The sequence below is a fragment of the Siphateles boraxobius genome, unplaced genomic scaffold (genome assembly GCF_051911475.1).
Source record: "Siphateles boraxobius isolate OS27281-9 unplaced genomic scaffold, OSU_SipBor_1 65, whole genome shotgun sequence".
Taxonomy (NCBI): Eukaryota; Metazoa; Chordata; class Actinopteri; order Cypriniformes; family Leuciscidae; genus Siphateles; species Siphateles boraxobius.
In genome coordinates, this window is record NW_027509192.1 from 6126708 (window position 1) to 6270886 (window position 144179).

General features: G+C 37.9%; 10 protein-coding genes and 1 pseudogene across 17 annotated transcripts; 1 reads left to right on the forward strand and 10 right to left on the reverse strand.

Moving 5' to 3' along the window:
- Nucleotides 1-2192: 2192 nt before the first annotated feature.
- On the reverse strand, nt 2193-22677 carry slc7a5 (solute carrier family 7 member 5). Its single transcript, XM_077210446.1, has 10 exons — nt 21870-22677; nt 17517-17642; nt 10124-10229; nt 9512-9556; nt 9127-9250; nt 8579-8682; nt 8226-8322; nt 7222-7371; nt 5926-6103; nt 2193-5066 (listed from the first exon to the last, which is right to left on the reverse strand). The coding sequence occupies exons 1-10, from the start codon at nt 22447-22449 to the stop codon at nt 5011-5013; spliced, it is 1566 nt and encodes a 521-aa protein (XP_077066561.1). The 5' UTR covers nt 22450-22677; the 3' UTR covers nt 2193-5010.
- Nucleotides 22678-25127: 2450 nt separating this feature from the next.
- Nucleotides 25128-35464, reverse strand: ca5a (carbonic anhydrase Va). 3 transcript variants are annotated; one of them, XR_013196623.1, is made up of 8 exons: nt 34981-35464; nt 32368-32565; nt 31952-32070; nt 31172-31267; nt 31015-31077; nt 30674-30832; nt 28314-28734; nt 25128-27874 (listed from the first exon to the last, which is right to left on the reverse strand). XR_013196623.1 is itself a non-coding variant. In XM_077210449.1 (7 exons), exons 1-7 carry the CDS (start codon nt 35120-35122, stop codon nt 28582-28584), a joined length of 930 nt encoding a protein of 309 aa, XP_077066564.1. In that variant the 5' UTR covers nt 35123-35464; the 3' UTR covers nt 25128-28581. The 3 variants fall into 3 exon arrangements, 2 of the variants coding, with proteins under 2 accessions (XP_077066564.1, XP_077066565.1); XM_077210449.1 differs by having other exon boundaries at nt 25128-28734; XM_077210450.1 differs by lacking the exon at nt 34981-35464 and adding an exon at nt 32836-33001 and having other exon boundaries at nt 25128-28734.
- A 1459-nt stretch (nt 35465-36923) lies between these two features.
- uba2 (ubiquitin-like modifier activating enzyme 2) lies at nt 36924-45508 on the reverse strand. Of its 2 annotated transcripts, none has more exons than XM_077210448.1 (17): nt 45298-45508; nt 44306-44389; nt 44158-44228; nt 43950-44014; nt 43772-43872; nt 43560-43681; nt 42975-43042; nt 42600-42721; nt 40531-40630; nt 40264-40415; nt 39909-40002; nt 39007-39119; nt 38614-38769; nt 38397-38493; nt 38196-38301; nt 37978-38117; nt 36924-37639 (listed from the first exon to the last, which is right to left on the reverse strand). In XM_077210448.1, exons 1-17 carry the CDS (start codon nt 45436-45438, stop codon nt 37446-37448), a joined length of 1926 nt encoding a protein of 641 aa, XP_077066563.1. In that variant the 5' UTR covers nt 45439-45508; the 3' UTR covers nt 36924-37445. The 2 variants fall into 2 exon arrangements, with proteins under 2 accessions (XP_077066563.1, XP_077066562.1); XM_077210447.1 differs by having other exon boundaries at nt 36924-37642; nt 45298-45507.
- A 4897-nt stretch (nt 45509-50405) lies between these two features.
- Nucleotides 50406-51547, forward strand: ccl33.3 (chemokine (C-C motif) ligand 33, duplicate 3). Its single transcript, XM_077209893.1, has 3 exons — nt 50406-50609; nt 51019-51136; nt 51293-51547. The coding sequence occupies exons 1-3, from the start codon at nt 50540-50542 to the stop codon at nt 51357-51359; spliced, it is 255 nt and encodes an 84-aa protein (XP_077066008.1). The 5' UTR covers nt 50406-50539; the 3' UTR covers nt 51360-51547.
- Nucleotides 51548-58518: 6971 nt separating this feature from the next.
- Nucleotides 58519-89866, reverse strand: septin15 (septin 15). 4 transcript variants are annotated; one of them, XM_077210454.1, is made up of 13 exons: nt 89566-89866; nt 82910-83009; nt 72902-73008; nt 69343-69443; nt 69003-69137; nt 67235-67352; nt 67054-67146; nt 66132-66228; nt 62791-62842; nt 62472-62597; nt 61303-61438; nt 61070-61215; nt 58519-60037 (listed from the first exon to the last, which is right to left on the reverse strand). In XM_077210454.1, the coding sequence occupies exons 1-13, from the start codon at nt 89602-89604 to the stop codon at nt 59998-60000; spliced, it is 1290 nt and encodes a 429-aa protein (XP_077066569.1). In that variant the 5' UTR covers nt 89605-89866; the 3' UTR covers nt 58519-59997. The 4 variants fall into 4 exon arrangements, with proteins under 4 accessions (XP_077066569.1, XP_077066570.1, XP_077066566.1 ...); XM_077210455.1 differs by having other exon boundaries at nt 82910-83006; nt 89566-89863; XM_077210451.1 differs by lacking the exon at nt 89566-89866 and adding an exon at nt 83378-83581.
- A 1532-nt stretch (nt 89867-91398) lies between these two features.
- Nucleotides 91399-107159, reverse strand: LOC143721277 (uncharacterized). Its single transcript, XM_077211564.1, has 7 exons — nt 106993-107159; nt 106643-106667; nt 106285-106344; nt 106015-106168; nt 100101-100342; nt 91945-92031; nt 91399-91851 (listed from the first exon to the last, which is right to left on the reverse strand). Exons 1-7 carry the CDS (start codon nt 107060-107062, stop codon nt 91749-91751), a joined length of 741 nt encoding a protein of 246 aa, XP_077067679.1. The 5' UTR covers nt 107063-107159; the 3' UTR covers nt 91399-91748.
- On the reverse strand, nt 103190-105980 carry LOC143720717 (C-C motif chemokine 3-like). The gene is made up of 3 exons (XM_077210456.1): nt 104066-105980; nt 103602-103713; nt 103190-103453 (listed from the first exon to the last, which is right to left on the reverse strand). The coding sequence occupies exons 1-3, from the start codon at nt 104100-104102 to the stop codon at nt 103387-103389; spliced, it is 216 nt and encodes a 71-aa protein (XP_077066571.1). The 5' UTR covers nt 104103-105980; the 3' UTR covers nt 103190-103386.
- Nucleotides 107160-112767: 5608 nt separating the features above from the next.
- Nucleotides 112768-113582, reverse strand: LOC143720420 (monocyte chemotactic protein 1B-like). Its single transcript, XM_077209895.1, has 3 exons — nt 113334-113582; nt 113005-113125; nt 112768-112910 (listed from the first exon to the last, which is right to left on the reverse strand). Exons 1-3 carry the CDS (start codon nt 113386-113388, stop codon nt 112781-112783), a joined length of 306 nt encoding a protein of 101 aa, XP_077066010.1. The 5' UTR covers nt 113389-113582; the 3' UTR covers nt 112768-112780.
- A 10624-nt stretch (nt 113583-124206) lies between these two features.
- LOC143720421 (monocyte chemotactic protein 1B-like) lies at nt 124207-125371 on the reverse strand. The gene is made up of 3 exons (XM_077209896.1): nt 124985-125371; nt 124659-124782; nt 124207-124547 (listed from the first exon to the last, which is right to left on the reverse strand). The coding sequence occupies exons 1-3, from the start codon at nt 125046-125048 to the stop codon at nt 124337-124339; spliced, it is 399 nt and encodes a 132-aa protein (XP_077066011.1). The 5' UTR covers nt 125049-125371; the 3' UTR covers nt 124207-124336.
- A 10184-nt stretch (nt 125372-135555) lies between these two features.
- LOC143720422 (C-C motif chemokine 4-like) lies at nt 135556-136456 on the reverse strand (annotated as a pseudogene). Its single transcript, XR_013196555.1, has 3 exons — nt 136297-136456; nt 135962-136084; nt 135556-135850 (listed from the first exon to the last, which is right to left on the reverse strand). The product of XR_013196555.1 is annotated as a C-C motif chemokine 4-like (transcript).
- Nucleotides 136457-140556: 4100 nt separating this feature from the next.
- On the reverse strand, nt 140557-141746 carry LOC143720423 (C-C motif chemokine 13-like). Its single transcript, XM_077209897.1, has 3 exons — nt 141535-141746; nt 140997-141120; nt 140557-140885 (listed from the first exon to the last, which is right to left on the reverse strand). Exons 1-3 carry the CDS (start codon nt 141596-141598, stop codon nt 140669-140671), a joined length of 405 nt encoding a protein of 134 aa, XP_077066012.1. The 5' UTR covers nt 141599-141746; the 3' UTR covers nt 140557-140668.
- Between the last annotated feature and the right edge of the window lie 2433 nt (nt 141747-144179).

Here is a 144179-nt window from a genome sequence, read left to right on the forward strand (position 1 = left end):
TACGATATATCCGATAATATAATCCGATATTCCGATTTCATTATGAGCGACCTTCATTGGTCACAACTAGTAATTTGCATAAAATGCGCCTAAACCATGTCCATATAAGGACTGACCATAATCAGAGAGCACACGCAGCAAAATACTCTCACCTCAGGGATTATTAGGAACACCTGTTCAATTTCTCATTAATGCAATTATCTAATCAACTAATCACATGGCAGTTGCTTCAATGCATGGTCCTGGTCAAGACAATCTCCTGAACTCCAAACTGAATGTCAGAATGGGAAAGAAAGGTGATTTAAGCAATTTTGAGCGTGCCATGGTTGTTGGTGCCAGATGGGCCGGTCTGAGTATTTCACAATCTGCTCAGTTACTGGGATTTTCACGCACAACCATTTCTAGGGTTTACAAAGAATGGTGTGAAAAAGGAAAAACATCCAGTATGCGACAGTTCTGTGGGCGAAAATGCCTTGTTGATGCAAGAGTTCAGAGGAGAATGGGCTGACTGATTCAAGCTGATAGAAGAGCAACTTTGACTGAAATAACCACTCGTTACAACCGAGGTATGCAGCAAAGCATTTGTGAAGCCACAACACGCACAACCTAGAGGCGGATGGGCTACAACAGCAGAAGACCCCACCGGGTACCATTCATCTCCACTACAAATAGGAAGAAGAGGCTACAATTTGCAAGAGCTCACCAAAATTGTCTCGATTTCTGTTGAGCCATTCAGATGGTAGAGTCAGAATTTGGCGTAAACAGAATGAGAACATGGATCCATCATGCCTTGTTACCACTGTGCAGGCTGGTGGTGGTGGTTTAATGGTGTGGGATGTTTTCTTGGCACACTTTAGGCCCCTTAGTGCCAATTGGGCACCGTTTAATTGCCACGGCCTACCTGAGTATTGTTTCTGACCATGTCGATCCCTTTATGGCCACCATGTACCCATCCTCTGATGGCTACTTCCAGCAGGATAATGCACCATGTCACAAAGCTCGAATCATACCAAATTGGTTTCTTGACAATGAGTTCACTGTACTAAAATGGCCCCCACAGTCACCAGATCTCAACCCAATAGAGCATCTTTGGGATGTGGTGGAGCGGGAGCTTCGTGCCCTGGATGTGCATCCCACAAATCTCCATCAACAGCAAGATCCTATCCTATGAGTATGGGCCAACATTTCTAAAGAATGCTTTGAGCACCTTTATTAAGGCAGTTCTGAAGGCAAAAGGGGGTCAAACAAAGTATTAGTATGGTGTTCCTAATAATCCTTTAGGTGAGTGTATATGCGTAAACCAATGGCATGTGTAAACACAACAAAATGATTATTTATATGTTATATACCAAAGACTGTCATCCAAAGATTTTCGTACGAGGGGTTTTAGTTTGTTTTTCAATATTCTTTCAATGCCACTTGGGGCCAGTAGCTAATGGTGCAGAAATAATTTACTGTAGGCTACTTTAAATGGCTGAATTAGTGCCCTTCACTCTTTATCACTAAAGATCGATTCATTTGTTAAATAAACAAACAAACAAAAAAAGAAGTTTGAATCCTGGATAAAACAACAAATAAAAGAGGAAGTGAAATGACATTGGCTAATCTTTTCCATGTAACTCACATGACGAGAAAGATTTTTAGGCCACAGCAGCTGATGCACCCTTAGGAGTAAAATCACTTGTGGGACAGATTCTCGGAGTCCAACTTGCATGAGCCCATTTTTTTTGGAGTCACGAGCTACAAGAATTCATGAAAGAGAAAGTTTTCTTGAGAGAATTCATTCTTGTAGGCACTAGGCAGCCAGTCACAAGTGGTTTAATAGTATATCATGCATATGTGCACTGTCCCGAATAAATAAATAAATAAATATAGCAACACCAAAAACTTCCATTCAGACTGCGTGCCCTGCATAATAAAAAGTTTTTATTTATTTAAAATATATTTGTATAATATATTTTGCATATATATGTTAATCATGTTTAAAGTATTTAACTATAATTTTACTACATAATAAATTATATTTCAATTTTATTTCTAAATATTGTATTTTAATTATAATTTCATAGAGGTTGTTTTTATGAATAGGCCTATATTATTAACTTTAGTAATTTATTAACTGAAGTATATTCATATTTGTGCTGCTATATCAATGAACATCTGTTAATCTGCAAAAACACATAGTACTCAAGTTTTGAATGCATTCATGTTTTATTTCTCTGAATACTCAACAATGTTCTGTGGCAAAGTAAAAATCACTTCAGAGAATGAACTGTTTAATGTCTAAACACATATGTGTACAGTAGATGTATAACCATGGCATCAAAAGAAAATGAATTATGAACTGCTCGATAGGATCTCTTCGTAGTTGTATTTCACATCACAGAGAAGACAGGACAGAATACTTACAACCATTAACAGAGCAATTGACTGAACAGAAATCAGCTGAACATGGAATTTACAGATCACACAAGAAAACAAGAATGTCTTCTCTCAAACGAGCCTCAAAGTGAAGTGACGAAAGACTGAGTCTGCCCTCGGGTAAAAGGGTTTGTCTGTCTGTGTGACACAAAGATGGCCGTTCATGATTGTGGTCTAAAGGTTAATTATACATGCCAGTTTGTAAATGCAAAAATATTGAGGTTGTAAAGAAACTACAGTTTAAAGAAACTGTTTAGTGAACCATTTTTATTCTGAAACAAACATGCAAATAAGAATCAGTCATATCTTTGAGATTTTTTCCTTTATTAAAAAAAAAAAGAACTACCAACTCTTGTGAACAAATGTAATTAAATGTAGTGACAATCATCTATCGCTGTTGATGCCATTGCAATGTTCATGGATAGGTGAAAATGACTAAAAATGCTTTGTAAAGAAAAACTACTCGCCTACAGACTGAACATCGTTTTCACAAACTCGCGTTTTTGTAGTTTACAGAGACGATAACACTATCGTTTTCAAAAACTTGCACTTCCAAAAGTTTGCATTTTCAGCCCCCTAAAACGCCTTGTTGAGTAAATGAACGGCCAAAATGCATAAAAAGTTTTCTGTTTTTAGTTGAAAACAATGTTGTGTAAACACCCCCTCAGTTATTTTTATATTAATGGGCACCAATGGTAACTTACCAAGCCAGCAGTTACAAAAACATTTACAGTTTCACAAAAAAAAAAACAGACCAAAAAACACAAGTATATATTTAAAACAAAATATCAAAGAAGGAAAAAGTATCAGTAACCATTTTTAGCATTTTTTTTTTAGAAAAATGCCCTGTAAAAATTATTAGAGCACTAACTGAATGACCCTACAAATAAATAAATACAAATAAGTAAACTTCTACATAACTATTTAAATTAGATAAATTGGTCATATTGGCTGGAGTGTTAGTCATACTGCTGTAATTCTCTAAATAATGCAAAGCTTCATTATCACCCACTAAAATCATAACAGCATTAAAGAAACGCATCTCAGTTCTTAAAAGTCCTTCAAAGCAGAAGCCAAGGAAATGCTTCTGTAATCATAATAATCAAAGGACAACTTCCATTTGTCCTAAAATATCATCCCCTGCATCACCAGAAAACACCCCAAGTTTTCACACATACACCAAATTTGGTCCAGTATAGGAACAAATAACCATTTAACCAAAACTAGGATAATCCAAAAGCACTGCATCCGAATGCAGCCTAAAACTGAAACACAATGATGCATGTCGCATTTTACAGCAAAATCAGTTCGATTTTGTCAGTCCACAAACTGATGAGGCACTAAAATCTCTACGGTAAGGGGATTTTTAACAATACCTTGACGGTACAATAAAGAGTCGCAATAGCCAACAGGCCATACGTATTACAAAAGCAAAAAACTGTTTTAAATAATTATAAAAATGGGCAATTTTCTTTAAAAAATTCGCAACTACCAAGCTAATATGCTTGGTTTAAATAATTGCCAAAATACAAGGAGAATGAAATAAAGTAGATGGTCCAGTGTTAAGTACTTCACGTATTTATGTGGTTATCTGTGTGACAGACGCAGAAAAAAGGTGCTATTAAAAATTTACTTGAAAGAAATAAGACAAACAGCGCCTCACATTTTGTGCTTCGTAAAATCATAATTAGGCATAAAAATACATGGTTTTTGAGTGTAATGTACTGTATATTCACTGAGGTAAGCAGCAAGCTTAGGTATTCTGATTTTATGAATACTGTATGTCTATGCCTTCCATAATAATAATAATAAAGAATTGGATACATCCAATTAAAGGACCATGACCCAAAAAAAATGGAGATTCCTTGAAATTTTTAGTAACAGTTGATGCATAAATGAAATGCATTAAGCTATCAAAAATAAATCTGTCGAAGTATAAAGTCATTTCAAGTTGATCTCAAAAAATAATAAATTTCTACACCGGCAGAAAAGGCACAGCAAACAGGGCAAATTTGCTGTAGAAAAGGAAATTAATGTAGATATAATAAAACATTGCAATCCAAGAAGCAAATTTGTCAGTCAGGTGGGAATCATGTTTCTGGTTGCTGAGAGAGACAATGGCGCCTCCCCACAAGCATTTTCCGTACGCACTTTTCGCGTGAGGTACATTCTGAAACAAAAGCTGGCGATATGCGATACAGAAAGCTTATAATCATACTACTGCACGCATACAAGGCCCTAAAATAAAGGGATGACCAAAGCAAACCACTCACAGTGGTTATATGACACACATCACCAATGGTTGAAAAAATATATATCAAATCCTGATTGAAAACTTGTAACTTGAAGATAAAGACTGAAACGTGTACAGTAATACATTTGATTGAGAAAGGACTGACAAAATCTACATCTCAATTGAAATGCTCCTGTGACATTCTGGTTTTGTACGTGGTGATTAATATAGATGTTGCCTGTGGCAGCAGGATAAGGCGTTTTTTCTGGCTCACACACGAGGAGAGGTGAGGCAGTCGACGAATACAGTAAGGGAGTCTGAGGTGGATATGAGGCATCTGTCGCTCCGTTTGCTCTTCAGGACTCCTGAGGAACCACTTCCATCAGTTTCTGGAATGTCGCAGTGGTAGAGACTGGACAGGAAAAAAGAAACATATATGTATTCATCAAAAAAGATAGTAAAGACATTTATAATGTTACACAAAGTTTCTATTTTCAAATACATTCCGTTCTTTTGATTAATCAAGAATATTGAAAAAAGTAGCACGATTTCCACAATATATTAAGCAGAACAACTGTTACATTGATGATAAAAAGAAATGTTTCTTGTGCAACAAATCAGCATATTAGAATGATTTCTGAAGGATCATGTGACTGAAGACTGGAGTAATGATGCTGCTGAAAATTCAGCTTTGCATCACAGGAATAAATTACATTTTTAAATATATTACAGTAGAAAACAGCTACTTTAAATTGTAATAATATTTCACAATATATCAGTTTTCCCTGGATGCTTAATCAAATAAATGCAGATTTAGTGAGACTAAGAGACTAATTTGAAAAACATTTTAAAAAACATATATTGAGTACCATTGATTTATGCAATTAATTCTATCATTTATTAACTTTAATTTATTTTACATTTTATTTTGAGTATGATTCATTAGTGCATGCTATTGTAAATTGTTTTTTTTAAATACACGTGAGGCCTAAAAAAATTGCAATATAACAAGGCACATCAAACCCTAAACCATTCATTACTAAATATTATTTTAACACTTTAAATCTGTCAAATTATGGAGGTTAAATGCATTGTAAATATCTAATTTTGTCTTGAAAAGCAGTTTAGTCACAAGTTTAATTTAAACATTAACTTTGTCAGATGTAAGAATGGCACTCAAAGTCAGTTAGTGTTTCAGATTGCAAGTTTTTCAATGCAGTTTTAACTGTCTAGAACCATCTTTTATCTCATTCTCATTAAGAGACACTCACAGATGATCTGCAAAAGCCATTTTGGCTTGGTCTGCCACCAAACGCCGAAGAAGTAGACGGGAACTCCTGTGGCGATGATTCCGAATCCTATAGCACATTCCACAGGGGTTTTCCAAATGGACACCACGATGAGGAACAGGCAGGCCAGTACGAAGGAAATGGGCAGCAGGATATTGACCTAGTGGACAGAGAGAGGTGGGAAAGCTTTGAAAATGTGATCAAAAGCCTATTTAAAGTGCAGTCGCAAAGTATAACGTATGTTTATTAAGGAACATTTATTTCACATATGAAAGACACGCACTGTAGAAGTGTACAGCTTAATGTAGCCCTTTTCTCTGACAATCACCATTCTTCTCTGGCTGCTCAGTGTGGTAGGACATCCTGATCTTTGATGTTTGGGTTGTGTTGTGTTTTCTCCATTTATATACAATGAACTTCACAGTGCTCCAAGGTTCAAAGCAATACTTTTTATAGCCTTCTCCTGTCTTTTTTCTCTTTACAACTACATCACAAAGTTCCCCAGAGTAGATTCTTGCTCTTTGTGATTAGCCGATTTCTATACCTGGTATTAAGATGCGTTTTGGTTAATCGGATCACAAGTGGACGATGCTAAATACAGGTGTAAACGGGGGTCTAAAAAGTTTAAAGCTTGTCCACTTTCGACCACTTCCAGAGGTATTTGAAAACACATTCAACAGTATTGCTTTCGTTCTGTAACGCTCAAGTAGTCGAATGTATTTGAACAGCCACAAAAGACAATTTTTGCCATTTAAAAAGTATTAATATCTCACCCAATCGTTTGAATAGTAGTAATTTTCTTTGAAAGTAATATAATACTCCTTATTCTTAGTGTATTATAAGGATTCTTAACGTCTGGAAGTTTGACACTTCAATAGTTAAAACCATCAGTGAAATCAGTAAAGTGTCTAAAGACAACATCAGAAGCAGTAATAAATAACAACAGACAATGGATTGTCCCTAATGAGATTGAAAATGAGAACAAGATTATGAGCAATAAGCAAATGGCCTCTTTCACTCCAGTGCCTCCAAACCTCCTTTGATGAACATCCCTCAGTGTCCAGCAGAATGTGGATGAATGAGAGAGGCACACAAAAGGGCCTGTGTGTTACCATTCTCTTGCTGGGTGTGTTCGAATTTAGACAGAGAACACATATTAAGGCAGGTCAATTCTCATGGATTTGAAAGTATGACCTCCTTCCACCTCACAAAGTCCATCTGTGTTCACTTACAGATGTTCAGCCAATCAAAAGTTGTTTTCTCCGCCCCCTGGCTCACCTTAATTGGTCGTTCCAACTCGGGTTTCTTGTAGCGTAACCACATCATGCCAAGGATCGCCATGGCAATGCAAAGCCAATTAAAGAAGCTGAAGAAGTTGATGACAGAGAATATGTCATTGGAGAAGGCGTAGAGGAGAGTCATGATACACTGTGAAGGGAAAAGTAAAGAAAATTATTTGGCATCCAGGAATCTTTTATTTTAAGTTGGTTAATTCTTTTTTTTATGTGGGTCAATCATTTCTTTGTGTGTTAATTGACCTTTATAGTAAAATGCAGTCTAATTCATTCTGATTTGTGAATCAGTACAAACAATTCACTAAAAAGAACTCGCTCAAATGATCGATTCACTCGTGAGATGATCACTCAAATGAGTCACTTAAAAATTAAACAGATTCTCAGAATAACTAGGTGTTTAACTTGAAGCAGTCACAGACTATGCACAGACGTATCGGTGTATGACAAAGTGCCGCAAGAGCGATTCGAAAGCATACAGAGCCGTCTGCTCTTTAATCGCTCTCGTGGTACTTTGATGTCAAACACCGATAAATGATTTGCTTAAAAATTGGTTAAAATGATTCATCAAAAAGAACTGATTCAAAAGATATATTTGCTCAAAAATGGGAACCGAATAATCAATTCAAAAGATTAATTTGTCCAAAAATTGGTACCACTTAAACCAATTCATTGAAAAAAAAAAGAAGAAAAGAAATGACTCAAAAGACCGTTTTGCTCAAAATAGAACTGGTTAAAACGATTTATTGAAAAGAACCAATTCAGCAGAATGATTCACTCAAAAATTAGAACTGGTTAAAATGATTAATTGAAAAGAATAAGAATAATAATTCACTCACAAATTAAAAAAGTTAAAACGCGTTAAAAAAAGAAAAAAATAATCAACAAAGAAACTGGACATAATTTGAAAGTCGTATTGAAATCACATTTGAAAGTCATAAATTGAAAGTCATATTGGATGAAGGGATGTGGTTGGTTGTGGACACCTACAGTAAATATAAGCGAAGGCAGAGGGGTCATTAGATCAGGGTGGATCATCGACAGCAAACTGGGAAGATGACCTTCTCTGGAGCCCACAAAGAACAGCCTGAAGGGAAAGAGAAAGATACATAAGAGCGTTTTGGCCATTAGGTCTGATACTAACCAGCATTACAAACAGATCTGTTGGATGCTAACCTGAGCAGCATTTGCAGTGGAAAAGCCTGCAGGGTGACTTTAGTACAACACTAAGTTGTTTATTTAATTAATCTGTATGGTTAAAGTAAAGTAATCTGATTAATGTGACCTCTTTCAACAAAGGATATATTTATAACCTGTGTGTTTATAAAGTGTGTGTGCATTACCTAGATGAAGTAAACAAAGAGCCATTCACAGAGCCAAAGCAGGACAGACCCACAAACACAGGGATTATCCAAGCCATTGGCCCCAGGTGGTAGTTTCCAAAGTCCTGAAAAAACAACAACAGCTTATATAATTATTGTGTAATTTTAATAAACATTAATCGTTCGTTCGTTCGTTTCGTTCGTTTATTCATTTATATAGCACCTTACAGACTACCACTGTAGTTCCAAAGTGCTGTACATCACAATAAAAAGAAACCAGCAAACATGTAGACATACAAAACATACAGAAAACATCCAAATACACTGTACTAAAAAGCCAAAGAATACAGATGTGATTTTAGGCGGCCCTTAAAAACATTTAAATTTATGGAGGATCTAACATCCAACGGTAACTTATTCCACAATCTAGGACCTTTTTTACTTGTTCTTTTTTAATAAACTTGTTTCTTTTTTAATAAAAAAGAAACAAGTAACTGAGTTAATAAATAATCACATTGAGTTGATAAAGGTGAATATGGAATAGGATATGTCTATGTGGCGACACTCACCACAGCAACAGCCTCAGAGGAGAGCATTTGCTCCGGACTGAGCGTGGTGAAGTAGGCCAGGTTGGTCAGCACATAGACAACGGTCACAATGGGAAGCGAGATGATGATAGCCAGAGGCAGATTTCTGTAAAACGCCAGCACATACACCATAACATAACACACTACTCGCAAAAACTTCACTATGCTTTTTAACTTAAATTTTTTTTAATTAAAGACCTAATTTGCACACAGTTGTTTTTGGTGCATCTAATTTTGTAAAGAACAATTTGACATGATTAATTTACGATAAGTACCTATATATAAGCTGTCTAAATCATAAGATCTTTCCATCGGACTGAAACGTTTGCTCCCTAAAAAAAGGGGAAAAAATATTTTTTTGACTTACCTGTATGGATCGATCATCTCCTCTGTGACAAAATTCAAATAATTCCTGGTAGAAAAGGTAAATGCAAACATTAAAAAATGCTATCCTACAATTTCAACTGCTGAAGGCCAAAAATTAAGACGAAGAAACTATAAAATAAAATAAAAAACTATAATAATTTGAAAGAGGATGCAGAGAAATTATAGAATGACCGACAAATAGTTTTGAATTCTAATTAAGGGGAAGTGTAAAATTTTGTGGATATTGTAATACTTCTTCCTGCGCCAGCTGAATATGCAGAGTGAAGTATAAGTTCAGCTGATTTCCATGCAAAGTACAAACACAGGAATCATCAAAACAACTATGTGGGATTTTGGACCAATGGGATTTTACAGTGGATGGGTCTACTCAGCATGACCAAAAGAAATCAAGTGTTCTTCAAAATACCTTATTCTATGTTGTTGTAGTCAAGACTCTTTAGGATAAAAAATGTGATTTACATGGAAGGATATTTTGGATCGCATGGTGTAGCATTACATTTTACTAGTGATTTCCCTTGTTAAAAGTCAAAGTCTAACTCTTCCTGCTTTCACCCTAGTTTCGCCCAAATATAGAGAAGTTCTGTGGTCTTACCATCCTCCATAAGCAAACAGCCCACTGTAAAGAGCCAGTCCGATGTTGCCAAAGTTTGTTTTGCTTCCTTTGAATGAATTTTCAGGCAGAAGATCAGTAGTATCACCTGGGACAGAAACAATCAGCATGAAACATGAGATTACAGTGCTGTTGCAAACTATCAGGAACATTATGTAACAAACAACCCAAACAAGTCATAATATCTGGGGAGTACTCTACAATTCCCACAATATTTCCCCATGAGAGGAACAAACAAGCTTGCATGGAAAAAGTTAAAAAGTGGCTTCCTGCTATCATAATACGACGAATTTTCAAAATCAACATGCTGACATTCTCAAAGCTGGTTGTGGGCAGAAGGTCGGCACATGAGGGTCGATGTCGCAGATGACACGACTGAAACGGAACAGTGATGGGAAAACAAGAACCGGAGAGAAAACGGAGGGTTTGCACATTCTTGAACACCCAAAGCCTGTGAAGTTCGCACTGGATCAACAGATGAAGAGTGTTTTTTCAGGCTGAGGCCCGCTCTCTATCTGTTCCATGAGAAAGCCGGGAGAGACCAAGCCTCTACGTGCATCCATCTCTCCAAAGCCTGTGGGTCGTACGACGAGGCCTTCCCTAAAAGTAGATGCCGTATTGGTTCAATTTATGCTAACGAAACAGGGGTCCGAAAATAACTAGTTTCACAGGTTTGAAGAAATGTATATGCAGAACAGAAGAATCTGAGACTAAATCATAAAAAAGTGACTTGCAACTTGAGTACTCCAGAAATCATTTCTGTGAATATCGCTACACAAGGAGACTCTCTTGTACTTTCTTTCTTTTCTTTGAGAATGTGTGGTTATTTATTCTTTATTTATTCAACTGATTGAATGTCCTAATTTGCATATTTTCAAGGTTTAAAGACCTTAAGGCCCAGAAAGTAAAGCACATGACCACAACCTTCTTAAATCTAAAAATGGACCATCAATTGAATATTTCTCTTTGTTCCCCCATAGTAAATTAATAGTTAACTATGGCAACTGGGATTTATATTGTATATATTATATATACAAACTACCGTTCAAAAGTCTGGGGTCAGTAAGATTCATTCATTTATTCAGCAAAATCACATAAAAATGGATCAAAAGTGACTAATATATATATATATATATATATATATATGTATATATAATTCAAATAAGTGTTTCAGAAAATGCAGGGGAAAAAATTTATCACAATTTCCATAAAAATATTACTATTACTAAAATATTAAATAAAAACATTGCAAAAAATAAGCATATTAGAATGATTTCTAACGGATCATGTGACAGAAAAAAAAGGAGGCTTTGCAATCACAGGAATAAATTCCATTTTAAAATAGAAAACAGTCATTTTACATTGTTTTTTTTTTACTGTATCTTTGATCAGTGAACATAAGACACTTCTATACAAATATATTTGTATATGTAGAAATTAACATCACCCAGATTAATTAAGTACTTGTTGTAAAGTGTTGCTTATGGCAATGTATTGTGAGAATAATTTTGTGAACATGTTTGCAGTGTAAGAACGATTGCTGCCCAAGGCGAGCTCATGTGAATCAGTGTGATGATCGATGGAGGCCAACGCCACCAGGTCACATGACACAACAGGCGAGGTAGGTGTGTGTGTGTGTGTGTGTGTGTGTGACTGTAGGCCCGAGGCAATGAGGCGCAGAACGAGACTGAAAGCCTGTATAAACTCTTTGTATAAACTTGAGTATTACAGGCTCAGACCTGAGCTTTAGAGAACTATGCTAGCACAGAACAGCCCAAACTCTGTCTAAGAGAAATGCTTCGACAGCAGATCTCAGCTTACATAGCCTTGATTCAATCTGAAGAATTCCTAAAAACAACACGTAACATCTAACACACATTTTTTTTAACAGGCAACAGCTCAGTGTGTGAAAGTGAGCCGGTTTAGTGAGTTGAGCGTCCTACATTCTAAAAAACGCTGGGTTGAGCATGTTGGGTCATTTTGTTGGGTTATTTGAAACAATACAGCCCTCCGACACAACAACCCAGCGGTGGCTTTACTACAACAACCCATCTGATGGGTTACACAGAGCGTGGGCTTCTCCATCCTCGTCGGGAGAGAGCAGATTTTAACGCTGCAGAATTGGTGCATTACTTCAGTAAATTAAAGGTTTGTATACATTTTATTTAATCTATAAAGTATTTACATTGCTATAAATCTCATATATTTATATGAGATGTCAGTCAGCTGAATGTGTCCGTCGGCATCGGTCTGTCTCGCATGATGGAAACGCCTTTTTCCTTGAATAAACTGATTTTGATTCGTTATAATACTGAATATTATTAATTTGGACGGTAAAATATGTTCTCAGAACTCTGTATTGTTTGTTTATGTGTGCAGGTTATAAGGAGCTTGTCAAGATATATAAGCGAAATATTGTCAAATTTGTTTTCAAACATAAGTTATTAAATATTTTACTTTTAAAAAGCAATTTCGTTGAACTGTATAAGCTGTATAATTGTTGACATTCTTTTCTGCACTTTTTTACTCATACTCAACTCTTGACTATATGTTTGTGCATCCCTGGGTGTTCTTGCTTATTAATAAATGTACAGCTTTTGATTATTAGGGTTAGTAATTCTGTGTGATTTTAATTTTGGGTTCATATTAAGCCATATTAATATCGTTCTTTTTAATCAATAGTTGATTTTAATGAAACAACCAGCATGTTGACTCAACATTTAACCCAACCAGCTGGATAAAAAACAACCCAACATTGAGTTTGTCCAATTTTGACCCAGCGCTGGGTTGCCAAATAACCCAGATTGGGTTGTTTTAACCCAGCATGTTTTATAGTGTACGGTCACAGAGAAGTGCAAAACAAATAACAAAAATGAAAACAAATGAACAAATCTATAATGAAAACAAATGAACAAATCCAAAAACAAAACAACAAATTATAAACACAATGGCGAGTCTATTTTTAGTGTGAGCCACGATGCTCAGATTGAGTCCAGCTAGCATCATTTCCTGTTCCCTCATTTTTACCCATCATTACTCAGCTCTCAACTAAAATGATCAATACAGTGGCAAAAAGACCAAAGCTGAAAACTTCCCACTAATGATTATGTTAATTAGCGAGTGGAGTCTGGGGAATGGGTGGAGTCCCACTGTCTCCGTGTGGGCGGAGCTCCAGTCCCTGTAGAGTTCAGCATGGTTGATAAACCACAAAGTGTCCTGTTGCATGCTCCGTTTTAGCAACGGCTGGGTGGTTTGGTGTGATAACGTAGCAGTATTGAGCACTAGTGCTTTTCTCAAAACAAAGACAAACACTAAGATAGACACTGAGATTATTTTTTGGTCTTCTAAGTGAGATAGGTCTATCAAGAAGTCAAACAGAGGCCACTTTGTGCAAAGAAACTGACACAGAGAAAGGAAATGTCACAGAGGAAGACACTGTGAATTCAACAGCTCTTTCAAAAGCAAGACTTTTTAGCAAGACTTAATTTAATAGGACACTTGTCTTGTCATTTTAGCCATACAGATATCTTAGGACATTTCTACCTACATAGGTTATAAAATATTACTCTCTCAGAACAGGAAGGGTGTGTCTATCTATGGATCAAATTCACAGGCATCATTCTCTGGCCTCGCTGTTCTCACAATCCTTTTGCATTTGCTTATCTAGCTAGCACATAAATACGCCCAATAGCTAGCCAGCTGCCTCACTGTCTTCAGTCAACATGAACAATCATCTAATGCATTCTAACTAAAACTGAAAGCTATACATGACATACATGGGTGGAATCAACTCCATCTCACAACTGATTTAAATAAGTTCTGTCCCAAATGGCATACTATACTATACACTGTGCAAAATAGTGCACAAGTACAAGAATTGGGACACATTTATAAAGTTTAATCTTATGTTGCTACGCTAAATATGCAATTCACATTAGACCCTAACTGAATATCACATTCTAAACATCAAAATGCATGCACATATCTGCTAAATATTTCCATTTTAATTTAACATCTCATCTCATTCCCCAACTTTTTTCATTGAGCGTGTCGCAATGCTTTAAAGGACTATGTGTAGTTTTTTAGGTATTATATTATCTAAAATCAATATTTTTATTCATAAATATGTCCTCAATGGTGTACAAGTACCTCTGCCAATTATCCGACTTATCCTCGTAAACGAAGAATTTATCATCTTTATATACATGTGACGGGTAGGTCCACGGAGGCTTCCATGTCGTTCCGCCATCTTGAAAAACTATAATAGCAGAGAGGGTCAAAAAGTACTAGGTCAACGCGTTTCTACAATGTGTTTTCGTTCAGAGCCAGCGTCACATAACTGAAAGCAGCAGAAACGGAGGAGCAGAGCAGTGAGAGGCGTTTGTCACTGCCCCTTTAATAAAAATAATTCATTCAATACTGAAATAATATCAATAAAATCTCATTAAAGGGACATTGTGTAGGAATTTCTCCCATCTAGCGGTGAAATTGTATTTTGCATTCAAACGAATTGTGCTCTCCGGTGCCTCGCTTTTTCAAATGCGTGTTGCATCTACGGTAGCTGTTATGTACCAAAAAGCTATGACAGGATGTGTTCTAATAGCACTTCTTCGAGTTTTCCTTCGGGTGAACAGGTTTGTTATTTCAAACAAACTGCAACTTGACACAACGAACAATTGAATGTTATAGTATGAATAATAACAGTGCAATGCAGCCTTTTAAACTTGCCGGGGCAGTGACAAGCGCCTCTCACTGCTCTGCTCCTCCGTTTCTGCTGCGTTCAGTCACGTGACGCTGGCTCTGAACGAGAACACGTCGTGGAAACGCATTGACCTAGTACTTTTTGACCCTCTCTGCTATTATAGTTTTTCAAGATGGCGGAACGACATGGAAGCCTCCGTGGACCTACCCGTCACATGTATATAAAGATGATAAATTCTTCGTTTACGAGGATAAGTCATATAATTGGCAGAGGTATTTGTACACCAATGAGGACATATTTATGAATAAAAATATTGATTTTAGATAATACAATACCTAAAAAAACTACACAGTCCCTTTAAGATTGTCACCGTGCATTCTTGAATTGCATCGCTGTGAAACTTTCTTTATTTAAAAAAAGAAAAAATAGAAATGAATACTTTATTAAGCAAGGATGCATTAAATAGGTCTAATGTGACAGTAAAGATTTTTCAAATAAATGCTTTTTTTATTCATCAATGAGCAAATATATTAAGCATCACAACTGTTTTCAACATTGATAATAATAATAAATGTTTCATGGGCACCAAATCAGCATATTAAAAATATATATATTATTTTAATATAAGAAAAAAAAATTCTGATTGGTTATTGCGGTATTTTGCCACAATAACCAATCAGAAAAAAAGAAACTGCGTGATTGGTTAGCATTAGACAGCATGCTCTCCAGACTGGCCCCGCCCCTGAGCACTTGAGTACTCATTTTTGAGACCACTCAGTACTCGAAATTTATTTATCTGTATCATGCAAGTGGTAACTTCAGGACACACCCAAAGGCTTAACCAATCAAAGAAACCCACACCCAAAGGCAAGGCCAAACTCTGGCAGTCTTGCCGAAATTTGGGTGTGGCAGGCCAATTAAAATAGTTCTGGCTCCCATATTGCAGGATTCAGTGATTAACAAGTAGCACAGCATCTCCGTCCCATTTATCTTTCTTTCAATAACCATCTTGCTGTCTGTCACTACATGTCCACTGCTGTGGGCAGTGAGAGTAGGTGGAGGGGAGATAAAAGATCTAATAATCCATTCGAATTAACCTGTCCTGTCTCGCTGACTCACAACTGATTGAGAGATACCAGCTTCAGGCCTTTGTTTGTGCAGCAGACACGGACATGTAGCAAGTGAATGGACCTTTATTAATCTCCATCTCAGACTGTGAAATCCTCTTGTTCCTTTCTGAATTTGTGAGCTTATACCAGTAAGCTAATGAGAAACCGAACCAAAAAGTTAGATAAAGTGCACAGTGGACCCAAAAATGCATCAATGTATAAATGTAAACTTGATTCTCTGTGAAACCACTGATGTTAATTCAATTTGGTTACTGTGGCCATTTAAACATTAGCTACTGTAGTTCATGTCAAGGCTGGGGGTAAGGTCTGCCATCTAGTAGTACAAATCTTTATACTGCTCTTTCTTTTTGTTTGCTTATTATTTCTCTAGACTATTACTGTCAGTGCTTTAGTGTCTCAATGGCAAACAATCAGAGTTGCTGTTCTGGCTGGACATTCAGCAGGTCTACAATTCAGTCCAATTCTCTGAATCTGAGTCCAGGCAACAGAAATCCCAAAAAGTGATGGAGTGCTGACATATGAGGCATGCCTGAGGCATGCGTCACGATTGCTGAACCAAGACTGCTGATAAACCTTATTTTTATATACGATCATATACATTATTTTCAAAAAATAACCAGTAAATAGAATATAAAAATGAAAAATGTATATGTATATAAAAATATATAATAAAATTAAATTAAATTAAAACGTAAACAAAATTATAAATACAATATAATGATTAGATAAAAGAAAATTAAATAAAATTGATTGTTTGGGATCAAATGTTTGTTTTTAGAGACATATTTATATTTAATATAAATTATAGTACAATAATGGTTTCATCATATATTTTGTAAAAGGGTTAAATGGCTGAAGCAATAGAGCACTAAATCTGTGTCAAATTTGAGATTATTTACTTATTTTGTATGTTTTTAATTGTTGGATATTGTCAAGAAGTCCAGAACCTCTAAGGTAGGATATTTGATTTGTTTAAAAATACAAGCTATGTTCATTTTATGTTAACTAATAGTTTATCTATTAATTGATTTAAAAAAGTAATGGGACACCGATTTGTACCCTTTTCATGGAAAATCTCTTTTGATGTTGAACTGAACTTGGTGTCAAACTTTGTGTAGCTTGCAAATACTTTTAAACCAGCTAAGCAAAGCGCAAAAGCAACATTGTAATGGAAATTGTTGAAACACATTGTATCAATGTAATTGTACGTGGTATCCATAGCAAATCTAAACAAATACCATGCAAACCTTGATTCATATTAGACATTAAACAATACATTCCCTCTGTCGGTATTTACAAACATGTGCTATTCATATGGGTTCTTGTGGTTACCGTGTGACATGGTCCAATTTATATATATATATATATATATATATATATATATATATATATATATATATGTATTTTCTTTCATTTATATTATGGAAACACCATTGTAAAATAACAGCTATTTGGCTGTTTTCCATTACATTCTTCAGCACCTTGTATAGTTACCTGACTGATTGCTGGTTGACATTTAGGTGTGTTTGTGTGTGTTACCCACCTTTGCCGATCTCCACAAAGCCAATAATGATGATGAGGGCCAGGGCGAGTAGCTTAGCAGCGGCAAAGGCATCTTGGACCCTTGTGGCGGCCTTCACACTGTAGCAGTTGATAGCAGTCAACAACACTATGGGGAGAGAAGGAGGCAGAAAAAGAACAACAGGCACTTATTTTTAGTCTTTCACAACACAAGTTCAGAGAAAGTTAACCTAAATACTTGGTAAACTAATTAGGGTAGAATTTGTCAGCCATGCTTGAACTCAGGAGGCGTCGCTCACAAAGCGCTGTTTACGTTTAGTAACACGTGCCAGCATGCTCTCTAGTGTGCTACTTTTTCTAATGAAATAGCATGTCTGCCAAATTTGTACTTATATCAGACATAAAGTGTGGTCAAATATCTGTCCGATCTTGAAAATGTCAGCGCCAAATGTAAGGTTTAACTGAATATAAATATCATATTCTGCAGGACACATTAATCTGCCTAATAGGTTCTAATTGTATTAAAGGGTGGATCTGCGAACGATTACCTGAATCATACTCAAATGTCTCGGCCCTACTTATTCCATCCACTTACTTTAATTTTTGTTGGGTTAATTCTGTTTCAATCTGATTAAAGGGTTAGTTCACCCAAAAAATAAAAAGTATCCCATAATTGACTCACCCTCAAGCCATCCTTGGCGTATATCACTTTCTTCTTTCAGCCAAACACAATCAGAGTTATATTAAAAAATATCCTGGCTCTTCCAAGTTTTATAATGGGAGTGAATAGAGCCTGAGATTTTTAAGCCCAAAAAAGAGCATCCATCCATCCATCATAAAACTCATCCATATGGCACCAGGGGGATAATAAAGGCCTTCTGGAGCGAAGCGTTGCGTTTTTGTATGAAAAATATCTATATTTTTAATTGTATAAACTATAATCACTGGCTTCTGGTAATAGCTGTACACGAGTCTAGTTCTGGCGAAAGAATGAACTCTGACGCATGACGTATTGATGAACGCGGATGCGCAGAGGATAGAGCAATACAAAACACTGCTCACGAATTAGAAGTCTAAAACGAGAATTGAATTTTTGATAAGTGATGGAGGAGCTTTAGCCTAGAAATCTAGACGCACCCTAGCGGCAGCAAAAAATATTTTGCAGCAAAGTGTGGTCTAGCAACTCTCCGTTGGCATTCGAGCTGGAAAAACCAAACTCTGGTCAGGCCAATCACATCATGTATAGAGTTGGTGGGCGGGCTTAACATAATGACGCTAGAGTTGTGACGATTCCGCGTGATTTCCATAGGTGATCTGCTACTTGCGAACAGCGGACTTGGAGTAAAGAGAACGTCACTTAAGTCATTCTTAAAAAAAGGAAGATGTGTTCGGAGTTTTGACGACCGGATACGGCAAAAGTTTAATATATCAACTAGCTCCGCTGGTGTAAACGCATGGGACTCACTCAGCCACAGCCGTCCCTTGCTCTGGTTGGTTGTAGCGCTGTCCTATTGCGTGCAGAGGGAATTTGAAAGACAACTGTTTATCCCGCCCCTCAGATTGAGGTATGCCAATTGTGAGTTCCCAGACCTAACATCTTGATAGGTCTGGCTTGCCAGGCTAGAGAAGCTTGACTTTGTGCAATATATTGATTAGGCCTATAGTTTATAAAGTTATAAAAATTTATATTTTCTTACATAAATGCATCGGTTCACTTCAGAAGGCCTTATTCACCCCCTAGAGCTGTAAGGATTACTTTAATCATGAATGGAAACCCTTTAACAGAAAGCCTATTGACTGGACGACTATGTGACAATTTTGAATACGACTGATTGAATTTGTCTGGGCTGATAGTCGTGTGGGTAACGATTTAGGAAAACGCATTTAATTGCAATTTTTCAGATTTTTTCCCACAGGTTTGCTATGCTTGTGCTGTATGAATTAACAAAAAAATCATTTTGAAATTATTTTTCCATATTGTTTTGTTCAATAAATAAATATACGACAGTCATAATACTTAACAAAAAATACATAAAATTATATTTATGACTGTATGATTATAACTGTATTAGTATGAGTAGGCCTATATTCTGGATGAACCATGAGGCCTTTCTGTGTGGGTGCTACCCTGCCTACGGCCCGGAAGAGTTACACAAGGTAAGTGGTTTGAAAAATAAATGGATGTGCCACAGTCTGCTTGAAACATAAAAGTTCACCAACCAAATACTGGTAAACAGATTTTGGAGGAATAATAAAAATCATGAGCCCCAATCACATCAGCCTCCAGCCCCTGCCTCCAAGCTCCCTATTAAATGTGATCAACTAACGAATACTTCAAAGCAGCATTAGCTGTAAATCGGTCTAGGCACCGAACAGAGAGGCGAAACCCAAAAGTCTTTGTGTGCCTCTAAAGTACAAAAGGGGGTCTGTATTGGGTAGGACAGTAGAGCCTGGGTCCCTCAAGCAAGAACACATGCAAACACTGTTGGATTAATGTCGGGCATTGCAGTTCTCGTTCTTAATAGACTAGGATCATGAGACCGGTTCCTTACTGAAATCCTCTATGGCAAGAGCATGGTCTAGCTCAAGGGGCATCTCCCATGGATACACACTTACGCAGCATAGTTTAATGCCACCAACCAATCCCGGAGGCCATAACCTCAAAACACATGAGAAATTGGGTCAGGGGAACAATGGGCAGCTGCCACGTCAACAGACACAAATACTGTCTATGAGGAACCAGACAAAAAACTGGGCACTTGATCTTAACATTCAGTGTTTGTATCAAATGTGTAAATCCCATAACTTGTCGTTGCTCAGTTTGAGCATATGGTCATAGTCCTCTTTACCTCCCTTTCTGTCTTGTCATGTGGGTTCTTATGGAAGGATTAGATTAGCAGGGCGAGATTACAGCGGATACTGGGTGCAGTGTTCATTAACTCCCTCACAATCACAAAGAATACACATTCCTGCACCCCAATCAAGCATTCATCTGGCCTAAATGAGAAAGGAGGAGGAGAGCGAGAAAGAAAAAATACAGGGAAAGAAAGAGAGAAATATGGGTTTTAATTTTTTTGGCCAATTAGTAATTAGGGTTTAAGCTAATTCTGCTAATCCTGACTGGTTTAAACCTGAGGGAGGGCTTCATTGCTCGCATAGCTGGCATGGTGCATTAAACCCTCAACATATTGCCATGAGCATGAATGTCAAAGATCTGTGAATGTGTGATTGTGAATGTAGCACTGCAGGGCTACATTCATTAACTCTTATTAGTCTTTACTCTCACGGCAGGAAACACCCACAATTTACGGCACGCTATACCTAATAGTACACATACTTCTCTGGGATGTCTATTTGATGTGCGTGTTTTCATCAGGAAGACATATTTTTTTACAGTGTTTGCTCATCTGCAAAGCATCTATGAGAAGTTTCCAGTCAGATGTTAAATAGACATTTAGAAAACGTCTTTAAGATGTTTATGATAAAGAATGTATGTAAAAATGACTTTTTAAAGGTGTTTATCAGATGTTTGTACACAGCAGATGCTTTCCAGATGAACCACTCTTTAACAGACATCTTGGAGACGTACATGTTCTATCTATAAGGGAATACAATAGCCAGATCATTTACAATGAATAATCTTAGTTTAGACAGGTTATGTTATTGCATACAGGCCAACGGGTATATTTAAGTGGAGTTTCTGCAACATAAAAAGCAGAGTAATTATTAAGTTATTAATGTAAGATGTTTTACATTATCAGCATTGGTTAATAACTTAAAACATCAAATAAACTACACTACTCTGCATTTTTTAAGTTCCAAGATAAAAGAAATCTGAAGTGCACTTTCTCAAAATATAATATACATTCGAAATCAAAATATAATTAATATCAGAGCGTCACTAAATTAGTATAATTAATACTATCAATTGAATGCAATCAATTTGCATAAAGCCCGCCAAGGTGATGTAGTAGCACGTGCCACTTCCTCTCACTAGATGATGAAATTTTTCTGCACCTTTTCAACATACTCATTTCCTCATTTAAGCTACAGACGCCGTATCAGTGTCAAACATGGTGTTTCTGTCTCTTATTACATATTTTCTTTTGGACACGTAGTAAAAAATTTTTATTTATAACTTGGTCGAACTGAGATAAATATTTTGACGGCGAGTAAATGAGACTTAAACGCTGAGAAGATGGAAGCGCGTTAATGACACGTGGAATGACAGCTGGGTAAATACTACCGTCAGAAAGGTTAAACTGTGGAGATCCATGATAAAGGCTGACTTAAGCCCTCTGTGGTTTTGTTTATATATGAAATAAAGGGGTAAAACATTTTATTCGACCACCTAACGAGGTAACAGGTTACTTACGGATACATAGGCAGGCGACCAGCTTTGCCCCTGGCTCAGGGACAGGGCAGAAGGGAAAGATGGGCTTCAGAAGGTATGTGGCGAAAACATAGGCGACAATATACTGCGAGGACGGCCTTATGATGAGAAGCTCGATCCAGAGTTTCAGAAAAGCAGGTAGGGAGCCGTAAACTTCAAGGATGTAGGCGTAGTCACCCCCTGATTTGGTGATGGTGGTCCCCAGTTCGGCATAGCACAGCGCGCCTATAGTGGAGAAGACGCCGCATACAGACCACACGACCAGTGACAACCCGACTGAACCGGCTTCTTTCACCACTCCGGTTGGAGTCACGAAGATACCAGAACCAATAATGGTGCCTACAATAATGGCCACGCCGTTCACGAGAGTTATAGTTCTTTTAAGCTCGACTGTCTCTTCTCCCTCCGCAGCGCTGATATCTGCGGTCGGGCTTTCAGGCGTGCCGTCTCCTTGTCGGCTCATGTTGCCATTCCCTCCTCTGCTGGAGAGCATCTTCTCCGTCACCTGCTCTTCATCCCGGTCCGCGGATGTATTTGAACTCCGTTTCTTCAACGCTGACATTGCTTCGTTTTGTCAAACAAAGCCAGACGCTTTGTTTTGCTTTTATTAGGTGTGAAAAAAGACCCTTTCAGCTCCTTCAGACTAGGCTCGCTGATGCACGGCGGTACCGTGGAGTCAGGTCTGACTCAGAGAAACGTGGTTTCTGAATCGTTTCAAGTCAACGTTGTAGAGACACACAAAGCATCTCCTGATTCGGCCTGCCTCTTTCCTCCTAATAACCGCGTCATTGAGCGCAGTATTAATGGAATATTTATCGCCCTCTAGTGTCTCAATTCCTCTGCATTGAGCGGTCCATCAGGTTGAGCAAGTCAAACCAGGGTTTTTTTGCAGTTGAACCCCCTAAGTACCCCTTGAGATGTTAAGTCACGTCATGACATTTAAATACATATAATAATTGAATTAGGGTTGCATGTTTATGACAATCAATATGGCCAATTATTTCTCTTTCCATAAACAGTATGAAAAAAGTATAAGGGTGAATTCAAGTTTATTGGGACACTTTTTGCCAATCAACCTGAATTCACCATACTTTTTGAACGCTATAGAGAGCAAGTAATGCTACTAGAATTTTCTAAAAGACTTGGCTGTTTTTATTATTAATTGTGCTGTATTTTGACTAATGTTTTTCCTATAGGCCTAGTCTTTACTTTATTTACACAGTTGGAATATTTTGATTGATGTTTTTAATTTTACACATTTTGAATACACTTTTTTTATTAGCCTATTATTTAATTTGCCTTACTAGCACAATCTTACAACCCCCCCAGTTTCACTATGAACTAAGCATTTGTGAACAACGTGTTTGAAAACCAGTTTTCCCTGTAGCATATTTAGTCTTGTTTTTCTCTTTTTTTCAGTCAAGTATTTTCTGTTTTATATATTTAGATAATCATTGGCTAGACGTGAATTGCCATTACTTGCCGTTTCAGGTTCCGCCCTTAAATTCTTCCGACTCAAACTTGACCATAATGTCTGAAGAAGCATATGAAAAAATAACAAAAGTTGTCCCTGCTAATTTCCTGTTTTCAGGTAAAGGCCCTTGAAACATCATGTCACATTCCATGTGGGCTTTAAAGATATTAGTTCTCAAATTAAACAAAACAACTTAAAATTTCATCCACAAGCTTGTGTGTTTCAAAGAGAATGACTTGTATGTCACATGCCTTCAAGGTATCAATCTCGGAGGACCTGAAGAGTAGCATCTGCAGGGGGGAAGTGTGTTAATACTTCATGACCTGGGTTTGGTAATTCATCAAGCATGATTTAAGAAATGTTGCAGCCACCTGCCTTCTCTTTGCACATGTGCTCTCACATTTTTTAAGTTAGCCTCCCCATCATGAGAATGACATTTTATTTATGTTTTCTCAGCTTAAAGATAAATGAAGACAGCAGGTGTCTTTTTTATTTGATAAGTTGCGTGGTTTCCGCTGTGTTGTGGCCTGATATTTAAGAGTTCAGTTTTCTTTCTCTACAGGAGAGAGGGGCGTGGGCGTCTCAGTTCCCTGGCATCACAAGACCTGGATGTCATTAGAAGTAGAAAACAATCAGCTCTGAAACTTTCGAGAGCCTATCAGGTTCTTGCCAAGATTTAATGTACATTTTAGACAAATTTGTAACTTGGGGATATTCACTGACAGGGGCATCAGTACTGACATTCGCTCTGTGAATATCTGAAATGAACACTCAATTTTGATTGGTTTAAAATGTAAACTTTTTTCAGTTCAGCCAACAGTTAGTCAAAACACTCTGTTTGATCTAAAGAGGAAAACAGCTGGATTGGAGTTCTGAGAAACATTTTTAAGCCATAGGTTCCTGTTTATAGAAAGTTGAATTGAGTTTTCTTTTTGTCTACAAATAACCTGCAAAAACACAGGAACAAAACCATAGTAAGAAGCCTCATTTTAGAAGCTTTCATCTATGACTTCTATTCAATTATGGATGCCTGAAATCTCAGGAGACACCAGCATCCAGCATACCTCGAGCTATTCCACAGTTGCAGAACATCTTTCTTCATCAAAACTGTGACCATCGCAGGGTTTTCCAAAGCCGTCGTCTTGATCTCCTGCTCTTCAATCAGTTCACCTCTATAGTTTGTTTTTCCTGTTGAGCTCAAAGAGCATGTTCCTAAATTCTCTCACACAATGATGGGAAACCATGGTGTGTTTGGGATACGCAAAAACCCAGTGTCTCGTCCCATTTTTATAACTCATGCAGCCAAGAACAACAAACATGGAACGGAATCTTTTTGAACCGTTTGAGACAAAACTCAATCCAGGTTCCCCAGCCTCTACAAACACCCACACCCTGACCTTATTCTCTGACTCTTGTCAGCCCCAAACTCATCTGAAACTTGCTCTCCACTGGTTCAGATTTATTGCCTGAAATCTTCTTAATTCTTAGAGAAGGTCAGTAGACAGCGGGCCATGGTTATAAAATTAGTTCAAAGGTATTTACCTTTGAGAACAGTCCTGAAAAAGGTTTATATTGGTTGACGGAGATCTTGGCAGAGGGAACTTTTAATAACGTAGAATTATCCTACAACAAGCTTTCTTTATTCTTTTTTTGTAAATTGAGCTTTAAAATTTCTAAAAATACACTAAAGAAAATGGCAATCCATAACGGCCATTAAAATGTAAACGTAAAAGGAATCATGTGTAACACAGTCCACCCCTGACGACTTAGCTCAATATTGTTTTATTTAATTTGAAAATACATGTTAATACACAACATGTCAGACAGAATGAATGGATTTGTTAATGTTCATTTTTGGGTCTGTAGGCTCCCCCAATGCTAAATCTGCCAAAACACGTACTTTTTAGCACAGCTGATCCGGACCTAACCAGCACCTGTTGTAACAACGCTTGCTGGGATGGGGCCGGTGTAACAACGCTTGCTGGGATGGGGCCGGTGTGACAACGCTTGCTGGGATGGGGCCGGTGTAACAACGCTTGCTGGGATGGGGGCCCCGTAAACCTCCGGCACCACCCTCTTCTTGCTCAAATCCCCAGGGCACATGCTTGCATACACCCAAAAGTAAGACAAATTGAAAATAAAGACATTTCCATTTCTTACAAAATCTCATACAACTTTCAACGAATAATACAGTGTTTGCACACAATACAAGAATGAAATCATAAAGTTTTGTATAATAGGCAGCAAAAGTGACAGTTGTGTAAATGATTTCAGGTGATAAGTCTATAAAACAAAACTGGATTTAGTGTTAAATCATGGTTATTCATTTCCCTTAGAAGTAGCAAGCCTCAAGTTACTTAAAAAGATAAAACAGAGGTAAATCCTATCAATGCGTGTGGAGGAAAAAACAAAAAGTCATGTTTCATGGCCAACATGGCCCTCAATGCCAACAGCAAAAAGTGTCCAAGAACCTCAAACTACAATTCATTCACTGCATAATTCAAATGCAACAACAAAAGGTGTCTTTACACACTATTCATTGCTGCTTCAATGAGAAAACATTGTTCCAGGACCTCCTAATGTGAAAGAATGTTCACAACTCTGAGAGTGTACTAAAGACTTGGGCAAGTGGATCCCAGTCTCCCTGTAATCTAAAGTTTGTACAGTGCAAATCCAGCTTTCCAGTCTAGTTAAAATTTCTTTGAATTTCAATCATGAACCCAATAGGGAAAATACCAGGTGGCCCGTTCAAATGAGAGGCCACTTTAGGGACAGTTTACACAAGAGCATTGTTATTCAGCCGTAACAAAGAGACCATCAGCGTCTCTTCAGTTATATCTGCATGTTGAACTTCTGCCGATTCTGCAGCTCGTGTTACTTTTCAACCATCCTCTAAATATTATCATCATCAATCTAAAAACATTGATGTAAAATTCATTTGCACATCAATACAACTATTAACATAAGAGGTCCTGGATGTTTCTAACAATTTTAGTATCTCATTTTTAACTGTTTCTTTCTTATTGCATTTACAGCATATTTCAGACAAGGAAAACGGAATGCACCAATATTGAAAGTATAACAATCAGTTGGTCTTACTGTAGAGCTCATTTCTACATTGTGCCTTGTTTCATGTCCACCTCTAGTGGAGGAATTTAATAGAGCATACATGCTCACAAATGGAGGATCCTCTCTGAAAGGTATTTCATGAAATAGTGGAAAGACACATCTAGGTGCTCCCAAATACATTTTACAAGACGTTCTCACATAAAGACTAGTATCTCTGTTATTGTTTTTTTTAAATCACCAACACTAAATACACTTTCAAGATCCACAGATGAACAATTAGGACTGTGATATCATGAGAACAACAAAAACTATAAGAGATTTGGAGGCACATTTTACCAAAAGGTAAATATGGCCAACCACTTGTGCAGTTGATCAGATTACTGATTACATGAGAGCAATGGAGAACTAATCAGAGATTATATCCAATGCAAAAGGCACTAGAGATGATAACGTACATAGCAACTACAGTAATGCATCGTCACTAAACAATTGTGCGCATTAATCTACTCCTTTTCATTTTACATTTCTAAATGTATTGTGCACCTTTTACAAAGACTACATTTCTAGTCTTATTTATATGTAGAGCCTTCAAATATTTCAGATTTTCTCTCTAGATGCTTTTTAGATCTAATGAAAATACTTTAGATTATTTATTAGCATCTAAAAACAAATCAAAAGTGAAAGGCATTGTGCAGTATCATGCATAAAATAAATTTCCTCGCAGCAAACAAGGTGAGTGTACCACTAAACTAAAACTACTGTATACATAAATTAAAAACTTGACAAGGTCTAATGCCTCAAAACAAGGCATTTGCATTCTGTCAGTGATCCACAAGAGGGGACTGTTTGTCAAACGTGGACACCCCTTGCCACTATAGTTAGAGGAAATGTGCGTGTTTCTTACTGATATTAGAATTTCTTGAATTCTAGCATTTTTATCAATACTTGTACAAATACAGCAAAATGACGAAGAATTGGATGAACCTTTTGACAGAGGAATAAACAAACTGTCAATAACTATATATCTTTGCTAATCCCTTTCAATGAAATCAATACCTTATATCCCTGGTTGGAAAAGGTGAAAATATTTACAAAATCCAGTTAAGACCATAGAGATATCAGCATCCCATAATAAAAAGTGACTGATGAGTCTACAGATGCTGGTCATATAATTAGAATATCATCAACAAGTTGATTTTATTTCAGTAATTCCATTAAAAAAGTTAAACTTGTATAGTATATAGACTCATTACATGCAAAGTGAGCTATCTCAAGCCTTTATTTGTTATAATTTTGATGATTATGGCTTACAGCTTGTGAAAACCACAAAATCAAAATCTCAGAAAATTAGAATATTACATGAAATCACACAGTAATTACACAGTAATCCCATGGTCATTGAACCAGGTTTTGGTTCTTTTGGCAGTGTGGGCAGGTGCAAATCCTGCTGGAAAATGAAGGAAGCATGAAGTACTCTGAAAATGTCCTGGTAGACGGCTGCGTTGACTCTGGATTTAATAAAGCACAGTGGATCAAAGTCCTCTTTTCTGATGAAAGCTAATTTTGCATCTCATTTGGAAACCAAGGTCCCAGAGTCTGGAGGAAGAATGGAGAGGCACACAATCCAAGATACTTGAAGTCCAGTGTGAAGTTTCCACAGTCTGTGTTGGTTTGGGGAGCCATGTCATCGGCTGGAGTTGGTCCACTGTGCTGTCCACTCAACACAGCCGTTTACCACGACATTTTCAGAGCACTTCATGCTTCCTTCAGTAGACAAGCTTTATGGAGATGCTGACTTCATTTTCCAGCAGGATTTGCACCTGCCTACACTGCCAAAATAACCAAAACCTGGTTCTATGACCATGGTATTCCTGTGTAATTACTGTGATTTTCATGTACTATTCTAATTTTCTGAGATTTAGATTTTGTGGTTTTCACAAGCTGTAAGGCATAACCATCAAAATTATAACAAATGAAGGCTTGAAATATCTCACTTTGCATGTAATGAGTCTATATAATATACAAGTTTCACTTTTTGAACGGAATAACTGAAATAAATCAACCTTTTGATGATATTCTAATTATATAACCAGCACCTGTATATGTGATTTTAGGAGGTTTGGATGTGAATAAGGTCACTGAGATGTGTTGCTACTCCATTGGGGGAGCATCTTGGAGGAAGGGGGAAAATGAAGAACGTACAGTCCGTCCCTTCAAAGCCTGCTGAACACGGAAGTTGTTGACCATACTTCTTTGCACCTGCTCTTCTGCCGATGTGAACAGCAAGCTTCGAAACACTGCCAACTGAGAGAAAGAGAAACAAAAAGAATAGGAGAGAATATAAAAAAAAAGAAAACATCCAAATATTGGAATTTAGAATGAGAGAAAAAAAGGGAGATTATGTAAAAGGCAAGCAGGGTGAACAGAGAAAACAGATGTCAGCAGTCAGCAAAATGAGCTTTTCCGTTCCATTTCCCCAGGTTACCATGGAGCAGTGGAACATGAAGTCGGAATAATAAACAAGACTCCCAGTGGAGTCAAAACCTCCAGTGTGAGGTGACTCAAAGCTTAAATTCGTAGCTTTCATAAGCTGTTGGCTATTTGATGTACTGTGCAGACTTTCAGAACACAAAAATCTTACATTTATTGAAACTAAGCTGTAAAAATCCAAATTGCCCTGATCTTTATTTTGCAAATTCAGATGTTTTTAGATCCTTTTACAATCTAATAGAGGCTTTGCAAAGAGGCTGTTATTGAAGTATGTAGCATTAAAAAAAACAATACTGGACAGACATAACAGCAAAGCTAAAGCAAAGATGGAGAACATACTCACTTAATGCTAATTTGGATGCAACACTAGACCTCAGGTGAATTCTTTTTGACATTTTACTGCACAATCAAACTTAAATTTAGCTGCAGTAATTTACATTGACAATTACATAAGACCGTGTTTTGTTTTGTTTTTGCTATAAAAAGTTATTCATTAAAATTGGCATTACACAAAAAATTTACTTTATTTTCTAAATGCATCTTAATGCCCTTGTGACCAATTCATCCATGCGTTTGACTGACTGACAGAGGCTGGACTTCTCCAATCATTTAGTCTGCTTAAACCCCACCCCTATTTTACAATCAACTGCAAACTCGCATTCAATTTGCCTCCATCCAATCATAAACCAATTAATTGAACAGTCCACGTGATACATTGTTTTCTTTCGATAATTTGTTTCTCTCCAATGTATGTCATCACAATACAGAAGAACTGTTCTGTCGCTAATTACTTAAAGGGATAGTTCACCCAAAAATGAAAATTCTGTCAGTATTTACTCACCCTCATGTTGTTCCAACCCCGTAAGACATTCGTTCATCTTCGGAACACGAATTAAGATATTTTTGATGAAATCTGAGAGCTGGATCACTCCTCCATAGGCTTCTAAAGGGATTGACACTTGCCGGCCTCAAAAAAGTTATTAAAGACATCGTTAAAATAGTCCAAGTGACTACAGTGGCTCAATCTTAAGTTTATCAAGCGACGAGAATACTTTTTGTGCGCAAAAACAAACAAAAATAAGGACTTTATTTCAACTATTCATTTCCTTCTCTGTGGCCCTCTAGTCAGTTAACGTAGTGTGATAGCGTATAGTGCTACGTCAAACGTAGGCTCACTATTGGTCGACGCTGGTCATGTGGGTGATGCGTGTGACGTACAACAACAGAAGCACTACGCTATTACACTAGTGAACTGACTCGAGGCCCACAGAGAAGGACATGAATAGTTGAAATAAAGTCGTTATTTTGGGTTTTTTTCCGCACAAAAAGTATTCTCGTCGTTTGATAAATTTAAGATTGAGCCACTTTAGTCACTTGGACTATTTTAACGATGTCTTTAATAACTTTTCAAGGCCGGCAAGTTTCAATCCCTCAAGAAGCCTATGGACTAGTATGGAGGAGTGATCCAGCTCTCAGATTTCATCAATTAAGATTTCAATGTTCCAATTTCTTACGGGGTTGGAACAAGATGAGGGTGAGTAAATACTGACAGAATTTTCATTTTTTGGTGAACTATCCCTTTAACAGCAAGACTTTAAGATCAAATGACTACCTTGTCCGTGTGTGTAATGTCCACGAATATAAAATAGAATAATGTGATAATAATAAAAGAAAATTTTTCATTTCTTATTTCTTTAACTATGCTATCGAGGACAATATTCCTTCAATTTCCTGTCTCATATCAGCCTCCTACCTGATCGTGACTGACTTCAATATGCTGTTTCATCACAAGCCATGTCACGGCCTCAGTAAGAGGAGGAGTGGTCAGAGAACCTGCGTATGTCCAATAGTCATCGATGTTCTCCGGAAGGAGACATGCAGGGTCGAACTTGGTAAACTCTACCAAGCTATCCTGGGGGACAAAGGATGAGAATATTACATACTGCAAGATTGTACAAAAAAAAAAAATGTATGCAACAAGATTAACCTCCCTCATCCCTCGGTTTCCAAAATATCATGCTCTGAGTTTCTTAATCTCAGTTTATGACTCACAACAATGCCAATGTGTACAAAACACAATAACTGGTGCCTTGCCTTGTGTCTGACTGCTGGCAAGGCATCCACCAGTTTCTGTAGACCCTCGTGCCTCTTTCCAATCTGTGAAAATACCAAATAAAATTTATTTTTTAATTACAAGCCCTACTAAGCTTAAAGATCCAAGAAGTTTGATAATAATTACACACATCAGTACCTTAAGAAAGACTCCAATAACAGCTAGTCCATTATCCTCCATAACAGCCTCTTCAAACAAACTGTACTTGTCAGAGTTCCAGTGAACAATATGGAGCTGTGAAAAAAAAAACAGATACACACTTATGCTAATATGAACTATAATTAAGGGCTCTTTTCCATTATGCTTTTTACTTGGTTCAGTTCACGATTACACAATCCTGCAGTTGAACATAGCTAGGTTTTGTGTTTTTGAAGTGCCACGATAGCTTAAACCAACATCTGTACAATCTGACAGTCCTCCATTCATTCTGGCAAGATTAGATTCAACCGAGGAGGAGGAAATAAAAGCACTTTACGCAATAGAGGATCCATTCACAGGGCTGAAATCTGAACTTTCTTTGTTACACGCACTCACACAGACAAATCAGTAAAGCTAAAGGAGTGTTGAGAGGCGTAACCAGGTCACATTCTCACCGGCGCAAACTTGGCTTTTTCACTCACACATGCCTCCTTATGTAACTGGCTACGATGAGTGAAAAAGTACAGAACTTATCCAGGGTTAGTGCCACATATTCATGGAGGTGACAATCCTTCAGATTTTACAATAGAAATAGTGGGTTGGTCCTAACGGTAAAGTCTCCGCCTCTATTATAGAGAAGCACTGTCTATTTCGCAAGAGAGAAATACTTCCTCTTTGTAAAAAATGACATCCAGATGACAAAGTCAGAAACAAAGTCATTTTTCATTCTTCGTTGTTATATAATTCCTTAAAATATACTGAAATCTTACGTAAGGGTACCTCAGCAGGGTAAAGGCGGCGGTCTATGGAGTGTTCAGAGCCCCAGGCGTTGTTCTCTCCCCAGTGGAAATGAAACTGACACAGTCTGAACTGATCCTCCAGTGGTCCTCCCTTCAGAGCTGAAAGAGATTCATTTCAGTTCACAAACATTTCAAACAAAATGTTTCGTTTTGTTCTTGGTACCACAATTTTAACCAAGCTCACATAGGAAATTCCTACTTGAAATAAGGGAAGCAAAGTCTCCACCAAAGTAATATATATAAAGTTACTATTGTAAAAAACATAATTAATATAACTAAAGTCATTTTAATTTATTTTATAGACGACAGTACTTCCTAATGCAGTTTTATTTTAGTAACTGTAGTAACGAACATACGATGGATGCCACAGCAAATTTTAAAATTAAGACGACTTACTGGATTTGTCAGTGGTGTCGTCATACTCGACCAGAAAAGAGTAGCCATTGTTCCAGATCTGTTGGCAGGTCCTTGGGTCATACTGCACCTTCAGCCGTCTGAGCTGCGGATCAAAGACGCTTCTACGCTCCACGATGTCAATAGGTGACTGGCGATCTCCACCGGGAATGGCAAGCGGCCCCTGCCACATCGGATGTACTGGGGAGAGAATGACAGGTCAGGATAAGGAAACTTAAAGATCTGGCCAGCATTTTGGCTATAAAAAAATGTGCAAAAACAAGCATAATGCTCCAAAATGCTGTCTAGACAGGCAGCACACTAGGCTTTTAGACAGTCGAACAACAGCACAAGACATTTCAGAAAATGCATGCAGCTTTTTACAACAAATATGACAAAAACAGCTTAAAAAATACTTTATAAAACATACAGTACACAAGATAGATAGATAGATAGATCACATAAACCTACATTTTATGGCACACAGTGCAGCCTCACATGTTGCGTTACACATTTTTTCTGATTCTAAAATTAAATGTTTAAAGTCCCAACAGTAAAAAAGCAGCAAAAAGAAATCCAACACAAAGCGGCACCAAGAGCCGGCGAACCGTCCTTCTGGAATGTTTTAGAGAAGTAAAAGTCGAAAAGAAAATATGCTTCCTCCTGTGACTCGATAACTCAAAAGAAGCAGAAAAAAAACCCTGATGTTTGGAATGTCCAGGAAAAACTGACTGTAACGCTTAACAGGAAGACAGTCAGCAGAGTTTTATGCCACCTTTATGAATGGACATTGCGTTGGGATTGTTATAGCCATTCCTTGAGCAAACACAAACAAAGGTTCCTACATACAGCAAGGTTTCCCATCGGAGCCCTTCACAATAACTGCTTAGATTGTGGTCACATGCTCTAGATTCAACAAAAGGAATTAAATCAGCCAGAGAATGTGACCAATGGGCCTTTCATGAGATTAAAATGGCCTTTACTTTCATTCCTGTCCACCATTTAAGTGGTCTAGTAAAAGGGGATTATAACTGTCCTGACCCATTTTGTGGTAAGCAAACACAGACTGGGTTCGAACTAAAACTCTCTTATAAAATCTCAAAAGACATGCTTATTTAAGCTTAGTCTCTGATTAAATATAGATTAAAATTAACTTTTGTAATAAACTTTATTTGGGATGTTTACTCTGTAATTTTTGTTACCAAAACCATGTAGATGTCAAACCACAATAACTAAAAACTTTTTTTTTCTTGGTAACACTTTAAAATAAGATTTCATTTAATCAATATTAGTTGATGCATTAACTAACAACCAAACAATGAGCAATACATTTGTTACAGTATTTATTCATCTTTGTAGTTAATAAAAATAGTTGTTCATATTAGTTTACGGTACATTAACTAATGTTAAGAAATATTTTTGATTTTGATAAATGTATTAGTAAATGAAATGAAATTAACATTAACTAAGATTATTAATGAATGCTGTAGAGGTAGCCTATTGTTCATTATTTGTTTCATGTAGTGGTTAACTAATGTTAACTAATGAAATTAATTATATTTCTTTGTTAATTTTCACTTGTATTAACAACTAGGCTAATTGTATTAACCTTTATTTATTTAACTGTTCTTTTCTTTTATTATTAAAATCGGAAAAGACCCGCTTTATGCTTTGATAAGCTAATCAGGTTTAGATAAGATAAGGTCTACACAATAGAAATGAAAGCTAGAAGCAGCTACTAACTGCTGGTTAAGATATGAGTACAAACATATACAACAGTTAAAATAATATTCAAGAATTTGACATTGTTATACTTGCGTGCAAACCAAATACAAAAATTTTGATATCTAAGTTTATAAATAACAACTCCCACTGAGTGACAGCTTTCGCTGAAAATTACAACATTGTGTCCCACTCATTCTTGCAAAAAAAACAAAACAAAAAAACACTTAAGGTTTTAAAAGTTTCAGGCACCCGTTTAATGTTCTTTATCTGCCTAGTTACTACAACCTGATAAAACTATATTTTTTAAAAGCTCTTACAAACAAAAAAACTTGCGACTTGTATTACATCTTCAGGGCTGTTTTCAAAGAAATGTTCAGCAGACATCATAAACATGGTCCATATACCTTGTGGGCGTGGCCTGTGGAAAAACAGTGACATGTAAAACAGGCAAAGCACGATGTAAAAGGATGGGGTTATTTCATAATTCATACATCCAAAATGATACCACTCAAGGTGTATTTGCCCCACAAAAACGATGCAGAACGCACTACTGCCGCTGTCCCAAATGATGCAGTCATCATTTAAGTTACGATCGTGTTTCATGTAAACATTCTGTGTAATTCAAAACCCGGAAGTCATTCAGGAGGGCGCTGTCGCTGATAATAAACACATTGTGATAAACACATCGTGATTCCATAATCATCATCCCAGTCATAAATTACATTATAACATCTGTAATAAAACCCAGTGGTGAGAGAATGGAAAATAGTGCACAAGTGGTCCATCAAAAAGACCAAATATTTGGGGGCCCGGGAGGGGCGGATTATTTACATAACGTAAAAACTTAAGCAAAAATAAATAAATAAATACTTATAGGAAAAATGCACTAACCTTGACTCAGGGCTAGTTTGCTGGAGCATGCACTCAAGTTGCATGCCCGAGCAGGTATCCAGCGCTGACTTCTGACATGATTCACCAGATGTCTGTGTATCTGCCGTCCGAGAGGCGCTACGATCGCTGTCAGTGTCACCATGTTGTCTTCAGCTCACTTTACCAATCTAAAAATGAATTATGTAGGTCCAAACTGACTGAAGACTCGGATTAAAACTTAAAGTTTGATTAATAGAAGGTGGAATAGTCCTCCTTTGCCCGCACAGAGCTCGTGCCAACAACAACACTCAACTAACTTACTCTCGCGCCCTCCCGATTGGCGGATGAAGGTAAAGAAAAAAGAAAAAGGGCTGGTTAACACCCACCACCAAACTACGTCTAGATGTTTCCAATGGTCTCGGTCTTACGAAACTCAAAAGGCTTTTGTTTGTATCGAGACAGCAGGGCGAAATGTGGACAAACAGGTTTAAATATCCCAGTAGATGGTGGATAAAATGGAGGACTGGGTCCAGTTGGGGGTCGGCTGTCCTGTCTCAATCCAATCAGCTTCATCCTCTGAGGGGCGTTGGGTCTTAATTATATGCGGGGGATGGACCAACATTCATGGTTTTTAGGGTATTTATTTAATGAAATATGCACATTAAAAACTGAGTTATTGTGGTGACCATAACATTATGAATATGTAGAACAAATTGCTGTTTGTTACTTTTTGCACGTAAGTTTTATCATGCGTTTTATGGCCTAATAAAACTAATTTATTTAGAGCCAACATAATTTACATTTACAATAATACATAGATGAAAGCAAATACGTATCAAAATCCAACTTGTTATGAGTTTAAATTGTCCAAAATTTATATGGTTATGCTAACGGGATCGATGGGGAGAAAATCGCTCTCTTGGCACCAAGGAACTTTTCCTCTGCGGTCGCCCTACAGGTTGGAACAGCGAAATTGTCCTTTACCGCTGTCGTAAATAATTTAGCCTACCGCAGCCTACTGTCGCACGCTCGCTGTTTATCCAGCACCGCCTTTGTAATCAACAATGGCCACAGACAAGGTAGAGTATGATGCATGATTTTATGAAAGACATCACAAACGAAGAAAAACTATGTATGCCGTAAAGCAGTCGAATTTTTTAGTTCTTTTTGTGCTCTGGTTACTACCCGAAACCCGTAGTTATAGAGCCAGTAAAAGCGATACGACCACGTCAGGCTATGGCAGACGTGTCATTTAACCTATTGTAAGTCGATGTACCATTACACGTGTCTTCGAAATATATTATGAAGGTTGAAAAACTACATAGTGTTACTTTAACAAGAGCATTAGTCGAAATCGAGTGCACTCATTCAATCCCAGAATGCACCTTATACGGCCAGGCCGATGTGAGCGTCCAGCAGAATAAATTCCCTCGTCTCTTTTTTCCCCCTTTACGAAACTAACATTTCTAAATTATTGCTCCAAAAGTATTCAATATGGTATTACATATTTGTTGGTAAAATATATATATTTTCTGCTAAGACTATTGTCTTATCTCACGCAGACGGAGGAAATACTTATCAAGAAAAAAACAAAACAAAACATGGACTATCGAAAACAAAATGTGCCACTGAAAACGTAAACCTTGCATTTTACTTGGGTTGCCAACTAGGGGAAGGGTAAACAGGTCATGTAGCATCTTATGGACCCCACTGACGAAATCTACCACGTGAACTGTGGACTCTGATATCTACGTGAGTAATAAGTGAAAACACAATGTTCTTACGTCAAACATTCTTAATGTAAACAACGTGCAATTAGGACATTGTACCCTTTCAAGAAGCTTTTATGGGGAATAAAGGTTAAATGAGGTCCTTTATTCAGCTCCTCAGTTTGGTCAGTAAATGAGGCATGTACTCATTTATACTACTAAAGACTACTACTATAATAATGAAACACAATGGTATAAATAGTTGTCTTGAGTGTATTTTCTTTTTCTTAAAAAAAGTCAATATTTTTCATTGTGGTGCTAAGGCAATGCAACAGAAGATAGACAAGCCATCATACAGTAATAGTGTTACTATACAATGATTTGGTTATTTTGAAATATTACAGAGGTTGGCAACAAAAAAAAACCTGTAATAAATATGGAATATGGTTTTCAAGATGAAAAATGCATTCAAATACCGAGTCAGCTTTTCTAAAACACTGCAAAATACCAGGACACATTTTGTAAAAAATACAAAGTTGAAAAGCATTTTATCCATCTGAGGAAAACCTAACCGAGTGCAGTTCATAACTCCGTAAGTAAAGCTCATAAAGCCGTTTTCTGTTCCCAAAAAACAAAGGACAGAAGGAAAAGACGACATCCATTGAGCTTGAACCATATTGTACAGATATATTTACATGTTTGGTAAGAGAAACAGTACAAAAAATCAACTTGAGGAAAGTCCTCTATTGTTGGGCAGGTGAAATCTTGTCAAAGACGCTAGTCTAGAGCGATGATGTCTTCATCATCATCAGCCGGCGGCTGGTCGAGGCGTTTGCGCTTGGACGCAGCATCGTCTGTTTCAGCATCATGATGCTTCCTCTTGCGGTTACTAGACTCCGGGGAAGCTTCCATGGTGCTCGAGGACGGTTCTTCGTCTGAGTCTACGATGAGGATGTCATCATCCTCTGCAGCTGCTGCAAACACAAATAGTGCATTACCCATAAACAGCAATGATGAAATTAAAATTCTGTCATTGCAATAATGGATAATTTTCTTTCACCCCTGAAACACAGTAGATGTTCAGCAGAAAAAAAAACTGGATTTTTAGAATGCAAAACTCCAAAATGACAAAAACCAAGTATGAGTAATGTGTGCTATATTACTAGTTTTTTGGAGAAATTTGATCGTTTTGCACGCGGAACCATTGGAAATGCAGGTTTGGAATGATATTTTGAATTTTCAGGTGAACTATTCCTTTAAAAAGCTGATATTTTGCCAAAGGTTTACAGGCTATCAATGTTGTTCTTACCTTTAGATGAGGTAGAAGGCTGGGCAGAATCTTTGTTACCGTTGGCAATGTTTTTCTCTTCTTCCGGGGCACTGGGAGTTGGCGCCTTATCCGGGGCATCACCCACTACTTCAAACTCAACATCCTTTTCCAATTCCTCACTACAATTAATGTAAGAATCATTTTAATGTTCAAGAAAGAGCAAAGTAGTATCCTCTTAGCTAAATGAACACACCTACCTGTGAATGACATTGACTAGAAGAGTGTAATCCTGCAGGAAGTCATCTGCTTGAAGACGACTCCCGTTCCGAATCCCAAAGTCAGACAAAAACTTGTTATTGTTTGCTATAGAGAAACAGAGACACCAAAACATTAAAGCAAAGCTCAGTGTTTTGTTATAGTAGAGAAAGATGCCCTCCAGAAGCCGACTTAATTCACACCTTCAGTCTCTCCTTCCTCCGAGGAGATGAGGATTGTTCCCTTTCCATCCTCAATTTGAACATCTGGTGCCACCATGCCAAACTTCTCCTTCAGAATCTGAAAAAGCGCCACCGTGAATATAAATAAGAAATATCCAATCCAAACTTTAACCTCATGGAGGTCACACAAAGTTCAGCATCTAAAACAAAGCTTGTGCATTGAAACACTTGTCAGTACCTTGTCCTGAAGAGCTTGCACAATGGTTTTGTGCACATTAAGTTTGACAGTGACCTCAGGTTTGCTAGTACACACGTAACAGTTGGGATTGGGAGGATCCAGCGCACACGGTACGAGAAGCTTTTTCCTGGGGTTCGGCTGCTTGTTCAGAAAGATCTAAAGAGAAACATTAATAACCAGTTATTAAAACCATAACTCCCAACTATACCACTTGACAAAACTTTCAAAACAGGAAACGGTTAAAGTGTTCTTCACAACTGCAGAGATGAAATCAACTTAAACCAAGTGAGAAAAATAAACAAAGATGTGTTAGATAACACAGGATATAATGCATGCAATTCAGCTGTCAAAATTTCTGATCATAATCTTGCCAATGAACCACCACAAGCTCACCGTGCGACATTGTTCGAAGTCTGAGTTGAGAATTTTGAGTCCTTCCAGAACAATGAGACCGGCAATTACGGCATTAGTGGTGGCTATTGCTGGAATGATGTTTCCTGCCATGGCTAAAAGAGAAGACGACATGGTTTAAAGTCACATTGAATCCAGAACCAACTTTTTATCAAAGCATTTCATTCTGAAGCATGTTGTTTATCGTTTCATTGCCAAAGAGTCTGAGTCTCTTGAGATATAAGGCCATAATGTATTTAATGAAAGTTGAGTTCTTGGTAAAAAAATCGTTACAACAACTTTATTAAGCCAAAAACGGACAACAATAAAAATAAAAATGAAAACTTAGTTTTGTCTCACTCTAAAAGCAACAAATGGTGTGTTACGACTCGGCACGCTTTTCCACTGCAGTTTAGTACCGCTTCAAAGTTGGTGGGACTGATCGTTATAGTTGCGTTGCCACCTCGTCTACTGACCACGATACAGCCATTTCGTTTTTTCAAAGTTGCGTGCGACGGTCGTTTAATGCAAGTCCTTTAAAAAAGTAGTGCGAACAAATGATACTGCGGTGGCTGTTGCTGACTATTTAAATCTAGTTTTTTTGTATCTCGATTCTCGACACAAATCTAATGACGTTGGTAGTGACGATTCTCTCTGAAAATTCAGTGATCTGCAGTGTTTACACGTCACATTTTAGTATCGGTAGTACGGCTCACTTGGAACCTCAAAAGAGGTGGTAATAAAAAAAAAGTACTAGGTACTGTACACAGGGGAACCCCCCAAAAGTGAGCCGTACCATGCAGTGGAAAAGCACCAAAATTCTATTTAAACACCAACTAAAAGGAATTTCAAATAATTTAATTCAAGACCAAACACAGTGGCCATACAGGCTTGAAATCACTTACACTTGACATCAAAGCGGCTTTTCATGTTCATGCTGAAGACGTTCATTCTCAAGTTTGCAGCTGATGTTACGAAGTCCATGGCTGGAGGATCATCCTGAAAATAGCAACACAAATGTAAATTCATGCAGAACATTGTGCAAGCTTTTAATTATTTATTCTTTAATAATTAAAATTGCATTTCTTTTATTTTGATGAAATATATAGAAATATTGACAGATAGCCAATCATATTTTGATTTCATTCTGCTGGACGCTCACATCTGCCTGACCATTGAGTGTATTGGTTGTACACTATTTTGAACCCATTCACATAACCAAAGCTTTTAGACAATTTAAGCCATTTTGTGGAAATTCACCTTGTCCCAGACTAGCTCCGCACCCTCACCCTTCTCTCTCAGCTGAGACCGGAGAGTTTCTACACTGCGCTGGAAGAGCTGAGCGTAACCCTGAACACCCAACACCTGCTGGTCCTTCAGACCTGTGCCACAGGCCTCCTCCTGAGAACATGCTTTTACACACACCATACAGCCTCATTAAACACAATTTCAATCATTTTTAAATACAATTACATATATTTGTTTAAATAAGTCAACATGTAAAGTTACATGAGTCAACAGACTCACCATGCTGCTGGATTTCCACCCAGTCTAGAGGTAATGGGGCTTTTCTCTTTTTCCACAATTTATCCATGGTCAACAGATACATGATGTCATCTTTAAAAAGCTGAAAGGAAGCACAAGATCACTTTTAGACCGCTTGTAAAAGAACGGACTGGGTAATGATGTAACGTCAACAGCAAGGTAATGACAGCAAATGACGCCTCTCGCGGTTCAAATAAACAGGGCTGGGAAACTGCGTTCGTCATTACGTTGTGAGTCAAGTTCAAGGGTTACTCTTTTGGCGTAAATCGATGCGTACGGCCGTCTGCCGGAAGCTAGTTATTTTAGTCGATCAAGTTTTAAATATGGATATTTTTCTTACACGAGCACATCGCTTCACTTCAGAAGACCTTTATTAACCCCCACAGATCCGTGTCGAGCACTTTAATCATGAATAGATGCGCTTTAATGGACTTCCAAAGTCATACAGCCATTCACTCCCATTATCAAGCTTGGAAGAGCCAGGACATTTTTTTATATATAAATCCGATTATATTCGTCTGAAAGAAGAATGTTGTCATATACACCTAGGATGGTTTCAGGGTGAGTAAATCATGGGCTAATTTTCATTTTTGGGTGAACTATCCCTTTAAATGTTGAATATGATGTATAATAATACAACAGGGGAATATTTGTGGGTCCTGATAATGGCGAATGTCTGATTTTTAGGGCTGAAAAAAAAAAAATCAATTCACCTAGGTATTGGGATTTTTTTTTTTTTTTACGATTTTAAAAATGATTTTTTTATTACAGAATCATTAATTGAAATTAAATTGCTTTATTTTTGTCCTTGGTTATAGACGAGATTGACAGAAGTTAGCCACTTTCGTTCCAACAGAGGATGAAATGTGTCGCTCTCTTTCAGTGACGTAATCCCTTTCAAGTGGACGCGTGAAAGCGACGTGAGACTAAATGAATTGAAAAGCCCTCGCGCTACTCATATGCTGAGAGAGAGATAAGACAGTAGAGCTGCACGATTCATCTTTAAAAGACTGATCTCGATTCAAACACCCACGCGATCATCTTCCATTTCGTCTGTCTATTAAAACTTTGACAAAATCATATTGCAGAATTCAAATCTCTGTTGGCGCTGCAGCTGACCCACAGAGAGTAGTCATGAAACAGTTTCACAAATAGTCTTTTCAACCTCATAGTATCATTATTTCTGTGATACAATAGTTCAAACTATCATAGAAGTACTGGGATAAAAGTTTAAAGTTCAAATATAAACACTGATGTCTATTACGATAGCGATCAAAATAAATCAGCTTTTGATAGAAACTCGATGCTTAAAATAACACACATTTATCAATTACATTGTTTCGACACTAGTTGGCAACAAGTTACTGTTAAAAAAATGTATTTGTTATTTATTAAAGAGAATGTAGTACTGTATGATGCTTCTGAAATAAGTCAGAAAGATGTGCTGAATTGTTTTTGTAAATATGACATCTTATACATCATGTACAGTCTGTATAAGTGTATGATTTAACTTTTCCCCATGGTCTAGTGTAAAAAAAAAAAGATATATACTGTATATTACAACATCAAATCGCAATACTTGTAGAATCTCACTTCTTAAAAAATCCTATCGGTACCCAAGTATCGTGGTAGAATCGAATCAGGAGGTAGGTGTATCCTCCTAGCCCTACTGATTTTAACAGTAAAAAAGGGCATACATTATATGTGGTCGGTGACAGAGTCCAAGTATTTGTGTCTAACATAATTCTGTCTTTTCAGGTTCAGAATCATGAATATTTTTATTCTGGTGTCACCATTGCCCTGTGCATGCAGGACAAAGTCCAAGCCTATTCAAGTCCACCCCCAAAGTCTATAACAAATTTAGCAATTTAATCAACAGTAAATTTTTGTGTAAACTTCTTACCATATGTCTTGGAAGTAATAAAACTCTTCTTTATTTTGGCTTAAAGTATCGCAATAATATTGTATTGTATCGTGAGTTCAGTATCGTGAATCGTGTCATAAGTGCATTGTTACACCCCTAAACGTCAGGTTTGTAAAAGAGTTTGCACCTTGTTGAAGAGTTTGACGGGATCGTAGCCTGTTGAGCGAGCCCACTCTTTAGTGGACACCCGCTTGATGTCTCCGTCCTGATCTGAGGCTGTAGCTCGGGCTGCTGCATCTGCAAGGTTCCCTGTGGTTGATAAACAATGCACAAACATATTTTCATCAAACGGTCCCATTAAAAACGACAGCTAGTTGTACAATTAGTTAACTTGCAGTACATACTCGACAGAACAAGTTTCCATTAATAAATATGAAAGGTAGTTTCTGTCTTTGATGCACCAAATGTACATATATTTTTCGTTCTGTATAAAAGCACCCTACCACAGAAATGTTCATCTTTGTAGTAGTACATAAGTTGTTGTAAATTTCCTGTTACTCACAAGCAGCCTCGGGGTCAGCCGTGTCGGGCGATACCTCCTGATCCGCATCCTCTTCGCCAAAAAGCTGACTATGGAGGCAATTCAATATGACATGTAAGCTTAGGGCAATTAAAGTAGATCTCAAAACCAAGATAATCCACCCAGAACAGGCCTGTTTTCATACAGCATTTCATTTGACACATAAGTTGTTCAAATTTCATTTGATAATTTAAAATATTAATGTGGTAAAAGTATTACACATTCATTTGATATCTATCAGTTTTGATAATACATTTGTATTAAATTATAAAACAAAGAATATAGAAAAAGAAAAACATTTCACACTTAATTTTTATAAAAATGTTAAGAAATTATAAAATTGTTTTAAAAGTGAAAAACAATTATGAAGTCAGTTGATTAGAAATCATTTTTAATTATTAAAACTTTAAAAACAGAATGCAGAAAATTTTAAACTGAAAACATGGAATCTGGGAGAAAATAAAAACATAATTTGGAGAAAAAATAAAATCCATTTCATAGGGCCCTACATGACATCAGTTTAGTCACTGAGATGAGACGGGACAGATGTTATCGAAGAGAACTTACTTGAAGAGATATTTGGCCCACACAATGCAGTGAATGGGTTCAGAGGGAGTGTTGCGAATGGTGCAACCTGGGAAGGTTTTCTGTGTAGGTTTAGGCTGGCACTCGTAGCATTCCGTCTGACCCTGCAGTTTGAAAATTTACAAAACATGAATGCCAAGAGCATAAAATTAAAATTAATATACAAAAAAGTTGATTTAATAGAAGAGCCTTGCCTTCTTGATAACCGTGACTTGTCCCAGATAGCCAGCCGTGCCGCTCTCGATGAGGGGAATGTCAGCAGCCAAACACATTCTGTTGACGTGATTCCTGGCCGCTGCAAGGACGACCGAAAAGACACATTTAAGATGGAATTATGGTAGCATTCCTTCAGATTTGCTGAATAAATCATACCTCTGTTGTCCAAAGCGTTCATGACAAGTTGGAAATTCCTGAAGAATTCCACATTGTAGTCTGGGCTGCAAGGAGCAAAGACAACAACAATGGAGATCAAACTTTCTGGACAAAGAATTAAGAGTTTGATATAGTAACCACTAACCAGAGACACTTGAAATGTTCATACAATAAGTCTTTATCTTGGCAATAACGTAACTGGACTCACTTCATGATGCTGTCATGGTAGGCAGTGATGTTCGCAGATGGGCAAAACCGAAGCACGCTCTCCTTGGCAACCTGAAACACACCAAGTCGTCAATGTCTGGTGGATATTTCTAAAACACACACGAGTTGAAGTCAGTTTTCCCATTTACCTGAGCTTTGGACTTCCCAACATGTTTCTTCTGAAACAGGAACTGTCTGTTGAGGTTGCTGACATCAATGGTGTCCAGGTCAATCTGCAAATGCAATTATTATATAAAATAAAAATTGTTAGTAAAAACCCTGATATCACCATGAAACCACCAAGCATTTTAAAGACACCCTAACAGTTATCAGGTTGTGTTCCATTGTAACACTGCCTAAATAAACGTATGTACAAATACATAAATAAATAAAACACTGATATCATCAATCATCCTTTCAAGACATACACTCAAGTTCAAATATGTCTCTGCTTTTTATCATCTTGTGCTTGTTCCATTTGGCAGTATGAAACTTCCTTTAACATTCAACCATTACCATAATTTTGTACAGTAAACAACTGATTATTGAGAACTGAAAATGTAAAAAATTGCATCTAATAAACACCTTGCGATTTCATAACCTACAATATGAATAATGGCTGAATAAACTGCAAAACAATCAATCCTGCTACTATCAACCCAGTTACTTAATAGAGACATAGAGGTTGTATATCATAACATACATTAGCTTTAGAGATGGCAAGAAGCTGTTTATTAACATTAAAACATTATTTGACGGATATCATGTTTGAATATGTTATAACGTTATCAGATTTCATGTTTAAAGAAAATTGCATTTAAGAATATATTTTTAATTGAAATTTTACCTTTTGCGTGATGACCAGGGGAAACTAGTAATTTAGCGTAAAATATGGCCACAATGGTCAATGTTTTCAAGGGATATTTTACGTCAGAGCATGGCGCCAAAAAAAAAATCTGTTCTCTATGTTTACGATGAGACGAAGAGCATTACTCTATTAAACCGCTTAATGCAACGTGTAATACATTGTTATATACAGTCCATGACTCTCATTTTCATTGTAGATTATTATAAATGAGGGTCGGCGATAATGGGGCCTGATTCATGTAGCACAAAGAGAGTTCGCCTTCCTCCAACTTACCACCTCAATATTCTTAAAGCCGGTGAGCACCAAATTTTTCAGCAACTCGCAACCGATACCTCCCGCCCCGACCACCAACACCCGGCATGAGGAGAGGGAGTCGGCGAGCTCTTTACGGAGAGGTCCCACCAGTTGTGCCATTGTCGGCTCGGCGTTTCGGTGGCGCGGACAAGCAGCAGTTTGATCCTGCGGGGAGGGAAGAGACGCGCGGTGACTGCGCATGCGCAGATGTTCCAGCGAGCTGCAAAAAAGCGCAGGAGGTTTTACTGGCGACCTCTGCTGGTGCGGCTGAGCTACATTGATACATGCATGTTACAGTAGCCTACACTCATAAGAGTTGTGCAACTACAAAATCAAGGTCAGTGAGATATTCATTCTGCCTCAGCAACATGTCTTCGTGTTGAGTCCGGCCTGAGGACACTGTCCACATTACATGCATGGAAAACCCTCTAGTGTGCCAGATCCAGCCTTGACTGTCCACACCTTGCTCTTTCTCGTCCTCATCCTCTTCCTCCTCGTCAACCACCTCTTACACATACTCTTCCTCATCTCCCTGTCTGATAGTTTCCATCTATGTTCATATCAACATTCAATGCACCTGTGTGCTCAGAACAGGCCTATTTGGTACAGTTGGTTTGATCACATCATCAGAAATATGTGTGAACAATTTTGAGTCATTGTGTGTGAATTATTTATGACAACGGTGTTTTAGTTGTTTAAATTTTGCCTGCCTGTGTTTAGCGTTTAGCAACACAAGTGCATCATGTGTTTTAGAGGGTGAGAATGTTTTTGGATGCATGAGGTTTGCAAATGTTGTCTAACTGCCTGAACTTGTTTAAGGTTCTACAGAAAGAGTGATTTATTCGACAAATTGGTTTAGGCTATTGAGAATTTGTTTCAGAGAATGGGGTTTTAGCAATTCAGAAAAACTGTAGGCCTAAAAGTTGTAATGTTTTGAAGGGAACGGTCTATCAGAAAGATAGATAGAAAGATAAGGTTTTTAGCATGTTGTTAACATGTTTTGACACATTGCTAGCATGCTTTAGCACATTGCTACTAGCATTTATTTATTTAAGTTTATTTCGATAGGGACAGAAACAAAAAAACATATATAAACTTAAAAAGTCATCTGATGTATGTATCATAGTGTTTTTAGCTATAGCAAATTCACAACACTTGTCCTAGTAGGCTAGGGCTTTTAGTTAAAAATAAAAATACAAACTAACATTATTATAAATGAGATAGAGATCAAATGAAATTAAATGCAATGAAAAGAGCAAAAAAAAACAGTATACAGAGAGAGCACAATGCAAAAACTAAATATGAGAGCAATATTGTTCCTGAATTAACCAAATTTGGTACTTTTTTCGAAGGTGGGTAATCTTGGAATACATTTCAAGTGGTCTTTTAAGTGGGCTCTGCCCACTTTGGGCTTCAGAAATGCTCTTAAGAAACCTACGGGTGACGTCACGGAATCTACAACCATATTTTTTTACGGTCTATGGTTTTAACACATATTTAACATAAATAAGCATGTTGCTAGCATGTTTTAGGACATTGCTAATATGAATTAACATGTTGCTAGCATGTATTAGCATGTTGTTAGCATGTTTCAGGACATTGCTAACATGAATTAGCCTGTTGCTAGCATGTTTAACACATTTCTATCATGAATTACCATGTTGCAAGCATGCTTTAAGACGTTGCTAGCATAAATTAGCATGTTGCTAGCATGTTTCCATAGATATAAACACTAGATGTCGCCTTGGCTACGGCAGTTCATTGGAATAAATGCGTCAATAGAGCCGCCATCTTGAAACAGGGGAACCGCTCGTCAGCGTCAATGTAGGAAAAGGTCTAACGGAAATAAAATCACCATAAATCGTCATGAATGCGATTTTCTAGTTGTTTTGGTTCGTTCCAACGGTCAGACATGTATTTATATAGAGTCCAGAGAAATTTCACAAATTTTATAAAATTTCACAATCTTGTGTAATGTAATCCCTTGCAGTCTGGTTTTTAGATTTCGTTCGTGTAAACATCCATACGAAGCACAAAAGTCCGGCATCATCCATGAATTCAGCGTTACCTAGCTACTTCCTTATGACAAGACCCCTGTTCCATGATGGCGACGGTTTTGACGCATGCTTAGAACCCCAAGGCGACATCTAGTGTTTATATCTATGCCATGTTTCAACACATTGCTAGCATAAATTAGCATGTTGCTAGCATGTCCCAAGGCTTTACTAGTGATAGAAATTTGGTGGATGAAGCTTAAAAACTCTATGACCCGGTTTCACAGCATTAGCTTTAATAAACGTGACTTAGAAAAAAAAAAACATTTACTGGTGTGCATCTTGAGACAAAGCAATGACACTGATATATTTTAAGATATGTCAGTGCAAGTTGCTTTCAGTTAAAACAGCTTAAGCATTTTGGACTAGGTTTAAGAGTTGTCTGTAAAACTGGTCTTATTGTCTTATTAAAAGTCTTGACCCCCCTGAATGAAAGTCTATGGGACTTTTCATCCAATTAACAAAATCGTAAGTCAGATCAGTTAGAAAAGATCTAGCATATACCGAGGCAGAACAGTCTGAAGGTCTCACCCGAGTTTTGTGGTTCTATAGCTCAAGCTGAGAGATAGAATTGGACATCTTAGTCTCAGAAGAATATTAAGTTTAAAACGCATTTCAGTATTTTGGCATTATCAAGCCAACCTTTCCTTCAACATATAATATATAACAACAGGGCCTATGTCATTTATTTATGGTTACACTTTATGTTAAGGTGTCCCTGTAACAACACGTTACTGAGATAACGATCGGGTTTGGATTCAGGTTTGTTTAATGGTTAGTTGCATGTAATTGCACTGTAAAATATTGTTGTTTTTTTACCTTATATGTGTATTTATTTATTTATTTATTTATTTATTTATTTATTTATTTATTTCCATGCAAGTTTGTTCCTCTATAGTGAATGAAGAATGAATGCAAACTTTAACAGCAACATTGCTGTGCAATAAATAGCCACCGCAGAATGTTTGTGAAATGTAGGTGAGAGTTTCAGAAGGATATGTTTCTCAGAATAATGACGGTATATATATGTTCCAATGAACAAAAAGTTCCGTTCTGCTCTTCTGGTGAAAACGAATTAAACTAATTCTTATATGAGGGGAGTATGTCAAATATTTACAAGATTAATTCAGATTAAGTGGATTGGCCTTTATACTGTGATTGTATTAACTTTAAGAGAGCATTGCATTAAAACTGAAAAACCTGGAAGAGAGAATTAAGTCTCTAAACCATGCATGTGACTAATAAGAGTTAAATCAAATTGTGCACTGTACATGAATTACTAAGCTGTTAAAATACAAAATGAGTCATGCTTTATAGCAAATCAATGTTTCTCATGTCACTTACTTAGGAAATTAAATATGTCACACACTGTTGGTAGTTCTGCTGAATCAGTCATGATAAATTAGTATTTAGCAGGTCTTTGTGATATTCTAATTAATTATCAAACATTTCCATTTGTGAATACTGCTGAAAACAAATAGACATGCACAGTTTGTGAGCTATGGGTGATTATGTGACTGATAGGATATACATATTCATACATCTACACATCCTAGTACAATATTTGCATATATGCCATTTGTCGCACATGAAAACGAGGGTACATACAAACCACAGGCCGAAAGTGCTGAGCTAGATCATTATCAGGCTGCGCAGATGCTTGCTGAGATGCATCACATTTATCTTACAACTTAACATGACTTTGCAAGGTTTGCAAGAGAATGACCATATCTGTAAAGAGTATCACTACTATAAACAGATCAAGATTTTCTTAAAAGAAAGTTGAAAATTCAATCATTTCAGAGTGAAATGCTAAACACTCAAGACATTTAAGTGGAAAAAAAACTCACATCAATGTCAGAACGTAGATGTCACAGTTAGATAATAAGAGCAGAAAGGGTTTTTCTCTTTTTGGTTTAGATTTTTTCCACAAATAACGGCACTAAATAAACCACTAAAAAAAAAACCCCACGAGATACAAATTGTGTGGGATCTTGATAAAAAGAAATAGATACAATTTTTTAATAAAATATAGTAAATCTGATAATTATCTAAATTAATTAAATATTATATATAGAAAATAAATATTAAAATTTTATTTTAACTTATTGTTAGTACAGTAGTAGTAGCATAAGAATAATAATCATAATGTTTCAATAAAGTTTACAATTAAAGCATAATTTATTCTTTAATTAGTTATTACAACATGTCAATGATTAAATAATACATATCATATTTATATAAAAAATATAGTTATACATGACTTTGTATGAATTCATATTTGCCCTGAACCTCCATAATGCCATGACACATTGATATCTGCACTGTAAAAAAGAATCCACCTATTTTAACTTAAAAACTTAAGTTCAGTTCTAACTTAATTTTTTAAAGTTGAATCAGTTTGTTTGTAAATCATTTCATCTTAAAATATATTAAACACACTTGAGTTTAATCTCGTATTATTTAATCAAAAAAGTTGAAATTGCTTTAATGATTTTGTTGAGTTAAAGTAATGTGACGACATAGTTGCCGTGACTTACTGATCATATCACATGTGAATTAACTATTGATCTGTTCTTTTTGTTAATTAATTATACATGAAAGTTATCACAAAGAATTATAATTATTTACTTGAACACGTTTCCATATAGTTTAATATTTGTTTATTGAAAATAAATGAAGTGGGAGAACTGAAAATGCTGACAGGTGGAAAAAGTCGCATCATGAATTTACCTGGAATAGCCCTAGGAATTATAGTCTATGCGATTTTTACATAAAGGAAGGTACAAAGTAATGCAGAAATTATTTTTCACTATGTTAAACAAGTAAAACATAAATAAATAAATAATGACTCTTTCTTTTATTGGGCATCAGCAAAAAAAAAAATGTACAGTCTGAACATGTATATCATTGCTGTAAACTTGTGACACCAGCATTTTATCACCTCACAATCTCTTCTTGCAAAAAAGCAGAAAGCCAAATGTGATTATCCGTGTAGGCTTTGAAGAAGAGGTGGGGGGCTGCAATACATGTCCTTATCTAACCACACATCTGAGTTTCTATCTTGCATCACATTCGAAAGCATTTAAAAATGCGAAGCAGACACGGATTGTCTCAGACATTTACAACGATTATCAAGCTACCAGATCAACTTCAGATCAGAAACCATGAGGGCATCTTCTTTGTGTTTGGTGTTTGGGCTGGTCCTGCTGATGGCTTGGACTTCTGAGGCTCAGCGTAAGTTCTCTTGAAGTATACTTTTGCCCTTGTCTAAATTGTATGGACATATAGGCCATAATAATTAAATTGCACATAAATGTAAAGTGATATTTCACTCTTGAAATTGATCAAATTAGAAGTTACAAATTTGCAAGTTCCTCAATTAACTTTGTATTCACAAGTTTTGAAAGAAAAAAAAGTATGACATATGGTGCGTGAAAGAAACCCAGAAACCAATATGCTGACCTGAAGATTTTCCAAATTAACATAAAGAACTACAAAGGACCTTTATTTTGAAGGACGTATTTCAGCACATTAATATTTAATGTATTTTGAACAGGTTTAAATATGGCCAAGTTCTGTCATAAAACTTTTTTAAGTATATATATATATATACTTAAGGATATACATTTTATCTCATCAACAGCTCATGGTGCTGCAGTACCTGAGAGGTGTTGCTTCGATTTTATCGACTTCCAAATACCAGGCAAAAAAATTGTGAGTGCTATGAGGACAAATTCACATTGTCCTGTCGCAGGCGTTGTGTAAGTAAACCTATTTTAAACTTTAACATATAGGCTATAATTTAGAAAAATTGTCATATGCTCATTTTTAATTGTAGACAAATGATGAAAAAAATATTTTGCGTAAGCTAGCAATGACAAACAAAAAAAAGTGAATATGAACTTTTTTCCCCTTAGGGTTACGACACCTAGAACCGAATTCTGTGTGAATCCAGACGAGGCTTGGATAAAGAAGTATCTGTAATGGGGCATCAGCTTCGGAAATGGAAACGCAACATCTCTACACAAAATAATACTGTTATTGCTTTATACAACTGGCCTTTCTTATTAATTTTTGCATCTCCTGATCAATACTGCAAGATACTGAATTGTAAACCTGTTGTCATTTCACGCTCTATCTATGCAAATGAATATTAAAATTCACAGAGATTACCTTGTGTCAGACTAACTTTGTGTTCGTATCCATATACAAAATATAGCAAAAATAGTGAAAAAACAGTATGATTCTCATCAGCATAACAGCTCATGTTTAATAATGTAGTTAGGCAGAAATAATAACAGACAAAGATAAGATGAAAAAATAACAACAGCCAGAAATTAACATAGGCCTATGCCTACAAATAAAGAAACATGTTTGCATAAATACAACACTGCAAAAATAGTGTGTGATCATATAAGGTATAGCCTATAGGTATCTTTGTTGCCCTTTGTATAAAATAAGATATTTTGAAATATAATGAACTCATCTAGGACCAGCCCCAACTGCTGAAATTCCAAGTATCAACAATTGAAATGAAACAAACTTTCAGTTTAGCTTAGAAATAGATTTAAACATCTTTGTAATGCTTTTCGTATTATAACAACATACCACATTCATCCAGAATATTCGAGTGAGGTTGTAGGTCCAGGAAACTCAGTAGAGGTAGGGGTTGAAAACATATCGGTGTTTATCAAACCTCAGATCAGTTTTTATGTAACATCACACCAGACAGTATTTAAAACATGAAGCAAATGTGACTCACTCAGACATCTCCAAAAACTCATTATCAAAGATTGCAGATCAACTTCAGACAGTGGTGCAGTCTAGTTTTTTGTATAGCCTAAGTAGCCTGTGATACACCACCCACCCACATACTATGCACTTTCTTTCTCTCTACAAACTTTCATTTTTGGTTTATCGGTTATTTGGTTTATTAACAGGGGTGTGTGACAGAACTGGCAACTCTTCCCTCAAATAGTGTCCACAATTCATCCTGGCAACCCAAGGACCGAGGCCTTTGCAAATGTCCATGCCAGCAAACGACGCCAACCCCGACTCCGACGCAAAAAACAGTGGAGATGGAGAAAATTAACTACAATTTTTGTAAGTTCTCTTCTCCAAATAGGCTACAGTAGGTCAGAAATGGTTCTTTATGGAATGTGAAGTGCTACAAAGAACCATTTAAAGAACCTTTAAACACTGTTCTGCTGTTTTCTGAAGAGCAGCGTTGTTGTTTTTTGGTTTAATTGCTGTGAATAAAACTAAACCTCAATAAAATATACAGTACATTTAAAAACTTTAAAGACCAGGGGCCTCATTTATAAAACTGAGGGTAGAATCCACGTGCGCCTTTCAGAGAAAGTTTTTCTCAATCTTTTCCACTGGCCAAATAGTATTTTTAATTGATTTATATTTTTAATGGAAAAAGATAGTTTTGTGCAAATAATGCACAACAAGGTCTATTTTCTCAGACAATCTGCTATTATCATGATAAGCAATTAATCTCTGTAGTTAAAACATTACAACACAGCATGCTAGAGGAAAAGTGTTCAAAAGATTGCGTCCACAACAAATGTTTATATTTATTGAATATAAAAATGTTGTAACTTCTCAGTAATGATTTCATGTAGTTTAAGGGCCCCATCTTGCACCCGGCGCAAAAGACTTTGTACACTGACGCATGTATCATTCCTATTTTGCACCCGCGCAAAGCGGACTTTTCCCTCCACAGACACACGTCGGTTAACTGAAATACACTTGCGCTCCCCGGGACGGTTCAGCGCAAAGAGGAGGCGTGTTCCGGCGCAAACTTTCCCTCGTGCTATTTTGCTGTTCTATAAAACAATTACGCCACTGACCAGAAAAAAACTAGTCTAAAGTCAGTGGCGCGTTGCGCGTTGCGCGTACATTCAGATGCTATTTTAAGCGCGCATGCTTGGCCATAATACAGTGTGAACAACGCGCATACACTGTAGATGATTCTCTCATCTACACAGATGCAGTTAACTTTTTGCAAATGATACATTATTATAAGGAAAAATATTAAAACACGAGGGAAATCATTGTTGTGTTCATGACGATGGGGAAAATTGGCATAAAGCTTACACATTTACCCAAATTATTATATGCATGTTTAACCGAAGCTAATTTGGGTGGGTTTGTCCCATCCACAATGTCACTTCTCTTTCTTTTACGGCCCTGACGAGAACATCCATCTCCTCGGCTGTGAACCGATTCTGAAGCGCGCCTGGTAAATGCGCCGGCCGTTATAATAGTATTGCGCCATGGGACAAGCGCACCTCGTTCATCATGCTCTTAAAGGGAATGTGATATAAAGCTCTTATTGGTTTGTTTCCCGTTACGCCCAAACCACACCTACGAATAATGAAGCTATACTTCAGACCAACCCCTTTTTAGATTTGCGCCAGGCGCAAGAGGCATTTATCCCGCCGGGAAAATAGCTACAGCGCCGGGATCCGCCCACAAAGTTACTTGCGCTTTGCGCTTTGACACTTGCGTTTCAGATCATTAAAATAGGGCGGGGTGTTTAACACCATCAATGAGAGTGGCATATTTAATCTAAATGTTTATATCAGAGGTAAAACATAGTTTAAATCATTATTTTATTTATTTAAACTGTATTGTGAACATGCACTGTAGGCCTATGTATGATTAGGACGTGAATGTACGGTTTTAGAAAGGCTGCATCAGTTTAACTAAACGGCCCAACGCGCTCGCTGGCGCGGACATTTAAGAAGGGATGGATGTTTGCTTCATGTGATAGGCTTGGTGAGTGAAATTATGTTTATATTATCTTTCTGTATATGTATAATTTTCTTTAGATTTTCTGTCTAAAAGTGACCAAAAAGATATTTAACTCCAGCTCACCATCGGTGTCGCCAAACTGCTCCATCTCCAAAACGTTCGTACGCATGGGTCAGAGTTGGTGTGCAGGTGCGCAAATTTTCCCGTCAAGTTTGTTTTTATAAATCACAACTTATGCGTCGGAAGTAGCGTACGCATTTTTCAGGGCCTGTTTTGTGCGTATGCAACGTTTATACATCAGGCCCCAGATTCTGACAGACTTTTTCTTATTTTCATTGACTTTCAAATTCCACCCAACAAAATAAGTACTGTTCAAACTAATTCATTGTGTCTGCATTCAATTCTAAAAAGATTTAAAATAATTAATGTGTTCATCTTAAAGTCCCCCTGTGTCGAAAATCAAGCTTTTAATATTGATTATATGTCTATGTGGTGTTTTTAATATGCTTTAAGACAAACCATGTACAAATACATAAGTCAACAATACAAACAACCTTGTAAGCAATCAACGAGTGGATCTCTGGGGCCTCATTTATAACCATTGCGTACGCACAAAACAGGCCCTGAAAGAGGCGTATGCCACTTACGACGCATAAGTTGTGATTTATAAAAACAAACTTGACGGGAAAATTTGCGCACCTGCACGTAAACTCTGACCCATGCGTACGAACATTTTGGAGATGGAGCAGTTTGGCGACACCGATGGTGAGCTGGATTTAAATGTCTTTTTGGTCACTTTTAGACAGAAAATCTAAAGAAAATTATACATATACAGAAAGATAATACAAATATAATTTCACAAACCAAGCCTATCACATGAAGCAAACATCCATCCCTTCTTAAATGTCCGCGCCAGCGAGCGCGTTTGGCTGTTTAGTGAAACTAACGCATAGCATAAAACATCTAAAACCGTAAATCTTCATTATAAGTCCTAATCATAAATACAGTTTATGTTCACAATAACAGTTTAAATAAAACAATGATTTAAACTTTGTTTTACTTCTGTTGTAAAGATTTAGATTAAATATGCCATTCTGATTAATGTAGTTAAACACTTAAATTACATGAAATCATTACTGAGAAGTTACAACATTTTTTATATTCAATAAATAGAAATATTTGTTTTGGATGCAATGCTTTCGAAAACTTTCCCTTTTGCATGCTGTGTTTTAATGTTTTAACTAAAGAGATAACTGCTTATCATGATAATAGCAGATTGTCTGAGAAAATGGTTTCGTGCCAATAATGCACAACAAGGTCTATCTGTTTCCATAACATGAATCAATTAAAAATACTCTTTGGCCAGTGGAAAACATTAAGAAAAACTTTCTCCGAAATGTATTCTATACTATTTGATTTATTTATTCAAAAACAAGGCAAGGATAGGCTAGTTTTTATTAATGTAACTAATGTGACAGCACAGCCGCATTTCATATTTTCCTAATGTCTTGTGCCGTTAAACATGCGCGTTATCAAGTGGATGAATAATCATATGCAAATGGTATACAGATGAGGATATGCATAGTAAAACTAGGCGTTGTAAGCTCCATATATGGTTGTTTCGGGGAGGAGACGGATGTGCGCACAATCTTCCGCTAACTGGGATTTATAAAGTGAATTCTGCGCAGGTTCTGGCTTACGCACGATTTTATAAGTCTGAATATTTTTTTGAATACGCCATTTTTAGCTTTCTGGCGCACGTACACTTTTAGTAAGGATCCTGTGCACAGTTTTATAAATGAGGCCCCTGAGCTGGTGAGAGTGAGTGGAGGCCGGGTAATTTGCATATTCATATAATAAAACTTATTTTAAGGCATAAATTACTTTTTTTTTTTTAATGTCATTTTGCTGACCAAAGATGAGTTATAAGGGATACAATTATTGACTACATGGGGGCTTTAAATGATGGAAAAATGTACACAAAATAAAATAAAAATCCCCTCAGGGGTTATGATATTAAAAAACATCTTTTTATACCAGACGTAATTTGTGTTTTATTGGGCTTATATTTGACTTCCTCTTCATATTACAAGATATTTGGCACATATATATTATATATACATATGTGCCAACTTGCATCCTACAGAATTAGTCAATTACAGGCCGATCTCTAATCTACCTTTTCTGTCAAAGATACTAGAAAAGGCAGTATCCTCACAACTGTGTTCCTTTCTTAAAAGAAATGGTATCTGCGAGGATTTCAAGTCAGGATTTAGACAAATGATTTGCTCTTATCATCCGATCGTGGTTGTATCTCTCTATTAGTGTTACTTGATCTTAGTGCTGCATTTGACACCATTGACCACAACATTCTCTTAAATAGACTAGAAAACTATGTTGGCATTAGTGGAATTGCATTAGCATGGTTTAAATCATATTTATCTGACCGCTATCAGTTTGTAGCAGTAAATGAAGAGATGTCTTATCGATCACAAGTTCAGTATGGCGTACCACAAGGCTCAGTACTAGGACCGCTGCTGTTCACTCTGTACATGCTACCTTTAGGAGATATCATTAGGAAACATGGACTGAGCTTTCACTGTTATGCTAATGATACTCAGCTCTATATTTCTTCCAAACCTAACGAAACTCACCAATTCTAAAAATTATCGGAATGCATAGTTGATAAAAAAAATTGGATGACTAGTAATTTCCTACTACTAAATTCTGAAAAAACAGAGATTCTAATTATTGTACAAAAAACTTCCACACGTAATAACCTAGAATACCGTCTAACACTTGATGTCTGCTCTGTTAAGTCTTCGTCGTCAGTTAGGAACCTGGGTGTGCTCTTTGATACCAATCTTTCATTTGAAAGTCACGTGTCTAGTGTCTGTAAAACCGCATTTTTCCATCTTAAAAATATATCTAAATTACGCCATATGCTCTCATTGACAAATGCGGAACAACTAGTTCATGCGTTCATGACTTCAAGGCTAGATTATTGTAATGCTCTACTGGGTGGTTGCCCTGCACGCTTAATAAACAAACTACAGCTAGTTCAAAACGCAGAAGAACTCTGGTAGAGTTCTTACCAGAACCAGGAAGTACGACCATATTAGCCCGGTTCTGTCAACACTGCATTGGCTCCCTATTAAACATCGTATAAATTAAAAAATATTGCTGATTACTTACAAAGCACTAAATGGTTTAGCTCCCCAGTACTTGAGCGAGCTCTTAACGCATTATAGTCCTTCACGTCTATTGCGATCTCAAAACTCCGGCCAGTTGATAATACCTAGAATATCTAAATTGACAGCTGGCGGTAGATCCTTTTCCTATTTAGCACCAAAACTTTGGAATAATCTTCCTAACATTGTCCGGGAAGCAGACACAGTCTGTCAGTTCAAATCTAGACTAAAAACACATCTCTTTGACCTATAGCATTCACTTAACACTCTATAGACTTCTATAATTCAATATTAGGCTGCTTAGATTAGGTCAGCCGGAACTGGGAACACTTCCCTTAAATAATGATGTACTCGTTACATCATAAGAAGAATGGCATTTACGCTAATTTTAGTGTCTTTGTTTATCCCGAGGTTTTACCCGCAGCCTGCCGGATCCAGGCCGTTTCCAGATCTGACGAAGGACTTTCGCCTGGACCTGATGAATGCAGTGCTGAAGTGCCAACTAGCCTCTCCCTATGGATGATCCCTATACCCCTCTACAGATAAAGCGTTGTGGAATTTTTCGGTTCGCGTACCTACCCAAAGTGATTAGATAAAATAAAAATTCTGCATCAAAATTTATAGACAAGTAGTTTGTTTAGGCATGGTTTGTAAGGAATTACAAACCTGCGCACTTATATTCAAACGCACATAACTATAGAATCAATTCTTAATGCACATGTGAACGCCATCAGCGTCTATCACAGGTTCACGTTTACTATCTGCTTAGAGAGAACGGTGTCGTCTTAGCGGCCCCTAATTTAATAACAAATGATCATTTAGACGGAAGTGAATCAATCAAAACTAACTTCAGCTGGAAAAAACATTTTTCAAGAGCCACTATAAAACCAAACCAATCTCTGTTACCTTAAATTATATGTTTATCTCTGTAAAGCTGCTTTGAAACAATCTACATTGTTAAAAGCGCTATATAAATGAGGATGACTTGACATATATATAAAAAAGACTAAAACGGAACGGTAAAATCAGAATACTAAAACTTTTCTCATTTCACAGAAATCGTATTGAATCCATGCTCAACAGTTGAAAATGTAAATGAATATACAAAACACATAGAGATTACTTGGTGTCTGGACATTGTGTCATAACAAATACTGATAAGATAAGAAAAGACAAGACAACCATCATCAGCATAACATCTCAAGTTTAATAATGTACAGTTAGGCAGAAAGAATAACAGACGAAGATAACAATTGGAGATTGAAAATCGTATACATGTACAAAAAATAATAAGAAAACAAACATGTCTAGAGCCATGTTCAGGTCTACTATTAAAAAAAGTATAGAGTGGTAAAAGAAAAGAGTTTTTCCTTTTTTCCAAAATACTGTTCTACTATAACCAAACATGTACTTCAGAGGGTCTGTGTGGCTTAGCGATCCACGACAGGAAGAACTGAGTGTTCGAACTTGCATAATGACAAACCTGCAAAATATATAATAGTGTGTGAACACATGAGGCATACAGGGACTCTTTGCAATAGGTAGGTTGAGAGTTTTGTGCACGTTGTGGTCTAAACGCTGTTTGGCATGTGATAGAGCCTGCGTGCCGTCAATCTAAACTATCCAACAGAAACAAAGAGCGCTTAGATTCTCATCAACATTTGGAATGTAGAGTGAGTTTATTATCAAGGGGTGTAAGTATGGCTAAAATAAGATCTGTTTAGATATACTGAACTCACTTAGGTTAAAACTGACCCCAAAGCCCTGATTCCAGGACCAGCCCCAACAACTAAAAAGCCAAGTCCCAACTATTAAAATTAAACAAACTGGTCTCAGATCAGTCTCAGGTCTGACATGATCACAATAAAAACAAAACATGAGCAGACAAATGCCGAAACAGTCTGCAATTTAAGGCAGAACATTCGAGCAGCGTCCTAAAATATTATTGTAATTATTTTATATTCATCCATATTAAAAACTGACTATTGTTTGTTATTAATGTTGACAACCATGCCATTTTGTATAACACCAACTATGGTAGGGACACAATTATCAACGTACACAGCCAGCAAAAGGTTTAAAAACATGGAAAACGGTTATTGTCATCATTTAGCTGTGCAATAATGTTTAAACAGGTTTGTCTATGACCCCAGAGAAACACACAACATCATGTGACGCACACCAGCAGGTCTCAAACGCCATAAACCATCTATTCATAGCTTTGCTTTTCAACACATACATGCTTAATTCTGTTTTAACTTTGCACATGCTTCCATCCGTCTGTCTCATTCTCCATCACATCTTTACAAACATACTGAGACCTTCTTAAGACTAAGGTGTGCGAATGATGTCAGCAGAGTTGAAAATGTCTGAAAACAGCCTGTTCTGTTAGGAAATATTACAGACACAAAGTCTTGTTTGTAATAACCATCATTTAACGTTTCAAGGGAATGTTGGTCAACTAAGACATGCACGTGACATACTGGGCATGTGGTGTAATGTGACAGCCTACCAGAAGATGGTGATAAACTCATTTCATTGGGTGTGCAGTAAACGTGTACAGTAGCACTTGTGCATGTGTTTCTTATGGGGTCATAGAACATCAGAGCATCAAAAGAGATGCAAGGAGTTTCTGGTTTTAAGAGGAATGGAGCTTCATGATTTCTTTAAAAGATTTTCCCTTTTTTCTTGTTCTTTTCCATTGTCCTGAAAACAAAGAAAGACAGAAGAAATTAACCAATAGGAACCATTTCAAATATAAATTTATCAAGACAGAATTAAATATTAGTAATAGCTATTGTAACTTTACTGTACTTTCTAATATTTTCCTATTTTAGTTGTTATAATTAATACTATTTTTCCCCTTTTCCTATTATCCCACTGCTTTTGTTTTGTGTATTGATGCTCTGGTGATAATATACACTACCCTTCAAACTCTGGAGGTAGTAAGGTTGTTTTTAAGAAATTGGAATCATTAAATTGATTAAAAAGTGACAGTACAGACATTTATAATGTTATAAAAAATTCTAATCATCAAATATCCTGAATAAAAATGTATTTGTTTCCAACATTGATGTTTCTTGAGCATCAGATCAGCATATTAGAATGATTTCTGAAGGATCATGTGACACTGAAGACTGGGGTAATGATGCTTTGCATCACAGGAAAAAAATTACATTTTAAAATATATTAAAATAGAAAAAAGTTATTTTAAATTAAAATAATATTTCAAAATATATTACTGTTTTTATTTTATTTTTAATTAAATAAATGCAGCCTTGATATAAGCATTAAAAAATCTTACCGACCCCAAATCTTAGTAGTGAATGTATAACAGTAATAAAGTATTTTGTATAAAGTATAAAGTGAGTTTAGAAAAGATATAAAACACAATATGCAGAATATCTTGGATTTGTCTTATAAACTTTAAATAATACCTTTTATTTAATTGATAAAATATAAATTTACTATAAAAATTGTTTTAATTAAAAAAATGAAATTGTAAAAACACTAAATTCAATTTTTATTTTCTTTAAAAACAAAAATGTTTGATTATAAGAGGAAAATGCGACAGTCAGCCTGCTGGAATCTACTTCTATTCATGAGTGCAGTTCCTCATTAAAAAAATAACTGCATTATTTAGTGACTGAATAATGCAGAGAGTTACAGAAAGACTTTTTTAAGAGAGAGAAAGCAGGGCACTGAGGAATAGAGATGAAAGAACAGAGAAGGCCTCACTTTGATGCATCAAGTTTCTGCTGCTCCAGGATGCGTTGCTGGGCCTCCCAGTTGACTTTTTCCTCCTCAAACTGGCGTCTCTTCTCATCAAGCTCTTTGTACTGAGCTTCTAGATTCTTCTTCATCTGTTCGTGACGCCGTTCCAACTGCATCGAGGAAGCACAGGGATGAACTCAGTTAAGTGTGTGTGATACTCCATGTTAAATGTAACTAGAAACCGAACAGATACACACCTCTGCCTCAGAGTCCTTCAGTTTTTGCTTCTTTTCTTTGACCTTCATCTCAAAGACTTGCTCCATCTCCGTCTCCATCTTCTTCATCTTCATCACATGCTCCCTCCTCTCCTCCTCCATCTGGGCCAAGGGACTCCTACAAGAGTGACATTGCAACAAGGAACTTTTTTATATGTTCAGATTAGACGTGTTAACTTCAACATGAAGCGGAAGTTGTGATAATCTTTTCATCCCTATTTTGACGTATATTTAAGTTAAATGTTGGGCGGGACTTGATTTTGTCCATTGGGAATTGATTGGATCGTTGGATCATTGTGGTTGGCTATTGTTGTGATCTCATGTGAATGCCATCAGAGAAGAGTTACTTAAAGATAACAAGGTCGACGAATAAATCATTTATAATAAATACTAAAATATTCGATAAAAAAAAGAAAAGAAAAAAGAATTGTCCATTTTGATTTCATGGTGACTAAGAATTTGTATCTAGTAGGCTACAGGTCTGAGATGTTCACCATCAATGTCTTGAATTGCAAGAAATCCAGGATCTCAGTCACGTCGTACTCAATAGATATGTTTCAATCCAAAGTGGAGAATGTAAATTATGTGCAAAATTGGAATAAATCGCAAAAACCCACAAAAATATCGCAAAAATGTTTCCCTACCATGTGTTCAAGAAATCAAAATCCTCACTTCCTGGGAAATTGGTGCAAAATATCTGTAGTAAAATGAAAGTTGTTTAATCGGGGAAGCCACTGTGGCTCTTTTTTCATACATCATAAATTAGAGCATGCAGAAGAAACGCAATGAATGTAGTCAATCTGTCATTCGGATGCCAGGTGTTTAGGAACGCAATCGAGAATTCTGTGAGCTCACTACACCCAACCATTTTGATGACAAACATTGGCTCAGGTGTTTCAGAATGACCAAACCAACATTTGAGATTCTGTGCAATGAAATTGTTCCACTGGTTAGTCCAGTTATGCAAGTTAAGTCCAGTTATTCTCTAAATGTGTTTCCATTGTAGTTTATGCGCATAGTATATTTGCAGTATTACAATTCATGCATTTCCTTCCAGCGATTTTTAACGCGATAACACAAAATTAGCATAAATGAAACTGCTTATGTTGTTTGGGACAAAAATTGAACTAAAAATAAAACTGTTCTCATACTTTGTTAGCTGGCCCTTGTTCTTGGTGGCATCGACCCCGTTGCAGGTGACGGCTGCTAGTTTCTTGCTGCGGTAGTTTTCATAGTGAACATTATTGGTCACGTCCTTCAGGTCCTGCATGTGAGTCCTGGAACGGCAATGGACAGTTAGCTGATAGATTAAACGCTGATTAAAACTCTAATTAACAAAGAAATGTATCATGCATCTTGTTAGAAACAGAAATTATCCACATAATACTGCATCCACAGTATTTTACTTTAGCGACTTCATGCTGGAAACCTGTCAGGACACAGTGTTAATTCACAACGATCTCATCTCACCTGATGAGCATATTCCTCAGGACCGTGAAGTCACAGTGCTCACCGTTCTCCACTGTAAAAAGACAAAACAGATGTTTTAGACCAATAACATCATCAGAATGACTTCCAAAGCCTTAAAACTTTAGAATCCCTAAGAGATCAGTTTTTAGATTTTACTTAAAATTTGAAAATACAAAGTTAAACACTTAATAAAAATAAAAAAAATAAGTAGGCACAAATTGCAAATTCATGTGCAGGACTAAAACATATAATGCAGTAAAATGGTTAATTGTAACAATAAAAGTTGACATGAAATGCATTATTTTTGTGGATGTATGCAGTTATGATGACCTCTATATTGATTAAAAACAATTTTTTTAGGGATGCATGATAAATCAATACCATATCGGTTATAGACCCTTTTTTATCAGTATCAGTCAATATTGGATATTTGATTGTTGATGCTCATTTCCAAAATTTTTACATTTAGACCGTGTTTGCCATCTTTTAATCTTTAAAAACAATAATTTAATAACAGTGTTAAATGTAATCTTTAATAAACCCCAAAACTCATACCGTACAATATAATTTTGTGATGCCTACATTCACTTGTAGCATTTATTTTAGTATTTAAGCAAAATAGTATCAAATTATAGGCTACTACTAGCCATTTAAAATGAATGGACTACTCATATCAGCCAGAATTTTAATATCAGTGCATCCCTGAGTATTAAAACATTTAAAAACAGACATAATACAGTGACAAATTAAACATTTAAAACAAACAGGATCAGAAACTGAGGTTGTTGACAGAACATAAATTTAACAACATCAGACAAATGAAAAATCAAAAAACAAGTCAGGTGGTTGTCAATTAAACGAAAAACACAATTTAGTATTTAGATACCAAACTGAAAATGCTAAAAGGTTAAGCAGTCACAAAAATAAACAACAGGTTAGCAGTTCAGACTGCTGTTATGTGATCATACACAGGTATGTATGATCAAACATCGCTGTCATCACATGGGATTCTGGAAAAGGACCAGAGACACTGGTTTCTGACAGATGGTTAAAGGATGAAACGTCTTCTGCATGTCTAACCTGCACAGTTATAACAGTTATATAGCCCTAAGATGCTTTACCAAGCGAGAACCTTACCTAAACGGAGAACTCATTCTGATTGACTGCCCCACGTGTCAATCATCTGATACAACCACCTACCTGTGAGAGAACAGTTGGAGGGGCGGGACTAAAGTCTTTCCTGTAAGAACCCCCACTCAACCTGTGATTTATGGGCTACTAAGACTAAAAATGGTGTGTTGTGGGAAGGGTTACATGGCATAGCGATGACAAGCAGAGATAACAGCCAAATGGAGCTAGGGGGAGGGGCAGGAGGTGGAGTCATATGTCTAAAGGGATCATGGGATTTCTTTTTTGATGGGACATAAACAGCAAACTCCTGATGCTGACAGGTATGGATGGGTGCTTCAAAAACACGTCCCATTTATTAAATCATATGTTAAAATAGTGTTCATCAGAGGTTAGGATGGAAACATTAGCACTCAGTCAACCCGCATCAGAGTTCAGAGGCAAAAATGCTTATAAATGATGATGTCAAAAGTACTATAATAAAAAAATATATAACGGGGAAAAAAATTGACCCCAGACCCAAGGTGCATTTTGTACCCCTCAATGCATTTAAATCCAAAATGGAAGTTGGAAATAAGTAATGGGAGGCATGCATGTCTGAACAAGGTTTTGTTTAAAAATAAGAGTAGGGCTGGATGATATCTAAAATATTTATGATGTATTCGCAATGATTTTGTTGGCAATATCAAATTAAGCAACAACATGCATTTTCAGATATTCAGAGTTTTAATTTAGCCAAGCTTTGTGTTTAATTTAGACAAGCTTTGTGTTCCCTCCTTGTCTGATTCACAAAAGATCTGCAAGTAAACATTGGTGCTTATTAACATTGCCACATTAGCAAATCTAAAATAAACATGCTAAAAAAAATTTGGTCATTTTGTGGGTTATATATACAAAAAAAAAAAATTTAAATTTATAATCTATAGGTTTTGATTAGTGCTGTCAAATCGATTAATCGCATCTAAAATAAAAGTATATATATATATATATATATATATATATATGCGTGTGTATATATTGTATACACACACACACACATCTATTTATATATATATATATATATATATATATATATATATATAGACACATAATATATGTCAGATGTGACTAATCGCGAGTAGTCGATTTGACAGCACTAGTTATGTAACAATAAATGCTATTCTTTTGAATTCAAAGAATCCTTAAATGAATCACAAAAATATTATGCAGCACAACTGTTTTCAAAAATTGATAATAATAATAAATGTTTCTTAAGCAGCAAATCAGCATATTATACTGATTTCTGAAGGATCATGTGACACTGAAAATTCAGCTTTGCATCACAGGAATAAATTATATATTTTAATATATTAATGTAGAAAACTGATTTTTTTTAATGTTATAATATTTAAAAATATTACAGTTTTTACTTTTGATCAAATAAATGCAGCCTTGGTGAGCAAAAGACTTTCAAAGTATATTATGGAACAAAAAAAATGTAAATTATATTGTACTTTATAAAATGTTTTAATAAATCAGAAAAATGCATATATCAAAATATAAATTATTATATAAAATAGCGAGATATAATTGCTTTCTATATCGTCCAGCCCTACATAGAGGGTAATTAAGAACATATAAACATGTTAGAGAGCAGAGCTGCTCTATTTTCTATGGGGGCTGCAGCTTATAGGTTTCTCCATGACTATTTATTTACACATCTGACAATCAGCAAAGTTTCAGAGCAGCAAAAAGGTGGAAGAGGAAGGAGGGGGAGGCCTTAACGAAGAGAATATAAATGAAAAATGGTTTTCTTTACCAATAATGCCCTCTGTCAGTCATGGAAAAGAGCAGACAGAAAGAAAAAAAAAGACAAAAGAAAGAATGACACATAAACAACTGAGGAAAAAAGACACTCACTCACCAACAACAACAATTCCAAATGAAAAAGTTTTGCAGGGAGGAGAGAGCTTTGTAAAGAAAAAGAGGCGCGGAAAGTAAAACCACAACAACAAGTCATTTGTGGGCCATGATGAAAAGAAGGGGTGACAGTCTTTCTCTCTGGAAAACCTTATACCTCTTCGTCATCCCTTTTCCAGAATCCCTCAGCTGGGAGGGATATCATCCAGCAAGCTCATGCATTTGTTTTGTACGCACTGGAACACCCCTATTTCCTTAGAAATTTTACAATCCTCATGACGAACACATATCAGTAATGCTGATGCAGGACGTACCTTCTGCCACACCCCAGGGGTACTGGCGACCTCTGACCTTCCTGCCATTCACTTCGATCACCACATTGCTTCCGACCACAGCCAGAGGCATCTTCTCCTGTCGGTACAAACCACATAATTACAGAGAGTCTGTATCGACCACACACAGGGAAAGCGAATGGATGCAGGGGGTCTGACGTAGGTTCGCATCGATCTTTAGATCCAGATCAGGCTGGAACAGTCAGCTAAATTAGCTCTGTAGCAGTTCGCATCTCGTCAATAATAACCTCAAGCTGACCTGGAGAAACAAACAACACTGTGGATGCTGTGTATAATAAAGACTTCAATGACGAAACCATTTAGCATTGCTTTTCCATTGTGAAATTCAAATTTCAAAATTTAAGTAACATTGTGTATGTTAACATTAGTTAATGCGTTAGGAAATCTTCAAGATTCTCACTGAATGTGTTACCATGACTTTTCCAGTTGTTCACGATTATTTTTATATAATTACATATCGTCACTGTCGGGCAGAAATTTCATAAAAACAGTATGCCAAAGGAGTAGTTTTGTCCGAATTAATTGTATTTGAAACATACCCAGATAACCTACTACTTCCGCAGAAGTGCGTATTTAATGGACACTTTACTATCCCATGAGGCCACGGGAGAGGATTTGTGAATGGCAATGAAGCGACACAACTGACGCAACAACAACAACAACAACAACGCGGCGGTTGCAGTAGATCCGAATTTCATTCGTACAACCCATATTCATAGTATAGAGGACATGCTTTTTTAACGGTAATAAAATTCAGTTCAAATTCAAATGTAGTACCTACTTATATATGTCCGGACACTTTTATGTCATTATATTATTAACGTTTTACCAAAATCAAGCTCAAAGTTAGTTAAAAGGTTTTTGACCTGGACTGACTCTTTACCTTTATCTTTCGGATCAGTTTGCTGTCCTCATCGTCCTCTGTGTCGGGAAACTCATAAATCTTGATTTTGTGCTCTTGGATCTCCTTCATAATCTTATAATGAGAGAATAGTAGTATACTTAAGAAAAATGGTGAAATATAAATCATTAGCAGTAAAATGTGAAATCACACCAACACAAACCTGTTTCTTGAAAAGCTGGCACTCTTCTGGCGTGAGAGTATCGGCCTTAGCGATGAGGGGAATGACATTGACTTTGTCATGCAGACGCTTCATGAACTCGATATCAAGAGGCTTCAGTCTGAAAACGATTCAGAATACAATTCAATGGCATTAACGTTTTAGATTTGTTTTGTGAAGCTGCTTGTGGTGCTAATACATTATTATTTAGATTACTACATTTATTATTGTATGCCATATAATGGAAATATTAAATTTAAATTTTTTAAACTTTTTTAATGCTGATATCACTACAATACACTCAATGGTCAAATAAAATGAAATAAAATATATGAGAATAAATTAATAAATTGTGCCCATTACACTTTGTCTTCTAGGGCTATTGAATATAGAATAGAATTGTAAAGCATAGTATAGAGTAGTATATGATTTAATATAGCATAGCATAGGATATTGTATAGTGCATTATGGAAATCATTTTACAACCAAGTGGGGGGGGGGGGATAATAAAAAACAATAAAATAAATAGAATAAAACAATAAAAAGGTGCAGCTTTTCACATGGTTTTCCACACAGGTTACATGACTGTAATGAATAGTAACAGTAAGGTAAAGTAAAACATTAGATAATGCAAAGTTATTAGATAACTGCAACTGTTATTAGATAACTGCAAAGCTTACACATAAACCAAATACAAAAAAGTCATTTGAAATGATGCGACAGAACTAAAAACCAGTCAGGATCCAGAAACAGGCATGAATAAATAGATCAGAGGAGAGGGCCCACTGTCAGCACAGAGCCACCACACAGCACTGACCCTTTTCTCATCGTTTCCTTCCAAACCAGAAAAATTATGTCATGGAGGGAATGAGGGCTTTGCTCTGTCTCTCTTAGCATCACTTTCACTTGGGATTCCAGACAAAGAGGCTGTTCTTTACACTGAGCTGGGTTTGTGTGTGTTTGTGTGGCTTTGGGGGCCAGCTGAGGGGCTGTTTATACATTTCAGGAATGTCCAGACTGAAGATGCAACACAAAGGTCACAGAGATATGAATGTTGCTTCATAGTGGCGTCTCAAAAAGGGCACGCAAAGAAATGTGTGGGGCTGTTTGAACACATAGGACCACGGGGTCAGTGAATGTAAATAGAAAAGTAAACAGGGCTTTGTTTTTTCTATTCAGAGAGAGTAGATGATGAACTATACGCTAAAGAATTATAGAGGATTTTTACCACATTAATGCCATTAAATCACACAACAATGGACAGAATAAAAAACATTCCAAAAAGAAATAAAAAATTAAATGTATGTTTCAAGGATCTTGCGATAAATATTCCCCAAAGCAAATAAAGCATTCTTGTACCACAAAAAATATGTCATATTGTATCACAAATCTTATTTCTATCTTAACAAACATTAATACGCTATTCATTTTAAAAAATAAACAAGGCAACGCCTATCATACGTCAGGCCCAGTTTAGTGGGCATTATGTAATGCTTTTGGATATGGGTGTGGGAAGAATGTATCTCCATATGTGCTCATATGTCCTCTATCTCTCCATTTCACTCGTTAATGCATTTAAATCAGTGCTCAGTCACATGTTCTGATGCCTTCATTGTACCACAGTCGTATAGTATTCATGTACAAAATTACAACATCATCCCACTCCTGAATAAAGTGCAAAATGTGTAAATCAGGACATGTGTGTGTGGTTCTTCTATTTTAAGCTGGTTGATTCATGCCAGGCTTCATTTGTAGAGCGTGCAGCACCTACCCGTGACCAGAGGGGGCAATGAAGTACAAGCAACAGTGCACCCTGTTGTCAGGCATCTGCCTCCTGTTGACACGGGATTCAGCATTTAGGAAGTCTTCAAACTTACTGTCGATGTAGTTGATGACTGGCTGCCAGCTGAAAAAAAGGGGAGGAGAGATGAAAGGCAAAGTCAGATGCAAAGCTAGAGAAGTCAGTGCATCATAATCTGTAATAAATATATTTAATACCATCACATATAGCATTCTGCATATAAAATATTATTATCTTTTGACTATAATGGAGTGTATTTCTCTGACAAGGTCTATCCAAGAGTCTGAAAGGCACTTGAAATTAAACTCACCAGTTGCTGTTGTCCACCGCATCTCCAAAGCCTGGTGTGTCGACAATGGTGAGCGTGAGCTGAACGCCCCCCTCCTTTATCAGCACTTTAGACTGTTCCACCTGAAAGAAGGACCAGAATTGTTACAACAGGACATGTGACATAGCCTGAGACAGCAGCCTTGCCTGTTTGCTCCAGATTCACGTCATTGACCAAACATAAATGTTAACTAACCCTAAACCACAAACACTCGTGTGAGTGGAGAGTTTGGTTAATACAGTTTTTGCATAAGAGTTTGTACTTTTGCATAATCAAACCAAAACTGAGTCAGCAAAGGTCATAGATGACTGTAGAACATAAACATTGATGAACACTATAGCCTTATCGTTCATTCAAAAGAAGCTAATGACTAATGTAGGCATTAACAAGGGATAAGCCATGATAGTCAACTAGTTGTCCAACAAATAGTTTATGAATCTTTAAATTCAATGCTGCTACAGACATACACATTCATGTTTTAGAAATAGGTCAAGCTAAAAAAAATAGTCAACTTTAAAAACCAAAGTAGTGAGTATTCAAAATCAACTAGTTTGTATCTACCGATTAGTCAACTAGTAATTCAGGCAACCATGTGCATTAGTTGTATTCTAAGGCAGGCCATTAGTGATACACCGAGCTGAGACACTGAAATAGTCATCTCCGATATCACTATGATTCAGCTTCATCTCCTGAAGTTATTTCAGCTGCTTTCAGTACAAACGCTTATTCTCACAGGACTGGTTATTTTTGGCTGACCCTGTTTTTCTAAAATCGCACTTTCATTCACACACGCGCAACTTTCTCGCTAACAAAAACAACCATAACCTCTCTTAGTTCTTCAAAAAGAGGAGAGCGAGGGATGGAGAAAAAGGAGAGACTTAAGGAGAAGAAAGTGTGAGAGAAAATGAGTGAAATGGAGGAGAAAAGAAGAGTAAACCTTAATAAAACTCTTCCATTCTCGCTCATGCTAGGATGTTTATGAGGCACATCGGACCACTTCAGTTTGCAACAACATAGAAAAAGAAATAAATGAAAATGTATAAACACAAAGCCACAAAAATGTCAAGACTTTCATTCGATGCAACCAGAGTGGCCCTTGTGTGGCTGCTATCACAAACACTGCAGATTGTTTTGGAATATAAATACTTTCACCGCTGTCTCCATGCCCTGCCTGAACTTACCAGAGAGGACTAGACAGTCACACATCACAACATGGCCTTTGGCCAGGCTGACAAATTTATACCACGGACATTCATGGAGGAACAGCTCAAGACAAAGTGCATCACTCAAAGGCATCCTGCCACCCAGGAGAGTGCCCGAGTAGGTTAAATAGGGTATTAAGAGGAAAGGATGGACATAAGAAACGTTAAAATGTCAGAGAGATTTCAACTGTGAAAGGAGTGATGTAGGGAATGTGAAGTCCAAGTAAGCCTACAGCAAGTGACAGGATGAAATCTAAAATCTCTAAAACCTAAGTTGTTTTATGGTAAAAACAGAGAGGTGGTGCCTTGGGGTGAATCTTCCATTGAATTCTACTGGCAGCAAGCAAAGCCCTTTTGGTTTTAGATCATCTATCAAAACGAGGATGGATTTGTTTAGATGTTGGGTGACAGATGCCACAGTTGCATTCAAACTGTAAGATAATGCGAAGGTTGTGTTTGATCGGTTTCTGCACAGCGCTGAGAAAAGCAAATAACCCACATGAACACATACAGCACAAAGAGAACACAGGCTACGAGTGGAAAGAAATCAACATAGTTAATTCCCAAACTGCACACTTAAGGCGTACTTGCGGTCTTGCAATAGTAACTGTGTTTGTGGAGTCTATGAGGCTGTAGGGTGGCCCATTTGTCATTTTAGGTTTTCAAGGGTGCTCATGAGCCTTCACTGATGCCGTCTCTGCAGCAGACTTCTACCCAACAGTCTATGTGGCATTACATCAATGAAATGTGGAAAGGGTTTGACATAACAGCTGCAGGACACCCTAGTTTGAGCAAAATAAGAAAAATGTATGATACCAGTCAGATTTTATAAGTCCATTTGACATGTTATTGTAGGGGTGCCCAATCCTGCTCCAGGAGGGCCAATGTCATGCAGAGTTTAGCTCTAACACACTTGCCGTGAATTTTCTAGTAATCCTGAAGACCTTGATTAACTGGTTCAGGTGTGTTAATTAGGATTAGAGGTAAACTCTGCAGTAAAGTGGCCCTCCGGAAGCAGAATTTGACATCCCGGTTTTATCGCAAAATAAGCATGGCAGACAAGTTCTTGAGATTTTGATCCTTCCCATTCCAGTAGACTGGGGCTGTACTTGCATGATTCAGTAGCATTTTTCAATATTGCCACCAAGTCAATAGACTTGCATTAGAAAGGATTTGTCATGTTATCCAAGCTTAACCAAGTTTCAAAACAACTTTGATCTGAACCTTAACCGTAAACTTAAGTCTTGAGTGCAGCAAAGACACAGAGATTGTTTGTTCGTCATAATAAAAGAGAAACGAGAGTGGCTGCACTTAAATACCAGAAAGGGCTGGGCCACCTCAGAACACGTCCCATTTCTAGTGTGGTGGGAAAGTCAATGTCGAGTGTTGGGTTTCGTGGGAAAATTCTTGACCTCCTACTGAACCCTACTAGCCTCCAGAGGAATCTAGACCCCTTCGTACTGCCCCTCCTATACTCTATAAAAAACACTCCAATTGAGTCACTTCATCATACCGCAAGCAGTGTATCCTCCACAATTTCTGATGTTCCAGCCTCAGCATCTGTTCTCACCCTGTTTATCAAATCCATATAAGGTCAAAACTCTGCTGCCTCTTTCCTCTGGTGAGTCTGGGAGCATTTGCTCTGGCCTGGAACTCTCAGAAGGCAGCATCTGTTTGTGATTGCTTGAGCCTGATTGGTGCTCTGCACTCCAGCTGTCTAAACGCATTCAGGTGTTGGTTGACTAGGACTTGAAGAACCAAAAAACAACATTGAGTGCATGAGTGTGATTAATGCGATAAGGCCCAAGGATCCATAGCAATGCAGGTAATCTAATGAACTGCATAAGAAGCTGAACTGGTCAGTTAGGTAGCACAGTTTCACTCAAATGGCAAACTTTGATAATTAAAAAGAGGTTTCCAACTCCTGGTCCAAGGTAAGACCCCAGAAGCCTCATTTATGGCTTTTGTACATCACATTGGGCTGCAAGGCAGTGGAGGATAATGGTGTCTGGAGATAAAGGGTCAAAGGTAAGGGAAGTAAGATAGAGCAAGACTAATATCGAGTAGGAATGTGACGGTAAGAAAACTTTCAGAGTAGAAGCTTTCAGTTTATAATTGTAGCGCCCATTGTCCAACTGAACTATACGGTATTTATTTCGATAAAAAAAGCTAAAAGACAACTAGAGCAGTGCCATGGTGGGCAAGGAATGTAATCGGTGTATGGCCGAACATTGTGTAACACAATCTACCATTGTCTATATATTAGGCTTGCTGCGGTAGTCTAAGGAAAGACCAGAGGATTACTATCAGGAGTTAAAGGTCAGTTAAAGAGGCCATACCTGAACAGTCTTTTTGATCCTCTGAGATGGGCCAGGGTAGTCTTTGGAGTACAGGTCTGTCAGAAAGAGGGAATTGATGAGCGTGGATTTGCCAAGTCCAGATTCACCTAGAAAAGAGGCAAACAAAAATGTTAAGTTGCCATAGTCAACTGGTGCCATGAAATGCACTAATATAGGCAAAAAGTGGGAGAGGAGGAAATGCCACATGCAAGAGACATCCATACTTAAAAACAGGAGGTGATGATTATGAGATTCTGCACAGATCCTCACAAGCTTTCTCACATTCATCCACCCACACAGAAACACACAATTAGTTTGTTGTTTTTGAGCCAACCAATGGCACATGTGGGACCCTGGCCAGAAATTCAATAGTTTCTTCCTGAGAACAGCAATCCAAAGACAGCGGATTCATGGGTATATTGGGAAAATGTAGTGGACAAAAAGGAAGAGAGAGAAAGCTCTTTTATTCAGAAGGAATAAAACATTGCTTGCTCTATTCTTTCTAGCCAATTCCACACTTCTCTTTACAACTGATGAGCATGAGGCTGTGTCATTTTGAACATCTCTTGAGTTGGGGGAAGGGAACACTTGGGCTGATCTGGCAGAGCAGACCACCAATGCATCACTGAAGTGTATACCATCTTCACCCACTCAAATACACATTCTCACTCCACATTTTTGACACAAGCTTGATCCTAGGCTTCAAGGGGGTGTTGAAAGCTCCTTCTCTCAATAAACAATCTTCCCACTGACAGTCCTTAGTTCCTGAGCTTCCAATTCTTGTCTTATTCATTCCTTACATGGACTACACATTTGCATTCACCTTCTGCAAGATGAAACCAAACACAAAAATTTGACAATTAGATAATCATAGGAGCTTGATTGTATGCATTTCGAAATACTATTAATCATAATTTTGATTTGTTGCGTTTAAACTTAAGACGTAATGCAATTTAGAAAGTAACAAAATGCAGTTAAATTGGAAAATGAGACCCAGATGACCCAATGCCCTCATGATATCAGTTGATATCAGTAACCTTCGACCCTGACCCCTCATTTGAATACTCTCCCTCTCTTTGCCAAAGCAGCAGCAGTTCCCAGTGCCTCCTATGGAGCCCAAACATCTGCACAGACACACTTAAAAATTCTCTGTGCTATGCCAGAGATAACACACAGACACCAAACCCACCCCTCTGTCTGTTAAGTAAATTTACTCCTCCATGCTCCAGGCTACATGGACTTACCTAAACAAGACAGAGTGACTGGACTGTGAGAGCATCTATGTGTATGTGTTTGTGGGGGTGGGGTGGGAGGACATCAGCGACCAATGGAAGAGAAGTAAAGAGGGAGGAGGAAAGACAGATAAAGAGAGACAGAGTGTTGTTTTATCTGTCTGCACTTACACTGGCATTTTAATGGAACCCATGTACCAACACATAAGAAAGACCAATGGGAAAAAGCTTCTTCTCTTCCGCTAATATATGCAGTTAGATATACCGGTAGCCAAAAACAAAAGACAAAAATATATTTTGCGACATTTAAATCCATAAAACAACTTTTCATAAAAATAATAGTATTTTTTTACTATCATTATTTTAATTGTTGTACCGTAGTTTACTTTTGATTACATAACCACGTAAAATGTGTGTTAAAACATACCAAAAATGTATTACAAATTTAATTGCTCAAACCATTTCCAGAGGTTAGCTTGGTGCTTTACACTCACACACAAAGCAGGATGTCTCTATGAAATCACGATGCCACTGCTTTAACGGGTGAGAATGAGTAGATTAGCAAGCGTCTCCATCTCCAGCAATCTCTAAAGCCCTGTTTCTGTCTCTCTTTCCCTTTCACCCCCTTAGGGTAAAGCCAGAACCAATTAGCCTCATCCCCCCTTTTAATTAAATATCGGTCCACATGATCTCTGAAAACGAGACACTTCAGTCTCACAGCAAGGATCCAGGTCTAGTTCACAGTTGGCTGACCTTTATCAGACCCATGGATGAATGGAGTGAACTCACCTCCCCTTCTCATTTTGGTCCCTCTATCATGTGTCTTTTACTACTACAGCACATGCGCCTCTCCAGCAGGGACAAACAGAGACAGTGGAAAAACCATTAAATGGAGGAAAAAGGTCTATAGTTGTGCTAATAGACTGGCACAACCACATGCGGATAAATAGACCCTATTTCCACTGGCTTTACACTGAACTAGACCCAGACAGGCTACCAGGGGAACAGACATTTCCGAATTAAAAGTGCATGCTAGCATCACTTCCTGACCCAGTTTGACACTGTTAGCGCGTAGCTTGAAAAAGTGGGGCGAATGGTGTTCAAAAACATTTGAATAACCAGCGTTTTGTGCAGTATGCTAATAAAGCATGTCCAGCACAATCATAATGTTTCATTTTACTACAGATTTGCATATCAAAAACATCATTAAACATCTTAGATAGTTTAGCTTGCACCAAAAAATTACCTTTACAATTAAAAAGATAGTTCACTCAAAAATCTAAATTCTGTCATTTTCTACTCACCCTCAACTCGTTCATAAGTAAAACTACTAAACAAAATGCTTTCATCAATTGAAATAAAATATAATTAGATAAGAAATAACTAAAACTAAAAAATAAATAGAAATATTTCTAAAATACAACTAATAAAAATCAAAAGCACATAAAATTACTAAAACTAAAATTATACTTAAATTAAAATTATAATTAAATAAATTAAAAACATGAAAAAACAAATTCCAAATGTGAATAAATACTATAAATAAATAAAAGTTTTACAGGGTTGGAACTATATAAAATAATGATGACAGATTCTTTCCTTTTTTTGGTGAATCATACATGTAATAATTTGGAAAAGTCCTTTAAAATGGACAATCCAATCAATCAATCAATCAAATCGTAAACGGCCCTCTTCAGATTTAGAGGTCAGATTTTTTTAAAATGTATTTTTCTACTCACTGCTACTACCCTGAATGGATGGGAGGACTGGGACAAATGGACAAACGTTCTAAGAGATTCCACACATTCTTCTTGACTTTCATCTATTTACCTCTTCCTGTCATCATGCTATGGGCCAGAAAGCACCCCAGGGCCCATTACTGGGCTCAGATATCCTGACAATCCCCCACATCCACCCCCTTTCCACTGCCCTGCCCCCATCTAATCCCAGCTATCCCTTTTCTTCCTCACTCTTTTTCCCCTCATAAAATGGGCTCTAGTACCACTGCCATACAGTTGCTCTTTAACAAACAGATAGCTGACAGAGTGAAAGAGAGGCCCACTAGCTCAACAGATAAATAGAGAACAACTGGGCAAAAATTTTGGTAATTTAAACTAATTAGAATAAACTAGAGCTTTGGAAAACACTCCGATCAAGTATTTACTACAGTTACTTATTTTAAAGGATGTGAGAATGCAAGTATGATAGTAAATGTGTGTTTAACTGGTTTGAAGAGAGGGGCTCCTGTAGTGATAAGATCCATTGTTCGGCAACAAAGGTCAGAGTTCATCTCCGAACAGCCTGAGATAACAATCAGCATTGCTCTGTAAAAACTCCCATGGACACACACACACGGACGCACACACACACACACACACACACACACACACACACACACACACACACACACACACACACACACACACACACACACACACACACACACACACACACACACACACACACACACACACACACACAAAGTCACTTCAAATCAATCAGTGCTACATAGAAAATAAGATCTATGAGGTGGCACGTGTGCAATCAACATACACACTCTATATCATGTGTCAAACTCCACTCCTGGAGGGCCACTGTCCTGCAGAGTGTAGCTCCAAAATACCTGCCTAGAAGTTCCCAGAAGACCTTGATTAGCTTGTTCAAGTGTGTTTAATTAGGTTAGGAGCTAAACTCTGCAGGAGAGTGGCCCTCCAGGAACTGAGTTTAACACCCCTGCTCTATGGGTACGTCCCTAGTTCAGTTAGTCAAGGCACTGATCAGGGAGTCGGCCATTATAAGGGCTGTCTCAGTCGCAAAAACCTTCTAGTGCACTGGAATGTTCACTCCCTAAAAAAGAATCCCACAATACACCGCAAAAACCAGGGAGCATCAATGCTCACTACGCTCCCTTAATGTACGTCACGTCACACTTCTGATGTGCGAAACAAAATGCACAAGCCAACTCAAACAATGACACAGGATGGAAGATTTGCAGAGACAAACCTTTTTTATTATATGTCAGCAAAAACACACAACGCTAGACAGGGTAGTGAACACATCTAGTAAACATTTATAATGAATCTTCAGCTGACATGTTGTAAGGATATACAGAACAATGCATTTAAACAGCATAAAAATAATTAAAAAAAGATATAGGTCCTGCCTGTTGTTGATTAATACCAGCGGTGACGTTCTACAATGCTGTACGTAGTCATGTCGCCGGAAATTGAGGAATCACTGTTCCTATGTGTAGTGAACCAGGGTTTTTACCAGTGGATTCGTGTTTACGATATAATGATTTACGAACCTGGGAGTTAGGGAGCTGATTGAGACGCACCCTAGGACAACTCATGGTTCTCCACACTGGTTCTGGTGCCCCTAATGTCTCCTTTATCAAAACTGATTCAGGTCATCAGCTCATTAGTAGAAACTCCAAGACCTGAAATGGTCAGACAAAGGAGATCCTCGAAATACCAGGACCAGGGTTGAGATAGATTTGAAAATGCAAATTGTCTACAAGGAGAAGGCATTGTTTTTACAGCGAAAATTTAGCTTTGAAAATGCACTCCCCAGTGGATGAATTTGAAAACGCCATATTTGCATAGGGATTGTGAAAAAAAATGTATTTGAAAATGAGGCATATTTTGTTATGTGACGTATATTGTACCCATAGATATGTTTATACCGGCATGTGCCTGTGTTACATTCCTGCAAAGATGACAGGAAATGTATTCGCAATTGCTGTCCTGTGGCAAAACATGAGGCACGATGCATTTTAGACCAAACATGAAATTGTGATTGAGTGTGCCCTGGACACACCAGGAAACTGTGGGATATTCTGCTAATAATAATAATAATAATAATAATAATAATAATAATATTATGATCATTCCAGAAAAATAGTGTGAAAATTGTATTTTGTTTGGTCTCTTGGTATCTCAGTTATTACGTTTAATGCACACACAATAAGTTGATTTCAGCATTTTCTGATGTTTCAGTGTAGACTTTTGGGAAACGTTTGAAAACGCTTTTGTGGATAAAGTGTTTTGAAATGAAAACAACATCAAATATATCCAGATTAATGAAGATGTAGCCTCATGCAGATATGATGGAAGTGGGTTAGACGTTCCCCAACGGCAATGTGAGATCCCCACATACACAGCTGGGGTTGCTTGCATTGCATCTTTTGCCTTGAGCTATGGACTATGTTTCTGCAATGTGCAGAAACTGTTCTGAACCTGTAACATTTTACACACAGCCTTAATAAAAGAGAAAGAAATGCATCAACTGTTAGAATATTAGTTCTCCAAACAGCATTGTTCTCATTCATATCAGTCTTCACACAAATAAAAAAAGTTGGGTAAGATACACTTTCCACATGATATTAACGGGCTTATGTCTTAGAAGTTCCAAACCAACTTTCAAGGAACCTACACCAGGATTTAAAGTTTCAGTGACCTAACGCTCCTTTTGCACCATGTTCTCATTATGGAAACCTGTGGTTGAAATGACGCAGTTCGTTTAAACAATTCACTTCCTTTAAAAACTGTAAAGTTACATTTCAATGAGTTGGAGTGTACCGATATTTGCTTGGACAATGATTCATTTACAGTTTTAATCAAATCTAAAATTGGGTCACAACTAAGTTTGTTTGATTCAACAATTTTTTGCGATGATTCAGAATGATTCATAAACATGCTGAAGATAACAGTAACAAAAGGGACATTGGACAGACTGGGATATGGATTTTACAAACAAAAGCTAAATATCTGAATAAAATTAAAAACTAAAATTAAAAAATATATATATTTTGGCTAAGAAATTAACAGGTAACTATTGCAGTATTATTTGTCTTAAATTGCGAGTAAATGTGATTAAATGGTTAAACTCATCAATGGCTTCTGTAGAGTGAGAGAAGATCGGCATAATGGTGTTACGCAACTCTCAAAAGCTATGAGTGTATGAAGTAAAGAACAAGTCTGATGGGGAAAAAAAACTTCAAATATTCCCATATTTGACTTTAATGAAACTTTAAAAGAAAGTTTGTTTGAAAACCCAAAGATATGCCAGTGTTTGTTTGGGCATTTACGGATGCATTAGCATGTGTTGGCTAAGACCGTCTGACAGGCTTAGCTCCATGACCAGGTTGTTAGATGACCTGTTGGCAGGCCAGAGAGGGGAAGCTTTGGCTTCATAATCCAGGGATTAAACATCCTCCATGTGTGTGTCCGTGTTTCAGCCAGGGACCTTTTAAACTGACCTACAGCATAGTAATGTACGAGAAAAGTAGCAGCTCCTAGCGGTAGCTATGCTAACACAACCACATTAGACAAATTGCTGCCGTGTGGTTGAAAATATCTGTGAATGACCTGGAATTCAAGAATTAAGCTACCGATTGGAAAAATCATCACTTTAAAACATCTCAAGTTTTGTCAAAACACAGCTGTCGGAGTTGTTGTTGTAAAGGAATGCAAACCGCGCAATTAACGAAAACGTGGGAAATTGTTACTATTTTTTTCTATTCGTTGCTTTTGCAGGTGTGAATTCTTCTACACAGCTTGAAAATTGGCTATTAAAAGAGACTTTGCACAAAGAAAACCATATTTTAAAAAAGAATAGAAACTGCAACGCCTGCTTTACCACCTCCAACACGCCTTAGATAACTCAATTTGAAAAACGAACCTCGACAACTCTTCACATTTTCCAATGCTTTCTCCCTGAAGAAACATGTTGCCAGCTGGTGTGAGAGGGAAAGCTCAAGAAAGGAAATGCTTGTGAAAAGAAAACACAAGGGAGAGAGCGAGAGAAAAGACAGGAAACAGATTTTTTCCTCCCTGAAATTTTGGAGGGAAAATTGGAGTCCACAGCCAAAGCCCTGTAGTGTCTGTCGGGATGAGTGACAAGAGAACAAGACGACAGTTTTGTTCTTTAAAAGGCCATTGGACGTGCCCAATGACAGTTTTAAGAAAACCCAGCAAAGCCCCTAATACATGTATTAGACACTGACTACATTACAGCAAATTTCAGCCCAGTCTTGAGGAAGATGTATGATGTTATGGAGAGAATTTGTGGAGGTGGAATCTTGCTTTTGAGGTCAAATGTGGCGGGAGTGCATTTTAATATTAGTGAATGCAAAACACTGTTAACAGAAAGACAAATAGATTTGCAGTGCTATTATTTAGTTTAAAATGCACTACCATTCAAATGTTTTGAGTCAGTAACCTTTTTATTTTAAGTAACTTAATACTTTTATTCATCAAGGATGAATCAAATGAATCAAGCGACAGTAAAGACATTTACATGTAACAAAAGATTTACATTTCAAATAAATGCTGTATCTTTCCACAAATGCTGAACTTTCTATTTATCAAAGAATCCTGAAAAACAAAATCTATTACATTTTCCATAGAAATAATAAGTCGCACAATTGTTTTTTAAACATTGATAATAATAATAATAAATGTTTCTTGAGTAGCAAATCAGCATATTAGAATGATTTCTGAAGGATCATGTGATCATACTGAAAATTCAGCTTTGCCATTACAGGAATAAATCAATTTTTTAAATATATTAAAATAGAAAAAAGTTATTTGAAAGTGTAATATTTCACATTAGTTTTTTTTTTACTGTATTTTTTATCAAATAAATGCATCCTTAAATTTCAGCTTAAATATTTAAGCGTTTTTTTCCATGGAAAAAAATCTTTATGCCTTAAAATAGCTTGAATGTAACTCTTCAACCTTGCCTCATTTAGTATACGCGGTTCTAAGAATATGCAAATTAGCCCCGTCTCCACTCACTCGCACCAGCTCAGAGATCCACTCGTTAGTGATCACACGTTAGTCAGAAACACAAGCAATTTCAAACCGCGTTTTTGAGACTGTCTTTGGTTCACTGCAGTTTTAAGGACAAAATACTCAACAATGGTGTTGACTTATGAATTTGCATGGTTTTAAATCCTTGATTTTCACCACAGGGGGACTTTAAACTTGCTGCGCTGACCAACAGAAAGCTACTTGGTTTGAAAGTGACTGAAATTTTTAGCTAATGTTACTGTACCTTTATACTTCATAATGATGCACGAATGCGATAAACAAACAGCAATGAAAAAGACTTCTATGTAGTTTTGGCCTACCAGTAAGCGGGCAACATTTAGGTAGCCCCGCCCACACTGAAATATTATTGGACTCCTCATACATATTAAAAAAGAACAAATTATATGACAAACATCACAAAGACAATTGTGACAATCTAAAGAAAAACTATGAAAATTTATGATTTCACAAGTAAACAGACAAATTGCTTGCTGCTAGAAATTCATCATAGTAAGGAGTCTTTTGTTTTACGAATATACACAAAATATATTTAAAAATAAATATTCTTAATAGAGGCCACAGACGATAATGAAGGCAACACAAGTAGTTCTCTACAAAGGCTAGTGCGGCTTGTCTCCTGATACCAGTACAAGCATCTCAATGGGCAGGTTTACCAAACAGGAAACCCTAAACTAGACAACTAGCCTATAAACAGACGTAGGGAATGAGTGAGACACAAAGACACAGAATGAGTAACAACTTGGAAGAGGAATAGAGGAAGAGAGAACTAAAGAGATTATTTTGCACCAGAACTGGGAAGCAAACCTACTGAAAGCGCTAACAGACACACACACACACACACACACACACACACACACACACACACTCACACACTGTTACTATGGGGAGGCGCTCCTCCACAGTTATGTCACAGAGATCCATTTTTCCAATATAGCTTTAGTCACAGCATCCAAACCACAGAAGTATTGATTATCCAAACACTCGTCATCTATCTACTCTTTATGTGGTCATAAAGTCATTTGTTCATCAGCAAAAAAAAGTCTATCATCCAAAGCCACAGATTATTCGCTTAAAGTAAAAAACAACAAACAGAAAGCTTATTTTATGTCATTCTACAAAAAAAGTGCCATTTGTGGTTGTCATGTATGCAAAATAAGAATACTTTACCGTTACAGACGTTTTTTAACCTTTTTAATTTGCATTTTATTTTTATGAATTTGTAGGCCTGTTCCCACTTCTCCTTACTATATGAGGAAATATGCAAATTTGAGTGAAAATATGTAGGGAAATTAAACACTCACATTTTTTCTTTATATCTACAGGGGGTTTATTATTGACAATGAAGATTTAAGTTGTAACCTGCCGCAGGTTATGTTATAATTTTTATATAAATAAATAATATAAATAAATAATACATATATATATATATATATATATATATAGTGATTAATTGCATCTTACATAAAAGTTATATAATATATGAACCCCCTGTAGATATAAAGATACAATTTGAGTGTTTAATTTCCCTACATATTTTCACTCAATTTTGCATATTTCCTCATATAGTAAGGAGAAGTGGGAACAGGCCTACAAGTTCATAAAAATAAAAATGCAAATTAAAAAGGTTAAAGAACGTCTGTAACGGTAAAGTATTCTTATTTTGCATACATGAGAACCACAAATGGCACTTGTTTGTAGAATGACTTAAAATAAGCTTTCTGTTTGTTGTTTTTAATTTAAGGGAATAAGCGAATAAAATATATATATATATATAAACGGTATTATATGCGTGTGTACACACCCATTGATGTATGAATTTATATAATGTCTAAAATCTAACAAAAATATACTTAACCAAAAAATCACTTCATCAAACTGGAACAGGAACCTATTTCACACAATGCATTCTCAGAAGAGAGCAAAAGAATTTTGCAACTTACCAACAACCATGAGTGTGAACTCAAAGCCCCTCTTCACGGACTTCCTGTACACCTGGTTGGGGAGGTTGGCGAAGCCGACATAACCCTCCAGATTCCTCTGCTGGAAGAAAACACAGCTTTACTCCACATTCCACTGATTAAAGAGCAGAACGGCTCCTCCATTACTGTTATCCCTCTCAAAACAGAGCTCAAGAAGACTTCAGAGGAAAGATATTAAAGGCTATGCTAATATTAACATTAGTTACAGTGGATAATGCCTTAGCACAGCCAAACTCTTAAACCAACATGCAGGGATACCACAACAAAGGATAACATGGAGTTTTGCTAATTTGAGGATAAGTAAACAGATCTGCGTTAAGCACGTATGAAAGTAACTGCAAAACTGCTCGCCTAAACACAACTTTTGGAACCCAAGAGGCTAGGGAAGGGAGGACACATGGGATCTCGTGACAAACAATGCTGATTTACGTTTCGTATCAAATCCATCATGAACTCAATGTCGTCATGGAGGCAGTGAATTTCACTCCAGATCACAGCCAGCGCCTTGTCCAGATGCAAGTTCTCCTTCACAAGCTTCTCCATCCCTTTCTCTCCGTCGCTCTCCTTCTCTTGTAATCTCATGCTCTCGGAAGCACAGCGCTGAAGCACACGCTAGGCGAGGCAAACACAATTGATCGCTCTGCTTTGGCTCCGCTGAGCTTCTCATGCATGGTAGGCCAATGGAAAACTAACTAGTAGGGGCCATGCTGATCATTCAGAGAGAGGCAGATAGTTTGAACGGGGAGGGCTACGATCACCTGGGAGAGTTAACTCTTTTTGGCCTGAATGAATGACCATGGCCACAAATGTACTTATCAGATGTAAGCCAATAGACTCTTTGGGAAACAATGCATGCTATGGTTCATGTAAAAATGAAAATGTAACTTTTTTCGTCATTCTTATAAAGAAAGAACATCATTAGGGATGCATGTTATGTCACTACCATATTGGCCGGTAATGTTGTTATTTTCCCTTTTTTTACATTTAGATTAACCTTGTCATTACTTGATGCTCAATCATAAAAAACGCTAATTATTGAATAACACTGTTAAATACAATATACAGCAAAATATACATTTTTAATTGTGTATATTATGATGTTGCTACAACAAAATTCACTTGTAGTATTTAAAAGGATTGATTTTAGATTTTCATTTAAACAAAATATATTATACAATTATATAAAAGAGCAGGTTGGCCAATGGCCAATAAATATGACACTACCGTATTCAATATTACACTATTTATTTTAAATAACATGCATTACAAAAAAATGCAATGAAGATTTATTTGACATATTTACTAATTTAGAAATAATTAATAATTAACTAATGTAAAATGAATGAATATAAAAAGTAAATCTATAAAATAAACAGATTTATGTTTTAGCAATATCTTGTATCTCTAATCCTATTTAAATATTTTCCACAAATAAAGAAATAGTTTAAAAAACTTCAATAAAAAGGAAGTAAACAATGTAACCAATAGTGAACTCAGTAAACTGGTAAAATTGTGCACACTGGGAAGGGAATCATATTTTCTCACATAAAGAAAACAGTTATTTTATACAGTACACAGTGAATATGACATGAATATGACAGCGGCAAGCTGGATATTGCACAGCATAGTTTGAAATCAAGGGTTGTTTCGGAAATCGCATATGCTCGAGTAGGTACAAAATAGGTAGCACTATTTTGAATAAGTATTTATTTCATGACCGCTAAAAAAGTATGTTCTTTATAGTATGAATATGTGTAGTTTGAATGTAATCTGGACGTATTACATTCGCCATGCTGTCATTATCATGCATCGCTTCACTGCCATTCATAAATCCTCTCCAGAGGCCTCATGGGATAGTAAAGTGTCCTTCGTGAATACACTTCAGAATCTCGCCTGAAGTAGTAGGTCATCCGGGTACTTTTTGCCTATTCTTTTTTTGAGTACTGTGAATTCGGACATACTTCTTTTTGCCTCATACTTTTTTTCACCTTTTATATAGTAGGGAAGTATGTGATTTTAGATGCAGCCTTAGATTTTAAAGATTACGCTCAAATCAGCGTTCAGGTGATGGCGTTCTTAGTGCTGTCAAAATAAGAGTCCTGTCAATGTCAAAATAAAAGCTGCTTCTGATACTTTACAGCCAAACAGAAAAACAAATCAGTCGATCTCGGTAATTTAAAGATAACCATTATATTTTCACATAATTAAATAATAGAAAAATTATAATAGCAATTTAGAGGTTATCAGCCATAACATAATTATCAGAAAATAATCAAACATGCACCATTAGCCTGGCTCCACCCTCCTACGTACCTCCACTGAATTTTAATTTTCCTTCAGTACTACGTCTGGGTTTGCGGTAAATTCGTGGGTTTTCTCCGTTCAATTTTTTACCGGTCCAATCAGCGAACAGAGGGAGTTGCTGAGAATGATGATGTTGAGGTTGTGCGCTAGTCGTGCGTCACGACCAAAAGTTAGTGATTGGTTATGGCAGATCCAGAGTGGCTCTGGGCAGATCCATTAGTTTTAAACTTCAACACAGTACCCGCCTTCAAGGAAGTTAGTCATGGTGCGGCCAGACTCTCTGTACAAATGAAATGTACGAGAAGCTGGTAGGACCAGGCTATCAGTAAATAATTATCAGCCATAATTGTAATATCGGTGAAAATCATACAGCTTTGGAACGACATGCATAAATAAATGATGACAGATTTTGTTTCTGTGAACTATCCCTTTAAATGAACAATATATCAAAATGGATTAGATACGAAACCTAAAGATGCGAAAGATACGCATCCCAAAATGCGACTACATCTTCTTCAAATCTATACTATATAATTCATACACCAGTCTATAAATAGCCAGGCTCTGTGAACAGCATTTTCCATGCTTTCGCTCTTGAAGCGCTCTTACGTAACTGTAAGATTGATGTCATGCAAACAGCACAACATCTGACCAGAAGAGTGAATCAAATCCTTGATTATTGAACCCCTATCCATGTTAGTATCCACATTAGATTGAAGGCGCATATAATTATTGAAACTCTATCCATGCTAGTATCCACATTAGATTGAAGGATGCATATAATTATTGAACCCCTATCCATGTTAGTATCGACATTAGATTGAAGGATACATATAGCGTAGGTGGGAAAACAGTGTGGGTGTTCACAAGCTTAATATTCAGAATAGGTTCATTTGTGCAATTCATTCATCCTTTGAAGGATGTATAACATGATATGAGGACCCTAAATATAGTGGGCCCAAAAAGCACTTGGAGTATTAAAATGTATAAACGTCAAAGCACTAGATAACAAAATACCAAAAATATCACCTGGCATCTGATGCTAGGCCTTTTCTCGTAACTAACTTCACTTTCCTGAGCACTTATTTTTACTCAAATGGCCCAATGTTGATTTTAAGTGGATTTATGAAGTCAGCTTCCTTCAAGTTCACACAAAAAGGATCATGATATATGCTCAGTGACAGTTTTTGGCTGCTCTTCTCTCTCTCTAACCCTATTGAAATGCATCTCCACTCACTGCTCTCCACAAGAGAGCTGGGCATCACACTTAGAGCCTGTCATTCTGATTTGCTTCTCCAAACAGCTATTAACACACAGCAGCCCAACTATTTACTCTAAAAAACACACATTTGTATCCATTTGGAATCACAATCGTATGTCCTAAGGTCAATGACCAATGGTATTCAACATATTCAAAGTATTATTACATATTTATGGTCTGACACAACAGCAATTTAGGTTCACTTTTAAAATTGGTGATTCACAACTTCACAAATGCCTACAGCATGGTATGGCAATATGGAAATAGTTTTTGACCTCATAATGTTTAATAATGTTATAAGATATTGTACCATGTACTTAAAATGTAGATTCTGATGAGTTTGTTTCTTAGTTCCTTGCATGGTTTGGTTGAAAGTACAATGTTTTACTGCATGAGCTAAAGCGCATGTGGCATAATTTACTAATAATACACAAGAACCAGTTATCTTTTGATCAAGGAAACAGATTAGGGTAAGCTTTTTTAATATTTAATTCTATAAGACCAATAGCATCTTTTTTTTTATTATGGGTACTTATTTTTAATTACTTAAAAGTAGAGCCCGACCGATTTATCGGCGGGCCGATATTATCGGCCGATTTTAGGCATTTTCCTAACTATCGGTATCGGCATTTATAATGGCCGATAAATGAATATTTTAAAAAATGCGGGTACGGTGATTCATGTAAGGGTGGCGCTGCCAATAAAGCACCTAAAAGCTGTCACAAGAACTGGCAAAAATAATGATTATGAATACAACAAATATAGCAAGGAGACATTTTAATTGTTTATTAATAAACAAGTGTTTTCAGTCAGTGTCAGCCAAAGATGAAGTTGACGATGCTGACTCGCGATCTTCAGTGAGCGCGCGCCAGAGAGAAATGCACATTTCATACGATTACATGAGTCTGTCTGTCTTTCGTTTTGAATTGTTCTGTTTAAAAATAGACATTTCAATATAGGTATATATTTCAATTCTCAGGTCTATACGCTGAGTTTCGGTTCATGAGACGAGCTCCAGTTCACCCGCAGGCGCCTCAGTGTCGAGATTATCTATCGTCTGCTAAATTTACTTCTTATAAATTAAATCCAGGCAAATGGCTGATGAAACATTGATTAAAATTAAGATACAATTAATACAAAACGAAATTCACTTTGAAACGAAAAGTTTTGTGCTTTCTGTTTGATGTCTATGTGAAAGTTTCAAAGCATTAGTGCCGCTTTCAGAGCGCTCACGTCCGTAGTGCTGAACTGTTGCGTCTGTAACATTGTTTTTTCCTCATAAATGCAAACACGAAAAATAAAATAAAATGAATATTTTATGTAGCCTGTGGAGACTGATAGCCAACCCTTCTTCATCCGGTGGGTAGTAGCCTACTTGTGATTTGCGCAGTGTAATTCACAGAATTGATTTCTCTGCTACAAGCCTCTGTCACGTATTGTGTGAGCATGTGACTATTGCAAGCGCGCAGCTGAGAAGTCCTGATTATATTGTCTGCTATATTTAGGCCTTCTTCTTATTTATTAAGGCAATTGGTTGATGAAACATTGATTAAAATGCGTGGCGCGAGCGATCTCCGACAGTAAACTGATTCTGCTTTGTCTAGGGTAAACAGCTGTTGCGACGCGAGCAGTGACGGCCGCGTCCGGTGTAGACACCGTGTTAAAGCTCATTCTGCCTGATAACGCTACGTTACAACATCAAGCAATATTCCAAAAATGTATATAATTATAACACTTTATATAGGGGCATTTTGCATTAAGAGTAGCCTAGTTTCACGTTTAGTACATTTTGCTTACTAATTATTTAAAATAGTATAAAAGTACTGTACATATGTAATTAAAAACGTTTTCATTATGATATTATTCATTTTACTTTAGTAAAAAGATCTGAGTTCTTCCTCCACTGGTAGAGATTAGAGGAATTAAGAGTAAAAATAGAAGATAATAAGGTTTTGTCAGTGACACTTTTTATATATTTATTGATACAAGTTATGACTAAATTAAAAGACAAAGTCGTCGTTAGTGAAGATTATGCAACAGTATTTAGAATATAATATAATATAACATGCAATGCAAACTAGTTTGGTTACAGCTCAGCTGTATAATTCTCATTCTATCATTCCCCCTGCCTCCATTACATATCTGTGTCACACAAGTGTTTGATTACCACATTTGAGTGATCATTGCAAAACGTGTTTATAAAATATATTTATTCTGTTTATAGCTACTGTGTAAAGTACCCATCAAAAGTTTGTACACACCAATAGGAAAGTGTCCAAACTTTTGACTGGTATACTGTACTATAATACACATAAATAATATTGCTACTGTATTATAATATACACATAAATAATATCGGCCGATATATCGGTATCGGGCTTTTTTTACTCCCTAATATCGGTATCGGCATCGGCCCCCAAAAATCCATATCGGTCGGGCTCTACTTAAAAGTAATCTAATAGTGACTGCAATTGTTTTCATAAACTAGTACTAGATATAATATTATTATTATTCCTTTACCTTATTAAATATTTGCCATTGAATTCTATGGGGATCTGTGGTAAAGATATCAGCTATTCGCTGCCAAATAGTAAGTATTCCAGCTGTTGTTGTGAATAATCGAATTTTTACTAGTAGGCCTACTACTAATTGTTGATACATTAACCAAAAATCACCAAAGATATGTTACCTGTAACAAAGAAATTATTTGTCACTATTTGTATAGTGATAAACAGTAAATGAATCAAATGTTGTATGTAATGATAGAGTACTAGTTACTAATTGAATACTGGACAACATAACATTGGCAAATGTATGAGTGTCCATTGAATAGTTATAGGTGAGATTAATTGTATCAAAAATGGATGCTAGTTAGTTTTAAGTAGCCTGATAAATGTGAATACGGCTTGCCACAACAGACAGATGATTAAGGGACAGTCACACTAGGAATCAATTGGCCCACCACCATGCAAGTCCATGAATCAATGAAACAGATGTGGTTTAAATGTATTTTCTAGACAGATTTAGATAAATGTATGAATATTGTACTCACTGCAACGCTGGAAACAGCTGAGTCGGGTCTCTCGATCATCGTCCTGTGACAACACCCACTCTGAATCCCAATAGATCAGGCATAAAAAGATGAGTCGACTCAGAAAGGGTCGAGTGCAGAAGCGATGATGAACCCTTACGGCTGCTTCTGAATTGGACTAAATAAATGGCTTTTTGTGGGAGGTAAACGTGCACAGGACAAAAACAAGCATGCGAGCATCGGCCGGGGGAAAATGTTACAATGCTGCGAGCATGAAAGGCGATTGTCCTCCTCCTAGAGAATTCAACCCCTATTGGTCAGCGACTGGCCGCTTGTCGTGATGTCATAGAATTCCACCCACTCTCGCATTTCATTGGCTCACTGGATCATACAATGAATTGTGGTATTTGTAGTGGCAGGCACGTGGACGCAGGAAAAAAGATGCGGCAGATGCATGAGCAATACTTCAAGTTCAAAACAAATTAAAATATTTTAAAAACAAATTATTTCAGCTTCGAGATCTCAGACAGGACAAGAAAAAATGGAAAATACTTTAAATTTTCTGCAGACACGGGAGAGCATATTATGAGGCGTGTATGATCTGTACATCATCTGCAATGATGTAGCCTACATGTGCCCTCTAGTGAAATATGTGTTAATAGCATAGTAGTTGTGATTTATCCTAATTAATAATATTATTGAGTATAGGATATTCTATTGCCTTTAGAAAAAATGTTAACATGTTTGATAACATTTTGTCCATAAAATAGACCATATAAAAGTGAACAAATATATTTGCAGGATGCATTTTAAGAAGTTTACTTGGAGACAACATGCAGATGTGGAAAAAGTACACAACTTCCTTACTTGAGTAAAAGTACAGAAGTACTCGTTTTTAAAAGTAGGCTATAAGTATCAAAAGTAAAAAGTAAATGTCAATGCTTTGTTTTATTATAGTTACATTGTTGTATGTAATACTTACAGTGTCTCTGAATCTATGCCTGCATGCCTAACCTCATATCAATATCAAATTTATTGCTAGAACACAGTTCCAGTAGTGGGATTGAATGTGAGATTGAATAAGTGCTCTCAATAACGTCCACAATGGTTTCGGACACCCAAATGGCTGTTCCCTCAAAAAATGCCCGATTTAAAGTTTTTTGGCTTTAGTATGAATATGTTATCTGTAAGCTAGTGTGCTCCAAAACAATGACAAAATTCGCATTCAGAAGACCAAACCCAACGTTGAAAATGAAAATCATGTTGATGTCAGAATCCAACTTCAGAGTGACGTTAATCTCCAACGTTGGCAGATGTAAATGAAAATCGTGTTGACATCAGAAACCAACATCGGCTGGGTTTTGACGTCAATCTGACCTTGACAGAAATATAGTGGGGTAAAAAGTATGACAATTGACTTTCAAATGTATTAAAGTTAAAGTAAAAAGTTTCCAGAAAAAATACAGTACAGATACTGAAAAAGTGTGTATACTGTAAAAGTGTGTATACTTTGTTACTTTCCACCTCTGCTGGCATCAATGGAAAGAAATGTAAAATATTTGAAGTAAATATTAGTTATAACTGCAACTTGACATAATCTAATAAAACTGTGTTGAACTGTTAAGTAGGCCTAAATAATATAGTAAATGGTAGGTACTGTAATGGTCAATAAAACAAATGAAATTTTAAATGATAAGCACTATAATGCAATATTCTTTAATTTAACATTATTAGTAGACCTAATAATAATACTGCTCATATAAAAGTTTACTTCGGACTAGTAAGGTTTATTATTGACAAATAATGAGATCAACACATTTGAATAACATTCATTACAATAATAACACTCTGAAATGTTACAATAACATTTATTTGATCTGTGTAGAAGTAGAACATTTGTGTCACCGTTATGTTTAGTTAGTTTCAGTTTTCATGGACTTTTAGATAGTCACATGTGTTCCTTTGTTTAGATTCCCGCCACTCTGTAGTTTCTATGGTTACTGTGATTAGTTAGTTTGGTTCAGCTGTGTTCACCTCATTATCTTTAATATATAACTTCATGTGTGTTCATTGATTTTGCCCGGTCACGTTAACAGTTATGTTTGTGAATACCCCTGTCTGTTTGAAATATTGTTAGTAAACGTTGTGCTGGAAATGTATTCATCTGTCCGCCTCCATACATGCGTTGCAATTTCTTCCAAGTTTCATTTAGTAGGGTTTGAAGCATTTCTCTTGTCTATGTGGTTTGTGTACAACTGGACCCACTCATTATCAGGATTCACACAGTGTTGCTTAACTGTTACAAACCTACAGCACATGAGAGACAAAAACGTTAAAACAACATGCATGCGAGTAAATAGTACATGTTAGCAATACTAAACCTATATAGCGGATACCCACACTTTGTGTCTGAGGGGGCAACGGTTACTTGTCCAATAATAAGACTTCAGCAGTTTCAGAGGTATTCTGGAACGGGTTTCTTCAAAGCTGTGGACTCAAAAGGTTGAGGACCTGAAAAACTGATGGGTTCAATAGCAAAAATGTGATCAACACGTTTTTAGACATTATGTTATTATTCTTCAGGTTTTGTAGATTTTGAGTAAAGAAGAGTTATTTTACAATATTTTCAGAAAGAGATAAAGAATTTAAAACCATTTTAGAATGTTTAAATTAAAAATGTCCTCTGGACAATATAACCATAAGAGCATGGGTGGATAGGTGGAGGTTGGGTTTGTGCATCTCTCTTTGGCAGGATGGGAGGAAGCGTTGCTGGGATGATCATGGATTTGGAGGGTTGATGTGTTGAGGTGGGCAAGAGATTGGTGGAGTGAGATGTTGGGATGGTATTTGGGAGCTGGGTAGGGCGCAGTGAAGGTGGGTCGGTGTGGAGGGGAAAGAGCATGATTGTGGTGAGCGTTGCTTCTGTTGTCACTCCACCTCTGTTAATGCGGAGATAGAACAAAATACGTTTAGTAGAAAAAAAAACAAGAGTGGTTTATTTGTGGCTACATATGTTGCATTTTCAAGCTCACATTTGTCTCTTTATCCCTTTATCTGGTTTCACACAAAATTGGCTTTTAGGGGTTGCAAACCTGAGGGAAAAAATTCACAGTATCAGAAACATTAATAAAGTCTTCGTGAAGGTCTTCAGGTTGTTTCATATTCAGCACGAAAGGAGACTTGTGATGTATCAAACACTAGCTTTTATTCAGCTTGCTTTATCTTCATGCATCTCATTCTTTTTGTACACTGACTTCCGTTGTGTATGATCTTACAATCGCTCAATGGCACCATCTATTGGCTCATCTGTATAGTATATCTTAACACACGTGTGATACACCTCAACAGAAGAATTTGTGGTGAATTGCCAGCATAAATTGAGATGTGAATTCGATTTTGAGAAGAACCTTGTTGATTCTCTGGACCAGTAACAGAATCTTTTCTTTAACAACAACTTGTCTCTGAACCCTCTTCCTCCTAATTTGGTATTGTTACAAGGTACTAAACTGTGCATGTCACACAGGAAATACCCTATTTCTGTCTCCTTCATAGGTGCCTAAAAATTGGCCTAGTGCTCTGCTGGTGAACCAGACTACTGTTCATTTCATAGTGTTTGTTTGGATCATGCAAGTGAAAATACACGCTCTTGGGATTCCATTTATCATAACTGAAACATTTGGCAACTCTATGAGAGACACTTTGGCTTGTGTGATAGAGAAAATAGAGTAGTATATAGTATATGAGCATGGTGAATGTGATTTCACCAAGTAGAACAATATTCCAATCAACCAATCCGATTTAAGGGATAGGTTTAAAGTTAAGTTTAGGCTTAAAACCAGGGTTAGGGGTTTTTACACCATTCTTATTCACCTAGATCTTTTCCCTCCCTGGGGACTGAGTCCAGGGAGTAAATATAAAGGGGTGATGGAGTTAGAGTTCAAAATGTCAAAGATTTCCCTGTTTTATCCATCTAATAGCCTCCAAACACGATGCACATTTCATAAAATTGTCTGGTGATTGAAACGATCTGTAATGTGGGCCTATGTGTGTCCTCTAGAAAAATATTCAACATGCTTCAACATCCGACGCACAAGGCACCCTTTAGCGTCAATATGAGACGCTAACCCTACCCCAGAACTAAACCTACCCATTACGGAAGCGTCATGTAACTGACGCTAAAAACGGAAGCGTCATCTAACTGACGCTAAAGGGTGCCATGCGCGTCGGATTTGGAAGCATGGTCAAAAGTGTGAATAAAATGACGCCTTGGGATGAGAATGCGTTGATAGTAGTTGTAATGTGCCCTATTTATAATAATTATAGAATATTCTATTGCCTTTAGAAAATGAATGCTAAAATGTTTAATATCCTATGGTTCATAAAAATAGACCTCATACATAAAATTTAAAGAAATATATTTGCAGGAAGCTTTTTTATTGAAATATATAAAGTAGGGCCTAAATATTAGTTACACTAACTCAGAATATAATAAAATGGTAAAGTTAACTAAACTGTTAAATACATTACATAAGTGTTAACAGGTTTGGAATGTCACAAGGCTGGGGAAATTATCCTAATTTCACAACTCACTTTAACAACATTACTAACCGTAAATGTTGCACTTTGCAGGGATCTTGGTATAGTATGCTGACAAGGTTAAGGCTGTGGTAGATTGGCCAAGTCCAGATTCCTGTAAGGCCCTACAGAGGTTTCTGGGGTTCGCCAATATCTATCGACGTTTTATTCATAATTTCAGCCAACTAGCCGCTCCTCTGACTGCCTTGACCTCCCCCAGAACTACGTTCAGGTGGTCTGATACAGCCGAGACTGTATTTTCCAAACTCAAGAGTCGTTTTGTTTCAGCTCCCATTCTTGTGGCCCCTGACCCATCACGTCAGTTCGTGGTGGAGGTCCACGCGTCAGAGGTGGGGGTAGGCGCAGTTCTTTACCAACGCACTTCTGCAGACGACAGGGTACATCCATGCACGTTTTTTTCTCATCGATTATCCCCTGCCGAACGTAACTATGACATTGGTAACCGTGAGTTGTTGACAGTCAAGTTGGCGTTGGAGGAATGGCGTCATTGGTTGGAAGGGTCGGTGGTACCTTTTATCGTCTGGACCGATCATAAGAACTTAGAATACATCAGAACCGCCAAAAGAGTCAACTCCAGGCAGGCTCGGTGGGCGCTTTTTTTCAGTCGTTTTGATTTTTCTCTTTCGTACCGCCCGGGTTCTAAAAACATCAAACCCGATTCTTTGTCATTTTGATCCCGTTTTGATCGTTCCGAACACCCATCCACTCCCGAGAGCATTTTACCTGAGAACCTAGTTATCTCCACTCTCACATGGGAGGTCGAATCGAAGGTCAAAACGGCCTTAGAAGGGGTAACGCCTCCGCCCAGGGGTCCACTGAACCGATTATTTGTGCCGGAGGAGTTACGGTCTGACGTTATTCAGTGGGGGTTATTCACATTGTTCCAACGTGGCATGTCATCCAGGAGTTAATTGTACCAGTTTTTTGGTCAAGCAACGATTCTGGTGGCCATTAATGGCTCGTGACATCCACAGTTTTGTTTTGAATTGCTCGGTTTGTGCCACTGGTAAGACTTCCAACCGACCCCCAGCTGGGTTACTCCAACCGCTGTCAGTCCCTTCGAGACCCTGGTCCCACATTTCGCTACATTTTATCACCGCCCTCCCGCCCTCCCAGGGCAAGACGGTCGTTTTGACCGTAGTGGATCAGTTCTCGAAGGCGGCTCACTTTATCCCCTTGCCTAAATTACCCTCTGCTAAGGAGACAGCGGTGACTGTCGTAGACCACGTGTTTCGTTTACATGGCCTCCCGACAGACGTGGTTTCCGACAGGGGTCCCCAGTTTGTGTCTAAATTATGGTGAGAATTGTATAGATTACTGGGGGCAACTGTCAGTCTATCTTCTGGTTTTCATTCCCAGAGCAATGGTCAAACCGAGAGAGCCAACCAAGATTTGGAGAGAATGTTGCGATGTTTGGTCTCCAATAAATCCTTCCTCCCGGAGTCAGCAACTTTCAATGGTGGAGTACGCTCACAATTCGTTACCAGTGTCATCCACGTGCCTATCTCCGTTTGAAGTTAGCTTAGGTTACCAGCCACCAGTTTTCCCGAGTCTGGAATCCGAAGTCGCGGTCCCCTCCGCCCACGCCTTCGTCCAGAGGTGCCACCGCACATGGACCAGAGCCCATGAGACTCTGCTCCAAGTGGGGGCACGCACCAAGGCTACGGCCGATCGCCACCGGTCGAAACCTCCGGTATACGTCGTCGGTCAAAAAGTGTGGCTTTCTACCAAGAACATTCCCTTGCGTGCCGTCTCTAATAAACTTGCTCCTAAATCTATTGGCCCGTATGCCGTCACCAAAATCATTAGTCCGTTGACGGTCCGACTCAAACTCCCTCCTGCGTACAGGAGAATCCATCCCGCTTTTCATGTGTCTAAAGTCAAGCCCGTGTTTTATTCTCACATTAATCCGCCAGTCCCAGTTCCCCCTCCGCCGCGTCTCATAGATGGGGAGCCTACTTATTCGGTTAACCGTATTCTGGACTCGAGACGGAGGGGACGAGGATTTCAGTACCTGGTGGACTGGGAAGGTTACGGTCCGGAGGAGAGAAGTTGGGTACCTGCTAGGGACATCCTGGATCACTCTCTTATCGATGATTACAATCGACAGGTAAGAGAGTCTGGGAACGCCAGGCGGCGTTCCTATATAGGGGGGGTACTGTCGCGGTTAATGAATTCTCTGCTTTCTTCTTGTCTCGTGTTTATGTGTGTGTATGTGCAGCGTGTGTGCTGTGGGCGTGTCCTCCGATTACCGCTGATCAGCAGCGCCAGCTGCATTGACTTTCCTCTGGCTATATATTCTCTGTGACTGGTATCTCTTGTTGTCAGATCGTTTGGTATGTTCCTGTGTTGAATCCTGTCTCTCGTCTTCTTCGTGGTCTTCGTTCCCTGGATGTATTCACCTTGTCTGCACTGCCGATTCTATTCACCTTATCCCCGGATACTGAACTATCACCACTGAACATTCACCACCCGGTTGCCTGTCGAGGTCCCTGCGTCACTCGTCCTGTTCATCCACCTCTGTGTAGTGTGTCTGACCAGCGCTCTGTTTCAATAAACTTATTTCCCTGCATCTTGCTTCCAGTCGTTCCTGACACATCCTTTGTCACTGTCGCATATCAATGATGTAATATCCTCGCTATCCTCGGTTTCTGCTTGTAGAAACAATATATAGAATCCTCATTAGCGGCCATTTCAATGGGCTATCTAAGTATATCTATGATACAATATCTCGCACACCGTTCAGTCATTGTTCACGATTATAGATTGGTTGAGTACAGAAAATCCAAAAAAACGTAAACATATCAACTTAGACAAGCAGGCTTTGGGAAAAATGGAGAAATAAAACAAGGATCAATATTGGCGTTTTCAGGTTGCGGAGAGCTTTGCGACAAACTTGGATTTAATCTGTCCACAGAGACTCTCGCATGTGTTTTAATAGACAGGTAAAGCAAATATATATTATTTATTGTACACTACAGTTATATTGCACTTTGTTCGTTCGGTAACGCATTTTATCAAGTCTGGTGACCAAGTCCATGGCAATTGAAATTAAGTATGTGTTGCACAAAAATATTTAGCCATTACTTGCAAATAGGCCTACTGTGGGTTTGTTCAAATGTACTTTTAGTACGATTGTTTTAAACGTGTAACACTGTGCAGCATTAACCCACCAAATCATTTGACAAATAGTCACATATTAGTAACAGGCTATCCACATATTAGTAACATTACCCACATGTCACGATACTGGCAGCAGCCTATTTCACAAAAATGGCCGCTGAGACCGCAAGTAGGTTAAACTCTTTTCCAGTGAAAGCGCTAGCAGTCGGAGAACAAATGTGCAGACAAAAAGCGGGCAGTCCTGCTGCGTACCTTATGTTTCAACTAAAAAAGAAACAACGCTATTTATCATTTCACAGCTTTCCTTGCGACGAAATGCTGAAAAGGCGTTGGATTTGGGCAATAAGAAGAGAGGCACTTTTTTATGTGCTAAGAACTTCAGGGCTTCCAAGTCCGTGTACGAGAATCCGGTCATAGATATCTTACACCGCAGGCCGTATTTTGTAGGTTTTCATGGAACAACTGGGGAGAAGTTAAATCACACCATACACAGACGGCAAAAAGGCGTGTCTGTGGTGTGAAGGAGGAAGCAGATGTTGAAATGTAGTGTTGATGCTGGTTCGGGACTGATCCCCTGACAAAACATGTGTCACGGTGAGACGTGGAGATAAACCCAAACGCAGACAGTATAAAATAAGACACGGTTTAATGACAAAAACAGGAAAACAAAACCCACGAGGGGGCAAAACAGATGGAACACAGAATACCAGACTGACTAGACTAAACTGGGAAACAAATGAACAAGAAAACAAACAAGACTTCAAGAGATGCTAACAATGACTAGATGTACACAGGGTACTCACGATCAACGTATAACAATGAACCGACACAAGACAGCAAACACAAGGGGATTAAATAGGAAGGCTAATCAAACATAACAGGTGACACGGGTGAAACACTAATGACAGAATCAGGATAACAAGGGGGCGGGGTAACGAGACGAGACAACACAAGCACATGACCAAAACACAAGGCCATGTGCTTGCACACAGAACATGGGTCTGTCATGATCCTGCCAAAATACTAGAACTCACAGACCTGATGGCAGAATCATGACAGTACCCCCTCCTTAAAGAGCGGCTACCAGACGCTCCCCAAGGAGACATTAACCGCGGGACAAGACTGACAGAGACCAGACCCAACAAAACATGACAAATAATAACAAGGGCATACAAGCGTGAACAATGACCGGGTTGGGGTGAAACATCAGAAAAAACAAACAAGGAAGGGGAGGCGGAGGGACAACAGAGTCTTTGAGCGAGAATCCAGGGTGGGTGGGCGGGGCGGTGATTTTGGAACTACAGGGTGTGGGCTTAGGACGGGGGACCCGAACGGACTTGGGTGGAGTGGTGTGAGTAGACAGAGAAACAGTCCTAGGTTGAACCATGACGGGGGAAACAAACGGGAGTCCGGGGGCAGTAGAGACAGGGACACACGAGGAGACAGTCCGGGGACTTCTGACGGGGAACATGGTTGGTGATGGGACAGGACTGGGTGCCGCACTCACGGCGACGGGCTCTGGAACAGCGCTTGCCGTAGCGGGCTCTGGAACAGCGCTTGCCGTAGCGGGCTCTGGAACAGCGCTTGCCGTAGCGGGCTCTGGAACAGCGCTTGCCGTAGCGGGCTCTGGAACAGCGCTTGCCGTAGCGGGCTCTGGAACAGCGCTTGCCGTAGCGGGCTCTGGAACAGCGCTTGCCGTAGCGGGCTCTGGAACAGCGCTTGCCGTAGCGGGCTCTGGAACAGCGCTTGCCGTAGCGGGCTCTGGAACAGCGCTTGCCGTAGCGGGCTCTGGAACAGCGCTTGCCGTAGCGGGCTCTGGAACAGCGCTTGCCGTAGCGGGCTCTGGAACAGCGCTTGCCGTAGCGGGCTCTGGAACAGCGCTTGCCGTAGCGGGCTCTGGAACAGCGCTTGCCGTAGCGGGCTCTGGAACAGCGCTTGCCGTAGCGGGCTCTGGAACAGCGCTTGCCGTAGCGGGCTCTGGAACAGCGCTTGCCGTAGCGGGCTCTGGAACAGCGCTTGCCGTAGCGGGCTCTGGAACAGCGCTTGCCGTAGCGGGCTCTGGAACAGCGCTTGCCGTAGCGGGCTCTGGAACAGCGCTTGCCGTAGCGGGCTCTGGAACAGCGCTTGCCGTAGCGGGCTCTGGAACAGCGCTTGCCGTAGCGGGCTCTGGAACAGCGCTTGCCGTAGCGGGCTCTGGAACAGCGCTTGCCGTAGCGGGCTCTGGAACAGCGCTTGCCGTAGCGGGCTCTGGAACAGCGCTTGCCGTAGCGGGCTCTGGAACAGCGCTTGCCGTAGCGGGCTCTGGAACAGCGCTTGCCGTAGCGGGCTCTGGAACAGCGCTTGCCGTAGCGGGCTCTGGAACAGCGCTTGCCGTAGCGGGCTCTGGAACAGCGCTTGCCGTAGCGGGCTCTGGAACAGCGCTTGCCGTAGCGGGCTCTGGAACAGCGCTTGCCGTAGCGGGCTCTGGAACAGCGCTTGCCGTAGCGGGCTCTGGAACGGGCACTGGGTTCAGCTCCGAAACACCGAACACCGGCCTCTCTAAGATCCGAGCCAGACGCTCCAGATAGTCCCAGCTCAGGAAGGCAGACGGGGCGTGAACAGTCTCTAGCTGGACAGACGGGGCGTGAACAGTCTCTAGCTGGACAGACGGGGCGTGAACAGTCTCTAGCTGGACAGACGGGGCGTGAACAGTCTCTAGCTGGACAGACGGGACGTGAACTGGCTCTGGCTGGGCAGACGCAGGTCTCCTCCTCTTCTTCCTCCTGATTCGCGGAGCCGATGATGCCTCGGGAGTCGAACTGGGACGAGTCTGTTCTCCAAGCCTCACGAAGCCTAACCTCAGATCCTCCGGGATCACCGGCAGACAGGCAGGAGGTGACGACACCATGGGACCCTGTGACTCCCGACGAACCAAGCAGTCCACCATGTCCCGGAACGGGCGGTGGGCCAGCCTCTCCCATTCCGCCAGAGGTGGAGGAATTTTGAGACCCGCGATGAGGTAACGGTTAACCAGGCTCTCCGGTAAAAAATTTCTCTTTGCCTCCACGGCCTGAGCATATCCTCTCAGGGACCTCTCTCCCTGGGGAGGGAAAGGAAGCTTGCCCAACTTGCTGTCGTTGATAGCTGACTGCCACCATAGTTCCTGGTCAGCTGATTGTTGTTTTAGTGGGAATGACATACTGTCCGCTGGGTTCAGAATGGGTCGGTTCATTGTGTCACGGTGAGACGTGGGGATAAACCCAAACGCAGACAGTATAAAATAAGACACGGTTTAATGACAAAAACAGGAAAACAAAACCCACGAGGGGGCAAAACAGATGGAACACAGAATACCAGACTGACTAGACTAAACTAGGAAACAAATGAACAAGAAAACAAACAAGACTTCAAGAGATGCTAACAATGACTAGATGTACACAGGGTACTCACGATCAACGTATAACAATGAACCGACACAAGACAGCAAACACAAGGGGATTAAATAGGAAGACTAATCAAACATAACAGGTGACACGGGTGAAACACTAATGACAGAATCAGGATAACAAGGTGGCGGGGTAACGAGACGAGACAACACAAGCACATGACCAACACACAAGGCCATGTGCTTGCACACAGAACATGGGTCTGTCATGATCCTGCCAAAATACTAGAACTCACAGACCTGATGGCAGAATCATGACAACATGTTTATATTGCACTTGAGTGTTATCTGATTTGCACATCATGCACTTTTATTTATTATTATAAACCGATGGCAAATTACTAATGTGGTTACACTTTATTAGTCACTTTAGAAATTCTACTAACTATAAGTAACTTTTCAACTACATGTCAACTAACTTTCATTAGAGTATCTGTAGAGTAGCTGTAGTAAACTGTCAGTAGACTGTTAGTTGTTAGGGTTCGGGTTAGGAGAACAAGTTGACTTGTAGTTTCTAAGTTACTTATAGTCAGTAGAATATCTGTAGGGGTACCAACAAAATAAAGTGTTAGCAGATATTAAGCAGACAGTCTACTAATACTCGAATGATAGTTAGTTGACATGTAGCTGCAAAGTTACTATAGTTAGTTGAATGTCCAAAGTGGACTATCAAAATAAAGTGTTACCAAAATGGTTTGTAGAAGTTGTTTTCTGTAACTTTCTTTCCCTTTTTTTCTTTTTACCTGGGAGCGGGGCCTTTGCCAGGCCTGCTTGCTTGTGCAAGCAAGGGCACCTGGAGCATTTTTGGTTCCTAATGTACTAAAATGAGCTGTCTGGTAAAGTAATGCAACCAGGACTTCTTCCAGCATCACAAGAATATGTATAAGCTGCCATTTGAGGTGGATTGTTGGTTTCAAGTGTGATCTAACGAAAGTGGTAGAAAGACTTTTATATATTTCACATCTTTATTTAGGCCTAACCCTTGTGTGCTGTTCATTTAGGGTGTACACGGGCTGTTTAGGGTCTCCAAAAATACATGGGAATATACTGCAAAATATAGTGATGTATTATTACATAATACATTTCCATATATGGGAAACTTGTGCTTATATTTTTCAATATACTGCAACTACTTTGAAAATTTGAAACATTTATAATGTAAATAATTAACAAAATATATGAAATATATTACATTATATATTTCTCTATGTGTGTTTAGGCTACATGAGTAAATGTATCTGCAATATAGTACACATGGAGTACCATATCTGATCACATACATCTGTATATTATGGACTGTATTACTAAATAAAATTGCATACATTATGATATATTAGTAAATATATTCTCACATTTTTAAATACATGAAAAGTGTCAATTCCTTATGTATTATTCCATATATTGTAATATATTAACACAAAATATTCTGTATATTTTCAAGTATACTGTTAAACCATTTAATATATTGATCATTCATATATAGGGAAATATATTTTCTTTTCATAAGGGGACCCAAGACAGTAAAATGTGATTTTGTAACATGTAATATCACTCACTTCATTAATGTTTTTAGTCTAACCATTTTTTAATTATTTGCCTTAATTTTATTATTAGACCTACTACAACTTTAGGTCAAATTCACTGTACAATTCTTAGTTTCATTCATGGTGGAAACATGAAAAATGAGCCATAATCTAGTGAAAGATTGCTGCAATCTCCTGGACAACTAATACTTAAAAACATGAAATTTCAACAAAAGCCACTTTCACACATCAATCAGACATAATTTCAATTCATTTATTTATTTTGTTTAGCTATAGTAGTGTGAGCTTAGTCATCAAGTGTCATGCTATTTAAATGAACGGAACTTTTTTTTATGTAAGCAAACGTCAAGTATTTGTAATCTTTGTCCAATTTCGATCTTTTCACAGCTCCCTAAAAACTATCAACAAAACGGACAACATCTGCTGTTCTTACTTTTGGCAGATAAATTAATGACTGAGAGAAAACAAGCTATTCACAGTCCATTTTGAGAATGAATGGCGATCGTGCGGCGCAAACGGAAGTATCACTACACTACTTCCGGTCTCAGTTGCCATTTTGTGAAATAGGCCTATTCATTACGATGACATAACAAAGTGTGATCAAACGTACAGGTAAAACAAATTTTTTAGCTGATATATAATTTATGTGATTCGTGAATTCTATACATCTCTGGAGGATGAAAACGACATCTCCCATAGTTCCACTCTCCTTCATAGCGTCATCAAGCTTCGTCTTTGTTATTGTTTTAAAAATGGGACCTTTGGGTGCGATTTTTTTTTACATATTGTAGCTTTAATGGTAACCATAGTAACAACATACAAAATTAATACGCTTAAAATGTTTACTTTATTAAACATGAGCTGTTATGCTGATGAGAGTCATACTGTCTTTTTCACCATTTTTGCAAATTTTGTAGCCTACATGAATATGAACACATCAAGTGAGTCTGACACCAGGTAATCTCTGTGCATTTTAATATATCAATTTGCATAGATAAAGCATGCAATGACAACAGGTTTAACATTCAGTATCTTGCAGTATTGATCAGGAGATGCAAAAAAAATAATTTAATAAGAAAAGCCAGTTGTATAAAGCATTAACAGTATTATTTTGTGTAGAGATGTTGCGTTTTCATTTCCGAAGCTGATGCCCCATTACAGATACTTCTTTATCCAAGCCTCGTCTGGTTTCACACAGAATTCGGTTCTAGGTGTCGTAACCCTAAGGGGAAAAAAGTTCATATTCACATTTTTTTGTCATTGATAGCTTAGGCAAAATAATTTTTATAATTTGTCTACAATTTAAATGCATATGACAATTTTTCTAAATTATAGCCTACATTTTAAAAGTTTAATATAGGCCTACTTACACAACGCCTGCGACAGGACAATGTGAATTTGTCCTCATAGCACTCACAATTTTTTTGCCTGGTATTTGGAAGTCAACAAAATCGAAGCAACACCTCTCTGCAGCAGCATAAGCTGTTGATGAGATAAAATGTATATCTTTAAGTATATATATATATTTTTGTTTTAGGAGAGAACTTGACCATATTTAAACCTGTTCAAAATACATTAAATATTAATGTGCTGAAATACGTCCTTCAAATTAAAAGTCCTTTGTAGTTCTTTATGTGAACAATCTATATTGGTGTCGTAACCCTAAGGGGAAAGGTTATTTTTTGTTGTTATTGCTAGCATACGCAAAATTATTTTTATCATTTGTCTACAATTTAAAATGAGCATATGACAGTTTTTAGAAATTCTAGACTATATTTTATAGTTTAAAGGGATAGTTCACCCAAAAATGTAAATTCTGTCAGTAATTACTCACCCTCATGTTGTTCCAACCTCGTAAAACCTTTCTTCATCTTCGGAACTCGAATTAAGATATTTTTGATTAAATATGACAGCTGGATCACTCCTCCATAGGCTTCTAAGGGATTGAAACTTGTTCCCCGAAAAGAATTAAAGAGATCGTTAAAATAGTCCAAGTGACTACAGTGGCTCAATCGTAAGTTTATCAAGTGACGAGAATACTTTTTGTGCACAAAAACAAACAAAAATAACGACTTTATTTCAACTATTCATTTCCTTCTCTGTTGGCCTCTAGTCAGTTGACGTAGTTTAACAGCGTAGTGCTTCTGTGTTGTACGTCACACGTAGCCTCACTATTGGCCGACGCTGGTCATGTGTGTGATGCGTGTGATGTACAACACAGAAGCACTACGCTATTACACTACGTGAATTGACTCGAGGCCCACAGAGAAGGAAATGAATAGTTGAAATATTTTTTTTGCGCACAAAAAGTATTCTCGTCACTTGATAAATGTAAGATTGAGCCACTGTAGTCACTTGGACTATTTTAACGATGTCTTTAATAACTTCAGTGCCAAGTCCGACCGAAGCAAGAAGAATGAGAAGCTCATTTTAGCAGTCAGAAACGGTCCTATAATGTATGATATGTCTCTGTGTACATACGGTGGTATTCGCTCTGCTGACTCCGAGCCTGAATGGTTTTGTGAACTCAGATACCCCGGCATTTGCCCGTTTGCTGCAGTTAAATAGCCACGATTGCAAAGAGTACTCGCTGTTTCTCGTCGTTCATCTTTCATATTATGATTTTATGTAAATAAAAATGTTTGTTTGTAGCAGCAAGAACAAAACAAACATTACTTGGCAACCAGTAGCGGGAACACCCAATAGCGACCTCACCTACACACTTACTCCTGCTACACACAGCCTACGACGTAGCTACGGCGTGAGTTCGACGCAGAAGTATAAATTGGGCTTACAGATCGTAAACTAATGAACACGGAGAATGCAAGCACTGTGTGGCTCTGTCTGGCGTTCTCAGCGGCGTCAAAATAAAGGTCCGCTGTGCCATCAAAATAAAAGTCACAACAACAAGCGCGGCTTGCGTCACTTGAGAGTTACTAATGGCTGAATGCAACCAGGAAAACGTTCCTTGGGGAACCATTAGTTCTCGGGGAACCACCCTGGTTGCTATCCTGTGTTTGCTGTTTAATAATAATCATTTGAAACGTCTCAAACTGGCAGCTTCAGTAGTATTGAAAAAATCTATCTTGAACTCTGACATGGAAACTGGCATATAAACTTTAATTTAACAATTTAATAACAAATTAAAAAGGACATTTATACCTGTACGATATTGCGTTGGACCAGTGCGGTTTGGAAAATGGATGGATCATTTGTTTCAGCTGCAGGCGCCATTTCCTGGCAAGACGCAGGAATTCATTCCGCACGTGACTATCACATTGCATTATGGGTGTTCTATAGCCGTGGAGCATAGATCGGTTGTAGGCAACACTCATTATTGTGGTGCATTGTGGGATTGAATTAGTGCACTCAATAACGTCCACTATGGTTTCGGACACCACTACAAATGGCTGTCCCCTCAAATAGTGCCCTATTTAAGGCTATAGGGGGCAATTTCGGACACAGCCATTGACTATTGCATTGTAGCCTTCTATAAACAGAGTAAAGTTAAGTCTCTGTTAAACTGCCTCGTCATTATTAGTTACCTGTAACATTACAGAATTCATTAATTAACATATTGATAATTAGCATAACATATTGTTAACATAAAGTCAATATAGACTAAACCAATACATTATCCTATTCATTTCCTGAATCCTCAGCTTCTGGGGAAGTCCCCACCAATTTCAAAATCAAACCTACGCCTGTTGTAGATAGGTGGAGGTTGGGGTTGTGCATCTCTCTTTGGCAGGATGGGAGGAAGCGTTGCTGGGATGATCATGGATTTGGAGGGTTGATGTGTTGAGGTGGGCAGGAGATTGGTGGAGTGAGATGTTGGGATGGTATTTGGGAGCTGGGTAGGGGCAGTGAAGGTGGGTCGGTGTGGAGGGGTAAGAGCATGATTTTGGTGAGCGTTGCTTCTGTTGTCACTCCACCTCTGTTAATGCGGAGATAGGACAAAAATATGTTTTTCCCAAAAAAACAAGAGTGGTTTAGAAGTATAAACAGCTTATTTGTGGCTACATATGTTGCATTTTCAGTGGCTAAGCTCACGTTTGTCTCTTTGTCCCTTTATCTGGTTTCACACAAAATTGGCTTTTAGGAGTTGCAACCCTGAGGGAAAAAAATTCACATTTGAAATGTTTGTTTAAAGTGCTGCCATAATATACAGGTTACAAACTATCGGTTATACTTTATTTTAAGGTTTCCTTGTTACAGTTTAACTATACATTTAAGTATTAAGTTTAACTATATAATTAGGGGTAGGGTTAAGGTTTGGTTTAAGGTTAGTTGCACATAATTATGCATAATTTATTACAGTAAGTACAGTACATGTAACATATGTAACAAGGGCAAGGTAAAATAAAGTGTTACCAAATTATATTATGTGGAATTAGAAATTAAACAACACCTTTCAGAAACTGGAAGAGTCTGAGCTGTTGGCGAGATAAAATGTTACATTAGTCTGAGCAGAATTCTTTAGTTTAGCAATTGAGAGATTATTCAATTTACAAATACTCAAATACATAACTACACTATATCTATGCAATATTCTGTGGAACAAAAGTTTCAAGTGTTAAAATGTGGGTTAGATGCACCACATTTTTAAACATTATTTTTATTCCTCAGGTTTTAAATACAGAGTAAGTGATAGTTAACCAACATTTTCACAAAGAGCAAGCTAAAATATGTTAGTGATAGATTTGAATATGGAGCCTGAAATGCTTTACAGCCTAAAATGTTACAGAAACAGACACTCACCAGCTGAGGTAAGATGCAGAGCACAGCACAGTATCAGAAACATTAGTAAAGTCTTCGTGAAGGTCTTCATTCTCCAGGTTGTTTCATATTCATCACGAAAGGAGACTTGTGATGTATCAAACACTAGCTTTTATTCAGCTTGCTTTTATTGCTATCTTCATGCATCTCATTCTTTTTGTACACTGACTTCCGTTGTGTATGATCTTACGATCGCTCAATGGCACCATCTATTGGCTCATCTACTGTATATAGTATATCTTAACACACGTGTGATACACCTCAACAGAAGAATTTGTGGTGAATTGCCAGCATAAATAGAGATTGTGAATTCGATTTTGAGAAGAACCCCCTTGTTGATTTTCTTGACCAGTAACACAATCTTTTCTTTAACAACAACTTGTCTCTGAACCCTCTTCCTCCTAATTTGGTATTGTAGATATTCAAATTCTTAAGGGCTGCTCAGTGCATTTCACACAGGAAATACCCTATTTCCGTCTCCTTCATAGGTGCCTAAAAATTGGCCTAGTGCTCTGCTGGTGAACCAGAGTACTGTTCATTCCTTAGTGTCTGTTTGGATCATGCAAGTGAAAATACACGCTCTTGGGATTCCATTTATCATAACTGAAACATTTGGCAACTCTATGAGAAACACGTTGGCTTGTGTGATAACCTATAGAAGTTATTTTCAGAACTGTGAGGGTATTTCCATTAAAAACCAGAAGAAACCCTTTGACCTTGCATGGTATAATATTATGTCATCTAAAGCTCAGCTGCTGGAAAAGGGTAGGGGGTGGAGTAAATGTTTTTCAGTTAGTTAATTCTTTTAGAAAAATTAAAATGATTTCTATTTATTATCCTCTCAATAGTTTAGGAAAGCTATGCAAGTTTCTCTCATAAATGTAGCGGGTCGTCTGCGCCTGTGGTTGCACTATGTGTTGGACTTTTGTGAATGACGAATGCAGCCAAAGAATGTGTTTCTATATCAGTGTGTGTCCTTGCAGCACCTCGGACTTAGACATGAACCAAGTTAACAGGTGACATTCAAAATAGAGTACAGCCTACTAGTATGGACCATGGTGAATGTGATTTTACCAAGTAGAACAATATTCCAATCAACCAATCAGATTTGAGGGATAGGTTTGAAGTTAAGTTTAGGCTTACAACCAGGGTTAGGGGCTTCTACACCATTCTTATTCACCTATATCTTTTCCCTCTTATTTTAGAGATAAGTCATGGGTAGGGTTAGATTGAGGAGTAGGGATAGAGATGGACTATGTTTTCAGAGGAACTGAGTGAATTTAAATGGAGAGTTCCAGTTCAAAATGTCGATGATTTCCATGTTTTATCCATCTAATAGCCTCCAAACACTGTGCAAATGTCATACATAAATATGATGGTATTTTCTGCATCTATGGTTTAAAAATCTAAAATATGTTTAGACCAGTGTTCCCCCAGTGAATCTTGGCCATTTCCACCCCTGTATAAAGGTCTGTGGTGATTGATATTTAGTCTAATGACGAAGGCCTACGTGTGTCCTCTAGAGAAATATTCAAATTTGTAATGTGCCCTATTTATAATAATTAAAGGATGTTATATTGCCTTTAGAACGTGAATGTTAAAATGTTTGATATCCTATTGTTCATAAAAAAGATTTCATACATAAAATGTAAAAATAATATATGCAGGATGCTTTTTATGAATTTTACTTGAAGACAACACTGGCATCAATGAATAGAAATAAATTCAATATTTTTTAAGTATCGACATGTTTTTTATTGAAATATATGAAGTTAAATTGTCAAGTTATCTAAACTGTTAAGTACATAAGTAAGTAAATAGTAAATAAAAACAGATAATTTAATAATGGACAATAAATTAAAGACAATCTTAACATTTGACAACTTCTGCAATATTCTCAACTATTAATATTAGTAGTTCATATCAGTACATTTATTTTTGACTGATAACCCTCTTCCTTTAAACCCTCTTAAACACTTTGGATAAAAGCGTCAGCTAAATGAATAAATGATAATGAGATTAATATTACAATAATAACACTCTGAAATGTAGAAAGTTTTGCCAAGTTTCATTTTGGTGAATTTGAAGCCCTTTTCTTGTCTATGTGGTTTAAGTTCAACTTGGCCCGGTTATTTTCAGCGTTCATACAGAATTGCCTCCTCAGAACTGTTATGAACCTACAACAGATTACAGACAAAAGCATTAAAACAACATAAATGTGAGTGAATTCTAAAGGTTAGCAGATATTGAGAGGATACTCACACAATGTGTCTAAGGTTTCTTAGGAATTCTGATATTGGTTACATTAATGCAGCATTTAATTTTTGCGACATCATCTGCAAGAGGACCTGAAAAAATAAAGGGTTCAAAATGTGATTCAACAGAGATATACCATGTACAGTATCAATAAAACTTTCCTATATCGTTCAGCAGCTTTTTTTAATATTTAACTGGATTTATCGGTGAGAAATATACTTAATTTACAGCTAAATCCATATCTTATCCAATGTGCTTCTCGCATACAGATAGGGAAGATAAATAATACTTTTTCCTTTCCATATTGTAACTAATGTAGGGATGCCTCAAGGTTGCATTAGTTCTTCATTGTAGTTTATACTGCCGACTGCATGACTATCTTTCTGATTATCTTCAGCTACATCCAGTGAAAATTCACAATGTGGGAATTGATCAAGCCTCATCCTAAAAGTATTTTGGTATTATGAATTGATCTGTCATGATCTCCTCATATATAATTTCTCAGTAAGAAGATAGAACAGCATATTTATCTCCTTTGTTGGCTTAGAACTTTTGGAGCAAATAATCAGAGTGTTATTTTGTATTGTATACAACATGGTTTAATAGCTTGTCTGTACCCTAAATCTAATTTTAATCAAATTTGCATTTGGTGTATGCGAAATTATTCATATTCAAAATTCGTGAATTTGTATTTATTTATTAATTATTACTTTGTATGAATCTTATTAATCTCTTCTATTCCAGTAAATGATGGCTATGTATTCATTTAATCATCATTTGTCATTATATTCCTTGTTGCATTATTATTTTACATGTTATTGATTTCTTTAATCATTTATATACTGCATATATTTTCTACTATATGCTCTGATATGTTTGATTATTTCCAAATGAAAGATCTTTGGTGTCTCTTCTTTGCTGTAAGATCGACTGGGTGCATTTTCCCTCAGATTTGATTAGGTGATGTACATTTGTATCAAAATATATTTCCATCTCTCTGCAGAAATGAGATCTGATATTCTCTTAAAGGTCCTATAGGTGTCAAAACCACCCCTTGTCTATTTTCGTCTCTTTGCAACTGTAGCATTAGACCAGTCACGCGGATAGCCATTACACCAACTATGATAACTGTTTGACCTTTTCTTATCAGATCAAAAATCACAAGTTTAGGAAGCATAAATATTATTTGCTCTTATTTTGTTCTTCACTTCTGCTTCTTCTCTTCTACCTCTCCTTTCATTCTGCAAATATCTTACTACTTTTGGGTTCTTCTTTCTCTATACTCTGATCTTCACAATCTATTAGATAAATATTTTGGATTTTATTAAAAACTATTGAATAAGATAGATCATATTTTTGTTTAAACCTATCTGCTATTATAATTTTCATATATACTCTATATTCATTTATTGCATTTAAAATTTTAGAATTTTAATTAGTAAATTTGATATTCCTTTTTCAAATTTGATCTCTGACATAATAATTACTTGTAATTCGATATTCCTTATTCAAAATTGATCTCTGACATAATATTCAAATTTGATCTCTGACTTAATCATTACTTGTCTGCCTGGATCACATTGCATCACATTTATACAAAGATCATTGGCGTGTCTACCTCTGGAACAATCGATATATACCTATATATATATATATATCACAACAAAATTATGACAGCTTCGAGGGCTCTTGACCGCTTGTTCAGACGATTCAGTGCGTGCAAGAAACTGAACAAATCATTCAAACTGATTAACAAACCGATTTAGACAGATTTGCCAACTTGTTTGATGAAGTATTTGAACAGAATCGACTCAAAAGAGTGATTAAATTGTGAATTGAGCATCGCTCATGCCTAGAAAAAAAAATCAGCACGTCTGGAATAAACTATATACATAACGACATATTGCATTAAATAAATTTGCATTTAAATCTACAACAAGTAGCAACAAATTTCCCACAAAAAATACTCAAGTAGCCTAAATGTGACGAAGTAAATGTACTTCGTTACTACCATGGTTAGCCTACCACTTCTGTACATTTGTGATGAGTAGCCTAATACAATTTCTCGTTACATTTTTCATGGCACCTGTCTTTTTCAGCAGCAGTTTATTTCTGCTACAAAAGAAGTAATATCGCCATCTACATCATGGCATTGAAGGTTCTATGACTTCTGCGTTTCGCCCTTATTCGCCCAAACTTGTTAGCAGGGATACTTTACACAAATGCACTTGCATTAGCAGGTGAATCGCAGGTGTTTTATACGAGATGAGGCCAGTCGGTGATGAGGCCAATGACGTCCAGTGCAGTAGCCTAGGCTTTGACAATTTCATTTTACTTAACATTATTTGAATTATTAATTGTATTGAAGAGACGTTTTTGAAGGGTATTCGTTTACTTATGCTTTTTTGGAGCACTTGAGATTAGCTGAGATTTGAGAGTTTGTATATGCTTAAGAGGCTGTTGTGTCGACCTTGATTTATTGCAATATTGAGGTGTTAAGTTTTATTTTGATGTTAGAAAATAAACACGTGATTGCTCTCTTCACAAATATTGGCCTGAACTGTTTCTGGTTTTTCACTGGCATGTCTCTTAGGTGTCGAGGACTAGTGCATCTTTCAGCCTACATACGAGTAAAATAGCCTACTTAAGTACTGTTCAATCAGCTAAGTAAAATCAGTGGCTGTAAAATCAGCTAAGACTTTTACTCAAGTTGTATTGGAATTGTTTTAGCCTAGTCTTTTTCACTATAAGGTATCTGTACTTTTACAGATGGATGGTTTTCAGGTATGCAGCGCTTTACACCTCTGGAGACATCTCTATAACACAGAGTTATGAATATTTTTCAGAGCTCTCCAGAAGGGAAGATCAGAGAGCCTTTCAGCATACCATAATGAATCAATTTCTGTGACATTTGGTACATTCAACCTTTTCGCAATGGTTGTTGGCCCTTTTTATTGTTTTTCTGTGACTTTTACACCCTGTTTGCTCCACAGCGCCCCCTTTCAACAAAACGCATATAGTATTTAAAATATGCACTGCATATGGCCTGGATTTGTTCTTCGTTTTATATGGTGTGTAATTTGAAGAAACTTATGAAAGTATTATATTATTATACCTTTTGTACATTATTATCAAGACTGATCAAGTACAGTTTCTCTTGAAATTCTTGAAAAACCCAATAGCCTACATTTAATAATTCTCAAAAAAAGAGCTGACTTCAGAAATAAATAGCACTATTATGTGTTATAATGAAAGATCACAATCAGAAGACACCTTTAGAAATTCACTTTTATTAAAAGTAATTTTAATGTCCACAAAACACTACAATGCAACTTAATATTTGTATAAATATAGAGAAAACGTTTTATGCAGCTGGTGTATAATGTAGGATCATTTAAAAGAAATATTAATAATAAAATTGATTTTAGAATAATGAAAAGAATTATAAATAATTAAAAAATAATAGCACAATAAGTATGAACATTTTTTCCGAACAAGATACCAAACAAGATGTTTAGACTGTTGTGCTCGGAGTCTTTGCTGTAGTTGTTGTTCTGTTTCTGTTGTTCACTTTAGCAACATGGTCGCTCACCCAGAACGTCTTCGGATGAACACAGATCTCCCTTCCAATAACTGTCCGAAACCTGAGGACAAAAAAACATCAAAACAACACTTAGGTAAAATTTGATCAGATTGAATCATTCCGTTTTGCTCTGTAAATCATGAGAGGACACTTACACAACAGCTTGTGTGGGACAGCTGCTGCTGGTCCTGTAAAAAGACACCACTCGGCTCAGGGGGATTTTGATACTGGAGAACTGGAAACAACATGTTGATATAACTTCAAGTGCTAAAGGACCTGAAAGAATTCCATGTGTTTATAACAAATGTCACTGAAAAACATTTCAAATGGTTTCACCTTTAAACTTAATAAACATACAGTAAATGCAAATGATGATGAAATACAATGAACTGCATTATAACCCCCAAAAATGAACAGCATTATAATCCCCAAATTAAACTGTATTATAATAGCACAAATAACATGAAGTATATAATGTACTCACTACTTGATGTCAGATGAATAAAGCTGAGGAGCAGCAGAAACATCAGATTTCTCATTCTTCAGGAGTATCTTGTCACGCGTTTCAGCCCTTACTGATCTAGGAGTCTCGTCTGAGAGTGTGTACTGAATGACTTTTCTGTGTCGCAAATATATTGATGTTCATTGACGGCATTCACAGACATCTGTTGCAAAGTATAGTGACTGAATGAGGATCTATTTGTTCCCTTTTTGTCTGTTCCTTCTCTTACATAAATTTCTTTTTTTTATTATGTTTTGGCTCTTGGAAAATAAAATAAGGGGTTTGGTACATACAAAAAGTATTGTTTACTTAAGAATTTCTGCAAATAATTTTTAATGGATACAATTGTATTGTTTATGTTCTTTATGTACAATTTCTAGATTCTGCAAGTGCCTTATATTTAGAATCAATATCTCTGCACTCTTAAAAATAAAGGTTCCAAAAGTTTTTTTTCTTGCATGTAGAAATACCATTTTTGGTTTCCCAAAAAACCTTTCAATGATCTTTTCTTAAAAGAAGCATAGTCTGAAGAACATTTTAATCTATAGAACCTTTTCCACTATAAAGAACCTTTTGTGCAATGGAAATAATCCATGGACGTTAAAAGATCTTCATGGAACCACAAATGCCAATGAAGAACCTTTATTTTGGTCAACTGATATTGTTTTTCAATGACCGATCCTGACATGATATTTAGAGAATAAAAATCGAAATAATGCTGATTTAATATATAATTACATTTAATGACAAATAATTCAAATAATATTATGATTAAATGTAAATTCGTTAATCTCACAAGCTACAATGAAAAGGAATAATTCACCCCAAATTAAAAATTCTGCCATCATTTACTCACTTATGTCATTCCAAACCTGTAGGCCTAATCTTTCTAATTTGTATACAAAAGATGATATTCTGAAGAATGTTTACATCTTATTTCCATAAAATGACAGTGGATGGTGATCAGTGTTGCTTAAACTGCTTAATTATTAATCTGTTCTTTTCTTCTTTAAGAAGGGTCATAACATTTTTAATTCAGTTACATAAAAACATAGATTGGTCTATAATAAAGTCGAAAAAGTAAGATTGATGACTGATCACTGAAGACTTGGGTAACAGTTGGACAAACTGCACTCTTATTGGCATTTGTGGTTCCATGAAGAACCGGAATCGTTCCATTGAACAAAAGGGTCTTTATAGTGCAAATGCAAAGGTTCTTTATTCAAATGTTCTTCACACTAAGAAAAAACAGTAAAAGCAACATAAGTCATCCTAAAAATAGATCATACAACCTGTGTGCATATTTTAAAAAATCTGAAGACATGGTAGCTTTGTGTGAGAAACAGAATGAAACTAAATTTTCATTAGAAATCGTACCTTGATGTTCTTACTTTATTATAGCCATGGTCACCATTGACTAACATTTTTAAAAAAGGCCATCTTGAACATTCTGCAATTAATTTACATTTTTGTGTTCTCCACTAAGAAATGATATGTCGGTGTGCAAATAATCACAGATTTTAGTTTTTTAGTTGAACTATCATTTTAAAGGGCCATGTGAATATTTCACAGAGGGTAACGTTCTATCATTGTATATCCTGTAAAAGATATTCAGGTAAATGCACTTCTGAGGATCAACATCATGGTTTGAGCTGTTTCATGGTATCATGGTTTGAGCGGTTTCTATTCCTCATCCTCTTTCTACTTCTGTTTTATTTCTCCTCAGTGTTATAAGAAAAGACCCAATTCATGCTTTCTTCAAGTTGGCTAACTCAGCATTAATTGTCTGAATATTTCACAGTAAATATTCTGAGAAAGAGAGATGTACAGTTTGTCCACCAGAGGTTCACGTGTATTCAAAATTGTGTTTTTTTTTCATCAGTTTTGTTTTAGACTTGACTTTCCCTTACTTTCTCTTTACTACAGTTTTGCGAGTGAACGTAAAGTTTCAAAAGCAAAACCTTTGCGAGCGAATGCAAAAGCATTGAAGTATAGTTTTTCCTCCCATCTCATTTTGTTTTCCATCACCATGTCCCTCTTAGGGCTGTACTAGTCTACTAACTAGACCACTTCTCTTCATAATTTTGAAAATAATGGAAAAACAAAACATAACTTTGACCCAGACTGACAGTTTTTTCATGCTCCACTAATGAGAAGAAAGAAAAAAATAGATTTCTTGTGAATGGAACACATGGTGTTGCATCATGTGTGTGTGTGTGATGTTTTAAAATCACCTCCTCAGCATTTACTTTCATTCATGTATTTCACTGCTTCCTATTTTGTCACAATTGCAGCTCTGTATTTTATTGCGCTGGAATATCTTAGACTGCAACAGAATATTTTGCTCATGATCTGCTAGACTATAAACTATATAGTCAATAGTCTCAAATTAAGAGTGAATTTTAAGCACTGAACATTAAATATCAATTGCATGATGTTGCCTCGGGGGCGTTTACTTTGCACAACACCGTTTTCAACTAAAAACTGAAAACTTTGTATGTGTTTTGGGCGTTTATTTTCACAACAACATTGTTTTGGGGGCCTGAAAACGTGTCAAGTACAAAAATGTGAATTTGGGAAAACGTTGACATAGTGCGCATGCGTATTACATGTTGTCTATAGGCACGTAGAGTTTCTTTACAAAGTGACATCACCAACTTCTTGCCAGGCAGCATGATATAGCAGTTTTAGTCGTTTTCATGGATCCGTGTGAACGGGGATCATTTTGAGAAAGTTGTCATCTGTATGCCGAAATTTTCAAAAATGCAAAGGAAAAACGTTTCCGTTTTTAGTACATTGTTGTCGTGTAAACATACTGTACCCTCAGAGTAACAAACCAATGTCCATCACATGGTGGATATTAGATTGCAATAAAATGAATAACGATGAACGGGTGACACACAGTAAACATTGTTTTTAAGGTCTTTTTTAAAACATTTATAGTTATATACACTACCGTACAAAAGTTTGGGGTCAGTACAATCTTTTTTTTTTTACAGAAATTAATACTTTTCTTCAGAAAGGATGCATTAAACTGATCAAAAGTGACAGTAAAGACATTTATAATAATGCAAAATATTTCTTTTTTAATTAAATGCTTTTCTCTTGAACTTTCAAAGAATCCTGAAAAAAATGAATCACGGTTTGCACAAAAATATGAAGCAGCACAACTGTTTTCAACTGTGATAATAATCATAAATGTTTCCTGAGCATTAAATAATCATATTACAAATGATTTCTGAAGGATAATGTGACACTGAAGACTGGAGTAATGATGCTGAATAAATTACACTTTACTTTTTTTATATTCACATAGAAAACAGCTGTTTTACATTGAAATAATATTTCACAATATTACTGGGTTTGTTTTGTATTTTTAATCAAATAAATGCAGCCTTGGTGAGCAGAAGAGACTTCTTTTAAAAACATTTAAAACTTTTGAACGGTAGTGTATACTTGAGACCAACAACTAGTGCAGAGAGGATTGTCATTACTGTGGATAAAGACAGTAGACTTGTAGTCAAGATCGCCTATACTGAGACCAAGACACTACCAAGACCAGAGGGTATCAAGACCAAGATCAAGACAGATCAAGTCGAGACCGAGACCAAGACCGAGACCAAGTCGAGACTGGAGGGGAAAAAAACAGACTAGTGTAGGCCTACAGTGTTGGGAAAGTTCGCTTTCTACATGAACTAGTTTAAAGTTCAGTTCACAAATTTTAAAATGAACTAGTTCGGTTCAGTTCATACTTTAAAAATTTGAACTAGTTCATTCATAGTTCTTTTTCTCCATAATAATGTTGATGCGAGCTATTATTTTTCAAAATGATTGCCACATCCCATATAGAACTACAGACAGCAGTTATTGTATCGGCGGGCAAGGTTTGCACAGAAATGTAAGATTTTTCCCATCCTCACCGACCTCATGAAACTCGTTTAAATGATCACACGACGCTTCCTTGCTGCATTTTGTTTTGATCACGCATGCGGCGGTGCGACGTTGAAGGCTGGTGTTGCCAGATTGGGTGTTTATTCCGCTACATATAAAGGCCTGGATACGGTGTATTTTAGCCGGGTTTTCGCCTGGAAAGGCTCTATAGAGATTGCTAATGTGACGTCATCGTGACGTATTGTCAGTGGTGAACGCAAAACATTTTGGAATGGGAATCCGCGGCACAAACAGAAGGCGCCAGACTTGATTGCATGGACGGAAGAACGCAGTGTTCAAGATGCCTTCTACCTGCTGTGTTATAAACTGCAATAGTCCTTCTTGCACCGTTTTGAAAACGAACGTTAAGGGTTGTTTTAAGGACATGTTTGTGTATGCTCGTAGGCAGCCACTCTGAAGCGGTCAGAGGCGATTCTAAAAGATTCAAAAAGTCGAGACAGGACCCATCGTCAAAATTCTACCCACCACTCTAGCTTAGTTCATCCAAAACAAACTAGAAAATAGACTCAAAGTGCTAAATACCTGAATTATCCTTTAAGAACGGATCAATACAGGTCCTTCTCAAACAATTTGCATATTGTGATAAAGTTCATTATTTTCCATAATGTAATGATAAAAATTAAACTTTCATATATTTTAGATTCATTCCACACCAACTGAAATATTTCAGGTCTTTTATTGTTTTAATACTGATGATTTTGGCATACAGCTCATGAAAACCCAAAATTGTTATCTAAAAAAATTAGCATATTTCATCCGACCAATAAAAGAAGTGTTTTTAATACAAAAAAAGTCAACCTTCAGTTCAATTATGTTCAGTTATGCACTCAATACTTGGTCGGGAATCCTTTTGCAGAAATGACTGCTTCAATGCGGCGTGGCATGGAGGCAATCAGCCTGTGGCACTGCTGAGGTGTTATGGAGGCCCAGGATGCTTCGATAGCGGCCTTAAGCTCATCCAGAGTGTTGGGTCTTGCGTCTCTCAACTTTCTCTTCACAATATCCCACAGATTCTCTATGGGGTTTAGGTCAGGAGAGTTGGCAGGCCAATTGAGCACAGTAATACCATGGTCAGTAAACCATTTACCAGTGGTTTTGGCACTGTGAGCAGGTGCCAGGTCGTGCTGAAAAATGAAATCTTCATCTCCATAAAGCTTTTCAGCAGATGGAAGCATGAGGTCCTCCAAAATCTCCTGATAGCTAGCTGCATTGACCCTGCCCTTGATAAAACACAGTGGACCAACACCAGCAGCTGACATGGCACCCCAGACCATCACTGACTGTGGGTACTTGACACTGGACTTCAGGCATTTTGGCATTTCCTTCTCCCCAGTCAGACTCTGGTACCTTGATTTCCAAATGACATGCAAAATTTACTTTCATCCGAAAAAAGTACTTTGGACCACTGAGCAACAGTCCAGTGCTGCTTCTCTGTAGCCCAGGGGCCTCATGTACAAAGACTTTCGTTGAATTCATACTAAAACATTGCGTACGGACAAAGCTGTAAATGTGCGTACGCACAAAAAAAAACAGATGTATGAATCTCTGCGTACGAAGGTTCCCACGCATATTCTCTTTGTACATCCCAATTAACGTAAAATTGAGCGCACATGCACGAGCACAACGCCCCACCCAGTCTCCTCCCTCAATTAAATCATTTAAATATGGTAATTAGTCCAATTTGGAAAAAGAAACCTGCAAGAACATGGCTAAAGCAAGCAAGAAACGAAATTTCACTGAAAATGAATTAGAGTCCTACTATTAGAGGTAGAAACAAGAAAAAATATTTTATTTGGAACTTTGTCCTCTGGAATGAATAACAAAAGAAAGAAAAAAGAGTGGGAGAGTTTGTCTGATGCCGTCAACGCGGTGGGATCTGAGAGTCGCACTGTAAATGAACTGAAGAAGAAATGGTCTGACATAAAGGTGGAAGTTAAGCGGAGAACTGCTGCGCACCGCCACAGTGTGGGCAGAACAGGCGGTGGTACAGGGGCCGATGAACTTTCACCCTTTGATCAGAGAGTTGCCTCTATTGTAGGGGACACGTTAATCTCTGGAATCGTATCCGTTGATGTGGGAGACTCGGCTATACTGCAGGACTGCCAGCAAGGTAACTAATGTGAAATGTATTTCCTTAACTTTGATACATATAGCCTACCAGCCACCATTTTAATTTTAAAATGCATGCAATGTAGCAAAAAGTACACCAGAGATTTTTCGTATCCACTGCTTTTATTGCAAATGCGTGTACCCATTAATAAGGAACCGATTCAAATTACTGTTAACATGTGGCTGTGTTTATTTGGACTTAGGAACCGCAGGAACAACAGCAGGAACGTCCACTGGCACGCACTCAGAGTCCGCACCACCAGAGTCTCCACCACCCGAGCAGCCAGAGCCCATTCAGTCCAGCGTCTCCGGTGTCTCTAATGCTCCCCCCAGTGCTGAAGCCCGTCCATCTGGCCGCGTCTTGACGCATGCTGTTCTGGAGTCACAACAGCAAATTGTTAGGGCCATTGGAGAAATTAACAGTCACCTGAAAAATGTCACTGACGCACTCACAGAAATAAGGCATTCATTAAAGGAATTGGTGAAAAAATGAACTTTGTGTCTGAGTACCATTTATATTGTCGCAATTACACGTTGACGGGCCTGAATGGCTTGTTGATTGTGCTGCACATATACTGGTCCTGGGTCAGAGTCATGTGGCAGTGCTGCCACCTCACCAAGGGGTATGCCATGCCTGTGCGCGACATTGTGCAGCACTCCACAGGCCAGTATGATGTGGCAAACCTTGTCAGGGCGGTATAACGCCACCGACATTTCAGCTGCCCAATCGCCCGCTCCACAACTGACCGAGTGCGAGAATGGGCATCATTGTATCTGCGCTCTCGGTCAGTTTGTGGGTTGGTGAGGGGGGTTAACAGCCACGTCTTTAGTGGATAACCACTGTCTCCTGATGGGCAGTTGAATAATAACACACAAAAATTAAACTTTTAGATAGAACCATACATTTAAATGCATAACTTACCAAGTAGCCACCCATCGCGCACCCTGCCAGCTTGGAGTCTCATCCCAACCATGCTATTTGTAAGGATAGGCCTATATGAATCATGGGTTGCCCCAGGCCACCTTGCCACAATATTTGTTAGGCGCATTTGTGCATCACATATAATCTGCACATTTATTGAATGAAAATGATTCCAATTTACATATACAAAATCTTCTTCAGATGGCGCCTTTATAGCAATATGTGTGCAGTCGATCGCTCCGATTACATTAGGAAAACCGGCTATCGCAGCAAATTGCGCTTTAATGTTTGGCTGGTCACCTGCATCGTATGGGAACGTTATATACCTGGTAGACAAGCGGATGATCCCGTCCCATACAGCTGGCATTGCACGGCTCAAACACGACTGGCTTATTCCTGAGCGGTCTGCCAGTTCTCTTTGGAAAGAACCAGTTGCCAGGAAACCAAGTGTAGTAAGCACCTGTAAAGGAACGGGCAATGCGTGGCTCCTCACTGTCTCTCTTTCCAAATTCGGACCCAACTCAGCGCAGAGTTCCAAGAGTATAGGCCGTGGAAATCTGAAACGGCTGATAAGCCAGTCATCATCGTGGGCCAGAAAATCATTGTGGTCCCTAAAAACTCGTTCTCTTCGGATTCTGCCATAGCAATGTCCTCTAATAAAGCCAACGCTGCCATTGCTAGACGGGTTGTATCAATTTGCACATGCTTTATATATGTTCTTACTTAATTGCATAATTAATAGAATATTTTAATAAGACTTGTGTGACAATAATATGTCAAATAATTGATCAATTACAAATTATAAGCAATATCTGACAGCTGGTGGTGCGATAGAACAATTCGTAGTGTGATGTTTGCCACTTCACTTTATTGCCTCTATGAGTCGCCAACGGACAAAAACTATGAGAAATGTACGTACGCCAGACATGAGATCGGCGTGGAGGAACGCACATTCTCGCGTTAATTTCACTGTTAGTACATCTGGCCGTGAACGTGAAAGCTGACGTACGCCGTGTTTTTGTGCGTACGCAGTGTTGATACATGAGGCCCCAGGTCAGGCGCTTCTGCCGCTGTTTCTGGTTCAAAAGTGGCTTGACCTGGGGAATGCGGCACCTGTAGCCCATTTCCTGCACACGCCTGTGCACGGTGGCTCTGGATGTTTCTACTCCAGACTCAGTCCACTGCTTCCGCAGGTCCCCCAAGGTCTGGAATCGGTCCTTCTCCACAATCTTCCTCAGGGTCCGGTCACCTCTTCTCGTTGTGCAGCGTTTTTTGCCACACTTTTTCCTTCCCACAGACTTCCCACTGAGGTGCCTTGATACAGCACTCTGGGAACAGCCTATTTGTTCAGAAATTTCTTTCTGTGTCTTACCCTCTTGCTTGAGGGTGTCAATGATGGCCTTCTGGACAGCAGTCAGGTCGGGAGTCTTACCCATGACTGCGGTTTTGAGTAATGAAACAGGCTGGGAGTTTTTAAAAGCCTCAGGATTCTTTTGCAGGTGTTTAGAGTTAATGAGTTGATTCAGATGATTAGGTTAATAGCTCGTTTAGAGACCCTTTTCATGATATGCAAATTTTTTGAGATAAGAATTTGGGGTTTTCATGAGCTGTATGCCAAAATCATCAGTATTAAAACAATAAAAGACCTGAAATATTTCAGTTGGTGTGCATTGAATCTAAAATATATGAAAGTTTAATTTTTATCATTACATTATGGAAAATAATGAACTTTATCACAATATGCTAATTTTTTGAGAAGGACCTGTATATTTGTTTTCCTTAATTTTAATTAACCCTGACTTTATTCTCATCTGAATGGTAAATAATTGATTTTCGTATAAAATAATACTACCATTAAAAACATATTTGACTTTCTTTTTTAATCAATGTAGAATATGTAACTGCTCTGAAGACAAGAAATGAAAACCAATGCGATATGATTAATGTCCAAAAGATGTAACCCACAGACTGTTTTGAAATGGGGTTGGGTAAATATGTTGCTTTTAAAACTGTGTGTGTTTGGTTGGGTGACAGTTGTAGGTTACAGTTTGACAAGAGTTTAGAGTGTGACAAAAGCACAATGTTGTCTTTTATTGCGAGTGTAAGTTACACAAATATAAGTAAACACTTTGCAGTTTGAATGATAACCTCTATGAACAAAATGACGGAGTATGTTTTTTTGTGTTTCCAACTTCCACTGTTCGATCGCGCCCGCGCCTCTCTCTCTCTCTCTCGCTCGCTCTCTCTCTCTCTCTCTCTCTCTCTCTCTCTCTCTCTCTCTCTCTCTCTCTCTCTCTCTCTCTCTCACACACACACACTCACACTCACACAGTTCGATCGCGTCTCTCTTGACATGAATTCTGACCTCATGCAGATAGATGAGAGAGAGCGAGGAGTGTGGTGCTTAAAACATTACCTTTGAACGGACGACAGTTTTCTGGTATGGTCCGACAATGTTTTCTTTAGCCCGCTGCATTTTGTAGGATTAGCCTACATTCTGTTTTTCACACTATTTTTATTTTTTTCATGCCAGAACAATAGCCTGCTATGCCAGCCCATGTAAACGGGCCAAACATACCCATATTTCTTTGCGTTCTGATGACGTTGCTGCCTAGTTGATCACGTCTTAGCGATCTCTATAGAAATCTTGCGTCGAAGTTAAACTGAGAGGCGCCGCGCGCCGTTCACAGACACCAGAATGAGCGAGTTCACAGTAACGTTCACCAGGCAGTAATACAGTACGTTCAGTTCACGTTCGCCCAAAATATGAACGAGTTCATGAACTATCGTTCAATGAAGGCGTTCAGGTACAACACTGCTAGTGTACTCTCTATTCGTTCTTGTGAAATCACAAAACATAATGCACACAAACGTGTCCCTGTTTGATAACCACTGATGAACATAATCGGTTTTGATGCGAAAAAAAAAACTATACGAGAAAAAAAAACTATAGAGTGCGGATTAGAATCTCTGACACGGTTGGCGAAAATTCTACCACTGTACCATTAAGACATATTGTTCAAACAGGCGAAACAAGTCACACGAGAATTCAAATACTGTCCATAACCGAATGTTGTGTCGTCGTCGTGGATATTGTAGTATTGTATTGCTAAATCCCCCGACGGCTATGTCGGTCTGAGACAGCGAGACCTAGACCAGACCAAGAGGTCCGAGACCAAGACCCGGTAAGACAAAGACCGACAAGACCAAAGACCGTCAAGACCGTGACAAGACCGAGACCACGTAAAAGTGGTCTAGTCTCGACCGGTCTCGAGACATACATCACTTAAAGACAGACGTATCTTTTAGTGTATACCAATTCAAAGAAAGCCAGTAGGGTACTTTACCTCTGGAACAGTCTTTTCAGATAGATCACTACAAAAGTGTGATCACACTGGCCCATATTTATTCTTCTGATCCCTCACACGTCTTAAATTGAGTATCAACTTCTGGCATTTTTGAGTCCTCGGTTTAATTAAAAATAAGGAAAAAAACTGAAAAACTTTTTGGATCAGTCTATTACACCAGGTACAGGGCTGTGATAAATGTGAGTTTAATTTTTGGAGTATGTTGTGTATGAACAGCATGTCTTGTGTTGTAATTGTTTTAAACTGAATATTTATGTTAATTGTGTTGGTAAAATGCTATGAAGCTGACCTTATGGATGCAAAATGAATTTACCGTGAAAACTAACAATAAAGTTGTATTCATTGTATGAAATATTTATATTATTTTCTAGATTTTTTTATATTTATTTTGTATTACCCATCTACTTTTACTACTGACTTTTAAATAAAAATAAAATAAGTTTAAATACCATTTAGATAAAAAGATAGCATTAAAAACATCACAACATTATATTTATATTCATTTATATTTTATTAAAAAGCTCCAATCACATAACTTATTTTAAAAATATTTTCATGTAGGCCTACACATCAAAAATAGTGGTCAGATTTACAATATAAAATGCAGAGTTCAAGTAGAAACAGTGTAGCTTGTTTTAGACAGTTGGGCTCTGAGTCTTTGCAGTTGATGCAGTAGAAGATGTTTTTGTTGCAGCAGTTGTTGTTGTTGTTGTTGTTGTTGTTGTTGTGGTTGTTCTATTAGCAGATGCAGCAAATCTTGTTCTCTTGTTCACTTTATCCACATGGCTGTTCACCCAGGTGGTTTCTGGATCTACACAGAACTCTCTACCTGCAAATGTCTGAAACCTGAGGGGAAAAGGACAAAAACAAGATTTAGATCAAAGTTGTTTAATGGAGTGTCTCATTCAGATTGACTTTGCAGTTTGAAAATGAAATAATGTCTAAGATGACACTTACACAATGGCTCGTCTGGGACAGCTGGTGCTGGTCCAGTAGTAAGACTTCACCAGTCTCACAGGAATCTTCACATTACTGAACTGCATACAGCACTTTGATCGTGCAGCTTCAATTGCATCGATCGCTGAAATATGAAGACAAATATCACTATCACAAATCTATATCATGCAAAAAAAAAAAAAGTTTTAAACTACTTTTGTTACTAACTTAGTTTCAACACAGTTGCTATATTTTTAAATCACCTAATGCAAAAATTAAACTAAGCCTGACAAAAATCTTCTGAAAGCAATTAATTTGATCTTAATTATCATTCAAAGAGTCCTCACCGCTTGAAGTCATCAGCACAGAGCAGAAGAGCACCAGGGCCAGCAGAAACATCAGGCTTCTCATTCTTCAAGATGTTTGTTCACAATGACAGAAAGAGTCCTGTAGAGCTTGAAGATCTCAGAGCAGATGTGTCCAGAATAACGTCTGAGCTTCTTCTTATATACATAGTAGGAGAGGAATTCTTCATAAAGACGTTCAGGTAAATCCATTTCTGAGTATAACAATATTGATAGATGCAAGTTGTTTTTAGCTCTTCCTTTCCTCCATCCTTTTTCTGCTTTGTCGCTCATGTAAGAAAGTGGAAGGTACTATACTTACAGATTCATTGAAAACGTGTTTCAGAAAAACAACAGACAACTTCCTCTTTTCAAGTCTGCTGTGCTCAGCATTATCCTGTATGGTTCTTTATGCTCCCCTTCTATTTATTTCTGACACCAATAATCTATTTGTTAATCAATGTCCTCTAAGCAGCTTATCATACAGAAAAATTTGCTCAATTCTTAAAGCGATACTTCACCAAAAATGAAAATTCTGTCAGTAATTACTCACCCTCATGTTGTTCCAAACCCGTAAGAATTTCGTTCATCTTCGGAACACGAATTAAGATATTTTTGATGAAATCTGAGAGCTGTATCACTCCTCCATACTAGTCCATAGGCTTCTTGAGGGACTGAACTTGCCGGCCTCGAAAAGTTATTAAAGACATCGTTAAAATAGTCCAAGTGACTACAATGGCTCAATCTTAAGTTTATCAAACGACGAGAATACTTTTTGTGCGCAAAAAAACAACAAAAATAACGACTTTATTTCAACTATTCATTTCCTTCTCTCTGGGCCTCGAGTCAGGTTACTAGTTTAACAGCGCATGATCTGTTGTTGTACGTCACACACATGACCAGCGTAGGCCAATAGTGAGCCTACGTGTGACGTAGCTCTACGCAATTACACTAGTTTAACTGACTAGAGGCCCAAAGAGAAGGAAATTAATAGTTGAGTAGTTATTTATGTTTGTTTTTGCGCACAAAAAGTGTTCTCGTCGTTTGATAAACTTAAAGGGCACCTATTATGCCCCTTTTTACAAGATTTAATATTGGTCTCGGGTGTCCCCGGAATGTATTTGTGAAGTTTCAGCACAATATACCCCACAATTAATTTATTATAACCATTTGAAAATGTCATTTTTGGGGCCTGTTTTAAAAAGAGCTGTTTTGGTGTGTACCACCTTAAATGTAAATGAGCTGCATATCCCCGCCCAGCCTTTGGATGAGGGCGTAACTTGCATACCTATGGCAATAAACAGTCGGTAGAAGCAGAATGGGTGAGAGTGAGTGAAAGACCCGCTGTTTTGTATGGCATTCAGCCGTACAAGTTTGAACCGAAATCAGACCCAGATGATGAAGAGACTCCGGCAGAAGAAACACAAATGAGAATGGACCAGAACGTCTCGGAATGGTTATTTGATACATGTATGTAGGGTTGTAATCGCGTCCCCTTTGCAATTATGGATGTGCAACACACACAGACACACACAAACTGTGATAACGTTGACGCAATTTTTTTAAACTACAAACACAAATACTGTGATAACGTTTGCTACGTACAAACGAAATTACATTTATGCGAGGGACCTGTTGCGTTATGTTTACGTTACTTGTCGTACAGGTGCTTATGTGGCAAATGTGAGAAGATGGCTACAGAACAAGAAAATATATGCTGCAGGGAGATAGAACATGTATTCCATTTGTAATTGTTGCAAAAAATAATACGTGACATAAAACTGTCTGACGCTATTTGTTGTATGGAAGGTTACAAGACAGATGAAACATAACGTTAGCAATTTTGAACGATGTCTTGTCTTTACAGAAAACATGTACAGTTCTAATACAATATCTTTAAAAAATATATTTATAAACGTGTGGTTACACACTATACAAACAAGGTTTAAATTATTACACAGACATCCTACTACGACGACAACAACATTAGACGCATCTGTTGTTGATTTGGCTGACATCGACTGAAATGACTATTTGCTCAAAAATCATAAAATACACTTACTTCTACTGGAGGTGACGTTGGATCGCGAACAGTAGGCAACGATCCGCACTTGAGGATTAACTTTGAAGCAAGACCTGCTTTGAATTGACCCTCGTTCACAAAACAGTCTGTCAGAAAATGATTCGCGCAAACATAAATGTATTTTGGAAGTTTAAATGGCGCCTTTCCTTCCTAAATAAAATCCATCCACTGCGTTTTCAGTGGCTCGGAAGTAAGTGTAAACTACTATGAACATTATTACATCCCACAACAGAACAGACAGTTATGTTTCTTAGGAGACATTTTCGACAAGGCATCACAAATCGTCAGAACAAACACCGGCTGTCATTGAAACAATGGAGGATGGTGAACAGATCACCGAGGGCGGGGTCTATGCCAAAACCACAGTGTCAATCAAACCACGTTGGTGGGTCTTGCTCAATTCTACGTCACACTGAGCCGAATCTTAGAACAGCTCGTTCCGAAACAGTGCTTATGATTTATTGAGATTGTAAAAAAAAACACTGGGTGGATTTTTTTATCATTCTAGGGTGGTTTTGCTCACATACTGCCAACACACATTTATGTTCAAACACCATGTAAAAGTGAATTTTGCATAATAGGTTCCCTTTAAGATTGAGGCACTGTAGTCACTTGGATTATTTTAACGATGTCTTTAATAACTTTTCGAGGCCGGCAAGTTTCAATCCCTCAAGAAGCCTATGGACTAGTATGGAGGAGTGATCCAGCTCTCAGATTTCATCAAAAATATCTTAATTCGTGTTCCGAAGATGAACGAAGGTCTTACGGGGTTGGAACAACATGAGGGTGAGTAATTACTGACAGAATTTTCATTTTTGGGTGAAGTATCCCTTTAATAGAGCTCAGATTTGTTTACCTGCTTGTGTAAGCTTTTGGAGTAACAAAGTTAATGATATTAAAATTGCTACCCAGTTATTTATAAACTTGCTAAATTTAATAATAGTATTACCCTCATGTTCCCGATTTGTCATCAGTTTGAAGAGATAATGAATCATTTGTTTTGGGAATTGTGTGTATTGCAAAGTACTTTGGGTTGACTTTTCAAACTTTGTTAAAAGTTTTTTTTTGTGATTCTGAAATTAGACCCTTCTCATTTCAATTTTGTAATTAATTTACTACTTTTCTTGCCAAATGTTATATTCACAAATGTACATTTTCAAAGAAAAATCCTTTTTTTATTTTCAAGAAAGAGTTTGATACGCATCTAAACTCCTTGAGGTACTCTAAAAACTCAACTGCACATTTAAGTGTTGAAATCAAGGTTAGTAATATCAGGGTAAGTAGTTCTCTTCAAATGAACGACACCAGACAGTGAACAGTGGTGAAGTGAGTCCTTATGTAGTTGAAGTGATGATGAGGTGCAGGTGTGTGTGATCAGGAATGAGTGCAGGTGGGAACAGAGGAAAGTGATGGGAAATTATTTGAAATGTAGTGCAGGATCATGGCAGACCTGTAACTGTAAGACTATGTTATGGTGTAAAACATTTAAGCTTAATATTCTTTTTTTTTTTAACCCTCGTTATTGTCTATTATTGTTCATTAGGCCCTACTCGTTATTGTTACATACTAAAAAGGATGTAATTGTCGCGTAAAAGCCAATAGAACCCATTATAATCACTGAGGCTCTCAACACTGATAAAGTATACAGATGCACGTTCAGTTTCTGACATTTTATAAAAACATTTACAGTCATAAATTATTTGTATGTTGTGAGGTATTGCTATGTCACTGTTGTCTAGAGGCAGCTTGCTGATATGAATGCAGTATAGGCACAGTATACAGTTAGTTTTATATATTTATGAGGCCAAGAACACAGAGAGTGTCTGGTATCTCAGTCTAAAATTACTTGAGACCTATAGTGCAGACAGTAGACTGTGGATGAAGACAGATGCATTGTTCAGTGTACCAATTCAAAGTAGTTTTATAGTTTGTCTTTAAACCTAAATCTAAATAATTTAACCAAATTTGCATTTGTGCAAAGATCATTGGCTTAACTCGAACAGTTTTTTCCGATAGATCACAACAAAAGTATGATCATGCTGGCCCGTATTTCTTCTTCTGATCCATGATTCATTTGTTGTGTATGAAAAGCATGTCTTGTGTTATAAATTTTATAAACTGAATATATATATATATATATATATATATACATACATATGTATATTAGGCTATATATACTAGACTTTTTTTGTATTACCCATCTTTTACTTTAACTACTAACTTTGAATAAAAATAAAATAAGTTGAAATACCATGATTAAATTTAAAACATCACAACATTATAATCATTTATATTTTATTAAAAAATCTCTAATCACATAAGTTATATAAGTTACATCAGAAATAGTGGTCAGATTTACAATATATTATTCATTTATTCATTATTCATTTAGGTGACGCTTTTATCCAAAGCGACTTACAATTGCTATATTTCAGAGGTCGCACGCCTCTGGAGCAACTAGGGGTTAAGTGTCTTGCTTCCTGTCTGAGCTCCTTCTTATATACATAGTAGGAGAGGAATTCTTCATAAAGACGTTCAGGTAAATCCATTTCTGAGTATAACAATATTGATAGATGCAAGTTGTTTTTAGCTCTTCCTTTCCTTCATCCTTTTTCTGCTTTGTCGCTCATGTAAGAAAGTGGAAGGTACTTTACTTTCAGATTCATTGAAAACGTGTTTCAGAAAAACAACACACAACTTCCTCTTTTCAAGTCTGCTGTGCTCAGCATTATCCTGTATGGTCCTTCATGCTCTCCTATTTCTGACAGCAATAATCTATTTGTTAATCTATGCCCTCTTAGCAGCTTATCAAACAGAAAAATTTGCTCAATTCTTAAAGGGTTAGTTCACCCAAAAATGAAAATTCTGTCAGTAATTACTCACCCTCATATTGTTCCAACCCCATAAGACCTTCGTTCATCTTCGGAACACGAATTAAGATATTTTTGATGAAATCTGAGAGCTGTATCACTCCTCCATACTAGTCCATAGGCTTTTTGAGGGATTGAACTTGCCAGCCTCGAAAAGTTATTAAAGACATCGTTAAAATAGTCCAAGTGACTACAGTGCCTCAATCGAGAATACTTTTTGTGATGGACAGACTCGCGAACCTCGGGGTTCTGGATTGCTCTCTTGCCGGTATCGGAAGCCCGCGCTGCGGCTTCTTCCGCCCGGGAAGAGAGCAATGGATCCCTCGGGTAAAGGAGGAGATAAGGCTCTGAGAGAGCCTTTCTGCCCGGGAAGAGAGCCCGATGCTTCGGTGCTCTAGCTCTGAGGAGGTAGAGTGAGCATCGATGAGAGTGACACAAACACTAACAAAGAAACAATAAGGGGAGAGGATTCGCTATCCCTCTCCCCAGCATATGAGGAGCTTATTGAGGTGATAACTCGTGCTGTAGATAAATTAAGTATTGACTGGCCAGCAGAAAAAAGAGATTCTCGTCCTAAAAGCAAATTAGACGAGCGTTTTCTCACTTCTAATGTTTCATCTCAATCACAGGCCCTTCCATTCTTTCCTGATCTACATAGTGAGCTATGTAGATCATGGAATAAATCATATTCAAATATAAGGGGGCTGAAAGATTTTGGTTATGGGTCGATGCCCCCAGCGGAACAGACGCTCGCGAGCTATCTGTCTCCTGGGTCAGCATCGTCCCTGAAGGATCCCGTGTTGCCGAATAAACCACTAAAAACCACATATAATTTAGTGGGTAATGCTAATACGGCAGCAGGTCAAGCTGGAGCCTGTCTGCACACGATGGCAGTGCTCCAAACCTATCAGGCAGATCTGCTGGGGAAGATATCGATAGGAGTGAGGGAGTTAGTCCCGACGAAATTCGAGAACTTCGTCGGGCTACAGATCTTTCTCTCAGAGCTACGAAAGAGACCGCCCGTGCTATTGGGCGGTCTATGGCAGCCCTCGTAGCTACTGAGAGACATCTTTGGTTAAATCTTGCAGATATTAAAGATAAAGATCGGGCTTTTCTTTTAGATGCACCTATGTCTCCCTCTGGTCTTTTCGGTGACTTGGTGAATTCGGTTGTTGAAAGATTTCAAGAAAATGTGTTGCGTCTCGTGCTCCCCCGAATAAATCTTGGGGACCGAGCCAACACTCTCAGCCGAAGTCGGCTAAGTCTAAGCTGGATCTGAGGACCGTACTTATGGCTAAGAAGGCTTCGGCTCAGAAAAGGTCCTGACGCTATGTACGTCAGACCATCGAGGACAGCCCCAACCGGGGTGGAGCGGCTTTCACCTCAGAATACGGTACCCGCTCCACTTCGGGGTCCTCATGGGACCGATCTGCCAACCCCGCCACTCTTGGTGCTTCGGGGCAAAGTGGTATCCAGCGAAAGTTCGGCACAGTGTCGACTCGACATTGCGTCGGACGTGAGTCCTCTAAGGGGGGTTCAAAAACAGTCAGTTCGGTTGTTTCCTGCCAATATGCTTCAGGTCGCCGATGTGGCTGTTCCTGTAACACCAGAGGCCAGTCTCGAGAGACTGGTACCCTTAGTAGATTTTCTAACGGAGTGGAAGAATCCGGTGATTATATCTCCTTGGGTCCTGCAGATAATAGAGAAAGGTTACAGAATCCAATTCGTTCTCCTCCGTCTCGTTCCAACGGGGTGTTACTCACGGTAGTACATCCCGAGCAGGCTCTGGTAATGGAGCAAGAAGTAGAGTCTCTCTTAGCAAAGGGAGCTATAGAACAGATGTACTCCCCCGACAGAGAATCGGGGTTTTACAGCCGATACTTCATTGTTCCAAAAAAGGATGGGGGGTTGCGTCCAATTTTAGATCTCCGTTTGCTGAATCGTGCAGTCATGAAATTGAAATTCAAGATGCTCACACTCAAACAGATAGTGAGTCAAATCAGATCCGAGGACTGGTTTGTCACGATAGATTTCTCTCCATCCTCCCTCAACACAGGAAATTTCTGAGGTTTTCTTTCAGGGGCAAAGAATACAAATTTTGGGTGCTTCCATTCGGTCTAGCTCTGTCACCCTGCACGTTCACGAAGTGCGTAGATGCAGCTCTGGATCCACTCAGGCTCCAGGGCATACGCATTCTGAACTACATTGACGACTGGCTGATTCTGGCGGAATCAGAGCAGTCAGCGGTTCGGCATCGAGATGTCGTTCTCGCTCATATGAAGAAATTGGGGTTGAGACTCAATGCCAAGAAGAGTGTGCTTTCTCCACTACAGAGAACCACTTTCCTTGGTGTGGTATGGGATTCAGTCACGACGTGGGCCACACTATCGCCCGTTTGTGTAGCTGCTATCATCACAGCCACAAAAGAGTTGAAGCTAGGCCAGTCACGCACTGCGAAACAGTTTGAGAGACTGTTAGGCCTCATGGCAGCGACGTCCAATGTGATCCCCTTTGGCCTGCTGTACATGAGGCCTTTGCAGTGGTGGCTCAGGACCAGAGGGTTCTCCCCGAGGGGAAACCCACTTCGTATGATCAAGATCACGCGGTGGGGCATCCGCGCCTTGATTATATGGAGGAAACATTGGTTCCTGTCCCAGGGTCCGGTGTTGGGAGCTCTTTCTCTCACCGGCTGGGGAGCGGTAATAGAAGGCCGCTCAGCTCAGGGTCTGTGGAGGAACCATCATCTCTCTTGGAACATAAATTGCCTGGAGATGATGGCCGTCTTCAATAAATTGAGACATTTCCTCCCAGATCTGACGGGCCATCATGTGCTCGTCCGTACAGATAACACATTGGTGGTCTCTTATTTAAATCAATAGGGGGGTCTGCGTTCGCGTCCACTCTGCAAACTGGCGCACCAGATCCTCTTGTCGTCCCTTGAGATGAAGCGGACACCCTGACGAGGCAGGGGCTGTGGACCTAATTCATCTCCTCGACAGCCCTCCTTTCGAGATACCTGTCAGGAGAGACCTTCTGTCTCAGACAGGGGGCACAATATTTCAACCCCGACCAGAGATTTGGAACCTATGGGTTTGGCCTCTGAGGGGGCCCAACTTTTAGAGAGTGGTCTATCGATTGAGGTCGTTGAGACCATTCCTAGCTCCAGAGCTCCAGCCACGAGGAAATTATATATATTTAAGTGGAAAGTTTTCACGTCTTGGTGTCACCAACAGCAGCGAGATCCAGTTAACTGTTCACTCAACACAGTACTTGAGTTTCTCCAGTCTCGTTTCACGTCAGGTTTATGTCCTTCTACCTTAAAGATTTACGTGTGCGGCCATTGCGGCTTTCCACGCCCCTGTGGGTATTACATCTTTGGGTCGAGACCCTCTGATTATTCGTTTCCTTCGTGGCACCTTGAGGCTGAGGGCTGGAGTTCGAACTAGGGTGCCTGCATGGGATCTGGCGATAGTTTTGGAAGGCTTGTCTGGGGCTCCCTTCGAGCCCCTAGAGTTAGTTTCAGAAGAATTTCTGACGTTCAAGACTATCTTTCTGTTAGCCATTTCATCCCTAAAAAGAGTCGGAGACCTTCAGGCTCTTTCTGTGTCTCCCACCTGTTTGGAATTTGCACCGGGTATGGTTAAGGCGCTCTTATACCCTAAGCAGGGTTACGTCCCTAAGGCGTCAACCAATATTCCAAGGCCTATTGTACTGCAGGCATTCTGTCCTCCTCCGTTTACATCTTCGGACCAGGAAAAACTGAATCTCTTGTGTCCAGTGCGAGCACTGGACACTTATGTCCACAGGGCTGCCCCGTGGAGGAGATCTGATCAGTTGTTTGTCTGTTTTGGTTCACCTAAGAAAGGTCTTCCTGCTTCTAAACAGACAATCAGTAAGTGGATAGTCGAGGCTATTTCTCTTGCATAAGAGTCCTCTGGCCAGCCATGCCCTTTGGTGGTCAGAGCTCACTCTACCCGAAGTATGGCGGCCTCTAAAGCCCTCTTATCAGGAGTTTCCCTTCAGGAGGTTTGTGATGCGGCGGGTTGGTCCTCGCCGCTAACATTTGTGAGGTTTTATAGCCTGGACCTGGAAGCTGCCCCAGGATCCCAGGTGCTTTTTACTTAATTTGCCGACAGTTTTATCATCTGGCATTTTGTAATTATGGCGTAGTGGGTATTATCGTTCCTAAAGCGTCATCAACGCATCGCGAGTTTCCTCGAAAGGGAACGTCTCAGGTTTACGACTGTAACCCTAGTTCCCTGTGAAGGGAACACGACGATGCGTCTCCGTGCCATACTTCCTGCATCCCTGCGATCGACATTGCTTCGGCTCTATAAGTGAGCATTGCACCGAATGTGCTTTTATATCTTCCTGGTCATGACGTCACCCGCCCGTGACGCTTCATTCATTCCATTGGACTAGTTGACAGTAGTGCTTCAGACTCAGTCACGCAAAGGCGTTCCCAAAGCGTCATCGACGCATGGTCTCGTTCCCTTCTCAGGGAACTAGGGTTACAGTCGTAACCTGAGACGTTCTCTTCAAATGTACGAGACCAGACAGTGAACAGTGGTGAAGTGACTCCTTATGTAGTTGAAGTGATGATGAGGTGCAGGTGTGTGTGATCAGGAATGAGTGCAGGTGGGAACAGAGGAAAGGGATGGGAAATGTAGTGCAGGATCCTGGCAGGCCTGTAACTGTAAGACTATGTTATGGTGTAAAACATTTAAACTTAATATTCTTTTTTTTTTTTAACCCTCGTTATTTCTTTTTTTTTAACCCTCGTTATGTCTATTATTGTTCATTAGGCCCTACTTGTTATTGTTACATAATAAAAAGGATGTGAGTGTTGCGTAAAAGCAAATAGAACCCATTATAATCACTGAGGCTCTCAACACTGATACAGATGCACGTTCAGTTTCTGACATTTTATAAAAACATTTACAGTCGTAAATTATTTGTATGTTGTGAAGTATTGCTATGTCACTCTTGTCTAGAGGCAGCTTGCTGATATGAATGCAGTATAGGCACAGTATACAGTTAGTTTTATATTTACGAGGCCAAGTATGCACACAGAGCGCGTCTGGTATCTTCTCAGTCTAAAATTCCTATGCACCTATAGTGCAGACTGTAGACTGTGGATGAAGACAGATGCATTGTTCAGTGTACCAATTCAAAGTAGTTTTAGAGTTTGTCTGTAAACCTAAATCTAAATAATTTAACCAAATTTGCATTTGTGCAAAGATCATTGGCTTAACTCTGGAACAGTTTTTTCCGATAGATCACAACAAAAGTATGATCATACTGGCCCGTATTTCTTCTGATCCATGATTCATTTGTTGTGTATGAAAAGCATGTCTTGTGTTATAAATTTTATAAACTGAATATATATATATATATATATATATATATATATATATATATATATATATATATATATATATATATATATATATACATACATATGTTTATTAGGCTATATATACTAGACTTTTTTGTATTACCCATCTTTTACTTTAACTACTGACTTTGAATAAAAATAAAATAAGTTGAAATACCATGACTGCATTAAAAACATCACAACATTATAATCATTTATATTTTATTAAAAAATCTCTAATCACATAAGTTATATAAGTTACATCAGAAATAGTGGTCAGATTTACAATATAAAATGCAGAGTTCAAGTAGAAACAGTTTAGCTTGTTTTAGACAGTTGGGCTCTGAGTCTTTGCTGTAGTAGCAGTTGATGCAGCAGATGTTGTTGCAGCAGTTGTTGTTGTTGTTGCAGCAGTTGTTGTTGTTGTTCTATTAGCAGATGCAGCAGATGTTGTTCTTTTGTCCACTTTATCAACATGGCCGTTCACCCAGGTGGTTTCTGGATCTACATAGAACTCTCTACCTTTAAATGTCTGAAACCTGAGGGGAAAAGGACAAAAACAAGATTTAGATCAAAGTTTTTTAATGGAGTGTCTCATTCAGATTGACTTTGCAGTTTGAAAATGAAATAATGTCTAAGATGACACTTACACAATGGCTCGTCTGGCACAGCTGCTGCTGGTCCAGGAGTAAGACTTCACCAGTCTCACAGGAATCTTCACATTACTGAAGTCTCCACACAGTTTGATCGTGCAGCTTCAATTCCAATGGGCGCTGAAATATGAAGACAAATAGGCCTATCACAAATCTATGGGCAAATAGGCCCAAATCAAATAGGCCTATCCATGCAAAAAATAAGACAAAAGTTTTCAATTAGATAAATCAATATTTTCAAATCACCTAATGCAACAAATGAAACTAAACCTTCCATTAAAAAATCTGAAAAGAATTAATTTGATCTTAATTATCATTCAAAGAGTCCTCACCGCTTGAAGTCATCAGCACAGAGCAGAAGAGCACCAGGACCAGCAGAAACATCAGGCTTCTCATTCTTCAAGATGTTTGTTCACAATGACAGAAAGAGTCTTGTAGAGCTTGAAGATCTCAGAGCAGATGTGTCCAGAATAACGTCTGAGCTTCTTCTTATATACAGGTCCTTCTAAAAAAATTAGCATATTGTGATAAAGTTCATTATTTTCCATAATGTAATGATAAAAATTAAACTTTCATATATTTTAGATTCATTGCACAGCTACTGAAATATTTCAGGTCTTTTATTGTTTTAATACTGATGATTTTGGCATACAGCTCATGAAAACCCAAAATTCCTATCTCAAAAAATTAGCATATCATGAAAAGGGTCTCTAAACGAGCTATTAACCTAATCATCTGAATCAACTAATTAACTCTAAACACCTGCAAAAGATTCCTGAGGATTTTAAAAACTCCCAGCCTGTTTCATTACTCAAAACCGCAATCATGGGTAAGACTGCCGAACTGACTGCTGTCCAGAAGGCCATCATTGACACCCTCATGCAAGAGGGTAAGACACAGAAAGATATTTCTGAACAAATAGGCTGTTCCCAGAGTGCTGTATCAAGGCACCTCAGTGGGAAGTCTGTGGGAAGGAAAAAGTGTGGCAAAAAACGCTGCACAACGAGAAGAGGTGACCGGACCCTGAGGAAGATTGTGGAGAAGGACCGATTCCAGACCTTGGGGGACCTGCGGAAGCAGTGGACTGAGTCTGGAGTAGAAACATCCAGAGCCACCGTGCACAGGCGTGTGCAGGAAATGGGCTACAGGTGCCGCATTCCCCAGGTCAAGCCACTTTTGAACCAGAAACAGCGGCAGAAGCGCCTGACCTGGGCTACAGAGAAGCAGCACTGGACTGTTGCTCAGTGGTCCAAAGTACTTTTTTCGGATGAAAGCAAATTTTGCATGTCATTCGGAAATCAAGGTGCCAGAGTCTGGAGGAAGACTGGGGAGAAGGAAATGCCAAAATGCCTGAAGTCAAGTGTCAAGTACCCACAGTCAGTGACGGTCTGGGGTCCCATGTCAGCTGCTGGTGTTGGTCCACTGTGTTTTATCAAGGGCAGTGTCAATGCAGCTAGCTATCAGGATATTTTGGAAGACTTCATGCTTCCATCTGATTTCATTTTTCAGCACGACCTGGCACCTGCTCACAGTGAAAAAACCACTGGTAAATGGTTTACTGACCATGGTATTACTGTGCTCAATTGGCCTGCCAACTCTATTAAAACAATAAAAGACCTGACATATTTCAGTTGGTGTGCAATGAATCTAAAATATATGAAAGTTTAATTTTTATCATTACATTATGGAATATAATGAACTTTATCACAATATGTTAATTTTTTTAGAAGGACCTGTACATAGTAGGAGAGGAATTCTTCATAAAGACGTTCAGGTAAATACATTTCTGAGTATAACAATATTGATAGATGCAAGTTGTTTTTAGCTCTTCCTTTCCTTCATCCTTTTTCTGCTTTGTCGCTCATGTAAGAAAGTGGAAGGTACTTTACTTTCAGATTCATTGAAAACGTGTTTCAGAAAAACAACACACAACTTCCTCTTTTCAAGTCCGCTGTGCTCAGCATTATCCTGTATGGTCCTTCATGCTCTCCTATTTCTGACAGCAATAATCTATTTGTTAATCAATGTCCTCTTAGCAGCTTATCAAACAGAAAAATTCGCTCAATTCTTAAAGGGTTAGTTCACCCAAAAATGAAAATTCTGTCAGTAATTACTCACCCTCATGTTGTTCCAACCCCGTAAGACCTTCGTTCATCTTCGGAACACGAATTAAGATATTTTTGATGAAATCTGAGAGCTGGGTCACTCCTCCATACTAGTCCATAGGCTTTTTGAGGGATTGAACTTGCCGGCCTCGAAAAGTTATTAAAGACATCGTTAAAATAGTCCAAGTGACTACAGTGCCTCAATCTTAAGTTTATCAAACGACGAGAATACTTACGGGGTTGGAACAACATGAGGGTGAGTAATTACTGACAGAATTTTCATTTTTGGGTGAAGTATCCCTTTAATAGAGCTCAGATTTGTTTACCTGCTTGTGTAAGCTTTTGGAGTAACAAAGTTAATGATATTAAAATTGCTACCCAGTTATTTATAAACTTGCTAAATTTAATAATAGTATTTCCCTCATGTTCCCCATTTGTCATCAGTTTGAAGAGATAATGAATCATTTGTTTTGGGAATTGTGTGTATTTGCAAAGTACTTTGGGTTGACTTTTCAAACTTTGTTAAAAGTTTTTTTTTTTGTGATTCTGAAATTAGACCCTTCTCATTTCAAATTTGTAATTAATTTACTACTTTTCTTGCCAAATGTTATATTCACAAATGTACATTTTCAAAGAAAAATCCTTTTTTTATTTTCAAGAAAGAGTTTGATACGCATCTAAACTCCTTGAGGTACTCTAAAAACTCAACTGCACATTTAAGTGTTGAAATCAAGGTTAGTAATATCAGGGTAAGTAGTTCTCTTCAAATGAACGAGACCAGACAGTGAACAGTGGTGAAGTGAGTCCTTATGTAGTTGAAGTGATGATGAGGTGCAGGTGTGTGTGATCAGGAATGAGTGCAGGTGGGAACAGAGGAAAGGGATGGGAAATGTAGTGCAGGATCATGGCAGACCTGTAACTGTAAGACTATGTTATGGTGTAAAACATTTAAGCCTAATATTCTTTTTTTTAACCCTCGTTATTGTCTATTATTGTTCATTAGGCCCTACTCGTTATTGTTACATACTAAAAAGGATGTAATTGTCGCGTAAAAGCCAATAGAACCCATTATAATCACTGAGGCTCTCAACACTGATAAAGTATACAGATGCACGTTCAGTTTCTGACATTTTATAAAAACATTTACAGTCATAAATTATTTGTATGTTGTGAGGTATTGCTATGTCACTGTTGTCTAGAGGCAGCTTGCTGATATGAATGCATATGAATTCATATGAATGATATGAAAAATGAAATCTTCATCTCCATAAAGCTTTTCAGCAGATGGAAGCATGAAGTGCTCCAAAATATCCTGATAGCTAGCTGCATTGACCCTGCCCTTGATAAAACACAGTGGACCAACACCAGCAGCTGACATGGCACCCCAGACCATCACTGACTGTGGGTACTTGACACTGGACTTCAGGCGTTTTGGCATTTCCTTCTCCCCAGTCTTCCTCCAGACTCTGGCACCTTGATTTCCGAATGACATGCAAAATTTGCTTTCATCCGAAAAAAGTACTTTGGACCACTGAGCAACAGTCCAGTGCTGCTTCTCTGTAGCCCAGGTCAGGCGCTTCTGCCGCTGTTTCTGGTTCAAAAGTGGCTTGACCTGGGGAATGCGGCACCTGTAGCCCATTTCCTGCACACGCCTGTGCACGGTGGATCTGGATGTTTCTACTCCAGACTCAGTCCACTGCTTCCGCAGGTCCCCCAAGGTCTGGAATCGGTCCTTCTCCACAATCTTCCTCAGGGTCCGGTCACCTCTTCTTGTTGTGCAGCGTTTTTTGCCACACTTTTTCCTTCCCACAGACTTCCCACTGAGGTGCCTTGATACAGCACTCTGGGAACAGCCTATTTGTTCAGAAATTTCTTTCTGTGTCTTACCCTCTTGCTTGAGGGTGTCAATGATGGCCTTCTGGACAGCAGTCAGGTCGGCAGTCTTACCCATGATTGCGGTTTTGAGTAATGAAACAGGCTGGGAGTTTTTAAAAGCCTCAGGAATCTTTTGCAGGTGTTTAGAGTTAATTAGTTGATTCAGATGATTAGGTTAATAGCTCGTTTAGAGACCCTTTTCATGATATGCTAATTTTTTGAGATAGGAATTTTGGGTTTTCATGAGCTGTATGCCAAAATCCGCAGTATTAAAACAATAAAAGACCTGAAATGTTTCAGTTGGTGTGCAATGAATCTAAAATATATGAAAGTTTAATTTTTATCATTACATTATGGAAAATAATTAACTTTATCACAATATGCTAATTTTTTGAGAAGGACCTGTATATATATATATATATATATATATATATATATATATATATATATATATATATATATATATATATATATATATATATATATTAGGCTACACATACTAGACTTTTTTTGTATTACCCATCTTTTACTTTAACTACTGACTTTTAAATAAAAATAAAATAAGTTGAAATACCATGATTGCATTAAAAACATCACAACATTATAATCATTTATATTTTATTAAAAAATCTCTAATCACATAAGTTATATAAGTTACATCAGAAATAGTGGTCAGATTTACAATATAAAATGCAGAGTTCAAGTAGAAACAGTTTAGCTTGTTTTAGACAGTTGGGCTCTGAGTCTTTGCTGTAGTAGCAGTTGATGCAGCAGATGTTGTTGCAGCAGTTGTTGTTGTTGTTGTTGTTGCAGCAGTTGTTGTTGTTGTCCTATTAGCAGATGCAGCAGATGTTGTTCTTTTGTCCACTTTATCAACATGGCCGTTCACCCAGGTGGTTTCTGGATCTACACAGAACTCTCTACCTTTAAATGTCTGAAACCTGACGGGAAAAGGACAAAAACAAGATTTGTTTAAAAGTTTTTTAGTGGAGTGTCTCATTCAGATTGACTTTGCAGTTTGAAAATGAAATAATGTCTAAGATGACACTCACACAATGGCTCGTATGGGGCAGATGCTGCTGGTCCAGGAGTAAGACTTCACCAGTCTCACAGGAATCTTCACATTACTGAAGTCCATACAGCACTTTGATCGTGCCAATTCAATTGCACTGAGCGCTGAAATATGGAAGATAAATATGACTAAATTAGAATATTATGCAACAGTTTATATATTTCAGTAATTCAAATCAAAAGGTGAAACTAATATATTTAGTATATATAACTATATACATATGCATGATTATACTTTTCAGAGGGCCGACATTTCTGTATTTAAAATCCTTGTTTTTATTGATTTCATGTAATATTCAAATTTTCTGAGATTTTGAACGATATTCAGATTTTTCGAGTTTCACCTGTATATACCATGCTCATGCAAAAAAAAAAAAAGTTTTCAATTACTCCTGTTACTAACTTGTTACATAGTTTCTTTATTTTTAGATCACCTGATGCAACAAATGAAACTAAACCTAACAAAAATCATCTGAAAAGAATTAATTTGATCTTAATTATCATTCAAAGAGTCCTCACCGCTTGAAGTCATCAGCACAGAGCAGAAGAGCACCAGGGCCAACAGAAACATCAGGCTTCTCATTCTTCAAGATGTTTGTTCACAATGACAGAAAGAGTCTTGTAGAGCTTGAAGATCTCAGAGCAGATGTGTCCAGAATAACGTCTGAGCTCCTTCTTATATAGATAGTAGGAAAGAATTCCTCATAAAGACATTCATGTAAACCCATTTCTTAGTAACAACATTGTTAGATGCAAGTTGTTTTTAGTTCTTCCTTTTCCTTCATCCTTTTTCTGCTTTTGTAGTTCATGTAAAAAGTGGAAGGTACTTTTCTCTCAGATTCACTGAAAACGTGCTTCAGAAAAACAACACGACTTCCTGTTTTCAAGTCTGCTGTGCTCAGCATTAAAGGGATCATGACATGAGAAATCCAATTTGCCTTGATCTTTTGACAAATATGAGGTATTTGTACCATAAAAAATCCTGCAAGTTTTAGAGCTTAAAACGTCCTCAGTATGAAAAAAACTTGTATTTACTCAAACTCCGAAAAAAGCTAGTTTATATATTGCGGGATCTGTGACGGGTGACCAGATTGAAATCCGGGACCGGGGGGTGGGGGTGGTAGTGGCGTTTAGGCTATGGGTAGATTTCGGGACTGTCCCGAATTTTTCGGGGCGTCTGGTCACCCTACTGACGTCACACTGGCAAAAACATTTGCATATGACTGCCTCCAGAGCAAGACATTGACGAATACATCATCAAACAATAAGCCCTGCCAACTGTCTGGCGTTTAGTCACATAACGGCTGACATTTGCCTACACTGGATGTGAGCTTCGCATCAAAAGCAAATAAAACACATAGCTGAGGCTCTATACTTTCTAAAGTACTTCACGCTCTTGAGTCCGTCGACAACAGCACAAATGTAAGAGTGAAAGAACATTCTCTTTAAAGTGTCCAGTTTAAACAGCTCTTTTGCGTCTCTGTACTTCAGAAGGATCCCAATGTAGGAAACAAGTGGATGATTCCGGATCACGTTAAAGGATTATAAATTTGTTTGGAGCATTTTGTTTTGTAAACGAGGCGAGTGTAATAGAGAGTTCGCAAAGAAAACTTTGTTGAGAGATGAAGCAGCCAACTGTAGGCTATTGGATCTGACAGCAACTAAATCAAATTATTTCACAATGCTTTGTTTGTAATGACGGTCTTTCCGCATATATTTGTTTTGTACAAAAAACTTTATTGACATTATAAGAGAACCTGGAACATATTAAAATAAAATAAAAACTACATGTCATTACCCCTTAACACGTACTAAATCTGAAGATTTTATGATCAAATCTGAATTTTGCTATTACCAAATATTAGGTGCTAAACCTTGACCCCCTTATTCACAAAGTAACCCCAAAGCCCCTGAATAACTGGTTCAGGTGTTTGATTAAAGCTACTAAATCCACTATTGTTAAACTTCATATAGTCTAGAAGCAACAGTTAAACTGCTTCACAGAACTAAAATATGCAAATGTAATAACAAGGTTATAGTTTAACATTCACTTTAAAATGGTTTTTTTATTCAGACTAAAATGCATGTTTTTGCGGCGTGCATGTTAATCAATGAGTGCGTTCACACCGCGAGCAGGAGCAGCGCGTGAGCGTCAAGCAGGAGCGTCGCGTGAGCAGCAGTGAAGCGGGGGTTTCCTTTCAAGGGAACTCGAGCTGCGTTTGAGACGCGATGGGAACGCTCTGCGTGATTACGTCGTGAAGCACGTGTAAAATCAGTCCAATGGAAGCCCACTACGACATAGGTGACGTCATAGACCAGGAAACTATAAAGCAGCCCTGAAATCAGACCGTGACAGCTTCTGTACCTTCAGCAAGCAGTCTCTGTATATATGTCTTTGTCTATTTATTGTTGTCTGTCAAGCCCAATATATCTATCATTATTATGGCGAGCAAGCAAGATTATAGACTGTGTGTTGTTCCCTGCCCTCGTTATATACGGGTGGGGACACACACATCAGCTTTGTGTTGCTTGTTTGGGAGTGGAGCATGCTCAGTCAGTCCTCGAGGGGGCTGATTGTGAGCATTGTATGAGTCTATCTATGAAGACGCTCCGCTCTCGCCTATCGTTCTTTGAGGAGGACGGTACGGTTCGCGCTCCCCGCGCGGGTCCCGCTGTTGCCTAGACACGGCGGCGACTCGCATTTTGGGGTTCGAAAACGGATCTGACAGCGTGGGTTGGGACGGGAAAAGAAAAGAAAAAAAGAAGAAAAGGCAGATGTTTGATTTTTCAATAAATAGGCAGCTCATAACTCTGTTGAATAAAGAGGAGCTTTTAAAAGGAGGTTTTTCTGTTGCTAGTTAAATATTTACTGGACAGCTGAACATTATGAGAGTGAAAATAAAAAGAGTTTTATTAGATGAAGTGTATCTAAAAAAAAAAAAAAAAGGAACAGGAAAACTCTGTATCTCAGCCTCCTCGTCGGGGACTACTGGTTCTTCCCTATCTCCACACTGAGGTGTCGAGATCGTGGAATAAACCGGTTTCCATTTTATGTGTTTAATACCCAAACGTCTAACTAGAGTAATGTTATGGGTATTAAGTATCATGGTATGACAGTGCCTTGGATTATAGAGACGCTTGCGAGCTTTCTCTCTCCCGAGTCG

Bases quoted from the DNA above. Each gene is read 5' to 3' on its own strand.
- slc7a5 (XM_077210446.1), bottom strand. From the start codon at position 22,449: ATGTCAGCGTTGAAGAAACGGAGTTCAAATACATCCGCGGACCGGGAT. The intron at 17,643-21,869 runs GTAAGTAACCTG...CTCTCCCCATAG, and splicing joins GGTCGCCTGCCTATGTATCC to TGTTGTTGACTGCTATCAAC. The intron at 9,251-9,511 runs GTAAGTCAAAAA...GGCGTTTTACAG, and splicing joins GAGATGATCGATCCATACAG to AAATCTGCCTCTGGCTATCA.
- ca5a (XM_077210449.1), bottom strand. From the start codon at position 35,122: ATGGTGACACTGACAGCGATCGTAGCGCCTCTCGGACGGCAGATACAC. The intron at 32,566-34,980 runs GTTAGTGCATTT...TTCTCTCCCCAG, and splicing joins CAAACTAGCCCTGAGTCAAG to TACATCCGATGTGGCAGGGG. The intron at 31,078-31,171 runs GTACTGATGTGT...GTATTTTCACAG, and splicing joins TTATTGGAGTCTTTCTTAAG to ATTGGAAAGAGGCACGAGGG.
- uba2 (XM_077210447.1), bottom strand. From the start codon at position 45,438: ATGGCACAACTGGTGGGACCTCTCCGTAAAGAGCTCGCCGACTCCCTC. The intron at 44,015-44,157 runs GTGAGTCCAGTT...TGCTCCTTGCAG, and splicing joins TACCATGACAGCATCATGAA to CCCAGACTACAATGTGGAAT. The intron at 40,631-42,599 runs GTGCAAACTCTT...GCTTCCTTTCAG, and splicing joins CCGTCAAACTCTTCAACAAG to CTTTTTAAAGATGACATCAT.
- ccl33.3 (XM_077209893.1), top strand. From the start codon at position 50,540: ATGAGGGCATCTTCTTTGTGTTTGGTGTTTGGGCTGGTCCTGCTGATG. The intron at 50,610-51,018 runs GTAAGTTCTCTT...TCTCATCAACAG, and splicing joins TTGGACTTCTGAGGCTCAGC to CTCATGGTGCTGCAGTACCT. The intron at 51,137-51,292 runs GTAAGTAAACCT...TTTTCCCCTTAG, and splicing joins TGTCCTGTCGCAGGCGTTGT to GGTTACGACACCTAGAACCG.
- septin15 (XM_077210451.1), bottom strand. From the start codon at position 83,530: ATGAGATTACAAGAGAAGGAGAGCGACGGAGAGAAAGGGATGGAGAAG. The intron at 67,147-67,234 runs GTTTGTGTTGGT...TCTCATTATAAG, and splicing joins GCCAGCTTTTCAAGAAACAG to ATTATGAAGGAGATCCAAGA. The intron at 62,598-62,790 runs GTGAGATGAGAT...TTGCCGTTCCAG, and splicing joins CTGAGGAATATGCTCATCAG to GACTCACATGCAGGACCTGA.
- LOC143720717 (XM_077210456.1), bottom strand. From the start codon at position 104,102: ATGAAGAAAGGTTTTACGAGGTTGGAACAACATGAGG. The intron at 103,714-104,065 runs GTGAGTAATTAC...TCTCATCAACAG, and splicing joins GAGGTTGGAACAACATGAGG to CTTATGCTGCTGCAGAGAGG. The intron at 103,454-103,601 runs GTAAGTAGGCCT...TTTTCCCCTTAG, and splicing joins TGTCCTGTCGCAGGCGTTGT to GGTTACGACACCTAGAACCG.
- LOC143721277 (XM_077211564.1), bottom strand. From the start codon at position 107,062: ATGAAGACCTTCACGAAGACTTTACTAATGTTTCTGATACTGTGCTGT. The intron at 106,668-106,992 runs GTGAGTGTCTGT...TCTCGCCAACAG, and splicing joins TCTGCATCTTACCTCAGCTG to CTCAGACTCTTCCAGTTTCT. The intron at 100,343-106,014 runs CCATGATCATCC...TTCCCTCCCCAG, and splicing joins AACACATCAACCCTCCAAAT to GGAGAGAGGTCCCTGAGAGG.
- LOC143720420 (XM_077209895.1), bottom strand. From the start codon at position 113,388: ATGAGAAATCTGATGTTTCTGCTGCTCCTCAGCTTTATTCATCTGACA. The intron at 113,126-113,333 runs GTGAGTACATTA...GAATTCTTTCAG, and splicing joins TATTCATCTGACATCAAGTA to GTCCTTTAGCACTTGAAGTT. The intron at 112,911-113,004 runs GTAAGTGTCCTC...TTTTGTCCTCAG, and splicing joins TGTCCCACACAAGCTGTTGT to GTTTCGGACAGTTATTGGAA.
- LOC143720421 (XM_077209896.1), bottom strand. From the start codon at position 125,048: ATGAGAAGCCTGATGTTTCTGCTGGCCCTGGTGCTCTTCTGCTCTGTG. The intron at 124,783-124,984 runs GTGAGGACTCTT...TTCATATTTCAG, and splicing joins TGTGCTGATGACTTCAAGCG to CGATCGATGCAATTGAAGCT. The intron at 124,548-124,658 runs GTAAGTGTCATC...TTTTCCCCTCAG, and splicing joins TGTCCCAGACGAGCCATTGT to GTTTCAGACATTTGCAGGTA.
- LOC143720423 (XM_077209897.1), bottom strand. From the start codon at position 141,598: ATGAGAAGCCTGATGTTTCTGTTGGCCCTGGTGCTCTTCTGCTCTGTG. The intron at 141,121-141,534 runs GTGAGGACTCTT...TCCATATTTCAG, and splicing joins TGTGCTGATGACTTCAAGCG to CGCTCAGTGCAATTGAATTG. The intron at 140,886-140,996 runs GTGAGTGTCATC...TTTTCCCGTCAG, and splicing joins TGCCCCATACGAGCCATTGT to GTTTCAGACATTTAAAGGTA.